Source organism: Sus scrofa, chromosome 5, assembly GCF_054392235.1.
Source record: "Sus scrofa isolate SSC_HxYL_T2T_F1_AM1 chromosome 5, Sscrofa_HxYL_maternal_Yorkshire_Landrace_v2.0, whole genome shotgun sequence".
Classification (NCBI taxonomy): domain Eukaryota; kingdom Metazoa; phylum Chordata; class Mammalia; order Artiodactyla; family Suidae; genus Sus; species Sus scrofa.
Genome location: NC_139387.1, coordinates 49,907,460 through 50,051,638, shown reverse-complemented (window position 1 = coordinate 50,051,638; position 144,179 = coordinate 49,907,460). Strand labels below are relative to the sequence as shown.

At 37.5% G+C, this 144,179-nt stretch overlaps 1 protein-coding gene across 5 annotated transcripts; it reads right to left on the bottom strand.

The window, feature by feature from the left end:
• Positions 1 to 56,540: 56,540 nt before the first annotated feature.
• On the bottom strand, positions 56,541 to 139,439 carry IPO8 (importin 8). Of its 5 annotated transcripts, none has more exons than XM_003126400.6 (25): positions 139,136 to 139,439; positions 133,045 to 133,126; positions 127,080 to 127,236; positions 123,864 to 124,022; positions 122,758 to 122,914; positions 115,498 to 115,587; positions 113,790 to 113,884; positions 113,241 to 113,325; positions 110,260 to 110,394; positions 108,539 to 108,638; positions 104,275 to 104,351; positions 103,879 to 103,995; positions 103,371 to 103,460; positions 101,788 to 101,953; positions 100,343 to 100,503; positions 99,419 to 99,544; positions 95,618 to 95,684; positions 91,913 to 92,038; positions 91,181 to 91,278; positions 87,358 to 87,453; positions 71,071 to 71,291; positions 68,154 to 68,359; positions 62,319 to 62,522; positions 59,857 to 59,973; positions 56,541 to 58,554 (listed from the first exon to the last, which is right to left on the bottom strand). In XM_003126400.6, exons 1-25 carry the CDS (start codon positions 139,217 to 139,219, stop codon positions 58,457 to 58,459), a joined length of 3,114 nt encoding a protein of 1,037 aa, XP_003126448.2. In that variant the 5' UTR covers positions 139,220 to 139,439; the 3' UTR covers positions 56,541 to 58,456. The 5 variants fall into 5 exon arrangements, 4 of the variants coding, with proteins under 4 accessions (XP_003126448.2, XP_005664066.1, XP_084812555.1 ...); XM_005664009.4 differs by having other exon boundaries at positions 133,045 to 133,097; XM_084956429.1 differs by lacking the exon at positions 59,857 to 59,973.
• Between the last annotated feature and the right edge of the window lie 4,740 nt (positions 139,440 to 144,179).

Genomic DNA, 144,179 nt, shown 5'->3' with positions numbered 1-144,179 from the left:
GGTTGTCTCCCACCCTGCCCCTTACTATTAAACTATTTGGTCTGTTTCCAAAAAGAAAAATACAAATAAACAAATCTTTATTCAAGCTGTTCAAAAGCCCTATAGAACAGGGCAAGCACTAGGAATAAACATGTTCCCAAAGGCTGGCTCACCAAAATATTCCCAAAGATTAGGTTCTTGTTGCAGAAGGAATTCAGAAACAAGACAGAAATTGAGAAAGAAAATTGAGGAGTTATTTAAGTGAGAAGAGAGTCATGGCACTCACTTTCTCCCACAAACACATCAAAAAAAAAAAATAAAACCATCTGCATATGGAATGATTCACAGAGAACATCCACTGAATGCTAGCAGAAGACCTTAAACCTCCATAAAGGGCAAGAAACCCTCCACATAATAGGGTAGAACAAAAGAAAAAGAGAGAGAGAGAGAAGGAAGCAGGATAGGACTAGCACTCCTGAAAGGGAGCTGTGAAAGAGGAAAGGAAGCTACACCCTGGGAAGCCAGCTAAATAACCAGGAGATCTACCAAGATGGAAGAACCTCAAAACCTCAGAGAAAAGTCAGCAGCTAAACTGAGGAGGACAAAACAGAGAACTGCACAGATCATTGGTACCACTGCCCCTGGAACCACAGCCTGAGACACTTGAAAGGGGGCTGGGCACTGAGACGCAGGCTCCAGAAGTCAGTTCTGGGGAGAGGACTAGGGCTCGCTGTGTGAAGATAGCCTGATGGGCTAGGGAGCATTGTACCATGGGCTGGAGAGTGGAGTGCCACAGCCAAGGGAACCCTGGAGGAGGTCTGGGCCCACAGGAGAAGCAAGGTACTATTGTTGGAGAGGGCAAGTGGAGCAGGGACAGGCTGCCACAGAAATATCTTTCTCTGCACATGTGTGTACTCTCAGAGGGCAGGGCTGTAGGCAGCAAGGCTTGCCTTTTACACAGACTACAGGCAACAGGCCCCTCTTGGGTGGGCTATGGATGGTGGCACCTCCTGCATAGGCTAAGCATGACAGGGCACCTCTTGCATGGTCTACAGGTGGAGGGGGCAAACCACCACAGTCATCTCAAACTCCAGAGGTGGGAATGGCTCACCACCACTAGAGGTCCATGAACTAGGCACCACCTGAGGCCGAAGTCACCTCAGAGGTCAGGACGGAGAAGGGCACTGCAATCAACATCACCTATTGTTGCTCTCACTCCCTGGGAACACACACTCCCTGCTGCTGCCACTGCCAAACACTCCAGGTGTCATCTACGCCTGCCTGAGGATCACTGCCACTTCCCAGGGCCCTGCAACTAGGAGCAGCCTGCACCACCTTCCCATGGGTCCTTGACACTGTAAAGGGCCCAGCAACCACGCTACTATTCCTGCCTATTGCCTCCATCTCCCTGAAAGCACACACAGCATCCTATCAAGGGGATAACAGCCTGCACACATACTGAGGAAAGAGAGAGCAAGCATCCAAGCCAGAAGCAGACCTCACATCAAAAAATAAGTAGTAAGCCCTCACAATATACCCAGGGGTGCTCTCACATATAAATAGCCTTCCAAGACTAAAGTAGTTGTTTTCCCTAAACTCACAGAATAAGAAAAATATAAGCAAAATGAAGAAGCTTAGGAACCATTCCCAGTTAAAAGAACAGGAGAATTCACCTGAAGTAGCAAACGATGAAACAGACCTCTGCAGTAAATAAGACACCAAGTTCAAAAAGGAGCCAGTAAAAATGCTGAAGGAATTTAGAGTGAATATGAAGGAATTAAGAGCAGATATGAACAGTAATGCAGATTACTTTAGAAAGGAACTAGAAAATTTAAGGAGGAGCCAAGAAAAATTAGAAAATTCATTTGCAAGCTGTGTTAAAGGCACAGAAGAGCAGAATGGATAACACAGAGAAATGAATTATTGACTTGGAAGATAAAATAATGGAAAACACCTAATCAGGACAGCAGACAGAAAACCAAATGAAGAAACGTGGAAGCCATACAAGAGATCTATGGGATAACATTAAGTGGTAGAGTCTACACATAATAGGGATTCCAGAAGGAAAAGAAAATGAACAGGGGATTGAAAGTATATTTGAAGAAATTATGGCTGAAAACTTTCCAAATCATCAGGAAAGAGATATTAAGATACAGAAAGCAGAGAGGGCCCCAAACAAGTTGAACCCAAACAGGCCCACACCAAGACATAGTATAATAAAAATGGCAAAAGTTAAAGATAAAGAGAGTATTCTAAAGGCGGCAAGAGAAAAACAAAAAGAACCCCTATAAGGGAACCCCTATAAGGCTATCAGCTGATTTCCCTACAGAAACACCAGAAGAGAGTGGCCAGAAGAGAGTGGCAAAGTATATTCAAAGTTCTAAAAAGGAAAAATGTATGGCCTAGAATACTCTACCCAGCAAGAATATCATTTAAAATAGAAGGAGAAATAAAGAATTTTTCCAAGAAACAAAAACTGAAAGAGTACAGCAATACAAAACCCATTCGGAAAGATATACTGAAAGGACTCCTCTAAATTAAAAAAAGTAAGAATAAATAGGATGGAGAAAATCACAACTTCGTCTTCATTCCAGTTCCACCTTCCCAAAGGGAGGAGGGTGTTTTGTCCTTATTTAGTTTTATTGGAGGTGTCATGACATCGGTGCATGATGGGTACTACTTATAGATGTAGTTAATTTTATTATAATGAGAGAATAATGAATAACAGGTTACATTTGGATGCTGGAGATTTACACCCTTTCATACCTTTCTTTGTCTGCCTCTAGGGCACTTATCACCCCAAAATGTGTGGTTTTCTGTCACTCTGGACCCTGCTGTTTGAAAAATGTATGGTTTCCTGCCATCTGGCCCCATGCCCCCCTTCTCTGCTCATACACGCCTGCTGTAATAAACTTGGCACCTTGGGAAAGGGGAAGATGAGCTTGCTTTGTTGTTTGCATGGTCCAGTCAACAAGGGGGATGAGGCACCTTGTGCAAAGCTTCCAGAACAAGGACTAACTAGCTACCCACAGGCAAGGGCTTTAGTTCAAATGAAGAGCATATGCCTCAGGTGATAAGCAGTCAGTTTCTGCTAAGTGCATCTGTTAAAGGGATGTGATTTTTGAGATGTCAGATCTTCCAGTGTTTCAAGAGAAATCCAAAGGCTGGAATTTCATGTAAAATGTCAGTCTTTGCAACTAATTTTAAAATGTACATTCATTTTTGGGGCCAAACTAAACATGCTCTTTTGAGTTATGTGCACTCTCTGGCCTCAGGGGTGTGGGGCATGATTCTACCCTCCGTGGATAGGAATGTCAGTATGAACTCGAAAGGGATCACACCTAGAGCAAGTAGAGATGCTGGAGACCTGCAGCAGGAGCCACGAGGAACAGTCCACAGAGGAAGTAGCACCGATCAGACCCTGGAGTTGGGATTAAGCAGTGGTCAGGAGGGATTTGCATCCTGCCCAGAGCAGAGAAGCCCACACTCATTGTTGTGAGGGGTAAGTTCATGTGCCACCAGCCTCAGGCTGCAAAAATGTCCCAGTAAGAAATGTCACACACATATACATACACACACAAGACTTCCCAGATGAAATGTGCAATGTAGGCTAAAAAAGAATTTGGAACTTTGACATTCTGAAAAAGCATCTCTAAGCACTAGTGTTACTTAAACTCCTGGCAGAGCTGCCACTGTTCCAAAGGTGGGCACCCATCCACATCTAGGAGCCACTGGACTGAAAAGAAAAGCCTCACACATCTTAAAGAGTAACCTTTTCAGTAAAGTATGTTGAGTCCCGTCTTATCTTTTTTAAGAATTTTTATTTGATTTACTTTGTTGTGTTAGACTCAGATGTACAGCAAAGTGATTCAGTTTTTAGATGGATAGATGATAGATATAGATAGATGATAGATAGATAGATAGATAGATAGATAGATAGATAGATAGATAGATAGATAATAGATGATAGACAGACAGATAGATAATAGATAAAAATATATATGTTCTTTTTCAGGTTCTTTTCCATTATGGGTTATTACAAGACATTGAATATAATTCCTTGTGCTATACAGAAGATCCCTGCTGTTTATGTCTTGTATAGAGTAGTGTTGATTCCAAACTCCTAATTTATTCCTCCCCCCTTTCCCCTTTGGTAACTCTAAGTTTGCTGCCCCTTTCTGTCCTAAAAGTGTGCTCATTGAGATCTGAATCTTCCAGATAGCCAGGTATCTCTGGTACAGCAAACAGCATGTCACTTGGCTTTACACATCAGCATGACCTTGCTTTGAACACTGTTTTAGAGCATATGGACTAAGTTCTCTCCAGGACTTCAGTTGGGTATTTGCAAGGTCAGGTAAATCTTCATTACACAAAACATGGAATAGACTTGCATTTTATAGAGTTTAAAAGAAAATAGGGCAGCCTTTGGGGAGGGAGCCTCAATAAGCCTACGGGAGGGGAGCAAAACTTGCCACTGCAAAATGTCTCTGGCATGTGCATTTTTTTTTTTTTTGAAATCCAGAGTATACAGTTTATTTTTTTTATTTATTTTTTCCCACTGTACAGCAAGGGGATCAAGTTATTCTTATATGTATACATTTTTCCCCAACCTTTGTTCTGTTGCAATATGAGTATCTAGACATAGTTCTCAATGCTACTCAGCAGGATCTCCTTGTAAATCTATTCTAAGTTGTGTCTGATAATCCCAAGCTCCTGATCCCTCCCACTCCCTCCCTCTCCCATCAGGCAGCCACAAGTCTGTTTTCCAAGCCCATGATTTTCTTTTCTGTGGAGATGTTCATTTGTGCTGGATATTAGATTCCAGTTATAAGTGATATCATATGGTATTTGGCTTTGTCTTTCTGACTCATTTCACTCAGTATGAGAGTCTCTAGTTCCATCCATGTTGCTGCAAATGTCATTATGTCATTCTTTCTTATGGCTGAGTAGTATTCCATTGTGTATAAATACCACATCTTCCTAATCCAATCGTCCGTTGATGGACATTTGGGTGTTTCCATGTCCTGACTATTGCGAATAGTGCTGCAATGAACATGCGGGTGCATGTGTCTCTTTTAAGTAGAGTTTTGTCATATATGGCATGTGCATTTTTAAGATTTCAAAATTACCATGACCCCAAAGACTCAGGAGGAAACTTTGATCTCCCTGCTAATTGCTTAAAAGAATGTAGATAGAAGATCTGTCCCAGAAAGCGAGCTCTCTCCAAATAACCATGGTATGAACTAGCTGCAAAGACAGGGAGGAACTTAGCAGAGTCTGTGTATTAAAATTCCTCTCTGTATTCCATTGCCTCTAGCATGGCCCAGCAAACGTTTGTTTACCAAACATTTGCTTTTCCACCTCCATGTGAATTGCCTTCCTCCCCTCTGAAGTCCCAAACCACTATCTCCAACATCCTCTTTTGTCATTAGCTGAAGATGGTATTTAAGATGAGGGTTTTGGCCAATTGGGTGAATTACTCAGTTTTCCTGGGTCCCTTTCATGTATCCATGTTATTAAACTTTTGTTTGAATTTCTCCTGTTCATCTAGCTCATGTCAATTTCATTCTTAGGCCACCTGGAAGAACGTGGAAGGGTAGAGAAAATTTTCTTTCTCCCAGAAGAAAGAGCAGGTGACAACAGCTGCTTTACTGGATGCCTTAGGTTTGGCCCAAGCATCACAATCTCTTTCCTTTTCCCTTCCTGATACTTTATAAGGTTGTCTAACATGGAAAGTCACAAATTCTAGGGAGATGATTTTGTACCCAGGTCATTGAGAAATTAGTTTTGTGTCCGCTATTTTACTTCTACTTGTGCAGTGCAATAGATATGTATGTGGGGTGGGGGGGAGAGAGAAATGATAAAAAGTTCATTTTCCATGTGCAGTATATTATTGATTTTTAAGATATTTGATGGGAAGTAAGACTCCAAGAATTTTAACATCTGAATTTTAAGTTAGTAAACGTCGATACAAACTAGAGATGTTTTTCATGATTAATGTCGACATAAATGCCACCAAATCCTGTAAAGTGTTTATCACAGAACCTGGTGTACAATATGTGCCCCGTAAATGTTAGTTATTCTCCCATTTTGACCATTCCTTTCCTGGTAGAGTTGATATTAGTCTTGATTTTTTTAAGCCCTCCTGTATTTTTGAGCTAAAGATTTTAAGTGGTATTATCTCATCTTGTCCTCAGTGATCCTTATAATAAAAAAAGACTAGCATTTGTGCACCATATGGCTTCTCATATCCATGTTGATCCATTTAATCTTGATAATAATCCTGCAAAGCAAATGAACCACCTTCTGTAGAAGCTATTTTTTATCTCTATTTTAAAAGACACACAACCAATAAATTCATTAATAAAATCAATAGACATTTTTTATGGCCCTATCCATAGCATATGGAAGTTCCCAGATCAGGGATTGAATTTGAGCTGTAACTGAAACCTATGCTGCAGCTGTGGCAACACCAGATCCTTTAACCCACTGTGCTAGGCCAGGGATTGAACCCACACCTCCACAGAGACCTGAGCCACTGCCATCAGATTCTTTTTTTTTTTTTTTTTTTTTGTCTTTTCTAGCACCGCATCCATGGCGTATGGAGGTTCCCAGGCTAGGGGTCTAATTGGAGCTGTGATTGCCAGCCTACACCAGAGCCACAGCAATGCGGGATCCGAGCCGAGTCTATGACCTACACCACAGCTCACAGCAATGCCAGATCCTTAACCCACTGAGCGAGGCCAGGGATGGAACCTGCAACCTCATGGTTCCTGTTCAGATTCATTAACCACTGAACCATGACAGGAACTCCTGTGATCAGATTCTTAACCCAGTGCACCATACTGAGAACTCCTCAATAGACATTTTTGAATGTTTGTTATTTTCTAGACATTCCATGGGTACCAAGAATTAAATAATGAGAAGGAAAAAGACACTGTCTTCATCCTCATGGAGTTTACAGTCCAGAGGAGGAAATAGATAGTAAACAAGTAATCGCAAGACCAATTACAGCCCTGCTCTCTGTCATAAAGAACAGCATTGTCCCTAGAGAGCATACAATCTGTGAACCTGAGTGGCCTGGGAAATCAGATTTTCCTGTGGAGTGATGTGGAAATGAAGACTAGGTCATTAATAGAAGTCTCAGAGAACTGAGTATTGCAAAAGAGCACATGCAAAGGCCCTGTGTCAACAGTGAACAGCACATCTGAGGGGTGCAGTGAGAGAGCAGGGCACAGCGAGATGCGGCCATAGAGGCTGCAAGGGACCTGACCCCACAAGGTTTGGGATCAGGGCAAGGGTTTTGTTCTTCATCCTATGAGAATCTTTGATGTTTGAATGATCGGATATGTGCTTGAAGGAATCTCTGGCTGCAGGGGCGTATGACAGTGGGTGCTAGGGGCAAAGGGGCACCTTATCTTGTCCTCAGTGGGGTACCTAAGACGAGGCTGATGGTTAGATGGACACATGGTCTGGGCAAAACATCCAACCCCAGATCTTGTTTTCTTTCAACTGTATTGAATGACCTCCCTGTAAAGTGATTAAGGGACATTTTATAGTCACCAATCTGTAAATGGAAAACCTGGAGTACAAGGAAATTACTTTGTCAGAGCCACATTATTTCTCGATGAGAAAGTCATTGAGAATGGAAAATGAAAAATGTGAATGTTTTGATTTCACCCACAGTACTATTTGACATACATACCAGCTAATATATAAGTATTCATTTTAATCACTTCAGCAGGTTTTACTTTAATCTGCTTTCATTCTCTCTTAATTTTCAACCTCTGCAGGCACTTAATGCTGTACATGAGGCTCTTTAGCTGAAATCAAAGGACCCTAAAGTCGTAGGGTCCACAAAAGAAACATTAAAAGAGCAAACATTTCTTAACAAAGCTCTCAAGGTAGAAACATTTGATCAAGTCAAGGCTTGTCAAGGCTTTTATGTTTATGAATTAATATTGAGACTCCAATCTTTAAGCCTAAACAGTGAAATTTAACATCATCAACATATTTGTCTAATGAAACTTTTGGTTAATGGGCATAATGGCTTAAATTTATTTTCATAATTAGCCCTTTAAGGGAGTTCATATTGTGGCTCAGCAGGTTATGATCCCGACTAGCATCCATGAGGATGCAGGTTTGATCCCTGGCCTCGCTCAGTGGGTTAAGGATCTGGCGTTGCTGTGAGCTGTGGTGTAAGTCGGCAGCTGCAGCTCTGATTTGACCCCTGCCCCAGGAACTTCCTTATGTTGCAGGGGCTGCCCCCCCCCCAAAAAAAAAGAAAGAAAGAAAAGAAAAAGAAAATAATTAGCCTTTTTGTTTTTGATTATTCAGGCTCTCAAAATACCCCAGGGTTATCATTTTCAGTTTTCTCTTTCTGTTTGCCTACAAAAAGCCTCATTTCCAGTTGACTAGTGGCTAAATATGCTTTGGACATTTCTACCTTTCTGCTTGCATATGTCCTTAGAATAGCCAACCCCAAGAAGCCACTCATCCACAAAGAATTTTGCTCTCTGGCCAGTGCAGCCAGCCACTCTTACCCTGCTGCTTATGAACCTTTCAAATACTTACTATCTACACTGGTCATTTGAAAGTCACAGTCTGTTAAATTGTGGTGTTAGGTGTCTATATTTTATGTCCCCTACAGGATTGGAAGTACTTAGAGGAGAAAGACTGCTTCTTTCTATGTTTAAAACACTGTCTTACATCCAGTAGGTGTTTAATATCTACAGCATTAAAATAAAAGTACTCCCAGGAGTTGCCCTTGTGGCTCAGCGGAAACAAACCTAACTAGTATCCATGAGAATGAGGGTTCGATCCCTGGCCTCCCTCAGTGGGATAAGGATCCAGCATTGCTATGAACTGTGGTGTAGGTCACAGAGTGGCTCAGATCCCATGCTGTTGTGGCTTTGGTGTAGGCTGGCAGCTCTAGTTCCAATTCATCCCCTAGCCTGGGAACTTCCATATGCCACAGGTGCAGCCCTAAAGAGCAAAAAAAAAAATTTTAATTTTAAAAATTAAAAAATAGGGAGTTCCTGTCGTGGCGCAGTGGTTAACGAATTCAACTAGGAACCATGAGGTTGTGGGTTCGATCCCTGGTCTTGCTCAGTGGGTTGGGGATCCGGCATTGCCATGAGCTGTGGTGTAGGTCGCAGATGTGGCTCGGATCCCGAGTTGCTGTGGTTCAGGCACAGGCCGGTGGCTATAGCGCCAATTAGACCCCTAGCCTGGGAACCTCTATATGCCGCAGGAGCGGCCCTAGAAAAAGGCAAAAAGATAAAAAATAAATAAATAAATAAATATTAAAAAATAAAATATACCCAGTTTGTTCATTGATAAATATTTACAAACAGAAACACCATGTTTTTCTTTTTTCTGGTAAAGCCAGTGTTTGGAATCTGTGACATCTAAAGATTCCAAGCAACATAATTTTGTCCGAAAATGAGCAAGCGATTTTTTTTTTTAATGTTGAAAAGCAGAGCAAAGCCATTTGGAGACATTAATTTGATTTGGAACTCTCAACGGCAATAATAATGTCAAATTTGACATGAAAATTATCTGGATGTTCTCTCATCTGGTAAACATTTCAGGACCAGCCTTCTTTTCTGATATTTTAAAATATTTATTGGGTTTTTCTCCATAGATATTTCACAATCCTTCAATTTTCAATTTTTTTTTTTTACAAATCTCAACTATAATCAGCAACAGTGATTGCATAAAACCATCTGCACTTGTTTGATGACTTAGAACTATACATGTACTGTAAAACTACTTTTGTGAGTTTGCTTAATAAATAAGTAAAATGTACATGTGACTGCTCTGTACTATCTTTGCAACTTCCTGCAACTCTGTAAATATTGTATATAACATTCTCAAAAGGATAAATTTTTTAGAAATAAAGAAACAGGGATTAGGAGGAAGAGAGGAGCTGAGATAGAAGTAAGCATGTTTAGAAAAAGGTGAGAGTTTCTATTGTGGTTCAGTGCGTTATGAACCCAACCAGTATCCATGAGGATCTGGGGGCCTTCCCCGGTCTAACTCAGAAGGTAAAGGATCAGGTGTTGCCATGAGCTGTGGTGTAGATCACAGACGCGGCTTGGATCCCGTAGGCTGGTGGCGTAGGCTGGCAGCTGCAGCTCCAATTCAACTCCTAGCCTGGAAACTTCCATATGCTGCAGGTGGAGCCCTGGGGGGAGGGGGGGGAGAAACCAACATGAAGGATCCTTGTGGTGATCTGTGTATCTTCTTAAACAGTCATTACCAACATAATAATTTTCATTATAAATCTACACATTACTACTATAGACTTGTTACTAAAATTATAAAGACATTGTTCTGAACACAAAAGTTTTTTCTGATTTACCAATAGATCAAATGATCGCTACATGGAGGAAAAACATATAGAGTAGAATATTGAGCTAATATAACAATGAAAATGTGTTGGATAGTCACTGTATGACATACACTATTCTAAAAATTTTATATGTATTAACAAATTTTTAAACCTTGGCAATAGCACTCTAAGGTATGTAATATTATTATCCTTTCTTACAAATAAATTATGACACAAAAAGATTAAGTAACTCATCCAAGGTAACACAGCTAATGAGTGACAGAAATAGGGCTTGAACACAGGAATGTAACTAGATTCTACACCATACTCCTTTTCTGGTTAAATGTTAATCAATCACCAAATACATATTGTGCAAGTTCATTTTAACCATTTCTCTTAAAATCCATCATATTTCTTCATTATTTGCCTCTTTTAATAAAAATAGCATGATGAGGGGTGGGCCAGATTTGGCATTTCTATGTTTCCTTGTTGTTTGTAAATGACTTAGCAGTGAGCAAACTGTATATAAGGTTTACTTCATGCCATAGATATTAAACTTCTACAAGATATAAGACATCATGTTGTAAGCATTAAAATATATGTATCAGTTTTAATATGTACAAATAAGTATTCCTAACTAAGGGTCCCATTACTAACTTTGGCTTTATTATTTTGAATTAATATGTCTACAGCAATTGCTCTGCTGAAATTGAAAAAATCACAGTGACTATTCCTTTGCTGCAAAACAATTTTTTAAACTCTCAGCATATATAATACTCAGTGGGATACTTGTGTCTCCCACCAAAAAACAATCTTGGGAAGGGTGGAATGATGCTCCTCAAACACTTTAACACATTCTCTGCAGCAAGAGAAATTTATTTTGTGTTTCTCTAGATAGACTGAGTACCAAATTAAAACTGAGTAGTAGATGCCAGAGGCATACACCTTAAAATAAAGACTTTCTAGTCTTTCTAGTCCTTCTAGATTTTCTTTCATTCATGATCCTGGCTTCCTTAAAAAGTATTGAGTATATCATCATGGAGACATTTAAGCATAGGCTGGGTGATCATATTAGTGATGTAAAAAGATATGTTACTGAACTGGGTCTTGAGCAGGTTAGGTGATTATTCTAAGGTTCGATTATAATGAAAATACTTTCTAGGGAAAAATCTTCATGACACTGGATTTGGCAGTGATTTCTTGGATATAACACCAAAGGCCCATGTAACAACAACAAAAAAAAATAGACTTGTTGGACTGCATGAAAATTGAAAACTTTTGTGTATCAAAAGATGCTATCAACAGAGTAAAAAAAGCACCCACAAATGAGAGAAATCACTTGCAAATCACGTATCTGGTAAGGGATAAATGTCTAGAATATATAGATAACTACTAAAACTCAACAAAAGAAACAAATCCAATCCAAAAATGCACAAGGACTTAGACATTTTTCCAAAGAAGAGATACAAATGGTCAATAAGCACATGAAAAAATACTCAGCATCACTGATCACTAGGAAAATGCAAATAAAAACTCCAAGGAGTTACCACCTCATCCATTAGGATGGCAGTACCAAAACAAACAAACAAACAAACAAACCTAGAAAATAACAACCATTGGAGAGGATGTGGAGAAATTGGAACCCTTCATGGAAATGTAAAATGGTGGAGCTGCCATGGAAAACAGAATGGCAGTTCCTCAAAAAACTGAAAGAATCTGACTGCATTGGCTCGAGGTGTGGTTTGGATTCCTGGCCTAGCACAGTGAGTTTAGGGATCCAACATCGCCACAGCTGCAGTGTAGGTGGCAGCTGTGACTTGAGTTCAATCCCTGGCTGGGGAACTTCCATGTGCTGCAGGTGTGGCCATTAAAAAAAAAAAAAAAAAAAAAAAAGACTAAAAATAGAGTTACCACTTGATTAAATAATACCACTCCTGGATATTTACCCCCAAAATTTAAATCAGGATCTCAAAGAGGTATTTGTATAATCATTATACATTTGTATTTTTTATTTGAATAACTGTTATAGTAGTAGTATTATGGAAGCTAAAATGTAGAAACAATCCAAGAATCCATCAATGGATGAATGGCTAAGAAAAAATGTGGTCCATACATACAATATAATTTTAATATCTTAAATGGGAAGGAAAATCTGACACATGGATGAAACTTGAGGACATTACACTAAGTGAAATAATCTGGTCACAGAAAGATATATACTATACACTATTTCACTCATATGAGGTGCCTAGAGTAGTCAAATGCATAGATACAGAAAGAAAAATGGTGGTTGTGAGAAGAGGGGGAAAGGTGGATTGGAAGTTGTTTAATGGGTACAGAGTTTCAGTTTTGCAAGATGAAAAAAGTTCTATAGATGGTTTGAGATGATAGTTGCACAACAATGTACTTAAAACCACTGAACTATATACTTGAAAATGGTTAAGATGGTAAATTTTATGTTACATGTATTTACCACAATAAAAAAAAATGGGGAGAAAAAAATTTTCTTACTAACTCCATTTTAACGGTTTTTACAAGAGCTGAAAAGCACGGTTTTCTTACAAGTCAAGGCCATCAGGAAATGATACGCTAGAATAAAACTCACCTGGATTCCCTGCAGGTCTCTTCAACCTCTTCAAGTCCACAAGAGTCCCTCTGCTGGGAAATCATATATTTCAGTTTCCTTCACTTTAGAATCAACACCTTGTGCTTGTGTGCGGCATTTTGCAAAATAATAATGACTGGTTTTCTAGTATTTAAACAATAGAAAATAATAGTGGTAATTATTGTATTAATCATTGAAGTTTTTGTATATGTAGAGAGTGGTTTCCACAACCTAGTAGTGTTAAAGATAGATTCTTATTTCCTACCCTGAAGATATTTCTCATTCAACTAGACCCATAAAGCAGCCATGGAACTAAATCCAGATTAAGCACAGGCCTGGATGAACATGGATAGAATCCAAAACATCAGGATAAAAGAAATAAACCACTTGCACGTGGACTGGAGTTTCCCTTTGCCTTTTTTCTATGTTTCTTCCCTCTTAAGTTATTAAGAAACCTATATCCTCACTGAATTCTTTGAATACTAAAAATATGGTTGTTAAAAGTGAAATAGCAGTTTGCGCTCTGCTTCATGTATCCGGATGTTGACTATCATGAATCCTTTGTGCTTTTAAAAAACAAATAAACAAAAAAGCGTATTAATGAGGCACCATGACTTTACTGACCACAAATAGAATCACGAATGAGGAAGCGGTTACAGACTAATTCATGTGAACTATTGGAAGCCTATTGGCTTTTTTTAAATCATAGTTTGACTCAAATGGCAAGACTAAAGAGTTACTTTATTTTTTATCTATATGGTAGGGTTTTTAATTTATTTTATCAAAATATAGTTGATTTACCATGTGTTAATTTCTTCCGTTTAGGAGAGTGATTCAGTCATACATGTATATACTATTTTTCATATTCTTTTTCATTATGGTTTATCACAAGATACTGAATATAGTTCCCTGTACTATACAGTAGGACCTTGTTGTATATATAATAGTGTGCATCTGCTAATCACAAACTCCCACTCCATCCCTTCCCTCTCCCACCCCCTTGGCAACCACAAGTCTGTTCCCTTATGTCTCTGAGTCTGTTTCTGTTTCATAGATAAGTTCACTTGTGTCATGTTAAACATAAAAGTGATATTTTTGGTACTTATTGGTGTTTATCTTTCTAAAGAGTTACTTTAAATACTACTCCTCTGTCTTTTTTGTTTGTTTGTTTCTTTGCCTTTTTAAGGCTATACCCACAGCACATGGAGGTTCCAAGGCTAGGGGTCACAAATCAGAGCTGTAGCTGCTGACCTACACCATAGGTCACAGAAACGCTGGATCCTACCCACTGAGTGAGGCCAGGGATCGAACCCACATCCTCATAGACAATATATCGGGTTCTTAATCTGCTGAGCCACAACAAGAATTCCTATTCTTATTCATTGTATTTTTTTTTCCTTCCTGATCTTTTACTGATAAATAGTCCTGCTTTTTCTCCTCCTTTTATTCAACACAAAACCTAGTTTTGATGACTCTTCCAGCCAAGAAGGGCTACGAATTATTTTTGGATTTATTAACAAAAATAAAGATTTACCATCTTTTGTCCATTTCTCTCTACTCTGAGTCCACACTCAACACTTGTCCACTCCTAGTCCCTCCCCTTCTCTTCCTCCCCCCCCCCCCCCGCAACCCCATTAGAGGGCAGGAGGCTTTGTTCTGGGCTTCCTCAGTAGGAAGATATGCACCCCCTGCCCCTCTACCAGCTTGCCTTTCCGGGGGAAAAATAAAGCAAAAGAGTCGGCACTTTCCCCAGCTTAGCTTCCTGCTTACATTACCACCACCACACATGTTCAAAGGCTTGATTGACTGTTTCTTTTGTTTGGGCTTGTCATCTTCAGCTACTCTAGCACCTGGAAGCTTAGCTCGCTCCAGCTCCGCTGAGTTCTTGAGAATCAAACAAAACAGAGGAGCCAGAGAATTCCAAGAAGATGGTGGAGGAGGAAGCACCAGGAATGAGCCTCTCCCCTACCAAGACAACAATTGCCCCAGCACAAGCTATCTTGTGGGACAGTGCTGGTACCTCCGGAAGAGAAAAAAGTGATAGAGGACTTGCTTGCACACCAGCAAAGGAACGACCATTGGAACTTTCACTCCGAATTCACGGTGACACATTTGGAGACTTAAGCAGATAACTCTGACGCCGAGACCTGCATTTCTGGGGCAAAAGATATAAAGAGCAACTAGGGAAAGGGATGGGGAACAGCTAATGTCTTACCCATTTATGCTTCATTTCAAGCTTCCACTTATACCTTTTTCTAGGCTTGCAACCTGGGGACCTACTTCCGTCTCTTAGCCCTTAATGTCCAAAAAGACAAAAGTGTGGATGCAGCAAAGACAGAGCACTTACTATTGAAGGATAGAGATTTTTCTCTTTTTTTTTTTTCTTATCTTTTTAGGGCCACACTGCTGCATATGGAGGTTCCCAGGCTAGGGGCCTAATCAGAGCTGTAGCTGCTGGCCAATGCCACAGCCACAGCAATGTGGGATCCAAGCCTTGTCTTAGACCTAGACCGCAGCCGATCCTTAACCCACTGAGCGAGGCCAGGGATCGAACCTGTGTCCTTATTGATGCTAGTCGGACTCACTTCCGCTGAGCCATGACAGGAACTCTGAAGAGAGATATTTCAAAGTAGGCAAAGCCTCCAGGGGTAAGCCAGCTGGGGAATGCTACCCAGGGAAGGCTCATTTGATTCTCAAGAAACATGTAATGTTTAGGACATATATATCCTGAAAAATGATCATTCTTCACCTGAAATTCAAATGTAATTGCGAGGTCCTGCTTTTCATTTGTTTGTTTGTTGTAAATCTGGCAATCCTCCTTCAGCTGGGAACACTCACCCATATTTGTCATTTTTGTTCCATGCCATGGAATGGCTAGACGGAAAAGCGTCAAATCAGCAGGTGTTACACTCCTCCTGGGAATCTGTCTGGGAGAATGATATGAAAGAAAAAGTTACATCACCCCATCCTGGAGCACTTGGTATCCAGGGAACTTGCCCAGCGCCTTGTGGGCAAGTTCCCGAAATCCTTGTAGATGCTTGAGGGAGTGAATTATACTGTGGGGCTTTCATTAGATTGCTCTAGCAGGGTGCGTAGGAAATAACAGCTACTTATCACAGTGATTCCCGATTGTCTTGAGGGAGCTCATGATGCTAGTAATAAAATCATTTTTTTTTTATGGCTGCACCTGCAGCATATGAAAGTTCCCAGGCCAAGTACTAAATCTGAGTCACAGCTGCAACCTATTCCAGATCCCTTCACCCACTGCACCAGTCCAGGTATCCAACCTGCATTTCTGCAGTGACCCAAGATGCTGCAGTCGGATTCTTAACCCACTGCAGCACAGTGGGAACTCTGATGCTGGTAACAAAGTTTTTATTGGAAAAAAAGCATTCTGTAGAGAGATAAGAATTTCATTTTGAGGGAAATAAATCTGACTGAACAATAAGAAATACTAATTTGGGGTGTGTCACTGCAATTTAATGGATTAGAAGCTGAGGTTGCTGGCCTGTTGTTCTCTTTTTTCCCCATTTGGATGAAATTTGCCACTTCTTCATAGGTGGTATCCAAATGAAAGGACTGGGAATTAAGGAGAAAATTGCTGATCTGAGTATTTATCATGTGGAAGCACTATTGCATCAGATTTTGAGCTGAGACCATCAAATGAATTGGGTTTCACGTCCAAAAAATGTTGGGAATATACTGCTCTTTTTTTTTTTTTTTTTTTTTTTTTTAGGGCCACACTTGAGGCATGTGGAGGTTCCAAGGCTGGGGTCTAATCAGAGCTGCAGCTGCTGGCCAATGCCACAGCCACATCAACATCAGATCCGAGCCACGTCTGCAACCTACACCATAGCTCACTGCAACACCAGATCCTTAACCCACTGAGTGAGACCAGGGATCAAACTGGCAACTTCATGGTTCCTAGTCAGATTCATTTCCTTTGGGCCATGATGGGAACCCTCCGGGAATATACTGCTCTTCACCAGCCTTTTTGAAAATATGTTCAAGTCCAGTAAATCCAGTTATAGTTTATGGAGAGCTGAGTGCTGTGAGTGATGCTGGATGGACACTCATTAGAGTCTTCCTGTGAGAAGTCAGTGCAGGAGACTCCACAAGGTGCTGCTACTCCAGGAGGTCACACCAGCAAACCCCCGAACTCCCGACCTCAGCTCCATCACCCCTCTTCCTGACTGCCCCATCATCATACAAACCTGCTGCTATTCTCCCATCCTAAATTGAAAACAAAACAAAACTTGATTCTTTTTTTTTTTTTCTCTCTGTCTTTTTGCCATTTCTTGGGCCACTCCCACAGCATATGGAGGTTCCCAGGCTAGGGGTCGAATCGGAGCTGTAGCCACCGGCCTACGCCAGGGCCACAGCAACACAGGATCCAAGCCGCGTCTGCAACCTACACCACAGCTCACGGCAACGCCGGATCCTTAACCCACTGATCACGGCCAGGGATCGAACCCGCAACCTCGTGGTTCCTAGTGGGACTGGTTAACCACTGAGCCACAACGGGAACTCCCAAAACTTGATTCTTAATTCACTGTTTCCAATGCCTCATCTCCCCTTCTCTCTTAGGCCTGCTCTAATCAGACTTTCCAACCAGCCTTCTGACACTGATCTCGTTAAGTTCACCAATAACTCCCAGGGCACTGAATTCAGTATCCCCACCCTGTCTACAGTGTAACAGACTGAACAGCAGTATTGGGGTTTTTTAACGATCCTAATTTTTTTTTTATCATAGTTGACTTACAGTGTTGTGCTAATTTCTCTGTACAGCAAAGTGACATTCTTTTTTTCATATATACTTTTCCATTTTATATATATCTTTCATTATGGCTTATCCCAGAAAATTGGGTATAGTTCCCTGTGCTATACAGGAGGATCTCATTGTCTATCCATTCTAAACGAAATAATTTCTACCTACTATCTCAAAACTCCTAGTCCATCCTTCTCCCTCCCCTCTCCTTCTTGGCAACCACAAGTTTGTTCTCTTTTTATCTGTGAGTCTGAACAGCAGTATTTGAAACCATTTATTACTACCCATCCTTGAAGCACTTTCTTAACTTTCAAAACCACATACTCTCTAGGCTTTCTTTCTCATTCTCCAGGTTTTGGGCTGCAATAATGCTGTACAAATCTCAGTGGCTTGAAAAACCACCAGTTTATTTCTTACTTACATATCTGAAGCTGGGCTGTGGGCTTAGCTGATCTAGGTTGGGCTCAACTAAGCGAATCTGGACTCCAGGCTTCTGGTTCAGCTCTATAGGATTTTTCCAAGGCTTCTTTTACTCAGTGTAATATTTTTTGAAATGTATCCATGTTGTTGCATGTATGAATAATTCTGAATTTGTTATTTTTTAGCATATAGATATTTCAGTTCTCTCTACTGAATAGATATAAAAACAATGACACCCAAGCAATGAATAAAATTCTGCCCAGATCTTGATATCTAAATACCATTCCCACAAGAAGGAGCCAAATTCTTGGGACAGATGGCTGATTCTGAGATTTTCCAGAGAAAATAGAAAATGAATCTTGAATATCGTATACCAGAAAGCCAGAAAGTGCTGAAAGATTGATGGAAACATGTTTAAAGGACACGATAGCACTCCAAAGGTGTTCCCATTTGCCCAATTAATTTACTGAATTTTTTTAAAAGAATCCATGAGTCTATAAAAAGAACAGTGGGAATGAAGAGATAACAAATACTTCTATACATAATAACATTTGTTAATAACTGTAAAAGAAATGACAGAATTCAAAACTCACCATTTTTCAATTTCCAATGTAATAGCAATTTAGGCAAAGATTATCAGCAAATGCTAAAACCATTGTGCAGAACAAAATATCCACATGGTCTCCAAGTCTGATTTCAGAAGTGATTGTGTGTCAATTTCTATACTACAGATTTAAAAGATGAAATATAACCTTTACAATGAAGAGATCTGTCAGGCACTCCCTTAATCAAGTAATATAGACCAATAATGGGCCAAACAGACAGTAAGTGTTTCTTGATGTAATAGCATAGGAAGCACACACATCATGTCTGTAGCATGCTTGCCAAAAATATTTAACCTGAATTCTAAACATGAGGAAAAAAACAGAAAATCCAAATTGTGGAACATTTTGTAAAAGAATTGACTCAAATTTTCCAAAATGTCAATCTCACAAAAGATTATTTTTAAAGTTTGAAAGAATGTTCTAGATCAGCAATTCTCAAAGTCTGGCCTATAATTCCCTCTGAAGTTTTTCTTGTGAACTGGTGTTTCCTGGAGTGCCTGCATATGGCCTAATTTTGAGGGATGTTGCAATATCCACAGTCCTTTCTGTTGGGGTTTTATAAATATTTGGAGGTGGTTTTATCATGTGGCACTGATAATGTGACCATAACAAATCCTGGTAGGAAAGGCACTTTTGTAATATAACCAAAACTCATATTGCTGGGTGGACAACCCACAATCTGGAAAATAACTATATCACAGAGGCTCTCTAAAGGAGTGAGAGTTCCATACCCCGTGTCAGGTTCCCCAGGAATTCCATAGGACTGGGGAAAACAGAAACTCCACTCTTGGAAGGCACACACAAGGTTCACATGCACAGAATCCCAGGGCAAAGCAGGGACTCTGCAAAACTCTGGGCCAGACCTACCTGCAGGTCTAAGGGGGTCTCATGGGGAGCCAGGGGTTGGCTGCAACTCACTATGGGGACAGGACACTGGAGGTAGAAGTCCCAGTGAATAATCATCAGTGTGAGAAACCTCAGAGTCTATCATTTTGGAAAAACCTAGCCCCACCCAACACCCTGCGGGCATAAATGCTTAGAAGCCATAGGTTAAAAAAACCAACATGGTGAGAACACAAACCCACCCATCAGCAGACAAACTGCCTAAAGTCTTTCTAGGCACACAGCTGCCTCTAATCCCACCTCTTGCCACAGCCCTGCCAACCAGAGGGACAAGACCCAGCTCCAGCCATGTGTGGACAGTGACCAATTCCTCCCATCAAAAACCCGGCCAAAAGTCCCTGTATCAGGTTCACCCACCAGTGGGGAGACATCAGAAGCAAGAGAGGCTACAACCCTGCAGACTGCATAAAGGAGACCACAAACACAGAAAGTTAGACAAAATGAAATGGCAGATAAATAGACTCCAGATGAAGGAACAAGACAAAATTGCAGAAGAACAGCTAAGTCATGTAGAAATAAGCAACCTACATAAAAGACTTTAGAGAATGGGAGTAAGGATAATTTAAAATCTTGGGAAAAAACTGGAGGCAAAAATCAAGAAACTAAAGAAATATTAATAAAGAAATATAAGATTTAAAGAACAAACAGACAGAAACAAACAATAGAATAACTGAAGTGAAAAATGCACTAAAAGGAACCAATAGCAGAATCCATAAGGCAGAAGAATGAATAAGCAAGGTGGAAGACAAACTTATAGAAATCACTGACACAGAACAGAATAAAGAAAAAAGAATGAAAAGAAATGAGAACAGTCTAAGAGAGCTCTGGAACAACATAATGTACATGGACATTTGCATTATAGGGGTACCAGAAGGAAAAGAGAGAGAGAAAGTGCCGGAGAAAATATTTGAAGGGATAATAGCCAAAAACTTCCACAACATGGGAAAGGAATCACTCTTAAATATAGGAAACACAACAAACAAAATATAGAATAAATCCAAGAAGGAACACACAAAGATATATATTAATCAAACTGACCAAAATTAAAGATGGAGAGAAAATATTGAAAGCAACTAGGGAAAAGCACCAAATAACATACAAGAGAACCCCAACAAGGTTATCAGCTGATTTTTCAAGAGGGCCAGAAGGGAGTGGCATGATATATGTAAAGTGATGAAAAGGAAAACCCACAACCAAGAATACTCTACCCAGCAAGGCTCTCATTCAGACTCAATGGCAAAATCAAAAGCTTTTTTTTTTTTTTTTTTTTTGGTCTTTTGTCTTTTTAAGGCTGCACCTGCAGCATATGAAGATTCCCAGACTAGGGGTCTAATGGGCACTAGAGCTTCCAGCCTACACCACAGCCACACCAATGTGGAATCCGAGCTGTGTCTGTGACCTACACCACAGCTCATGACAATGCTGGAACCTTAACCCACTGAGAAAGGCCAGGGATCAATCATGCAATCTCATAGTTCCCAGTCAGATTCATTTCTGCTGTGCCATGATGGGAACTCCAAAATCAAGAGCTTTAAAGACAAGCAAAAGCTAAAAGCATTCGGCACCAACAAGCCAGCATGACAGCAAATGGGGAAAAAAGGGGCACAGTGGGAAACAAGAAAATTAAAAATGAGAAGCCTCACCAGTAAAGACAAACGTACAGTAAAGGTAGGAAATCATTCACATACAAATATATCAAAACTAGCAATCATATGAAGGGGAGAGTATGATTGCAGGATATTTGAAATTAAGAGGCCAGCAACTTAAAACAATCATTTATATATGTATATATATATATATATATATATATATATATGGAGAGAGAGAGACTCTATGGTAACTGCAAACCAAAAATATACAATAGATCACACACAATTAGAAAATGTAATCCAAACACAACACTAAATATAGTCATTAAATCACAAGAGAAAAGAGCAATAGAAGAAGGGAAGGGAAAAAAACAACAAAAGCAAATATAAAACAATGAACAAAATGCCAATAAAAACATACATATCAAAGATTACTGTAAATGTACATGGATTAAATGCCCCAACCAAAAGACATAGACTGGCTGAATGTATACAAAAACAAGTCCTGTATATATGCTCTCTACAAGAGACGCAATTCAGATCTAAGGACACATACAAACTGAAAGTGAGAGGATGGAACAACATATTCCAGGCAAATGGAAATCAAAAGAAAGCTGGAGTAGCAGTACTCATATCAGACAAAAAGACTTTAAAATAAGGACAGTTACAAGAGGCAAAGAAGGATGTTACATAATGTTCAAAGAATCAATCCAGGAAGAAGATATAACACCTGTAAATATATATATGCATCCAGTATAGAAGCACTTCATTATATAAGGCAACTGCTAACAGTCATAAAAGGAGAAATTGGCTATAATACAATGATAGTGGGGAACCACCCCATTTTCAGCAATGGACAGATCATCCAGACAAAATCAATAAGGAAACATAGACCTTAAATGAAGCATTAGGCCAGATGGACTTTATTGATATCTACAGAACATTCTATCCAAAAGCAGCAGAATACATGTTCTTCTCAAGTGCACGTGGAATATTCACCATGATAGATCCCATCTTAGGCCACAAATAAAGCCTCAGTAAATTTAAGAAAATTGGAATTAAATCTAACATCTTTTCCCACCATAATGCTGTAAGACTATAAATCAATTACAAGAGAAAAATTGCAAAAAAAAAAAAAAACACAAACACATGGAGCCTAAACAATATGCTACTAAAAAAATCAATGGATAACTGAAGAAATCAAAGAGGAAATTATAAAAATTCCTAGAGATGGTGAAAATGAAAGCACAATGATCCAAAATCTATGTGACACAGCAAAAGAAGTTTTAAGAGGAAAGTTTATATCAATACAAGCTTACTCAGGAAACAAGAAAAATTTCAAATAATCTAATCTGGGAGTTCACATTGTGGCACAATGGAAATGAATCTGACTAGCATCCATGAGGATGCAGGTTCAATCCCTGACCTCTTTTAGTGGGTAAGGGATCCAGCATTGCTGTGAGGTACAGTGTAGTTCACAGATGCAGCTCAGATCCTGCATTGCTATGGCTGTGGTGTAGGCCAGCAGCTGTAGCTCCAATTCAATTCCTAGCCTGGGAACTTCCATATGTCACAGGTGTAGCCCTAAAAAAAGCAAAAACAAACAAACAAACAAAAACTAACCTTACATCTAAAGCAACAAGAGAAGGAAGAACAAATAAAACACAAAGTTAGAAGGAAAGAGATTATAAAGAGGAGGTCCCACTATGGCACAGCAAGTTAAGAATCGATAATGTCTCTGAGGTGGTATGGCTCAATCCCTGGCCTGAGGCAGTGGGTTTAGGACCTAGTGTTGCCACAAATGTGGCATAGGTCACAGCTGTGGCTCAGGTTCAATCCCTAGCCTGGGAAATTTCGTATGCCATGGGGTGGCTTAAAGAGTAAAATAGATAGATGATAGATGATACATAGGTAGCTAGGTAGATAGATCAACAGATTGATCGATCAATCAATCAGGGTAGAAATAAACAAAATAGGGACAAAGAAAACAATAGAAAAAATCAATGAAACTAAAAGCTCTTTTTTTTAAAAGATCAACAAATTTGATAAGGCTTAAGCCAGACTTATCAAGAAAAAAAAGGACAGGGCTCAAATCAATAAAATTAGAAATGTAAAAGGAGAAGTTACAACTGACACCATGGAAATACAAAGGATCATATGAAATTACTACAAGCAACTACCATGCTAATAAAATGGACAACTTAGAAGAAATGGATAAATTCTTAGAAAAGTATAATCTTGCAAGACTGATCAAGGAAGAAATAGAAAATATGAACAGGACAATCACCAGTACTGAAATTGAAGCTGTGATTTTAAAACTTCCAAAAAAACAAAAGTCTAGGACCAGATGGCTTCACAGGTGAATTCTATCAAACTCTTCAAGAAGAGCTAACACCTATTCTTCTGAAACCATTCTAAAAAATGGTAGATGAAGGGACACTACCAAACTCATTTTACAAGGCCAACATCACTCTGATACCTAAACCAGACAAGGATACCATCAAAAAAAGAAAAAAGAACAAGAAAATAAAATTACAGGCCAATGTTACTGATGAAAGCAGATGCAAAAATCCTCAACAAAATACTAACAACTCAAATACAACAATACATTAAAAATAATCATATACCATGATCAAGTGGGATTTATCCAAAGGATGCAAGATTCTTCAATATCTGCAAATCAATCAGTGTGATACACCACACTAAAAAACTGAAGAGTAAAAACCATATGATCATCCCAATAGATGCTGAAAAAGCTTTTGACAAAAATCAACACCCATTTATGATTTAAAAAAACAATCCTTCAGAAAGTGGGCATAGAGGAAATTATAAAAATCAACATAATAAGGCCATATATGACAAATGCAGAGCTTATAATATCATTCTCAGTTTTGAAAAGTTGCAGGAACTTCTGCCAAGATCAGGAACAAGACAAGGATGTCCATTCTCACCACTACTATTCAACATAGATTTGGAAGTCCTAGCCACAGCAAAGAAGAAAAAGAAAATAATCCAAATTGGAAACAAACAAGTAAAAGTGTCATTGTTTGCAGATGAAATGATAATATACCTAGAAAATGCTAGAGATACTACCAGAAAGCTACTAGAGCTCATCAGTGAATTTGGTAATGTTGCAGAATACAAAATTAATACATAGAAATCTATAGCATTTCTATATACTAACAACAAAAAATCAGAAAGAGAAATTAAGGAAGAAATCCCATTTAAAATCACATCAAAAAGAATAAAATACCTAGGAATAAACCTGCCTAAAGAGGCAAAAGACCTGTACTCTGAAAACTATAAGACACTGTTGAAAAAAATCAAATATGACAAAAACAGATGGAAAGATATACCATGCTCTTGGACTGAAAGAATCAACATTGTGAAAATGACTATACTACCCAAGGTAATCTATAGATTCAATGAAATCTCTACCAAATTACCAATGATATTTTCACAGAACTAGAACAAAAGAATTTTTTAATTTGTATGGAAACAGGAAAGACACTGAATAGCCAAATCAATTCTAAGAAAGAAAAATGGAACTGGAGGAATCAGATTTCCAGACTTCAGACTATACTATAAAGCTACGGTCATCAAAAGAGTAAGGTACAGCACAAAAACAGAAATATAGATCAATGGAACAGAATAGAAAGCCCAGAAATAAATACACACACATTTATGGTCAACTAACCTACGACAAAGGCAAGAATATACAATGGAGAAAGGACAGTCTATTCAATAAACAGTGATGGGAAAACCAAACTGCTATGTGTAAAAGAATGAAATCAGACCACTCTCCAACACCATATGCAAAAAATAAACTCAAAATGGATTAAAGACCCAAAGACAGACCAGATACTGTAAAACTCAGAGGGAGTTCCCACTGTGCCTTACCAGAAACTAATCTGACTAGTTTTCATGAGGATGCAGGTTCAATTTCCAGCCTCTCTCAGTGGGTTAAGGATTCGGCATTGCCATGAGCTGTGGTGTAGGCTGCAGATCCGGCTCAGGTCCTGCATTGCTGTGACTGTGGTATAGGTTGCAGTCTTGGCTCAGACCCCATGTTGCTGTTGCTGGGATGGCTCTGAATCGACCTCTTGGCTGGGGTCAGCCTATGCCACATGTGCAGCCCTAAAAAGCAAAAATAAATTAAAAATATTTTAAAATATTAAAAAATAAAAAAGGATACAAATGAACTTGTTTACAAAACAGAAACAGACTCACAGACTTTTAAAACAAACTGTATGGTTACCAAGTTGGACGGATTTATGGGGAGAGGAACAGACTGGGGGATTGGGATTGGCATACACACACTGAGGTGTATGGAGTGGATGGTCAACAGGTCCTGCTGTATAGCACAGGGATCTCCATCCAATGTTCTCTGATATATGGGTAAAGAATCTGAAAAAGAATGGATATCTGTATGTTTATAACTGAATCAACTTATTGTACCGCAGAAATTATCAGAACATTATAAATTAACTATACTTCAATAAAACTTTAAAAAAATGAAAGAAACAAAAAGGAAGAGGTGCAGCCTCCTTCCACTGATGTCTGCTCTGGATAAGGTTGGCACTTTTACCTCCACCCCCTGCCTTCCTTGGAATTTAGAGATAGAAATCAATAAATGAACACCAAGGAGTTCCCATTGTGGCTCAGTGGTGAACTGGACTAGTATCCATGAGGATGTGTGTTCCATCCCTGGCTTTGCTCAGTGAGTTAAGGATTTGGCATTGCCCATGAGCTATGGTGTAGGATGCAGACACTGCTCAGATCTGGCATTGCTGTGGCTGTGGCATACACCAGCAGCTACAGCTCCAATTTGACCCCTAGCCTGGGAATTTCCATATGCCAGGGTGTGGCTCTAAAAAGACGAAAAATAAAGAAAAGGAAAAGAAAAGAAAAATTTTTAAATGAACACCAATAGCATCAAGGACTCTATAAGAAGGACCCAACTTGCAGATGAAACACCATGAGCTTCCAGAATTAGAACACACTACTCCTGACAGGGAATCCCTTGCATCCTGGCAGACTGACGGAGACCCAGGAGCAGCAAAGTGGACCTCTGGGTACTAGCAAGAAGTAACAGGTGGTCAGGAACAGAGCAGATGCAAATGTGAGGAACTCAGAGAGAAGGAAGGGAAAACAGGTGGCCAGGGGAGTTGGCTGGACCCAAGATGGGGATCTCACAGCCACCAGGTGGGCACGAGGAGCCACTTAAGACTCCAAGAGGGGAGAGCACAGCAAAGCCACAGATGTCTGCAGTTGGGGGAGGGGAGCAGGCAGTGGTCAGGGCTCCCAATTGCTCAAAAGCAGAAGGAACGATGGAGATGCTGTCTATGGGGAACTCTAGCCTGAAATGAGCTTGTGTCAGGGGAAAGAATTTCAGGCCAACTTCTAAGCATAAGGAAAGTCTCATCTGTACACTCCAACTTCTGCCTGGAGAAGGATACCAAGTGGGAATTTTTATGTTGAGGCTGTGATTACGGAAAAATTCCTTAAGGCAGATTGTTATGTCAACATATTTTTCCAGTTTGTATTTTAAATTGTATAAATGTTCTCAGAGGCCTTGTGAAAGACCCAACTTTTATAAATGTAAAAAAGTCAAACAATCTGCACACAACTGCCAATCTGCTGAAAACTCCCCCTTCTAGCTTTAACCAGATTTGTTAATGATGATTATGTTTTGAAATTTTAAACATGCAGTAATCAGTCTAAAGAAAATCAGAGTTTACCCCAATAATATTGCAAAGGAGGATTTCCCCCAACTCTTTTTTTCTTTTTAATGGCCACAACCTCAGCATATGGAACTTCCCAGGCCAGGGATTGAATCCAAGCCACATCTGCGACTGCCAGATTCCTAACCTACTGTGCCACAGCGGGAACTCCTCCCCCATCTCTTGTTTCTTCAAGACTTTTCCTTGAAATTGGAGTGTGCAGGTTGTGGGGGAGGTAGGGCAACACCACGCACAGGCAGTCATGGTGGTGTGGAGTAAGGAAGGGGTGCCGGATGAGCAGAGAGGTCCAGGTTCAAGTCCCAGTCTGGGCCCATCAACAAGGCATGCCCTTGGCCAAGTTACTTAACCTGCCTCCCAAGAGGCAGCTTAGTGTGGCAGGCAGGTTTTCCTAGGCTCAAATCCTCCTGTGCCACCTCCTTGCTGGTGACTTCTGGCAGTGGAACATTGATAACACAGCACCTGCCTCATGGCATTATTATGAGGTTAAATGAGTTAGCTTAATGTGAAATACTTGAGAGCACATGTAATATAGAGAGAGCAGTGTATAAATGCTTGTTCTATTATCAGTTTTGTTTTTTGTTTTTTTTTTTTTTAAAGCACATACTCTCTCACAGGGCACAAGATATTTTTTTTCTTCTAAGAAGAAACGATCGCCCAATCTGTGAGTGAACAGAGTAGTCTCCAGATGAGGGTTGTTATGGACTGAATTGTGCCTCTCAGATTTCATGTGTCGAAGTCTTAACACTGACTACCTCAGATTGTAACCATATTTGGAGATAAATCCTTTAAAGAGGTAATTCAGTTAAAATGAGGCCATTAGGATAGTTCTTAATCCAATACTACCGGTGTCCTTGTAAGAACAGATTTCAGGAGTTCCCATCGTGGCGCAGTGGTTAACGAATCCAACTAGGAACCATGAGGTTGCAGGTTCGGTCCCTGCCCTTGCTCAGTGGGTTAACGATCCGGCGTTGCCGTGAGCTGTGGTGTAGGTTGCAGACGTGGCTCGGATCCCGCGTTGCTGTGGCTCTGGCGTAGGCCAGTGGCTACAGCTCAGATTCGACCCCTAGCCTGGGAACCTCCATATGCCGCAGAAGCGGCCCAAAGAAATAGCAAAAAGACAAAAAAAAAAAAAAAAAAAAAAAGAATAGATTTCAGGAGCTCCTGTCGTGGCTCAGTGGTTAACGAACCCAACTAGTATCCATGAGGATGCTGGTTCAATCCCTGGCCTCGCTCATTGGGTTAAGGATCTGGTGTTGCCGTGAGCTGTGGTGTAGGTTGCAGACCTGGCTCAGATCTGGCATGGCTGTGGTTGTGGCATAGGCCAGCAGCTGTAGCTCCGATTCAACCCCTAGCCTGGGAACCTCCATATGCCACGGGTGTGGCCCTAAAAAGACATAAGACAAAAAAAAAAAAAAAGAAGAAGAAGAAGGAGAAGAATAGATTTCAACACAGAAAGACCTCAGACACTTGTACATATGGTGGAAAGAGAATTCGGAGACAAAACAAGGAGATGGCCATCCGAAAGCCAAGGAGAGCAGACCCAAAAGAAAACTGTTAACATCTTGATCTTGGACTTCTAGTCTTCAAAACTGTGAGAAAGTTAATTTTTATTGTTTAAGCCACTCAGTCTGGGTTATTTTGTTATGGCCACCCTAGCGGATTAATACAAGTATTTAAATATATTCTGCATATCTTTAAGAAAAAGATACAACATTTTCCAAAGTTCAAAGTGGGTGTCAACTTAGAAAGCAAATATTTGTTGACCACCTGATGTGAGGCCCTGGTGCAGGAGCTACCACACTCAAGCATTGTGTGTCCTCAGGGAGCTCACAAGTCCAGTCAGCAACCTTGATAGGTAGAGAAGGAATTGGTCGCATGCCTCTCTGAACATGTGGCCTCTAAGTTTGTTATGGCAGGAAAAGAGGGAAAAAAGAAGAAAGTCATGAACCTCACATCAATTCCACTCCCAGTTAATTGGTCCTAACCTAACTTCAAGAAAGGCTGAAAAACACAAGGAAGTATGTGGAAAACTAGTGAGTAACTTCCTCAAGTAGATACATTTATTCTATCTCCATTCTGTTAGAGAGGCCAGATATACTGCCCAAGTCAACTAATAAGCAGATAAGCCAGGGATCTCACCCAACTACCTGATTCTAAAAGCTACATCTTAGCCACTGCACTTTGTCAGATCCTGAAGAAGACAGGCATCGTCCTGTAGAAAATGGGGGCTGTTAAAGAGTTTTAAGCTGGAAAAAATGGCATGATGAGATTTTTCTTTTAGGTTGATCACATACACTGTAGTTTGGATGATAAATTTGAAAAAGCAAGGCTGGACATAAGAAGACCACTTAGGAAGCATTGCAATGGCTCAGACGGCAGATGCTGAGGGCCTCAAATAGGACAATGACAGAAGGAATGGAGTGGAGGGACATAGTGGAGAAGATTAGCCAGACATGTTATTTTAGGATGAGGGTGAAAAAGAGGAACTATTCAAGAAAAATACCTTCATATCTGAATGGTGGCTTGGCAGGATGATATTACCAATGAAAGCAGAATACAGAAGGAAGAGCAGGTTTACTGGGGAAAATGATTATTATTTTGGAAACACTGAATTTGAGGAACTTAGGAGACAGCAAGTAGCAATGCACGTTTAGCTGCTTATGGAACAATTATTCCAAAGCGTGGGGAAGGAGTTGGGGTACGAATATGCAGGCAGTAGTTAAATAAGAGAGAGATGTTTGGAATCCTGTGGAAAATACTCATCAAAAGGCCAAGTTCAGAAGTGATGATCAAATCAAATTCAGCAAAGTCCAGATAAACAATATCAGTCGGATTTTGTCCCTAAAAGTCATGGAGGACCTTAGTAGTAAGAGCTTCCATGGAGTGGGAAAGGGTGATGCAGAAGTCGGATAGCCACACTACAGAATGAAAATGAATGTAAAAATGCTACCACTTTTAACCCTTTCAGTAAAAGAGGTATTATCACCCCACTTTGTAATGAAAGTGGTGACTTGCAATATGTGCAGTGACTAGGAACTCAGGCTCTGGGAGGCAGCTGTCTCAGATTGGGTTCCTTGAATTAGATTCAAATGGATATTTCTATGCAGGCTTGTTAGGGAGCATTTTCAAAACCAACACCTACAAAGAAATGAAGGAAGCAGTTTTGGATAGTGATGACAAAGTAGCTTCAAAGGACTGGTCTAATCTTGCAGAGATGAGCTCCTGAGTTAGAAGGGATGCAACTTGTCCCTAATGTGGGCAAAGAAGTTTTGACCAGGCTTTTGGCCACACGCTGACTAGACATTGGATGTACTCTCCCCAGGAAAGGATGCAATGGGTGAGGGAACTCCCTTTGGTCAAGGGCAACGCCCACTGAGGGACTCAGCTGAGAGCCATCAAGAGCCAACTCTCCCAGCAGCTAGAAAATGAGCACACCAGTTGTGACCAGGCCTCTGGGTACTGCACAAAAGCACCCACTGCACTGCCTGTCTAGGTGCCAATCTCAGCCCAGCTGCTTACTAGCTGTGGGATCTCAGTTGGTTTCTCAATCTCTCTGTGCCTCCGTTTCCTCATCTCTAAGGTAGGAATAACAGTAAATTACCTGATGGGGTTGTTGTGAGGGTTAAATGAGTTAATAAAACTGATAGAAAAATGCCTGGCACATAGTCCATATTTCATAAGCTATTCTCATTAAAGGTAGAAGAAACTTCGCTACCCAAGTCTTTGATTTCCAGTCATGTGCAGGTCTTCAGACCATTCAGCCTCAATTCTTTTTTTTTCTTTTCTTCTTTTTTATTTTTCTTTTTCTTTTTAGGGCTGCCCCTACATCACATGCAAGTTCCCAGGCTAGGGGTCATATCAGAGCTGCAGCTGCCGGCCTGTGCCACAGCCACAGCAACACCAGATCTGAGCCACATCTGTGACCTACGCTGCAGCTCGCAACAATGCCAGATCCTTAACCCACTGAGTGAGGCCAGGTATCCAACCTGCATCCTCATGGATACTAGTTGGGTTCTTAACCCACAGGAACTCCTTTTGTAAAAAATAAGTACTGAGCTTATAATATGTGTGAGTTTATTAATTACTAAGTCAATAATAATAATAAATACATTGTTCATAAAAATGTTTAAGAAAAATGAATGTATATGTGTGAACCACTTTATTGAGTTGTAACTGACATATAAAAAGCTGTACATATTTAATATATGTAACTTGATGAACTTATAGATATTATACGTTTGTGACACCATCATCACAATAAACATACACTTCATCTCCCCAAATTTTTCTCCTGTTCTCTTTGTTTACTATTATTTTTTTATCCAATAAGAATTATTCAACAAAAAATTTGCCATCTTAGGAATTTTTAAAGTATACAATGCAATATCGTTAACTATAGGCACTGTGCTGTATAGTAGATTTCCAAGCTGCCCTGCCCTATCCCAACCCCTAGCAACCAACGTTCTACCTTTTGCTTTCATGTGTTGGACTTTTTTAGATTCTTCACATATGTGGTATCAAGTAGTATTTGTCATTCTGTTCCTGGTTTGTTTCACTTAGTATAATGTTCTCCAGTTTCATCTACATTGTTGCAAATGGCAGGGTTCCTTTCTTTTTTAAGGCTGAATGCTATTCCATTATATATGCATATATATATATATATATATATATATGTACATTTTCTTTATCCATTCCTTCACCAGTAGGCATTTAAGTTACTTCTGTGTCTTGACTATTGTCAATAATGCTACAGTGAATATGAGCGTGGATAGATCTTTGAGATCCTGTTTTCAATTTCTTGGGATATATAGCCAGAAGTGAGATTGCTGGATCATATGGTCATTCTATTTTTAATGTTTGGAGGATCCACCAGACTGCTTTCCATAGTGACACCAATTAACATTCCCACCAGCTATGTACAGGGTGTCCTGTATCTCCACCTCCTTACCAACACTTATTATATTTCATTTTTTTATGCTAGCCATCCTAACTGGTGCTATTTCCAGTCTATGCAGTACATAAGCACAGGTACATTGTGCCTACCTATAACTGTTTTGCTCTTTACAAAAGTGCATATTAATATGGTATTACCCAGACAAAGATATGCAGCAGCTAACCTGGAAACTTCAGTGGCTTGCAGCAGTGTTGCTCCCTCACACAACCATGGGCTCAGCTGCCCTGGGCTGGCTTAGCTGGGCCTGGCTCCCAGCTGCAGATCCGGTCCAGGCCTGTTCCACGACTCTCATCCTTCTTAGATGAGCATTGTCCATGACATGTTCTTCTCAAGGGTAAAGGCAGGAGCTTGAGAGAGCAAACCCACACGTGCAAGTGCTTAAACCTTTGCTCACATCTGTTGACATCCCTAAAGCAATCCAGGTGGCTGAGTCCAAAGTCAAGCACAGCAGGGTGGGGAAGGTAGGCACAGCACTCATGGAGGCTGAGGAAAGAGAAGGATTGGAAATTCACAGAACGATTCTCCTTCCATACATCCTGATGAACAAAGATTCTTTGGCAGAAAAGAAGATACTTGTGACTAGAATAATCAGAGTAATACTCAAAAAAAAAAAACCCACTTTAATTGAAAGCCTTGGCTAAATATGGCCAGTATCTCTGAGTATGCCCTTGTAGCCTCTAATTCAGTCTCCTCATTTGTAAAGAATAAGTATAATACCCTCTTCTATTTAACTCAGAAACGAGATGTCATTCTCCTCCGTGGATCACATGTCTTGTGGAATGCTGCACCACTTCTTTTTATGATAAATTGGCATCTTCTGCCATCTAACAGGTTTTTTTTTTCTTTTTAAGGCAGCACCTGTGACATACAGAAGTTCCCAGGGCTAGAGATTGAACAGGAGCTGCAGCTACAGACCTACGCCACAGCCACATCAATGCGGGATCTGAGCCACATCTGTGACCTGTGCCACAGCTTGTGGCAACGCTGGATCCCTAACCTACTGAGCGAGGCTGGGGATCGAACCTACATCCTCACAGACACGATGTCGAGTTCTTAACCCACTGAGCCACAATGAGAACTCCTCTAATTTTTATTGAGAGTTCCCACATGGGCACTGATTCCCCAAGATTACCATAAAAAGCTGGGACAATGAAGGAATGGTGTCCTTAATAAACAGTGGCTGGAATCCAGTGCACTGCATATTTCTGAAGCACTGCATCTTCGTCTTATAGGCTCTGACTTATCTTGACAGTGCTGAGTATATTGTGAGCCCTCCAGAATTTCCAGTTGAATTTCCCTAAACGTCTATGTTTCAAGAAGATAGATTAAACGGGGGATGGTAAGCAAACACTGCTGAGACCTGAGGCAAAATTCAGCCAGTGGCATCTGTGAAAAAATCTAACACAAGTTCATTGCCTATCCTAGCTACTAAGTACACAGCTCAGCACATTGCTCCTTAACTCCTAAACTTTGTATTTGGACACTACCTATGGAGAAGCAGCATGTTTCCTCTGAATGGAATAAAAGAATGAGGGTTCAGCAAACAGCAGCTTCTGCTCAAAAAAACAAACAAACAAACAAACAAAATTCCTAACCCATTAAATTATGGGAAGACAGTGCCCAACTTTTATGACTTCTTTTATGACTTCTTAGTTCTATGAAATTAATTTACCCCAAAATGATATCCTCTTCTCTTTGCTTGCCTAAACCAAGGCAGAATTTCTTTATTCCAATAAAAAAAAACTTTATTGCTACAAACATCATCCAACTCCTTAAACTCATTCTGAAATCATTTTGAGCTCAGGAACTCTTTTTCATATCTCTGCCAGATTGATCTTACAAAAGTGCTACAGGACTTCTAGGAAAAAAAAGAGGAGAAAATCTTAGTGACTACATTAGTTGGCTAGAACTGCTGTAACAAAGTATCACAAGCTGAAGAACTTACACAACAGACCTGTATTATCACCGCTCTAGAGGCTAAAAGTCTGAGATCAGGGTGTCGGGAGTGTTTGTTCCTTCCAAGGGCTATAAGGAAGAATCCATTTAATGTCCCCCCTCCTTTTTTTTTTTTGCCACAACCATGGCATATGGAAGTTCCCAGGCTGGGGTTCAAATCGGACCTGTGACCTACACCACAGCTCGTGTCAATGCAGGATCCTTAACCCACTGAGTGAGGCTGGGGATCGAACCTGCATCCCCATGGATACTAGTCAGATTCTTTTCCCCTACACCACAAGAGGAACTCCAATGCCTTCCTCTTACTCTTAAGGCTTTGCTAGCATTTTTGGCATCCTTTGGTGTGTAGATGCATCATCCCAATCTCTGGCATATAGTCACAGGGCATTCTCCATGTGTGTGCACACACTCTTGCATTGTGTGTGTGTGTGTGTGTGTATAGGTGTGCGGCTCCAAATTTCCTCTTTTCCTTAGGACACCAGTCATACTGAATTAGGACCTACCCTAATAACCTTATTTTAACCTGATTATCTCTATAAAGACCCCATCTCCATATAAGATTGCATTTTGGGGTAGTTGAGATTAAGGTTTCAACATATTAATCTGGGGCAGAGGGACACAATTCAACCAAAAAGGTGACATTATGTTAGGCAAAGATTTCTCACAAATAATAAAAAAAGAAAATTGGTAAGTTGGAGGTCATCAAAATTAAATACTCCTCTTTAGAAACACTATTGGAGTTCCCACTGTGACACAGCAGGTTAAGGATCCGGCATTATTTCTGAGATGAAACAGGTTTGATCCCCAGCCCAGAAGAGTGCATTAAAGATCTGGCATTGCTGCAGCTGTGATGGATGTCTTAGCTGCAGCTCGGATTCAGTCCCTGACTTGGGAAGATCCATATGCCATGGGTGCAGCCAAAAAAGAAAATGAAAAAAGAAAAAAGACTATTAAGAAAATGAAAAGACAAATGAGCCATAGACTAGGTGAAAATATTTGCAGCATGTGCATTTGATAAAGTACTTGTGTCTAGAATACATAAAGAAATTTTACTCAATAATAAGACTTAATAGGAAAAACACAGCTCATATTAAGATAACCCAATTAATTAGAAATGAGTTAAAGAGTTGAACAAACACATCATAAAAGAAGATATGTGAATGGCCAATAAGCATGTGAAAAGATGCTCAAAGTCATTAATGATCAGGGATATGAAAATTAAATCCACAAAATACCTCTGCATACTGATACATTGACCACATCAAAAAGATTGACAATCCCAAGAGTCTGCAGAGATGTGGAACAACTGAAACCCACCTACAGTCACTTTGGAAACCAGGAGGGTAGTTTCTTGTTAAAAACAAAAAAAAATCATACACCTGCCATATAACACATCAATCCAAATCCTAGGCATTTACACAAGAGAAAAAAAAAAACCTGTGTTTACACAGAGGCCTCTACGTGACTGTTCATAACAGTTTTATTCATGGTAGCTAAAACCTAGAAACACTCCAAATGCCCACCAACTAGGGAAGGTAGGAACCAATTTTATATACACTTGCAATGGAATACTACTCGGCAATAAAAGGATGAATTATTAATACACATATGAAAAGACAACATATTCTATCTGTCCATTTATATAGCACTCTAGAAAAGGAAGTTCTGTAGGAAGAGAAAATCAACCAGTGTTTGACAGGAACTGGGGGAGTGAAAGGGAATCGGCTGCAAAAGAACACAGTGGAAATTTGGGGGGCAATGGGCATTTCGATATCTTGATTGCGATGATGGTTAAATGACTACACATTTGCCAAAAACTCATTGAACCATACACTTAAGAAAGTGAATTTAGGAGTTTCTGCTGTGGTGTAGTGTGTTAAGAATCTGACAGCAGTGGCTCGGGTCGCTGAGGAGGAGACGTGGGTTGAATCCCTGGCCTGGTGCAATGGGTTAAAGGATCGAGCATTGCTGTAGCTGTGGCATAGGTCACAGCAGCTTAGATTCAGTCCCTGGCCTGGGAACTTCCATGGGCCGTGGCTGCAGTCAAACAAAACAAAAAAACAAAAAAAACAAAAAACAAAAAAACAAAAAAAGGAAAAGAAAAGAGAAAGTGAACTTATTTTATGTGAATTATACTTGTAATTACATACTTTTATGTAATTATACTTGTATACAAGTAAGTTAGGTCCTGATTCTGTCCACTGCTTAATTTCTTCCCCCCTCTTTCTCTAAGTAGGATTAAGCAAGATTTAGGTTCTTGGAGGCAGGACTAGGAAAAAGAGTTGAAGATGAAAGGTCTATTCCAGGGAAAATAGGAGCAAGAATAAAAGGAGCCTCATTTCCCAGGGGATCTCACATGTGAAGGTGTGAGGGCTCAGGGAATGCTGTGAGTGGTGGGTTAGGGGTGGGTTAGAGAGAGTACTGGGCTGGGTCAGGGAGTGTGAGGGAGAGGGTCTTTCTGTGTGAGAACAGGTCCGGGAGTTGCAGGGTGCTAGAGAACAGGAGGGAGAGGGGATTTTAGTAAGAATTCCCTTGAAGCTCTACATTTGATTTGCTAGTGATTTGAATTCCTGTTTTTACTGTTCTTTGAACATGGCTCCAATTCTGAATGAACCACAGGGTCGTGGTTGTAGGATGGTCATACAGGCAACAAGCATTTATTAAACACCTCCTGGGGATCCCACATCTTACTGTGCAGCCCAGGGAAGGCAAAACATGTAAAAGACAATATTGAGGACATTTGATGAGCTAAGAAATGAAATACAATCAATAACATTTGTGTAACCATTTACAACTTTCAAAAATCTTAGTAGGTTTGATATGTTATGATTTGTTTGAATCCTTATAAAATTCTAGGGTACATAGGAGAAGCAGACAAGCCCCATTTATATTATCTGAACTTAATGATCTGATATGCCTGATAGTCAGCTCTGTGGCAAGAATCTTGAACACAAGGACTCCAAAGCATGTCCTCTTTCTCCTTTTTTTTTTTTTTTTTTTTTTTTTTTTGTCTTTTTAGGGCCATATGAGCAGCATATGGAAGTTCCCAGGCTAGGAGTTAAATCAGAGCCGTACCTGCCAGCCTACACCACAACCACAGCAATGGGGATCCAAGCCGTGCCAGCTACACCGCAGCTCATGGCAATGCTGGATTCTTAACCCACTGAGCAAGGCCAGGGATCGAACCTGCATCCCATGGATAGTAGTCAGGTTTGTTACCACTGAGACACAAGGGGAACTCCTTCCTCTTTATTCTTTAAGCAACATTTTACTCTCTCTGGTCTGGGAAGAAACGCAGAACACACCCAGAGACACTAAAGCAGAAACCTAGTTTCTGGGGTGTAAAGTGGTTTTCTGGATTACAAGAGACATGCCTGTTCATCTGCAGTGACAAGGGTCTCTTGCAAGGATCGGGGAGCATGTTAGGTTTCACAGGTCAACCCTGCTCTTGGCTGCTCAGTCACTCTTTGTCCCAAAGGCTTGGCTACACAGCAGGCCCCATGGAGCACCAGTCCATGTCTCAGCAAACACTGGGATCTAATTACCATTTCTATATGTCTCATGGAATCCGTATTTATTATTTTAATAAAGGATCCAATTGATCAGTTTTGTCACCATCCCCTATCAAGTTCCTCTGTAGAATATGGTTTTGCCTAAAAGCCCACAAAGGCATCTGGCCTCTCTCGTTTTCATCAGGAGAGGACTGTCCGTGGGAAACAGGGATGAGTGGGGGAGGCTGTGACTTCAAGGCAGATGATACAAGTAAGCCTGCTATTGTGCTGTATTTCCTAGAGCAATAAGTACATAGGCTTGTGTTTGGGGGTAGGGTTTTGGCACAATGTAAACCTGTTACCTCATGTGCTCTTACAGTTGTTTTGAATCCTTTCAGAGCTTAGGACTCTGAAACAGGACTTATTTCCTTCTCCCCTCCCCCCTTCCCACAATTTCTCCACTACATTCTCTCAGCTTTGCCACTCAGAAGGTGTCAATCCAGAATTTAGCCAATAAGGGAAGAGAAACATCCATGCTATTATTTTTTAAATGACTCTGAGCCCAATTCAAATGCAGCACTCAAATGCAGCACTATAACTTAACACTAAGGGATTATAAATTCCTGGAATAATCACTTTTCAGCCTTGAAACAAATTATCAGTGCATTGTATCATTTACTATATATATTTGGGGCGGGGGGGATGGCGTACCTGAAGCCTATGAAAGTTCCCAGGCTAGGGGTCAAATCAGAGCTACACCTGCCAGCCTACACCCCAGTCACAGCAATGCAGAATCTGAGCCATGTCTGCAATCTACACCACAGCTCACAGCAATGCTGGATCTTTAACCCACTGAGCGAAGCCAGTGATCAAACCCGCATCCTCATGGATACCTGTCAGGTTCATTACCACTGGGCCACAGCGAGAACTCCCTATTCACTACATTTATAGTTTCATGAAAAATCATGAAACAATCTGGTCTGTAACTCAAAGTTTCAGTATTATCAGGAAAAAAAAATGCTTAATCTGCTGCACAACCAAGAAACTCCAAAAAGGTGCATTAGATTAAGGATCTGGCATTTTCATTGCTGTGGCTTCGGTCACAGTGGTGCATGTTCAATCCCTGGCCTAGAGAACTTCCACATGCTGAGGGTGCAGCCAAAGAAATAAAAATACATGACTTTTAAATATAAGCATAATTTAATATAGTATAGACAAATGATGAGTCACACTTGTTGTATTCTGTGTAACTCAATATCATTCAATTCTATGACACCATCATAAAGAAGAATTATAAGCCCAACAGCTGCACTGTAAGTATATCAATTGTAATTGTTGGAATTCAGGGATCTAGAAAATACTCCATCATATTTAACTAAACTGAAGCATATATAGTACAGTTGTTGACTCAGTGTAAGATTAAGAAAGAATTGTTGACATTACATCATTTAAATCATAGCTCTTAATCCCTATAATAAAGTTAATCATGGCAATGTTTGCAAAAAAAGAATGAGCTCATAGGACTGACCTTTTTACCTAAGGTGAAAGAATCCATCTGGAGAGATCACATTACAGCAGCAGCCCTTGCTGCCACTCTCCTGTATTCCTTCCCAGCATTTTATTGTACACCCTCCCATCTTGTCTGGTTGAGTTTATCAGGAGTTATTAAGACCATCCTCAGTGGCCAAGACTTAGTAAGCCGCCATGTATGCTCTGATTTGGAAGATTATGGGAAGGATCCCCTTCCACAAATAGATCTCCTCTCCTTCTCTGAGGATATCTGAATGCAAGTTCTTGAAGACTTCCTGACATTTTTGCTGCTAAAGAGGCTGGTTGGTTCTAATGCACAAGATTTGTAGAGCTGCCCCTGTCATCTGGTAGATAGCGGTGCATAAAATACTAACAATGCAATGAGTTTGGAATGAATAACTGACACATGATGAGGCTTATATTCTAGTCATTTATGCTTTTTCTGTTAAAATGAGTGCTAGCTAAATATAGAGTCTAACATATATAGTAAGACTTAAAAGAATTACATGATACTGCTTTAACTTAAAGTTTATCAGTCGAAAGGTGACTTGTTCTGGGTTTACAAACTTAATATGAAATTTTTCTGAGAATATCACAAGGCTTTGAAACTATGTTTTTTGTTTTGTTTTTGTTTTTTTGTCTTTATAGGGCTGCACCCATAGCATATGGAGGCTCCCAGGCTAGGGGTCGAATTGGAGCTGTAGCCACTGGCCTACAGCACAGCTACAGCAACACCAGATCCAAGCCACGTCTGTGATCCACACCACAGCTCACAGCAATGCCAGATCCTTAACCCACTGAGCAAGGCCAGAGATCAAACCTGCATCCTCATGGATACTATTCAGATTTGTTTTCTGCTGAACCATGATGCAAACTCCTGAAACTATATTTTAAATTAAAAACCCATCTGTCTACTTTTATATGATTACTTGTCCAATCAGAGAAAGAAATCACTTTTTTTCTGTCCACTCATTGGCCCAAAGTATCTCCATTTGCCTCTTCTAATCCTTTTGCAAAATTCCTTTCCCTTCCTCTCACTTCAAATCGATGTCTTCTTTCTCCGTGATTAACTGAAGAAAATCACAAAGAAATTATAATACTTTCATATCTGATGTAGGCCCTGTTAAGGGTTTTTCCCAACTCTGTTCAAAATTCAGTTTAACCAACCAACCTTCTGTAACATCACTCTGCTCCCCAACTTCTTCACCCCCTGAATGTTGTGCATGGCAGTAAACAAAACAACAGACACATCTGACTGAAACTCTGGGCCAGTTTTGTTTTTCCTTGTCTTTCTTCCAAACACTGTAAATACATTTTGAAAATATGCTCAAAGTTTTTTAACATACTTGTAGGATTTTGGTGTAAATATCATGGTCATTAAATTATGATTCTTCCTATGACACCTCTTGAAAAACCACAGGAAAAAAAAAACACAGTGTTTTTTTTTAAGCCACAAACTCAATTTTCATGAAACTAGGAAACATAGAAAATCTACTGAGTCTAAATTAAAATGGAAGAGTTTTAACTCAATTGGGCTGAGTTCTGAGGAACTCTTTAGGAGTCTGGGTAGAAGGCAGAAACCTGCTGTTGACAGGGATGAGTTTGAATAGTTTTCAAGTGCTGGGGAAGAGAGAGTGAGAAAGGTGAAAAGTGCCCAGGGGTATCTAAAGTAGCAAATATCAAAAGCAGCAGCCAAAATGAGGGGAACACCTTCTCTGGTAGGTACAGCATTAGGTGAAGCAAAAAATAAAGTGCTGAAGACACCATACTGAACCTGGTGAAATTCAGAGGGGTACACACCAAGGTGCCATATTTAAAGGGAAAAGGTGTGAGGAGTGAAGAATAAAAGATTTGAAATAATAATGACTGAAAACTTCCAACATTTGATGAAAACATTAATCTACGCATCCAAGAAGCTCAACTAACCCTAAGTAGGATAAATTCAAACAGATCCATACCTAGACACATCATATTGAAACTGCTAAAGGACAAAAAAAAATTTTTTTTTACCATAAAGCAAGAGAAAAGCAATTCCCCACAAAGAATCCTCAGTAAAATTAACAGCTGACTTCATTAGAAACAATGGAGGCTGGAAGGGAGTGGGATAATATATTCAAGGTGCTAAATGAAAAAAAGTCAATTAAAAGAGTCCCCATCATGGCTCAGCAGTAACAAACCCAACTAGCATTCATGAGAATGTGGGTTCAATCTCTGGCCTTGCTCAGTGGGTTAAGGATCCTGCTTTACTGTGAGCTGTGGTGTAGGTTGACATGGCTTGAGTCCTGTGTTTCTGTGGCTGTGGCATAGGCCAGCAGCTGTAGCTCCTATTTGATCCCTACCCTGGGAACTTCCATATCCTGCAGGTGCAGTCCTAAAAAGACAAAAAAGAAAAAGAAAAAAAAGCTAAAATTTTTATATCCAGCAAAACTGTCCAAAAATGAAAGTATAAATTGAAGTATAGTTAATTTACAATAGTTTAGTTTCAGGTGTATGGCAAAGTGATTCAGTTATGTAATATGTATATAACATATATTCTTTTTCAGATTCTTTTCCATTATAGGTTATTATAAGATATTGAATATAGTTCCCTGTGCTGTACAGTAGGTCCTTGTTTTTTATCTATTTTATATGTAGTAGCATGTATCTGTTAATCCCAAACTCCCATCACTCCCCCCCCATTTCCCCTATGGTAACAATAAATTTGTTTTCAACATCTGTGGGTCTATTTCTGTTTTGTAAATAGGTTCGTTTGCATCATTTTTTTTAGACTCCACATATAAGTGATATCATATTATATTGGTCTTTGTCTGACTTACTTCACTTAGTATGATAATCTCTAAGTCCGTCCATGTTACTGCAAATGGCATTATTTTATTCTTTTTTATTACTGAGTAGTAGTATCACATCTTCTTTATCCATTCATCTGTTGATAGACAGACACTAGGGTTGCTTCCAAGACATACATGGATTTTTTGAAAATTGAGATAAATTGTTGCTAGCAGATCTTCCCCTCAATAAATTCTAAAAGAAGTCTCCCTGGCTGAAAAAAATGACACTAGACCTTGAATTCACATAAAGAAATAAATACTATGGTAAAAGTAATCACATAGAGGGTTAGTTTCCTGTGGTTACTGTACAAATTACCAAAAACTTAGTCACCTAAAACAATGCAAATATATACTACTTAGTGAAGTTTAGAAGTCCAAACAGATCTCACAGGGCTCAAATCAAGGTGCTGGCAGATCTGCATTCACTTCTGGTAGCTCTAAAGGAAAATCCACTGAATTCTCCCTCTCAACCTCTAGAATCTACCTGCGTTCCTCTTTCCTACATCTTCAAAGTCAGAAATGGTGAGTTGAGTCTTTCTCATATCATATCACTCTGATCTCTTGTGCTCCCCTCTTCCACTATTTTTTTTCTCTTCTTACAGCTGTACATGCAGCCCATGGAAGTTCCTGGACTGGGGATCAAATTGGAGCTATAGCTGTAAGCCTATGCCACAGCTACAACAACACCAGATCTGAGCCACATCTGCAAACTACACCACAGCCGGCAACAATGCCAGATCCTTAATCCACTGAGTGAGGCCAGGGATCAAACCTACATCCTCAGGGACATTATGTCATGATCTTAACCTACTGAGCCTCAACAGGAACTCCCCCTCTTCCACTTGTAAAGATATTGTGATTACATTGTGTCCACCTGGCTAATCCAGGATAACCTCCCCTGATTTAAAGTCTTAAAGTAAGCAATCTTGATTCTGTCTGGAATCTTAATTCCACTTTTTCATGTAACCTAATATAGTCACAAGTTTTGAAGATTAGGACATCCTTGGGGAGCCATTATTCTGTCTACCACATGTAGGTAAACACATAAGACAATATAAATATATTTTTGAAGTTTTATTGGAGTACAGTTGATTTACAATGTTGTGTTACTTTCAGGGGTACAGCAAATCAAATCAATGCTACATATACCTATACACATTTTTCAGATTCTTTTCCCATATGGGTTAGTACAGAATATTGAGTAGTTATACAGTAGGTCCTTCTTGGTTATCTGCGTTATACATAGCAGTGTGTATATGTTAATCCCAAACTAATTTATCCTTCCCTTCTACATTTCCCCTTTGGTAACCATAAATTTGATTTAGAAATCTGTGAATCTGTTTCTATCGTGTAAATAAGTTCATTTATATCATTTTTGAGTTAGATTCTACATATAAGTGATATTACATCATGGTCAACTAATCTATGACAAAGGATACAAGAATATACAATGGAGAAAAGACAGTCTCTTCAATAAGTCGTGCTGGGAACAATGGACAGCTACATGTAAAAGAATGAAGTTAGGACACTCTCTAACATTGTACAAAAAAATAAACTAGGAGTTCCCGTCGTGGCGCAGTGGTTAACGAATCCGACTAAGAACCATGAGGTTGCAGGTTCGATCCCTGGCCTTGCTCAGTGGGTTAACGATCTGGCATTGCCGTGAGCTGTGGTATAGGTTGCAGACGTGGCTCGAATCCCGCATTGCTGTGGCTCTGGCGTAGGCCAGTGGCTACAGCCCCGATTTGACCCCTAGCCTGGGAACCTCCATATGCCGTGGGAGCGGCCCAAGAAATGGCAAAAAGACAAAAATAAATAAATAAATAAATAAATAAATAAATAAATAAATAAATAAACTAAAAATGTATTAAAGACCTAAATGTAAGGCCAGATATTATAAAATCTTAGAGGAAAACATAGGCATTTGACATAAATTGTAGAAATATCCTTTCAGATCTACCTCCTAGGGTAATGAAAATAAAAACAAATATAAACAAATGGGACCTAATTAAACTTAAAAGCTTTTGCACAGCAAAGGAAACCATAAACAAAATGAAAAGACAACCCACGGAATGGGAGTAAATGAGTTTTTTAATTTATTTTGTCTCTCTTAATGTATTTAAAAGATAAATAAATAATAATGCATAAAATAATAATGATGCAGTTATATTGATGACTTCTAACATATAAAGATGTAATCATTATGACAATAGTTAATTATATACAATTAATAACACAAGGGTAGAAGGAGAAAGGGGAGCTATGTTGAAGCAAAATGTATATATACCATTGGAATTAAGTGAAGATCATTCTAAATGAGTCACCAGAATATCTATTAAACACAAAATAAGGTGATGAAGGAGGATCAAAAAAAGGCATGAGATATCTGGAGAAGACAGTCTTCATTATACTAACAGAGGAGGTAACCCTTCCCACTACTTATCCACACTTCCCTAATCACCTGCCCATAGCTGGTTCAGGAAAATACAATGCATTCAAATATAAATACACAAATAAATTATATAGTATCCATTTTTTAAAATTCTATATAGGAGTTCCCATGATGGTTCAGCAGAAAAAAATCTGACTAGTATCCATGAGGACACAGGTTTGATCTCTGACCTCACTCAGTGGGTTGGGAATCCGGCATTGCCACGAGCTGTACTATAGGTCACAGACATGGCTCAGATCCTGCATTGCTGTGGTTGTGGTGTAGGATGGTGGCTACAGCTTCGACCCCTAGTCTGGGAACTTCTGTATGCCTCAGGTGAGACCCTAAAAAAAAGCCAAAAAAAAAATCTGTAGAGTAAAATGTGGAGTTCTCATTGTGCCTCAATGGGTTAAAAACCTGACATAGTGTCTATGAGGATGCAGGTTTGATCCCTGGCCTCACTCAGTAGGTTAAGGATCTGGTGTTGCTGCAAGCTGTGGCATAGGTAGCAGATACCGCTCAGAGCTGGCATTGCTCTGGCTATGGCGTAGGCCAGCATCTGCAGCTCTGATTGGACCCCAAGCCCAGAAACTTCCATATGCTGCAGATGTGGCCATAAAAAGTAAAAGAAAGAAAGAAATGAAGGAAGGCAGGAAGGAAGGAAGGAAAAGAAAGAAAATATGGGAAAAGCATAACAAAACTTTCCTATAAAAAGAAAATCCACCAGAAAGAGTTGTCACAGATTAGATAAAAATTGTGTACAAATCAAATCACAATTATGAAGGAAGAAGCAAAGCAGAAATAAACAGGAAGAAAGAGACAACAGATATTGTTTGCATGATAACAGAAAGAAGAGAAAGAGGAACTGGCAGGACTCAGGAAAGAAAACCAAAATCAAGCATAAACCATACATTATTAAAAGCACAATAGCAGCGTTCCCACTATGGCACAGTGGGTTGAGGATCCAGTGTTGTGGCAGCTGTGGCATAGGTGGCAGCTGAGGCTCAGATTCAGTCCCTGGCCCAGGAACTTCCATATGCTGTGAGTATAGCCTAAATAACAAATAAATGATAAAAGCACAAGGGAAAATAGATATTATGGAAAGCATAGAGACAGGCAGGAAAGAAATGGGGAAGCAAACAAAAATTAAACCAAAATAGAGAAAGAAATCAAAGGGATTAGAGAACACATTGATACAGAAGACAAGGAAAGAAGGAAAGTGTATCCTACATGTGCATGGAGTCCAAAAGAAGAAAGTCAAAACAGTAGAACAGAACACATTTGAAAACATTGGGAATTCCCTTAGTGGCTCCGCAGTAACACACCTGACTAGTATCCATGAGGACATCAGGTTTGACTCCTGGCCTCACTCAGTGGGTTAAGAATCCAGCATTGTCATGAACTGCCTTGTAGTTTGCAGACGCTGCTGAGACTCTGCATTGCTGTGACTGTGGTGTAGGCCAGCAGCTGCAGCTCTGATTTGACCCCTAGTCTGGGAACTTCCATATGCCGCAGGTGCAGGCCTAAAAAGACAGACAGACAGAAAGAAAAGGGAATGAATGAAAGAAAGGAAAAGGAAGGAAGGAAGGAGGGAGGGAGGGAGGAATAAAGGAAGGAAAGAAGGAAGGAAGGAAAGAAAGAAAGAGAGAGAAAGAGAGAGAGAGAAAGAAAGAAAGGAAGGGAGGGAGGGAGGAAGGGAGAAAGAAGGAAATAAATAAATAAAGAAATAAGAAAGAAAGAAAGAAAGAAAGAAAGAAAGAAAGAAAATTCCGCAAGTGCAGCCCTAAAAATAAAAAAAAAAGAATGAACGAAAGAAAAGAAAATATAGAACATATTTCTCAAGTGCATGATCTAAGCCTATCTATGGAAGTGGCACATTATATATCAAGGAAATTTGATCTAGCTCCAACAAAACTTAAGCACATCTCAGTAAAGCCATTGTCTTTAAAGAAGCAGAAATCATTTGGAAATCCAAGCAAAAGATTACACCATTTATGAAAAAGAAAAAAGAAATCAGGATGATAGCAGATATCAGGTTACTCAAAAGCAGCATTCAATGCCAGAGATAGTTTCAACACTTATACTAATGACAGCATGAATAAACCAAGTTTTACTTTTAATATAAAGTTTCAACCACATGTGTATAAAATTAGAATTCTTGATTCATGACATATTTTCATTCTTAGTCCATGTATGTCCTCATTTATATATTATCTGTGTACTTTTGATCTATGACAATTTTATCGTACATGATAATTATTGATTATTAAAATACACCGTTATGTTAAATAATAACATAAATGCCCATGAAAGCAACATGAGAACTCAGAGTAATTTTCATCTGCCTTTCCTACCCAGCCATTTAACATCCCCCACCAGAAGGAATCACCACCCTGACATTTTATTATTATTCTCTTGAACACATAAAGTATTATCACATATATGTGTTCATAAATAAAAAATGCTTAGTTTTAGTTGTTTTAACTTTACACAAAGGATATAATATTATGTGTAATCTTATGACACTTCATTTTTGTCACACAATATTACCATATGTCATTAAATATAAGGCACCATAAAATGTAAGATACAACATTATTTTATGCAATAAAATAAGAAAAAATAGTATCTTCTATTTAAACAATGACCTGCCATCAGTTGTAAGATATATCACAATTTTACAGGTGTTTAAATGACAAAAATGATAATTAATAAAATACAGCACATTGCTAAGAGTTATGTTTACTGTTAAGTGTGACAATAGATTATTAATTTTGACTGATGTATAAAACTTAATGTGAAGAATATACCTTGATTTACTTATCCCTTTCCTTTTTTGTGGTCATTCAATTTTTACTATTTTTTTCTTTTTTTTTAATTTAATTTTATTGGAGTAGAGTTGACTTACAATGTTTGTTTAATGTATCATTTAAGAGATTTTCATTTTTTCCATTTTAGCCATTTTACAGTGTTCTGTCAATCTTCTACTGTTCAGCAAGATAATCCAGTCGCACATACATATATACATTCTTTTTCTCACATACATGCTCCATCACAAGTGACTAGACATAGTTCCCAGAGCTATACAGCAGGATCTCATTGCTTATCCATTCCAAAGGTAATAGTTTGCATCTGTTTACCCCAAATTCCCTCCTCCTCCCCCTTGGCAACCAAAGACTGTTCTCCAATTTCATAAGTTTATTTTCTGTGGAAAGGTTCATTTGTTCCAGATATGAGTGATATCTTATGGTACTTGTCTTTCTCTTTGTGATTTACTTCACTTAGTATGAGACTCTCTAGTCCCATCCATGTTGCTGCAGATGGCATTATTTTGTTCTTTTTTATGACTGAGTAGTATTATATTGTGTATATATACCACATCTTCTTAATCCATTCATAATCACTGCACATTTAGGTTGTTTCCATATCTTGGCTATTGTGAATAGAGCTGCAATGAACATATGGGTGCATGTGTCTTTTTCAAGGAAAGTTTTGTCTGGATATATGCCAAAGAGTGGGATTGCTGGGTCATGTGGTAGTGCTATATTTAATTTTCTAAGCTAACTCCATACTGTTTTCCCTAGTGGTTGCAGCAATTTACATTCCCACCAACAGTGTAGGAGGGTTCCCTTTTCTCCACACCATCTCTAGCATTTGTTATTTTTGGACTTATTAATAATTTTCACTGTTATAAACAGTACTGTGGCAATTCCCACTGTGATGCAATGGGATCAGTGGTGACTTTGTAGCACTAGGACGAAGGTTTTTTGTGTATTTTTTATTTTTTGCTATTTTAGGGCCGCACCTGTGTCATATGGAAGTTCCCAGGCTAGGCTTGAATCGGAGCTACAGCTGCTGGCCTATGCCACAGCCACAGCGACTTGGGATCTGAGCTGAGACTGCAACCTACACCACAGTTCATGGCAATGCAGGATCCTTAACCTGCTGAGCGATGCCAGGGATCGAACTCACATCCTCATGGATCCTAGTCAGGTTTGTCAACTCCTGAGACACTAAGGGAACTCCCCATGACACAGGTTTGATTCCCAGCTCAGCACAGTGGTTTAAAGGAGCCAGTGTTGCCACAGCCACAGTGGTGGCATAGGTCATAACTACAGCTGGGATCTCAGCCTGGGAACTCCATATGCCATGGGGCAGCCAAAAAAAAAGGAATAAAAGAAAAAATACGGTACTGTTATGGACAGTCATATTCATGACTCCTGGTATACCTATGCACAAGCTGCCCCTGAGTTGAAGTAAAATTTCTGGGTCATAGATTAGTGAATGTTTACCTTTATGAGTTATTGCAAACTTGCTTGCCAGGGGTTGTACCAATTTATATTCTTGCCAGAAATAGAGCTTTTAGTCACATTTCTTCCAACTGTAAATACTATCAAATTGTTTTGAACCTTTTAAAATTCAGAGAATAATGCTCATGTGGATCTCTTCTCAAGGAAAATACTAGAAGAAAATCTGTAACCAGTCAAAGGATGGTTGAGGAAACAACAGTAAAAATACTTCTCATGGTCCACCTACTAGAGTAATGAAAACAAAAATAAAAATAAATAGGACCTAGTTAAACTTTAAAGCTTTTGTACAGCAAAGGAAATCATTAACAAAACAAAAATACAACTTACAGAATGAGAAAAAAAAACTTTGCAAATGAAGCAACTGACAAGGGATTAATCTCCAAAATATATAAACATCTCACACAGCTTTAAAATTTAAAAAAAGCAACTTGATTAAAAAATGGTCATAAGATCTAAACAGGTATTTCTCCAAATAAGACAGATGGCCAAAACACAAATGAAAATACGCTCAACATTACTAATTATTGGAGAAATGCAAATCAAAATTGCATTCTGGTGTGTGCAACTCATACCAGTCAGAATGGCCATCATCAAAAAGTTTACGAACAATAAATGCTGTAGTGGGTGTGAGGAAAAGGAACCCTCCTACACTGTTGGTAGGAATGTAAGCTGGTGCTTCTGCAATGGAGAACAGTATGGAGGTTCCTTAAAAAAACTACATATAGAGCTACCATATGACCCAGCAATCTCACTCCTGGGCATATACCTGAAGAAAACTCTAATTTGTAAAGATATATACACCCTAACCTTCATTGCAGCATTATTTACAATAGCCACAACATTGAAACAACCAAAATATCCATCAACAGAAGACTGGATAAAGAAGATGTGGTACATATATGCAATGGAACATTACTCAGCCATTAAAAAGCATGAAATAATGCTATTTGCAGCAGCATGGATGGGCATAGAAATTATCATATTAGGTGAAGTAAGTCAGAAAAAGAAAGATAAATATCATATGAGATCACTAAAGTGGAATCTAATAGAAATTATAAAATAGAACTTATAAAACAGAAACAGACAAAGATTTTGAAAACAAACTTTTATTTAGCAAAGGGGAGATGTACAGGGGAAGAATAAATGTGGTTGGGACCTCTATATACACACCACTATATATAGAATAAACAGGTAATGGGGACCTACTGTATAGCACAGGGAAATTTATTCAGTACTGTGTGGTAACATATATGGGGAAAGAATCCGAAAAAGAATGGATATGTGGAGTTCCCACTGTGGCTCACCAGTAAAAAACCCGAGTAGTATTCATGAGGATGTGTGTTTGATAAATCCCTGGCCTCACTCATTGGGTTAAGGATCCAGCAGCATTGCCATGAGCTGTAAGTCAAAGACCCAGCTCGGATCTGACTTTGCCATGGCTGTGGCATAGGCAGGCAGCTGTAGCTCCAATGTGAACCCTAGCCTGGGAACTTCCATATGTGACAGGTCCAGCCCTAAAAAGCAAAAAATAAAATAATAAAATAAAATAAAAAGAGTGGATATATGTATAACTGATTTACTTTATGCCTGAAATTAATACAACATTGTAAGTCAACTATATTCCAATAAAATTTTTAAAAAATACTTCTTGTGGGCAGCAAATACACTACCCATAGATGGAGATCAGAAAAAGGGAAAAATAAGAGTGACAGATATATATATATAGAACATATATGGCATATGATCTGACTTAGAAAAGATAAAACTGAAAAAAAAAATGGAAAAGGAGTTCCCATTGTGGCTCAGAAGGTTGAGAACCCAACTACTATCCATGAGGATACAGATTCAATTCCTGGCCGTGCTCACTGGGTTAAAGATTTGGCATTGCCACAAGTTGTGGAGTAGGTCACAGATGCAGCTTTGTTCTGGTGTTACTGTGGCATAGGCCAGCAGCTGCAATTCTAATTCTACCCCTAGCCCAGGAACATCCATATGGCATGGGCGTGGCCCTTAAAAAAAAGAAAAAGTCACACCCACTGTGCACAAAGCAGGGCGTTGGGACAGGGATAGGGTGGAGAGAGGTACAAAGGAGAATGCACATGTCTTCAACATGCTTCACCACAGCATTTCCGAGATGAATTCCATTACCCTTCTGCCAACATCCTATTGACAAACAGCATATGGCATACCCTGAGTTCAGAGCATTAGGAACTGTGTATTTAGGTGAATTTTCTTTGGAAGGATTTGACTTTGTTCCTGGGTCTCTAAATGATTTATACCTTTATCCACTTTGTCCCCACATCTACTCTTCTCCCTCTATCTTTTCTTTCTTTTATACTTAATGGTCAAAATATTCAGAATGAACCAATCTAAGAATCACTCTATCTCTAAAACGTTAGTAGGTATTTAATGAGCGACCTAATACAAATGAAATTTTCAGTTAAGAATAGAATGAGGAGTTCCCGTCATGGCGCAGTGGTTAACGAATCCAACTAAGAACCATGAGGTTGCGGGTTCGGTCCCTGCCCTTGCTCAATGGGTTAACGATCCGGTGTTGCCGTGAGCTGTGGTGTAGGTTGCAGACGCATTGCTGTGGCTCTGGCGTAGGCCGGAGGCTACAGCTCTGATTCCACCCCTAGCCTGGGAACCTCCATATGCCGCAGGAGCGGCCCTAGAAATGGCAAAAAAAAAAAAAAAAAAAAAGACAAAAAAAATAAATAAAAAAATAAGATACACTCACAATTAAAAAAAATAGAATAGAATGATATGAAGAAGAATCTAAAGAAAAATTAGAAGTCAAGGGGTGGGGAAATGAGGATGATGAGGCATAAAACTTGCCAAAAATGGTATCGATGATCATTAAATGGTATGTTGGCCCATAAGTGTTCTCCTTGAAGACAAGAAAGTACATATCAAGCATCAAGAATTCTAGAATATTTTACAGAGTGTCATGAAATTTGTGTGGGCTAAAACAGTTTTTTAAATTCTGGGGTCGAGAAAAGTTACCCTTCCTCTGCCTGGCTTTGGTGTTAAGAGAATGAAGATGGCCCTAGGATAAAGGTGGACAGCTCGATGGCCCCTCTCCTGTTTGTCTAGTGCAAGGGCAAAGGCAAAAGCTGTCCATGGTCCAGCTCACTCCCATATTCTTATTTGTTGACTTTTAGAAATTAGTCTAAATTTCTAACCACTTCTTTTAGTTTCACTTCTGTGAACTCACATGCATGTGAATATTAATAAAAATACTGTGCATCTTTTCTCCTTTTAATTGTCTTTTCTTAGTTTAATTCTCAAAACTTCAGTTACTAAACCTAAGAGAGCAAAGGGAAAGTTTTTCCTCCTCAAAACACTCCATTACTCCATAAATGTCATTCAAATGACATTTATATACATAAACATATATGTAAGTAAAAGCAAATGCTTTTAAATGCCACACTTTAGCTTGGCTTTGAAAATGTCCTAAGATTACCCTGAGGAGCACATTTATAACCTTATAGAAGCATGCAGTGGGAAATTAAATCCAGCATAAAGAAATACACTTTACAGCATTTAAAAAATATAGCCCTTCAATGATTAAGGTATACTTCTAATCACAGTTCAGTTGGAGTGTGTTGATTTCATTCCATTACAAAATCTCACAGAGGTTCTATCAAATTTGATTGACAACATAATCCATTGCCCTAATTTAGTGGTTCTCACCACTGCAGAATAAAATAACAGTGTCACCAAATAACCCTCGTCTAGTGACACCTCAACAAAAGACCTAGGGAGGTAAATGCCTGTGTTATTATATTAAAAGATCAATTCTGTTCCTGTGTTTAAACCCCACAGTCAATCCTATACCAAGGCATCTCTAAAAATCAGATTTCCAAGTTAAATATAAACATGAGATGATAAAAATAGAGGCCAAGGGCAGAGAAGCATGTCCAGGCTTGTGACTCTTTTTGAAAGAGACTGAGAAATAGCTTTACAGCAATGCGAGTTTGTCATGCACATTAAACTGATCTACTGAAGGACTGTCTTGATTGCATGAGTTAATGGAGCTGACACAGAGTCAATGTAACTCAGTGCCTGACTATGTCAAAAGTTAATTCAGCCATGGTTGCAAATGGTGTCCTGTAATGGTGAGAACCACTAAATTAGGGCACTAAATATATCCAGAAAAAAACTTTCATTGAAAAAGATACATGCACCCCAATGTTCATAGCAGCACTATTCACAATAGACAAGACATGGACACCCCATCCTCAGGATCAGGGAGACCCAACTGCACGTGTGCAAAGAGACCCTTCATGGTCAGAAGGGGAAGGGGTGCCAGGACATAATAAGTCTGGATAACCTTCCTGCCATATTCTGCCTTGGAACCATCTTGGCCAAAAGATACGAAGGCAGATCAGGGGAGGGCCCTAGATCTGGTCAGGTGTGAAAGATAAAACAAGTTAATTGGCCAAAGTGAGACAAAGACCTGGTTAAGTAATTTAAATCACCCCTCTGGCAGGCTTTTCATTCAGGGGAACACCCACAACCTCAAGTCTCTTTTTTTTTTTTTTTTTTTTTTTTTTTTGTCTTTTTGCCATTTCTTGGGCCACTCCCGCAGCATATGGAGGTTCGAAGGCTAGGGGTCTAATCGGAGCTGTAGCCACCAGCCTACGCCAGAGCCACAGCAACATGGGATCTGAGCCATGTCTGTGACCTACACCACAGCCCACGGCAATGCTGGATCCTTAACCCACTGAGCAAGGCCAGGGATCGAACCCTCAACCTCATGTATTCCTAGTCGGATTCGCTAACCACTGAGCCACGACGGGAACTCCCCCTCAAGTCTCCTTTGGGTATGTATTACTGCTTTACTTCTGCCTTAGACTAATGCTCTGTATTTCTGTGCTCTTCCTCATGTTGTACTGTTTTTGCAACAATAAATGTTATACCTGTTTTTACAGTCTTTGCCTCCTCGAAACATTCGTGCTTTCAACAGGGGGCAAGAATCAGGGCAGTTCTGCTTTCAGCCTCTGGTTAGTCTTAGTGGCTAGGATTCCTGGTTTTCAACCAGGCTGTCCAGGTTCAATTCCTAGAGCAGAGAATTAAGATCTCACTTCAAGCCATCACTCACTACTGTCTCTCTGAAATCACTCTGGGAAAACTGGCAGAACAGGTCCTCAGATTGACATTTTTAGGAGATTTTATGAAACCAATTCTTGCGTCTCCTTGTACCTAGAGTAACACTAAAATCCTTTATGGTGATGTCTACGCCTCGTGACTAGTAGTAACTTAAGCAGAACCAGCAGCAAACTTCTGTGAAATGTGTTCATGGCTGCATGCACCTCTCCCTTCACCTGTATTACATATACTGATGTTATTTCCTCCTGCCTATTTGGGGGAAGCACTTCAGAGATATCTGAAATAGCCCCTGCCCAGGCTACTGTCACAGTCATCAGCGAGTGCAGCTACCTCCTACCTCCAAGCGTGAGCCAGTGAGCCCTGAGGGAACTCAGGAAGGAAACAAAGAATACCTGCCATCTAGCAGCCATCAGACTGAAGCCGGTCAAGACATCGAGCCCTGGGGAAACTCTGTAGTGCATCTCAGCTATCTGGGGCCAATATCTTGTGATTTCACAGCCTGAGTGAGCCCGGACATTTACAAAAGCAGTAATCTTCTGTTCCTACAATCTGTCCTTTGTTGCAAAACTCCTATATATCCTAGCTCCCACCTCACCTCCTCAGAACAGTTTTCTCAGGGATATTTGAGATACTGCCTCCTGGGCTTAAGTCCTCATTTTGCCCCAAATAAAACTTAACTCTCAACTTTTAGGTTGTGCATTTTTTTTTAGTTGACAGTAGTAAGGACATAGATTTGGCTCAAGCAGCTTATATTGTACATTATTTGACTAATATATGGGATATATCAGGAGTTCCCATTGTGGCTCAGTGGTTTACGAATCCGACTAGGAACTATGAGGTTGCGGGTTTGATCCCTGGCCTTGCTCAGTGGGTTAAGGATCTGGTGTTGCCATGAGCTGTGGTCGCAGATGCGGCTTGGATCCCGTGTTGCTGTGGCTCTGGTGTAGGTTGGCGGCTACAGCTCTGATTCGACCCCTAGGCCTGGGAACCTCCATATGCCCCGGAAGTGGCCCTAGAAAAAGGGCAAAAAGCCAAAAAAAAAAAAAAAATACATGGGATATATGATTCAAAGTTGACCTAGGGGTTCTTAGAGAAGAAAGGCTTCTGTAAGGAAATAATATTTATGTACCCAAATGAAGAGGCAGAGGTATTTATCAAGTAAAGGACAGAGGAGAAAATAATATCTGTGAACCTGGAGGAGAAGAAACCAGTGAATTGGAGGCAGAAGGCAGTGAGAAAAGGGCCAAATAACTCAGGAGATTTGCGGCCAACTTAATGATTTTATCTGGATCCTAAAAGCCACTGAGAGACCTTAATCGCTCAGGTTACTGATACAATCAAGATTTGCATTTTGAAAAGTCATCTACTGTGGCAGTGAGGTGGACAGAAGAGGGTCAAGCTGCAGAAGAATGACTGCAAAAGGAGATAAGAGAGGGACTGTCCTACCTGCTGGGCAGTGGGAGTGGTGGGTCACTCTTAACTGAAACCTGTGTTGTAGGGGACACTGGCCCACAGCTGAAGGTGCCCAGGGTAATTCTCATCCTCCCCAGATTTTTCCTTCATGGCCAGAGAGGCCCTTGGGGGAAAAAAAATCTCCATACCTCACTCCTGCCTGAGTTGCTCTTAGCTCCAGGCATTGTTCAAATCCTTTGGGAAAAGCCTCCAATTCCTAGCTCTTGAGAGGCACTTGTACTACTGAAGTCTCTTCCCAAGTTGGGTGATCTCTAAGGTGAACTTCTTCTCTCATGCCCTGCAGGGAGCATTTGCATTGACTCACCTCTCCTGTTGCTGGCAGAGCCTTTTCACACCTGGTCTCCACAACACAGCCCCCTCCTCCCTCTGCCAGCACTGCTGCCTGCCCCGGCCTCCCCTGCAGCCCTGCCCTTCTATTCCATACACACCTCTCAGGATCAGACACTCTTGTGCCGGTGTTTGCACTTCCTCCTAAAAAAACAGAGCCCAACACTTTGCCCTCCAATTTTGTGGCGTGACTCGCCATGGACTGTCTGAGAAGTTTCCAACCCACCACAGTCAGCCCCTACACACTGATCTCAATGGAGAGAGGGAAACGGGACAGGAAGGATTACCAAGTAAAGCTTATCTGAAAAGTCTTTACTCTCCCAGATGAAACATACATGCACACACATCCACACACCGGTGGTCTCTGATCACATGGCCAAGTTTCCCTTCATTCCCTCCATAAATTTATTACCGTTTTCAGTCTCCCATGCTGAATAGAAAACTGGACTTATTGAACATATTCACTATATTATTGAATATATTCACTATATTCAATAAATGACAATTTGTTTTCTTTGGTATTTTCACTGATTAACAATTTACTAGTTCAGTGTGGTCTTGTGGGCAGGAAGAGTTTACTGCCCTGCTAGGTAAATATTGGAGAATCAAAAGGCCAGCACTGACCATTCTACTCTGTTTTAACTGCTACTAAGTCAATGGCAGTGCATCAGAAAATGGCTCCAATTCAGGCATCTTTTCCTTTCCTTCAAGGTCCTGATGTGGTTGAATGACCTCTGCTTTTTCAGAACATCTGCAGTTCTCATTTGGACACCTTGGTTAATGAGATGGGCACCAGCCCCCAAACACTCCCCACTCTTTCGCTGCTCCTGATGAAGCCATTACCCTCCCAGACCTACAGCCACCTTGCTCCAGGTCCCCAGGAGGCAGGAAAACATACTGATGTTTTGTTTTGGTGGCCGCACGCATGGCATATGGAAGTTCCCGGGCTAGGGACTGAATCCAAGCCATGACTACAACCTACGCCACAGGCTGTAGCAACACCGGAAACTTAAACTTATTGCACCGGGCAGGGGATTGGACCCGCACCTCCATGCAACCCGAGCCACTGCAGTTGGATTCTTAACCCACTACACCACAGCAGGAACCCCTACTGATGGATTTTTGATCACCTGCCTAGGGCACGTCCACATTTCAGAAAACAGTTCACACGGAGGATTTCAGGATCCTGGGAATCAGTCCGCATTTTATTTTACAGTACATTCATATAAGTTCCTGCATTTCCAAGGTAATCAGATCACATTCAGGTTAGCACTGCTGGTAACAAAATTATACAACTACCCTGGCTTCAAAAACAAGATAGGATGATACACATTAACACTTCTTTCCCTTTAATACTGCAGAAGACAATACATCACAAAAATAAAATCACATGCCTCTTACAATCCAGTGTGAAGGCATATTACTTATGCTAAAATTAAACCATTTGGGACAAGAGGAGAATAAGAAGAGTTTCAAACCTTAAGATGTCTAAAATTTCCCCCAATGCCATCTTTCTTTTCTACACACCAATTGGCACAATCAGCATTAATGCCGCAGGAAGGGAGGAACAAAGGGAAGCAGGGGATCATTTAACTCTGAAACTCATGGCTTCTTGGGCTACTTCTGTAAAAACTACTTAAATAACCTAAAATTCTAAAAAGAGTTCATATTAACAAGGGATGGTAATATAGAAAGCACCTGGAGAAAACTCCTCCAGTGACTGATGTAAAATATTAAGCTGAAAACATTTCACAAAAGTGGACAACTGTATCATACCCAGAAATGAAAGTTCTGAAAATACACTTTCACTTTACTGAATGAAAGCACCATCACGCATGTTGCGGTGTTGGATCAGTTCAGAAAAAGCACGGCAACCTCCATCTCCAATATTTATCACCAGCTATCTTGTATCATTACCATGTTTAAGAGTACAGCTGACCAATATTCCCAACCCTTGAAAAATAAAAGAAGCCAAATTGAGCTATAATAAAAACTAGAATGGATTAGATAGGAGAAAATTCAGAAGTGTGAGAAAGCAAGAAGTTAAATTTACTTGGGTCTTTTTCCTAGATAAAAAAAAATATATATATATATATTGTTACAAAATGTTTTGGACCCAGGTCCAACACAGCTGGAATGATAAGTTATTGAAAATGCAAGCCTCCATCCAGAAAGACAGCGTGCTTATGTAGCACCTTTCTCTTAGAAGTTCAATGTGCTTTAGTATAATTATCAATCAACTGCATAATTAACTTACTGTTAATTCCAGTGACTAATGAGTCCCTGCCACTTGCTGCCAAGAAATTTTTGAGTCCTGAACTTATTAGGCTATGAATGAAATTGATACTCATATATGCTGACTCCAAAAGAAATACCACCCTTTGCAGGGCTGAAAAATATGATGGAAGAGAGAATAAGACACTTCTTAGGAAAGCCACATCTTTAGGAAAAAACATGTTGTGAAAAACCAGAGCCAGTGCATATTGTACAACCCCTGAAGAAAGCCCCTAGCAGCAGGGGGAACAAGGGGAGCAGTGATGATTTTGAAACCAGAGTGACTTGCAGCTAACTGCCTAATGGTAAATTCACATAGTAAAATGCAGAATAAGTCAACATACAGCCAAGGTTTACATTATATCTAGAAATATGTTTTACGCTTTAAAAAAAAATTGCAATGCACTCCAAAAAAATGTTTTCAGATAATTCATGTACAACAGAAGGCACTGTTATTCGCATAAATCCACTGATTCTGCATGGCAAAACCTGAGACGTGCGATTCCATCCAATCCTCTTGAAACCACCTTGGTCATTCATCCTTTGGAGCATGTGGTTTGTCCTTTTCAGTCCAATGATTCTGGTTTTCTTAAATTTCATACATTACAGTAGCTGCTTAAAATATATATTTCAGAGTGAGAAAGGTCAAAGGGGAAGGCAGGGTGGATAAAGGCGCTGCTGGATGCCAGGCAGTAGCTGGTACAGCAGGTGGCGCAAAAAGTAGCCCCTCCCTGGCTCCCCTTGACCCACTCCTGCCTGAAGTACAATGTGGTACAATGTGGTGATGTACCACATTTGGTCGGCTGATGTTCCTTCTTTCAGTTGTTGGTGGGCATAGTCCCAAAGTTAAATGCAGAGAGGACTCCTTTGTTTTCAAAGGTGAAGCCTCCCTGTTGTTCAATCTTCTTCTTTGCTTCTGGCATTTGCCAAGATAAAGAGGGGAAAAGAGAAGATTATTTAAGGTGACAAAGTTCTTTAACCTCAAAAGAGTTACATTCTTTAGAGTCAGCACTATGAAGGAATGGGAACTGTGGTCATAATTATTCTGCCCAGTTGAACAGCCTTTAACAAACCCATGTCTGCAGATGCGGAACCCATGGATACAGAGGGCCAACTGCACTCCACCATCTTACAAGGGACCTGAGCATCCACGGCTTCTGGTATCTGGGGGAGCCTGGGAACCAAGTCCCCTCACCCCACAGATACTGAGGGAAGACTGAAGTTATATTTTCTATCCTGGAAAAACTTCGCAAAAACTGAGCAAAATGAAAACAAGGCTTAAAGCTATAGTGTCTACTGCACACTGACTTCTCACATCAGAAGGTTCCATACAGAATCTGTGCACAACTGAAAGTCTAAGCCGATGCAGAAGGACTTGGGTTCTAGACTCTAGGTTCCCACTCCATGATATTTCCTACTAAAATACTTTTGTAACCCACCAAATCTTTTCCATTAATTTTCTAGGGGTTACCATAATAACATCTACATAAAATAATTTTTCCAGCTCAAAAGTGAAAATCAACAAGAATTACTGACACAGAAAGTCCAACAAATAGAAATGGAGGGTATTTCCTTTCCAGGAATACAAGCCCCTTGCAAGAACTCATAAAATACCTTTGATCCATACCTTTATTTAGATGTTTAGGTGGGCGACCCACTGATTAACTCCCTCTCAGGATTCATCCCAACTTTTAGTCTTATCTTTGGCCAAATTAGGATAAGGATGTAAACAAGAACACCACTAAAAGGCACATATTAACGCACAGTATTTTACAGAGCTAAGATATTACAAGTGATTAAAGAGATCATACAATAATGAAAATTCCTTATTATCTTGAAAAGTTGGTCCCTAACAAATTTTTTTTTTTTGTCTTTTCTAGGGCTGCACCTGCGGCATGTGGAGGTTCCCAAGCTAGGGGTCTAATCGGAGCTGTAGCCGCCAGCCTATACCAGAGCCACAGCAACTCAGGGTCCGAGCCACATCTGTGAGCTACACCACAGTTCTCCAAAACGACAGATCCTTAACCCACTGAGCGAGGCCGGGGATCGAACCCGCCACCTCATGGTTCCTAGTTGGATTGGTTAACCACCAAGCCACGACAAGAACTCCCTTAACAATTTTTAGAACAGCATTTAGATGCCATCTGACTCATAAATTAAAGGCTGACTACTGGTACTCTGACACATGCGCTCCAATCTGGAAGTCATGCTGGCTGACCTGCCACTGTCCTCCGATGCTCCGCCAGTGTGTACACCTCCTGCAGTGCCCTCCTCTGGTCCTCACTGAGCGGTGCCATCAGCAGTTGGTACCAGGCAGCATCCCGATTCTGTACAGCTGTTGTATTTTGGAGTGTGTAGGGGGAAGAGGAAGGACAGAGGAATCCAGTGACAATTACTAAAATAACTAGTGATGCAATCAAATTACAATGAAACAATCACAGACAATATGTGATAAAACTTATTCCAACAAAGGATTACTCCTGAGTACTCACTTTAGTATTCGCCCTGTGTGAGGCTATAAAGGAAGGTTGGAACATCACAAATCTCTGCTTTGCCTAGTTCTCTGTCTCCTCCACCATCTCCTCTTCTTCCTGGGGTTTGACTGTCAATGCTCCCCAAAATCCATATCTGGGGAAATGCCTACTCATTTGTAACCATTTTCCTCGGGAATTCTCATGCTACCTGGACCTTCAGCATCACTTTGCATCAAAAACTCAGGTTTGTACCTATAGGCAAAATCATTCCCTAAGCTACCTGGACTTTTCCATTGGATGGCTCACCTCAAACTCAGCACAACTATAACCAAATTTAACATTTTTACCTCCCAAGCCCCTCTTTATCTCCCCATTTCCATCACTAGCTCTGTCAGTCCCCTAGTCAACCACTGTAAATCCCTATCATCTTTAATCATGCCTGCTCCACATCCAATTCTGTGCTGCTCTCTTGAAGTCTTTTTACCTGTATGCTTCCTTCCATCAGATGCCATCCTCCCACTACAGGGCTGTATTACTCCCATCTTAATAAGTAATTTCCTGATGCTTGGTTCCTGAGTCTAGCCCCCTTCAGTCATTCTGGACTCCATCACCTGATAACTCCCCTGAAGGAAACTGCCACACCCCCAAGGTCATCTCTTCATAGAAAAATATTCAAAAACACTCTAATGCACAATGGGATAAAGACGACCTCAGTCTGGAATTGAAGGCTGGTACAATTTGGTACAATTTTACTATTTCACAGAGACTTTAAGCAGTGGTCCCTGTATGCTGATTGATCCAAAGCTGGCTGCCTATCACTTGAGGAGCATTTTCAACATGCATATTGAGACCCACCCAAGGTTTAACGGCTTCCTTGCTCTTTATGATATACACCCAGGTCTAGAAGCAACTCTCTTGGAGCACACCTTCCACATTCCAATCTCCACATTTATACTCCTATTTTCCCCATGCTTTAGAACATCAGTCCCTGTACTTCCTACTTCTTGTTCCCGCTAAATTTCAATAAAACATAAAGGTAGTTTTATCTTCATTAACCGTATTTGTAACAACACTAAATAATGCCAATATATTACACTACCATTGCCCTGTTAGTGACAATACAGGAGGATGTTCACTTTAATACTGCTTGTAACAGCAAAAATCAAACAAACAAAAAAAACCTGGAAATACCATTGGAAATAAGCTAAATCATGGTACCATCATAATTATAAAAGTCTAAATAATGAGGTTAATGAGATTTTTTTCATTATGATTCTTTAGTAATTTTCTAAATATTTTCATTGGTTTATTATTTATTTTTAATTCAGTAAGTTTTCCATTTATATCTCTCATTCTTATCCTGTATTACTGGTCCTATTCATTTGTAGAGGGCCTTTGTAATCTCTGGCCCTTAAGCCTATGACATATATGTAACAAATATTTTTTCTCAATCTTTTATGAGTACTTTAACTGTATCTATAGTGTCTTTTGCTGCACAAAATGGGCAAGTTGCTTATGCAGTAAAAATTTACTCTTATGGACTCTGTTCCTTCACACTATGATTGTGAATTGCTAGTAAGTTTATGGTCACAATTTTTAAGCAGCATACATGAGATTCTTCATTCTTTTCTGTAAAAGTCATTGTTCATTTATACTAGAGGATAAAAATACACACAGACCTTTTTGCCTGAAATAACTTTTGTGAGGATAATGTGCAGCCTCACCCTGCCACTCTATAATGATGAAGACTGCTAGGATTGGGTAATAAATGCTTCATTATGCTATTCTCTCTCATTTTGTGTATGTTTGAGGATTTCTATGATTAAAAATAAATGAAAATTAGGTGTTCCCGTCATGGCTCAGCAGAAACGAATTCTGACTGGCATCCAGGAGGACACAGGTTTAATCCCTGGCCTCGCTCAGTGGGTTAAGGATCCGGTGTTGCTGTGAGCTGTGGTATAGGTTGCAGACATGGCTCAGATCTGGCGTCGCTGCAGCTATAGTGCAGGCCAGCGGCTACATCTATAATTCAACCCCTAATCTGGGACCCTCCATATGCCGCGGGTGCAGCCCTAGAAAGAAAAAAAAAAAGAATCTAAACCAATTTGGGGCAGGTCCCAAAACAACATCTAATAGGAAGATTAAAAAAAAAAAAAAATAGCTTGGGGGAAAAAAAATCTGAAGATTCAATGGAGTAACAACATACTTAGTAGAGCTTGTGTGAAAAATTGATATTCATCCACACTACTGTCGAGGTCCAGTGGAGTGCTGAATCCCTCAAGGGCAGTTTCTTCCAACACTTCTTCATCCCAGTCGTCATCATCTTCCTCCTCATCCTCACCTCTTCCGTTGTTTGACTGCATTGCTTGAGCAGTTACATTTGTTTCCTCTTCATCACTTGAAATCTCCTCTGTGAATCCATTATTTATTTAAAAGGAATAAAACCACATAAGGACAAAATATAAATTCCATAAAGAAAACAAAAATTATAAAATGATATCTGGAAATGGGAAATCTACCAAACATTTTTCCATAAATTTACAAAAGTAAATTTTAACTTTACTATAGTTTGCTAAACTGAGATGACTTTCTCCTTACTGAAAGCAATTTCTAACCATCCCTAAATCTGTGGCCCAGATTTACTACTGTATTACTATGGCTGCTTCATATCCATTAATATAAAAATACCATTTAGCCAGATTCCCAAAGTAACTTTAAAAAAAAAAAAAAGATAATAATTGTATAATCAATGGATGTGTATTCAATAACAATGACCTCCCATTGAGAATTTGGGTCTTTCTTGCTGTTCTTGTGGTTGTCTCTTTTTTAGGGCCACACCCACAGCATATGGAGGTTCCCTGGCTAGGGGTCTAATCGGAGCTGTAGCCACCAGCCTATGCCAGAGCCACAGCAACACTGGTTCCTTAATCCACTGAGAAAGGCCAGGGATCAAACCCAAGTCCTCATGTATGCTAGTCAGGTTTGTTAACCACTGAGCCACGACAGGAACTCTGTGAGTCTCTTAACAATTAACCAAGTTGATTATAATTGCTCAGAAGTGCTCAAATGAGGTTATTTCTCATTTAATAATAATAGAAACAGAAAAATATAGAAATATGAAGGAAAAAATAACTAGCTACATGTGAGTTCAAAAGTTGAAAACTCAATTCGATATCACCATTGATTCCGTTTCTATTTTCAGGGATGGTCTAATACGGTAAATACTGGAAGATGATAAATGCAGGACAAAATCAACCTAAGAATAAACACCTGGAGTAAACCCAAACCAGGCAATATTAATCTAAAACTAGTTCTATAAAACACACCATACTGGATTAAACTACCATTTGGATTAAACTGCAAGGTAGTTTTAGGGATTAGGCAAGAAACCATAGTTTTGACCACATACATGTAAAAAAAAATACATACACACACACATTAAGGTATAATTACAAAGTCAGCAAGAGATACCTTTGCTAATTAATCAGCCTATACTTCAGCAGGAAACTCAACAAGAGAGTATAGGATATTACTAGAAAAATTTCCCTTAAGTCATAATAGTTATAAGCCAAAAGAAAGCAAAGCAAGAAAATAAGAAATAGTACATTACAGTATACTGAAAAAAAAAAAAAAAGAATTCTGTGATTGTTGGCATATACTTAGCAAAACAGATGTTAAGAGAGTCACTTCACAGCTAAAGACACACAGAGACTAAAGTGAGGGAATGGGAAAAGATATTTTATACAATGGAAACAACAAGAAAGCAGGAGTAGCAATACTATTAACAGATAAAGGAGACTTTAAAACAAAGGCCAATGCTATAACAAAAAAAAAGAAGAGTATTATAAAATGATAAAGGGTTCAATACAAGAAGAGGATATAACATTTGTTAACATATATGCACCTAAACCTTTAAAGCAAATATTAACAGATATAAAGGGAGAGATTGACAATAATACAATAATAGTATAGGTCTTTGAAAATTCTCTTACATCAATGGACAGATGATCTAGATAGAAAATTAATAAGAGTACTCTTAAGTGACACATTAGAACCAGTTGGAGTTAATATGTATCTACAACATTCTATCCAAAGAGGGCATAATACACATTCTTTTCAAGTGCACACGGAACATTTTCAAGGACAGAACACATGCTAGGTCACAAATCAAACCTCAACAAATTTGAGAGGATAGAAATTATATTAAGTATTTTTTCCAAACACAACAGTATGAAATTGGAAACCAATTACAGGTAGAAAAATAGAAAAACAAACACATGGAGACTAAACAACATGCCACTAAAACCAATGGGTAAATGAAGAAGTCAAAGAGGGAGTTCCTGCTGTGTGTGCAGTGGGTTAAGGATCCAGTGTTGTCTCTCGTCGATGTGAGTCTGATCCTCAGCCCAGTGCAGTAGGTAAAGGATCCAGCATTGCTGCAGATGTGGCATAGGTCACAGCTGCAGCTCAAATTCAATCCCTGGCCTGGGAACTTCCATATTCCATGGGTGTGGCAAAAAAAGAAAAAGAAAGAAAAGAAAAAGAAATCAAAGAGAAAATCAGAAAATACCTCAAAACAAATGAACATAAAAACACAACTTTTCAAAATCTACGGGACGCAGCAAAAGTAGTTCTAAGAGGAAAGTTTATGGTGACACATGCCTACGTCAAGAAATAAACATCTCAAACAACCTAACCTACAATTTAAAGGAATTAGAGAAGAAAAATAAACAAACCCCAAAGTCAGCAGAAGGAAGGAAATAATAAAGTTTATAGAAGAAACAAACAAAATAGAGACAAAAAAACAATAGAAAAGATCAATGAAAACAAGAGCTGTTTTTTTGAGAAGATAAACAAATTTGATGACTCATTAAGAAAAAGAGAGAGGACCTAAACAAATAAAACAAGAAATTAAAGAGGAGATATTACAAACGATATCATAGAGATACAAAAAAATCATATGTAAATACTACAGTTACATGTCAACAAACTGGACAGCCCAGAAGGAATGTTAACATTTCTAGAAACATACAACCTTCTAAGACTGAATCAGGAAGAAACAGGCAATCTGAACAGGGAGGTCATTAGTAATGAAATTGATTTCATATTTTAAAAAAATTCCAGCAGGAGTTCCCGTTGTGGCTCAGTGGGTTACGAACCCAACCAGTATCCATGAGGATGCAGGTTCGATCCCTGGCCTCACTTAGTGGGATAAGGATCTAGTGTTGCTGCAAGCTGCATCATAGGTCACAGATGAGGCTCAGATCTGGCGTTGCTGTGGCAGTGGAGCAGGCCTGTGGTTACAGCTCTGATTTGACCCCCTAGCCTGGGAACTTCCATATGTCGTGGGTATGGCCCTAGAAGGACAAAAAATATAAATAAATTAAAAACTCTGGGCAAACAAAATTCAGAATTGGATAGCATAACATGGGAACTCTCCCAAACCTACGAAGAAAAACTGATACCTATCCTTCTCACTGAAGAGGAGGGAACACTCTCAAATTCATTCTATGATAGCACCAAAAGCAGACAAAGACACTACAGAAAGAGAAAATTACAGGCGAATATATATGATGAATATAAATGCAAAAAATAGTAGCAAACCCAATTCAGTAATATATTTAAAGACTCATACATCATGATCCAGTGGGATTTATTCCAGGGATGCTAAAATGGTTCAATAGCCACAAATCAATGTGATACGTCACATTTTTCAAAAGGATAAAAATCACATGATCACCTCAATAGATAGAGAAAAAGCATTTGACAAAACTCAACATCCATTTATGACAAAAACTCTCATCAAAGTGGGTATAGAGGAAACATACCTCAACATAATAAAGTCAATTTATGACAAAACCACAGTTAACATCATACATAACAGTGAAAACTGAAAGCTTTTACTCTAAATTCAGAATAAGACAAAGATGCCTATTCTCACCACCTCTATTTAACATAATATTGGAAGTCCTAGCCAGAGCAGTCAGACAAGAAAAAGAAATAAAAGGCATCCAAATTGGAAGGGAAGTAAAACTGCCACTCTTTGCAGATGACATGATACTATGTACTGAAAACCCTAAAGTGTCCACCAAAAAAGCTATTAGAATAAATGAATTCAGTAAAGTTGCAGAAAGAGAAAGCAAGAAAACAATTCTGTTTAATAATGCATCAAAAAGAATAAAGTACCTAGGAATAAACTTAACCAAGGAGGTGAAAGACCTATACTCTGAAAACCATAAACACTGATGAAGGAAATCGAAGATGATACAAAGAAATGGAAAGATATCCCATATTCGTGGATTGAAAGAATTTATAATATTAAAATACCCATACTACCCAAAGCAATCTACAGATTGAATACAATCTCTATCAAAACACCCATGACATTTTTCACAAAATTAGAACAAATCATCCTAAACTATATATGGAACCACAAAAGATCCTAAATTGCCAAAGCAATTTTGAGAAAAAAAGAACAAAGCTAGAAGTATTACATTTCTTGACCTCAGACTATACTACAAAGCTACAGTAATCTAAGTAGTATAGTACTGGCTCAAAAAAAGATACAGAGATCAAGGGAACTGAATGAAGAACTCAGAAATAAACCTATGCATTTATGATCAATTCATCTACAACAAGGAGGCAAGAATATACAATAGGGGAAAACTGGTCTCTCAATAAATGGTGCTAAAAAAACTAGACAGCTACATGTAAAAGAATAAGATTAGAATGTTCTCTCATACCATATATAAAAATAAACTCAAAATGGGATTAAAGGCCTAGATGTAAGACCAGAAACCATAAAACACCTAGAAGGAAAGATAGGCAGAACACTTTTTGAGATAAATCACAACAATATTTTTTTAGGGATTGGCTCCTAAGGCAAAGGAAACAGTAAAAGTAGACGAATGGGACCTAGTTAAACTTAAAAGCTTTTGTACTGCAAAGTAAACCAAAAAACAAAACAAAACAAAAAGACAATTTACTAAATGGGAGAAAATACAGGTTCATGAAAAAATGCTCAACATCACTAATCACTAGAGAAATGTGAATCAAAACCACAGCAAGATATCATCTCACTCCTCTAAGTATGAATGGCTAGCAACAAATAACGAATGCTGGCAAGGAGACGGAGAAAGGGGAACCCTGATGCACTGTTAGTGGGAATGTAAATTTGTGCAGTCACTATGGAAAATAGTATGGAAGTTCTTCAAAAAACTAAAAATATGATCCAGCAATTTCACTCCTGGGTATATATCCACACACACCCCAATTTCACAGCAGCCAAACTATGAAAGCAATCAAAGTGCTCATCAACAAATGAACAGATAACGATATGGTAACAGATAAAATGGAATACTACTTAGCCATAAAAAGCATAAAATCTTGCCATTTGCAACAACATGGATAGACTTGGAAGTTATTATGCTTAATGAAATAAGTCAGAGAAAGACAAACACTGTATATTACACTTACATGTGAATTCTAAAAAATAAAAGACAAAACAGAAACAGAAACAGAATCACAGATATAGGAGCAAACTAGTAGCTATCAGTGGGGCCAGGGAAGTGGGTAGGGACAAGACAGGGTAGGAGATTAAGAAACTATTAAGTGTAAAATAAATAGGGTACAAGGATATATTTTACAGTGCAGGGAATATAGCCAATTTTTTTTATAACTTTAAACAGAGTATAATCCATAAAAAGTGAATTACTATGTATGTTGTACACTTGAAACTATTATATTATAAGTCAACTATACTTCAATTAAAAATAAACCAAGTTATGAACTGTTTATTTCTGGAATTTTCCATTTAATATTTTCAGATCTTGATTGACTGCAGGTAACTCAAACCGTGAAAGCAAAACCACAGTAAGGAGGGACTACTATAATAAGTCAACCAAACCCAAAATATTTGTTCAATGTGTAACAGGCCAAGAATGTAAATCTGTTTAATGACTCCAAATAGACTAAAATTCAAAGAAAATGTATGCTCAAATCAAAATCAATTCTAGCATTCACTGCAATTAGAACACTTTACCATTTTCTTCCATATCGGTTTTCTCTACTTTTGAGCGATCTTCCCGGTTTACCAGTTGTCTGGTAGCACAGACCTGCTTCAGGCCAAGGAAAAGGAAAAGAATTGAAGGCACAATCTGTGCTACCACAGCATCTACTGCAGGAGGTCGATTTTGCAATTCCAAAAGGATACTCAGTCCTATTATACACATCTTTCGATCGTGATGCCTAAAAGTTAAAAGGGAAAAAATTGTGCACATGAGAAATGAGGACAATTCTGAAGAAATTTTAAAAAAGAATGTCTATAGTATACTCTAAGGTTCATTTAATGGAGTAATACAGAGGTATTCCCATTTTATACTATATGAAATCCTATGTAAATCAAATATTGTAACTCAATTATCACTATCAAAGACCTATGGGAAGTCTGCAATTAATACGGTGAATCTTCCTGCTGTATAGCACTGGGAACTATGTCTAGTCACTTATGATGGAGCATGATAATGTGAGAAAAAAGAATGTATGTATGTATGTGTGACTGGGTCACTCTGCTATACAGTAGAAAATTGACAGAACACTGTAAACCAGCTATAATGAAAAAAATAAAAATTATTATAAATGAAAAAAAATACGGTGAATCTTGATGTAATTTTTTTTCCTTGGTCCTTTCAGGGCTGCACCCATAGCACATGGAGTTTCCAGGCTAGGAGTTCAGTTGGAGCTGTAGCCTCCGCCTACGCCACAGCCACAGCCACGCCAGATCTGAGTTGCATCTGTGACCTACACCACAGCTCACAACAACGCCAGATCCTTAATGCACTAAGCGAGGCCAGGGATGGAATCCGCAACCTCATGGTTCCTAGTTGGATTCGTTTCCGTTGCGCCACGACGGGAACTCCTTGATATATTATTTATTTATGATAAATTATACTATATCTGGGCCTTAGCATAATAAGTTTTATTAAAGCAGGAATATTTATATTTTAACAGCATAAAATTCCTATCCTATGGGGAGAAACAAGGAGTTTCTTAGACTGTCTTCACTGGATGGGTCTCCAAGGTTTCTTGGCACATAAACCATACACTAACCCCAGGTGCCAAAAGCTACTTCAAAAACTCTGCATCTAGGAGTTCCCGTCATGGCTCAGTGGAAACGAATCTGACTAGCATTCATGATGACGAAGGTTCGATCCCTGGCCTCGCTCAGTGGGTTAAGGATCCATTGTTGCCGTGAGCTGTGGTGTAGGTCACAGATGCAGCTCGGATCTGGCATTGCTGTGGCTGTGGTGTAAGCTGGCAGTTACAGCTCCAATTCAGCCCCTAGCCTGGGAACCTCCATATGCCATGGGTGCAGCCCTAAATAGATCAAAAAAAAAAAAAAAAAAAAACCTGCGCCTAATTAACTAAAATTAGAGCTATATGTAAATCTATTCAACATCCTTTGCTATAAAAGAGGATAAGGAAAATTTAATTCTGAAGAAAAAAAGTTTGACTGATAAGCATTACACACATTTTTGTATTGTTTCTTCTAAATTGTTTAAAGTTAAAAATATTGAGAATAAAAAACTACTATATTAGTATAACACTCCTAAAATTGCGAGCATGAACCAAAAAATTCATTGGCAGTGAATCAAAATGAGAGTAAAAGACAATAAATCCAACGATGAATATATTACTAACTTCCGCTATTCTTCATTATTTTCACTGCTTGACTGATTCATGTCACTAATGCTAAAGCAGTGTACCATAACAGGAACTGTGTTTGGCCTGAGGACTTCCTCATCCGTGTAGCTTCTAACTAGTAGTGTCCACTACTAGTGTCAAGAAGATCACAGTAGGAAAGATGATTATCAAAGTGGGGCTCTAAAGGATCCAGAGGTGCACAATCTGAGCGTGCCCAATCTATTCAGTAGCTGAGAAAGATTTTCTGCTTTTAGAAAGTTGCTTATAGATACTCATAAAGAGATCCGCAGACCAACTGTGAATGACTAAATCTCCACTCCCTAAATCTTTGTCAGAGATAACTTTTAAGCACAATCTCTTTTTAAAGTATATTCTTCCTTTCAAAGTTTTAATAAGAAATCTAATTCAGGGACAAATTCAGTCTCCTGCAGTAGAAAAATTAGAATGCACACAACAGCTCATAAATATATTCCCCCATTCCTCTTCTACCATCCTAATTCCAGCCTCCATCATCTCCCCACCACTTGGCAGTGTCGTAACTATTCCTGCTGGAAATCTTTTCCCCTCAGAAAATTTTTCTAAATGAAAGTTTATAAAACTTAAAAAGAACACAAATTATTTCTAATGTTTTAAACAAATTAATCAGCAGTCTAGCTCAAATTCCAGCACAACAGTCATTTACATGTGTTGGGTCACTTGAGGTGGGCATGTAACTACTACTTAGGATCTCACCTTTCCTTTGTTGAAAAGCTAGGAGACTGCTTCACATAAAGCCCAACTCTCCTATCAGGTCAGGACTGGGGCCTTAGCTAACAATTCTCTGATCTCACACTAAAAAATAGGCTCTCTTGAGATCTACAGAGTTCAATATCCTGAGACAGTACATTATATTTCTACCATACTCGTGCTTTTCTTAGAAACACAGCTCCATTTAGAATGCTATTTATATATCTATGTTACCCACAGATACTTAACAGTCATGGAACCCAGATGGACACAATTCTTGTTGCCTAGAGGTATAACATGAAGTCAAAAACAAGGCCCATATCTAATTTTCAGAGCCTGCATTCTTTCCACTATATTATACTGCTAAAATACATTCTTAATTTTCTAAAAATTTAATATAGTTAACAGTACACTAAAAATAATTCTTAGGACATAAAAATTCTCTTTCCACATGCTATTAAGGTACATATAAAAAAATCAGCTTTCCAGAAACAGAAACGCAATGTAAATTCCAAAAGACAAGTACATACCCCAGAAAACAATCTGTATCATTCATCCACTGATTTATAAACTGTACAGTTACAGGCCCAGGGTTGTGAGGCAACTGAATTCGTTCTAAAGTATGTAGCAGCAAATCAGGGTTGTAGTACAAGGCAGCAATAGCAACCTGAAGACACATAGTACGAAGCTCACTGGTTTTGACCCCTCGGGTTAATCTCTCCAAAACAAGTTGAACAAAGAGTGGAATGCACTAGAACAAAAAAGAAAAAGAGAATCTCAGTAACTCCTACAGAAAGATGAATGTTCATTTAGTGTAATCAGTAAATAAGATACTCAATGACAATAAAGCTTTTGTGTTTCAATCATTTTTAGAATTATTAAACAAAATTTCTATTCTCCTAAAAACCCAGAGTTAGTAAATGGCCAAAAAGAGGTCCTGGAGTAATATCAATATGTCTCCTTCCCTTTGAAACTGAAGATTACATTTAGCTGAAGACTGTCCGATAAGAGTCTACAATCAAATGATGGCAATAATCCAAATGTAGACTCAATCACTTCCATGTTTAAGTTAAAATGACTAAGGTGGAGTTTTTCTTTGATAAATCAATTTAGAAACACAGTTGACCCTTGGACAATGTGGGTTTGAACTAGATGAGTCCATTTACATGCAGATTTTTTTCAACAGCAAATACTATAGAACTACACTAGCTGTGATTGGTTGAATCCATGGATAGGGAGGAACCATGTATACAGAGGGCCAACTGCAAGTTATATACAGATTTTTGACTGCATAGAGGGTGAGTGCCTCTAACTCCTGCAGTGTTCAAGGGTCAATTGTTAATAAATTAGACTAAGAATAAGCATGATGTGATTAGGATTCCTTTTGAGAAAGAAAATTCCTAAAAAAAAATAAAGTCACAGGGATGTAATACACAACATGTACAATTAATAATAATGCATTGTATATTTGAAAGTTGCTAAGAGAAATTATTAAAAGTTTCTCATCAAGAAAAAAATTTCATAACTTTGTATGGTGAAGGATTTATCTAGACATTGCCATGAACATTTCACAGTATTTACAAACACAGAATCATTATGTTGTACATCTGAAATTAATATATGTCAAATATAACTCAAAATTTTAAAAAGAAAATTACTATTGGTATAAGTAAAAGATTGAAGAAAATGGTGGAATTCACATACTAAAATAAAATCACATGACTAATTCTAAAGTGCAATACTGATTAATTTATTAGAAATATTTCCTAATAGCTTTTTTTAATTTTTAATTTTTTATTGAGGTACAGCTGATACCATGTTGTGCCAATTTATGCTGTATAGCAAAGTGACCCAGTCATACAAATATAAATACATTCCATTTCTTATATTATCTTCCATCATGGTCTTTCCCAAGAGATTAGATACGGTTTCATGTTCTATACAGTAAGACCTCATTGCTTACCCATTCTAAATGTAACAGTTTGATTCTACGAACCCCAAACTCCCAGTCCATCTCACTCCTTCCCTCTCCCCGCTTGGCAACCCTAAGTCTGTTCTCTATGTCCGTGAGACTGTTTCTGTTTTGTATATAGGTTCATTTATACCATATTTTAGATTTCACATGTAAGTGATATCTCATAGTATTTGTCTTTCTAACTTACTTCACTTAGTATGAGAATCTCTAGCTGCATTCATGCTGCTGTAAAGGGCATTGTTTTGTTCTTTTTTAATGGCTGAGTAGAATTCCACCATACATATGTACATCTTCTTAATCTATTCAACTGTTGTTGGACATTTAGATTGTTTCCATGTGTAGGCTATTGTGAATAGTGCTGCTGTCGACATAGGGGCATATGTATCTTTTTCAATTATACTTTTGTCCAGACGTATGCCAAGGAGTAGGATCATATGGTAGTGCTATATTTAGTTTTCTGAGGAACCTCCACACTGCTCAACTAGTTGTTTTTTTATATTTTTATAATATTTCTAATATTTCATTGTTAATATACACAAATAAACTATATTAACCTAACTTTACATCTAAAGCAGCTAGAGAGAGAAGAATAGACAAGACCTAAAGTTAGCAGAAGGAAAGAAATCAATGATCAGAGCAGAAATCAATGAAATAGAAATGAAGAAAACCATGGAAAAGATCAATGAAATGAAAAGCTGGTTCTTTGAAAAGATCAACAAAATTGATAAACCTCTAGCCAGACTTATCAGGAAAAAAGAGAGAGGACTCAAATCAATAAAATTAGAAGTGAAAAAGGAGAAGTTACAACAGTCATCACAGAAATACAAAGGATCATAAGAGACTGCTACATGCAACTACATGCCCATAAAACAGACAACCTAGAAGAAAGAGACAAATTCTTAGAAAAGGACAATTTTCCAAGACTAAACCAAGATGAAATAGAAAAGATGAATGGACCAATCACAAGTACTGAAACTGAAACTGTGATTAAAACCAAAGTCCAGGACAAGATGGTTTCACAGGCGAATTCTAGCAAACATTTAGAGAAGAGCTAACAGCTATCCTTCTGAAACTATTCCAAAAACTGGCAGAGGAAGGAACACTCCCAAACTCATTCTATGAGGCCACCATCACCCTGATACTAAAACCAGACAAAGATACCACAAAAAAAAAGAGAGAAAATTATAGGCCAATTACTCTGATGAACATAGACGCAAAAATCCTGAACAAAATAATAGCAAATCATATCCAATAACACATTAAAAGATTGTACATCATGATCAAGTGGGATTTATCCCAGGGATGCAAGGGTTCTTCAATCTCCACAAATCAATCAGTGTGATAAACCACATTAACAAACTGAAGAATAAAAACTCTCAATAGACGTGGAAAAAGGCTTTGACAAAATACAACACCCATTTCTGAGAAAAACCCTTCAGAAAGTGGGCATAGCGGGAACCTATATCAAGATAATAAAGGCCATATATGACAAACCCAGAGCTAACATCATTCTCAATGGTGAAAAGCTGGAAGAATTCCCGCTGAGATCAGGAACAAGACAAGGGTGTCTACTATTCAACATAATTTTGCAAGTCCTAGCCATGGCAATCAGAGAAGAAAAAGAAATAAAAAGAATCCAAATTGGAAAGGAAGAAGTAAACTATCAGTATTTGCAGATGACATGATACTGTACCTAAAGAATCCTAAAGACTCTACCAGAAAACTGTTAGAGCTCATCAATGAATTTGGCAGTCTCAGGATACAAAATTAACACACAGAAATCGGCTACATTTCTATATACTACAATTTAAGATCAGAAAGAGAAATTAAAGAAACAATCTGATTTATCACCACATTAAAAAGAATAAAGTATTTAGGAATAAACCTACCTAAAGAGACAAACGACCCATACTCTGAAAACTATAAGACACTGATGAAAGAAATCAAAGATGACACAGATGGAAAGACATACCACGCTCCTGGATTGGAAGAATCAATATTGTCAAAATGACTATGCTATCCCAGGCAATCTATAGATTCAATGCAATTCCTATCAAATTACCAAGGATATTTTTCACAGAACTTGAACAAAATATTTTAAAGTTTGTTTGGAAGCACAAAAGACCCAGTATAGCCAAAGTCATCTCGAGAAAGAAAAATGGGACTGGAGGAATCAGGCTCCCACTTCAGGCTATACTACACAGCTATAATCATCAAAATCATATGGTACTGGCACAAAGACAAAAATATAGATCAGTGGAACAGGATAGAAAGCCCAAAATTAAACCCACACACCTACAGTCAACTAATCTATGACAAAGGAGGTAAGAATATACAATGGAGTAAAGACAGTCCCTTCAGTAAGTGGTGCTGGCAAAACTGGACAGCTATATGCAAAAGAATGAAAAAGAACACTTCCTAACACCATACACAAAAATAAACTCAACATGGATTAAGACCTAAATATAAGACCAGATACTATAAAATTCTTAGAGGAAAACATAGGTCAAACATTCACTGACATAAATCACAGCAATATCTTCTCAGATCTGCCTCCTAGAGCAATGACAATAAAAACAAAAATAAACAAATGGGACTTCATTAAACTTTCTTAATTAAAGTTTCTTCACAGCAAAGGAAACCCTAAACCAATGAAAAGGCAAGCTATAGAACAGGAGAAAATATTTGCAAATGAAGCAACTGACAAGGGATTAATCTCCAAAATTTATGAACACCTCCTGCAGCTCAACACCAAGAAAACAAACAACCCCCATCAAAAAATGGGCAGAAGATCTAAACAGACAATTCTCCAAAGAAGACATACAGATGGCCAAGAAGCACATGAAAAGATGTTCAACATCACTAATTATTAGAGAAATGCAAATCAAAACCACTATGAGGTACCACTTTACACCAGCCAGACTGGCTGTCATCAACAAGTCTACAAACAATAAATGCTGGAGAGGGTGTGAAGAAAAGAGAACCCTATCATTGTTGGTGGGAATGTAAATTGGTGCAACCACTGTGGAAAACAGTATGCAGATTCCTCAGAAAACTAAAAATAGAATTACCATTTAATCCAGCAATCCCACACCTGGGCATCTATCCAGAGAAAACCATGATTCGAAAAAATACATGTACTCTAGTGTTCACTGCAGCACTATACACAATAGTGAAGACATGGAAACAACCTAAATGTCCACTGACAGAGGAGTGGATAAAGAAGTTTTGGTAAACAAATGAACGTTTCCACAGAAAAGAAACTCATGGACTTGGAGAACAGACTTGTGGTTGCCAAGGGGAGAGGGAGGGAGTGGGATTCTGGGGTTAATAGATGCAAACTATTGCCTTTGGAACGGATAAGCAATGATATCCTGCTGTATGCACTGGGAACTATATCTACTCACTTATGATGGAGCATGATGGAGGATAATGTGAGAAAAAGAATATATATCACCTTGCTGTACAGTAGAAAATTGATAGAATACTGTAAACCAGCTATAATAGAAAAAAGAGATGTGGTACATATACACAATGGAATATTATTACTCAGCCATTAAACGGAAAAAAGTAATGGCATTTGTAGCAACATGGGTGAACCTAGAAATTATCATGCTAAGTGAAGTTAGTCAGACACTGAGACACCAACATTATATGCTATCACTTATATGTGGAATCTAAAAAAAAGGACACAATGAACTTCTTTGCAGAACAGATACCGACTCACAGACTTTGAAAAACTTATGGTTTCCAAAGGAGACAGGTTGGGGGTGGGGGGATGGGATGGGTGTTTGGGATGGAAATGCTATAAAATTGGGTCATGATGATCCTTGTACAACTATAAATGTAATAAAATTCATTGAGTTAAAAAAATTGAGATTTTTACAAAGATATGGCTAGTGTGATTAAAACTCTTCCTTTCTTCCTATATTCTGATATGGAGCATACATTGGATATAGGCTATCCTATTAAAAAATTATTACTATGGTCAAATAATTATTGTGATTCAATGAAGCCATAAGAAAATGTAAACTAAGTTTGAAAAGTTCTTTTTGACATGTTTTAATAATAAAGCTTCATTTTAACAAATATCTACTATTACATGCAAAGCCATTAAGAATGCAAAGTAACTTTGAGGCTTCAAAATTAGTGGAACTGAGATTATGCCTTTATATTATATTAAAACAAAATCAAATTTGAGGACTAATTATGCATAATATCTCCATAAACTACAATGGAATCATCTGCAGTATATATTAAGTGAAGAAGGCAAGAAGGAAAAATATGTTTACTATGCTATTGTTTAAGAAGGTAAAGAGAGAATGAATATAGCTATTTGCTTTTTTTTTTAATGAAAGGATGAAGTAAACACTGTGGGTGGGAGGGGCTGAAATGAGAAAGAGAGCAAGGGTAAAGGGGACAGGGATGGAAGGTAGATTTCCCTAAACATACTTTTTACTGTAAATCAGTCTCTGGAACTATGCATATGTTTTATTTATTCATAAAATAATTTAAGCAATCCCTAAAAGTTAAAGCAAAAGGAAATAAAAGTGATTATTTTAAATTATTTTAAAATGTATACTTTACTAGAGTTGGAGCTATAAATATCCCTAGCATATGAATATACCCAGGAGATAAAAAGATACTACTAAAAAAAAAATCTTAACCATTAACAGAAATCATATGTTGTTGATAATGTTAGTATAATTACTCTGAGATTATATATACATGCTGTGGGATAAAGCAAGTGAGTAATTTTAATGAGGAATTTTGCTGTGAGAGATTTAATTAGGATCAATTAGGTTAAGTAAAATTAATGTGGTACTGAATTTGAATGGGAAATATCTGTGTCTACAATGATGCATTACTCTTAAAACCATATGTGTTTCCTGGTTATTTTTTGTTTTTGTGGAAACAATGATCAACTCAATAGCAATGAATACCCCTTGTACTTACTATAGTATTGGAATTTCCCAGGGTAGGGCAAAAAAATGTACACAGCGAACCTGGAACATCTAGTCATACCCAACAGCAAGTAAACTACCAAAACAAACACTACTGGAGTCCGGTCAATAGCACTCATGTGACAAATTCAAGAAGCTCCCACTGGCCCAAAACTGAAACCACTTCATATGCCTGAAATATACTCAAACACATGAAACAAATTTGAATCTATAAGTTAACAATACTAAAAAACCAAAACAATAAGATTTTACTTTTGAAGGATGCTAGGAAACTACTTTTAATCATTGAAAATAAAGGGAAATACTCAAACTGTTTCTCAGAGTGACCTAATATTTGATAAGGAAAAAATTTCTCTTCATAGAACTATTTCCATGAATAAATGAAGTAATGGCAGAATCAAGATATCATCACAAACAGCCCTAAGATCATAAGACAAGACAACTAGATATTCTATGCCTCCTGGAAGAAAAACATACTACCACCTATGAAGCATTCTAGCAAAAAAAAAAAAAAAAAAAAAAAAAAAAATCACAAATGAATCTGACCAAATCTCTGGCTCTAACTATCAATTAACAAGAAATACTGAGGAATTTCATTCCAAGGCATTACAATCTTTCAGCTCTACTTCACTGTGCTGTAATGGTAACCTCACTAACATTTTTAACTTTGTGACATAAAAATGCTTGAATACCAAATTTCCAATCCCTCTGGCAACCCAGTTTTAGGAGTAGGAAAACACTGTATTACATAAGAAATTCCTATTTGCTAACTTCGAATGGGCCCACCCAGCAATTCTTTTATTCAACTCTTCTTTACTACTTACTAGACTCTTTCAAGATGAAATTTCAACTTTTTCACTTTCTACAACTCTTCCTATTTTACAGAGAAGAAATGATAAAGCCATTGGACTTAAGCTTCTACATCCATTCTTTCTCTGTATCAGCATTATCTAAGAAGCACTTTCACAACAATTAATAGATGTTCCTTGGGTTTGGAAAACCAAAAGACTCCATAGTTAAATTAATTTAGAAAACAGAAAATACTAACACTCCCTTAGACACACTTCCAAATAAAGTCACTAAGAAGTCAAACAGTAACAAAGTGAATTTTGTTTTATCCAGTTTTTCCTAGATTTACTGGACCACTGAATACTCTTTTTTATCAACACCTACTAACACCATTAGATGGTCACCGTATAAGTAATATAGGTCTATTCCTATCTCCTGGTATCCATACTTTCTGTACTGTGAAAAAGATCATCTTTCTATCACTCAAGATAAACCTGTGTTTGTGGGCTTTTCCCTGCCCTCATCATCTAACATCTTGTTTTTTTTCCTGGTGTTTTCTATGCAATGCCTGCAATGACTCCCACTATGAATCTAGTTCCATTCTTCTACTCCCAATGCTACTATTCTAGAGCAGAACCAAATAGCTTCAAATCCTCTTGCTCATTTTCATACCCCTGGTATGCAGAAGACCTCTTTAGGTTAAAGACACTGCTAGCAGATTCATCACTCTATCTTTGATCATGCCATTTCTCTGCTCAACACATCCTCCATTCAACTGCTTAGAGCAAGGGCACGTCAACTTTTAGTAAATACGTAGTAAGTATTTTCAATTTTGCAGGCCACATAAAATCTCTGTTGCATATTCTTCTTTAAAAAAAAAAATTCCTTCAAAAATGTGAAAACCATTCTTAGTTCCCAGACCATATGAAAGCAGGTTTGAGGCTGGATTTGGCCCTCAGCCATAGAGCTTCCCTATTTCTAGCTTACAGAACAGATTCTAAACTCTGGAGCATGAATTTATTCTATACCCTTCTGAACCATTATTATATCCTACTACTCAGAAATCTCCAAAAGCCAAGACTAAAGCCTTCTCTTCTCCCCCTCAAGTCCTAGGCTATGCTACCTTCTCATTTTGTTAACACCCCAATTTCTTTTTACCTCTACTATATCTCCTAAAATAGTACCCACTGGTGAAGAGGAAAAAGAGCCTTCAAAAATACCTGTAAAACTTTATTGATCAAAAAAGGGGGGGGAAGCGGGGGAGTTCCCGTCGTGGCGCAGTGGTTAACGAATCTGACTAGGAACCACGAGGTTGCAGGTTCGATCCCTGGCCTTGCTCAGTGGATTAAGGATCTGGTGTTGCCGTGAGCTGGGGTATAGGTCGCAGAAACGGCTTGGATCCCGCATTGCTGTGGCTCTGGCATAGGCCGGTGGCTATAGCTCTGGTTAGACCCCTAGCCTGGGAGTCTCCATATGCCGTGGGAGTGGCCATAGAAAAGGCAAAAAGACAAAAAGGGGGGGAGGGGTTTGCACTCAAAAAAATGGAGAATTTCACAGTAAGCAATTGAAAGGAGGCTGATAGTTCCTCCTAATTAAAACAATAAGATAAACCATAAGTTAGCAGTTTAAACAAAGAAAAAAACAAGAAAGGAGACATCCAAGAAGAACTCTCCTGGCATCAAGACAAACCTCAAAACCAGACTTTGAAAATTTCAAAGCAGCCATTATAAATATTTAAAGAATAAAATAAACATGTTCAATGTAAAGGACTCCATGATGACAATGTCTCATCAAATATAAAATATCTATAAAGACATACAAATGGAAATTCCAGAGTTGAAAAATATAAGCAAAATGAAAAATTCACTACAGGGGCTCAAGTAGGCTGAACTGGCAGAACAGACAATCATCAAACCTGAAGACAGCTCAAAAAAGATAATGCAATCCAAAGACCAAAGAGAAAAGAAGATGGACAAAAATAACCTGAGCCTCAACAAAATGCAAAATACCATTACGGGAAACCAAAAAGAGAACAAAAAGACAATTTACTGAATGGGAGAAAATTGTTTCAAATGATGCAACTGACAAAGGCCTAATCTCTAAAATATACAAACAACTTATACAACTCAACAGCAAAAAAGCCAACAACTCAATTAAAAAATTGGCAAAGGATCTGAATAGACAGTTCTCCAAGGAAGATACACAGATGGCCAACAAGCACTTGAAACGATGCTCAACCTCACTGATTATTAGAGAAATGCAAATCAAAACTACCATGAGATACCACCTCACACCAGTCACAATGGCCATCATTAATATGTCCACAAATAACAAATGCTGGAGGGGCTATGGAGAAAAGGGAATCCTCCTGCACTGTTGCCGGGAATGTAAGCTGGTATAAACACTATGGAGAACAGTATGGAGGTATCTTAGAAAACTAAATATAGAACTACCATGTGACCCAGCAATCCCACTCTTGGGCAAACATCTGGACAGAACTCTACTTAAAAAAGACACATGCATCCACATGTTCATTGCAGCACTATTCAAAATAGCCAAGACACGGAATCAACTCAAATGTCCACTGATAGATGATTGGATCAGAAAGATGTAGTATATATACACAATGGAATACTACTCGGCCATAAAAAAGAATGAAATAATGCCATTTGCGGCAACATGGATAGAACTGGAAACTCTCATCTTGAGTGAAGTAAGTCAGAAAGAGAAAGACAAATACCATATAATATCATATATCTGGAATCTAATATATGGCACAAATGAACCTTTCCACAGAAAAGAAAATCATGGACTTGGAGAATGGACTTGTGGTTGCCAAGGGGGAAGGGGAGGGACTGGGAGGGACTGGGAGCTTGGGGAAAAAGATGCAGAATGTTGCCTTTGGGATGGATTAGCAATGGGATCCTGCTGTGTAGCAATGGGAACTCTGTCTAGTCAATTATGATGGAACACGTAATGTGAGAAAAAAGAATGTATATATGTATGTGTAACTGGGTCACCATGCTGTACAGTAGAAAAAATATATATATAAAGAAATTTTTTAAAAATTTTAAAAATACCATTATGCACACCAACATACGTGTAATAGGAGCACTAGAAAGCAAGAAGAAAGGAGAAGAAAAATATTTGAAGACATAATGGCTAAAAATTTTCCATTTCTGACAAAAAACAATCTATACATCCAAGAAATTCAGCAAATTACAAGACAAACACAGTGAAATATACACACACACACATCACAGTAAAAATGCTGAGAGAAAATGTTGACAGGAGCAGCAAAAGAAAAAGCAAACATCATAAGTAAAAGGGAATGTTAATAAAATCAACAGTTGTTAAACATTATTTCTTTCTTTTTTTTTTTTTTTTTTTTCTTTTGCCATTTCTTGGGCCACTCCCGCAGCATATGGAGGTTCCCGGGCTAGGGGTCTAATCGGAGCTGTAGTCACCAGCCTACACCAGAGCCACAGCAATGCAGGATCCGAGCCATGTCTGCAACCTACACCACAGCTCACAGCAATGCCGGATCCCCAAACCATTGAGCAAGGTCAGGAATCGAACCTGCAACCTCATGGTTCCCAGTCAGATTCGTTAACCACTGTGCCACGACAGGAACTCTGTTAAACATTATTTCTTATCAGAAATAAGGAGGCTAGAAGACAAGGTATTGTATATTCAAATTGCTGAAAGAAAAAATTATCAGCCAATTCAACAAAACTGTCTTTCAAAAGTGAAAGTGAAATAAAAACATTCTCAGAAAACAAAAATAGAGAATCCATTGCTAGTAGGCCTCACAAGAAGTACTAAAGAAAGTTCTTTAGGCTTCTGAAAGTGAGTGGCCCAGAAAATAATTCAAAGAAAAATATACACACATACACTCACTCCAGTAAAAGTAATTATAAAATTAGTTAAAATGGTATTTCTTTAACTGTTTTAAAAAGCAATCACATGAAATAACATGTTGTAATTGTACTGCTGAGACCATAAAATATAGAAATATAATATATTCAACAATGCAAAGGAAGTAGGAACAAGATCCTACCAGAATAAGGAAATGACCAGATTGTACTTCCAATCCACAGCAACAAATAAAGAGAACTGAGAAATGGTAAATAAGAAGGCTAATATAACAAACTCTATAAATATATACAATTGGTTGCCTTTCCTAGCTTCTTTGAAATAAAGTTACAAATAATAATTATAAACAGTGTACTGCTAGGTTTATAACACATGTAGATGAATATACATAATAGTAGTATATATTAGTATATACATGCTATATAATATATGTAGCATATATTACATATATTAGAATATATATAATAGTACAAAAAGGAGGAAGAGGGAATAGAGCTATATAGGAGTAATGTGGCTATATCTCACTAAAATTAACTTAAATTTGAAGTATATTCTGATAAGAAAAGATGTATATGGTGGGCCCTAGTGCAACCACTAAGAAAAATGTTTAAAATAGTGGGGAAAAAAAAGCATTAAAGGAGTTTAAATGTGACATTAGAAAATATTTACCTAATTTAAAAGAAAACAGTAGAGAAAAGATAGAAGAACAAAAAAATGAGCCATATAAATAACAAATTAAATGTATGTGTAACAGTAATAACAGGAAACGTGAACAGATCAATTCAAAGATACAAATAGGCTGAAAGTAAAAGGATGGAAAAAGATAAATCATGCAAACGCAGCCAAAAGAAAGCTGAAATCTATATATGAATAATACACAAAAACATTAGAATAGACAAAAGAAAAAATGCTACTTCCTTCCACCTCAGGACACTGGAAAAAAAAAAAAAAAGAGCAAGGTAAACTCAAAACAAGTAAAGGAGAATAAATTACAAAGGTTAGACCAAGAACTAATGAAATAGCAATCAAAAAAAAGAGAGAACAAAATCATACATTAGTTCTTTGAAAAGATCAATAAAATTGACAAATCTTTACCTCAACTAACAAAAGGGGCAGAGGGAGAGGACACTAATTACTAAAATCAAGAATAAACCAAGGTCATTATTACCAATAAACAAAAACAAAAAGAGGAGTTCCCATTGTGGCACAGTGGAAAGGAATCTGACTAGTATCCATGAGGATGGGGGTTCAATCACTGGCCTCACTCAATGGGCCAGGGATCTGGCTTTGCCATGAGCTATGGTGTAGGTTACAGACACGGCTCACATCCTGCGTTGCTGTGGCTATGGTTCAGGTCTGCAGCTGTAGCTCTGATTCAACCCCTAGCCTGGGAACCTCCATATGCCACAGGTGCAGCCCTAAAAAGCAAAAACAAAAAGAAATGTAAGGAAATATTATTAACTGCACGCAACTAGTTAGTTAATTTAGATGAAATGGACAAATTCCTTGAAAGAGGTAAACTACTAAATTGACTCAAAAAGAAAAATACAAGTAGACCTACAAAGAGATCTAATTGGTAATTTTAAAAACTACCCACAAAGAAAAGGTCAGGCAAAGATGACTTCACTGCTAAATTCTAACATATTAAAAATGCCAACCTTCACAAACACTCCCCCCCCAAAAAAAAACTGAAGGAAGCACTTCTAAGTTCATTCCACAAGGCCAGCAGAACTCTAATTCCAAAGCCAGCCAAAGATATCACAAGAAAAAAAAATTACAGATCATTATCTCTTATAAATATAGACATAAAAATACTTAAAAAAATACCACCTAACTAAATCTGGAAATATAGTAGAAGGATGATATTCCACAATCAACTAGAATTTATACCAGGGTTGCAAGGTTGATTTAACACTTAAAAATCAATTAATGCAATCCAGCACATCAATCAATAGACTATAAGACAAAAACCACATGATCATCTCAATAAACGAAGACAAAGCATTTGACAAAGTTCAGCACCCTTCATGATCAAAACACTCAACAAGCCAAAAATAAACAGGAACACAATCAACCTGATAAAAGAAACCTATAAAAAAAATCCACAGCTAACAGATTTAATGATTAAAGAAATGCTTCTCTCCTCTCCCCCACCCCCGCCCCAAGAAGAGGAACAAAACAAGATGTCTCCACATCTATTCAACATTGCACTGAAGGTTCTAGTCAATGCAATTAGGCAAGAAAAATAAAACTAAAAGCACCCAGACTGGAAAGGTAAAACTCTATTTGCAGATGAGATGACCTTGTATACAGAAAATCCTAAGAAATTCTTTGAAACTTTATTAAAACTAATAAACAAGTTCTTCAAGGTCACAGAACATAAGATAAATATACCATAAAAAATGCATTTTTGTGTATGTCTTTAGGACCACACCCACAGCATAAGGAGGTTCCCAGGCTAGGGGTAGAATCGGAGCTATACCTGCCAACTTATGCCACAACCATAGCAACAGAGGATCCGAGCCATGTCTACAACCTACACTGAAGGTCATGGCAATGCTGGATCCTTAACCCACTGAGCAACGCTAGGAATCAAACCTGCATCCTCATGGATGCTAGTCATATTTGTTTCCACTGAGCCATGATGGGAACTAAAAAAAAAATTGCATTTCTAAACACAGGCAATAAAAAACTTGAAAGTAAAATCAAGAAAACAGCATGTACAACAGCATTTTTAAAGAATAAAATACTTAGAAAGATTTTAATAAAAGAACTGAAAGACCAACTCTGAAAACTGAAAAACATTTTTGAAAAAAGTTAAAGATGACCTAAGTAAAAGGAAAGCCATTCCATGTTCAGGGATTGAAAGACTAAATATTCTCAAAGTGACGATACTTCCTAAAGTGATCTACAGATTCAGTACAATGCTCCAAGTTGACTTATTTGCTGAAACTGACAAGCTGATCCTAAAATTCATAAAGAAATTCAAAGGCCCCAAAATAGCCAAAACGATCTTACATAAGAACAAAATTAGAGGGCTCAAACTTCTTAATTTCAAAACTTTCTACAATCCTACAGTAAAAAAAAACTGTGTAGTTCTGGGTTAAGGACAAAAAAATGAATCAAATCTGAAAGAGAATCCACAAATAAACCCTCCCATTTATAGTCAATTGATTCAACAAGGGTACCAAGACAATTCAATGGGGAAAGAATAGTACTTCAACAGTTGGTGCTGAGACAACTTGATATCCACATGCAAAATAATTAATTTGTACCCCTTCCTTACATGACATAGAAAAATTAGCACAAAATGAGTTAAAGACATAAATGCTCAAGCTAAAACCATAAAACTCTTAGAAGAAAACAGGAAAATCTTTGTGAACTTTCTTAAATATGACACCAACCACAGTAACAGAAGAAAAGTAAATAAATTGGACATCATCAAAATTAACAACTTTTGTGCTTTAAAGGACATCAATTAAGAAAGTGATAATACAAAAATTGATAGGAAATTTTTGGAAATTATATATCTGATAAAAGACTTGAATTTAGAATATATAAAGAGTCCCTACAGCTCAATAATAATCTAATTAAAAATAGGCAAAAAAGCCTGAATAAACATTTTTCAGAAAAAAAGTACAAATAGTCTCATGGGAGTTCTTGGCGCAGAGGAATTGAATCTAACTAGTAACCATGAGGCTGTGGGTTCAATCCCTGGCCTCAGTAGGTTAAGGATACGGTGCTGCTGTGAGCTGTGGTGTAGGTCAAAGACTTGGCTCGGATCTGGAGCTGCCGTGGCTGTGACATAGGCTGGAAGCTGTAGCTCTGACTGTACCCCTAGTTTGGGAACCTCCATATGCCATGGGCAGAGCCCTAAGGAAAAAAAAAAAAAAAGCAAATAGTCTCATGAAAAGATGCTCAACATCACTAGCCATCAGGAAAACGCAAACCAAAAGCATGAGATACCACTTCAAACCTACGAGAATGGTTATAACAAAAAAATAACAAAAAGACAAAGCAAGTGTAGAGGATATGGAAAAACTGGAACCCTCATTCACTGCTAATAGGAACGGGAAATGGCACAGGTGCTTTTGGAAAGCTGTGACAGTTCCTCAAATGGTTAAATACAGAATTACCTCTCCTAAATAAGTACCAAGAGAAATAAAAACATATCCACTAAATATCTGCATAGAATGTTCAGATCAACATTGTCTATTCCAGCCAAAATGTGGTAATAATAAAAATGTCATCAACTGAGGAATGACTAAAATAAATGTGATATATCCAAATGATGAAATATTTACCAATAAAAAGAAATAAATTACTGATACATACAAAATGGATGACCTTTAGAACATTATGCTAAGTAACAGAAGTCATTCACAAAGCACCGCATATGATTCCATTTATACGAAATGTCTAAAATAGGCAGACCTATAAAGAAAGATCTATAGAGAAAGAAAGTAGAATAATCGTTGCCTAGGGCTGGGGTATGTTAATGGGAAATTAGGAGTGAGTACTAACAGATACAGAGGTTTGCGGGGGCCGTGATGAAATGTTATAAAACATTGTGGTAATAGTTGCACAATTCTGTGACTACATTAAAAACCATTGAAGTATACACTTTAAATGGTCGAACTGTATATAGTATGTGAATTATACCTCAATAAAGCTGTTACAAAAAAAAATACATACAGCAAATATTACAAAACTGAAAAAAAGATACAACTCTATAGTTTTTCTTGAACACTTCAGCACTTTTTTTCTCAGCAACTAAGTATCATACCACAACTGCATCAAAAGTTGAATTAACTTGGTTAAAAATATATAATAGAATTTTTCTATCAAAAGAGAAAAACCTTTTCCTTCTTTTTTGCATAGTGCCTTTCTGGTTTTAAAGAATATCTGGCAATATTTCAATAGCACACACAAAAAGAAAGGGAAAATGCAAATCTCTGGGAATCCAACTGAGTAGAATTTACAAATTTCTCTCCTTCATGATTTGATTGATAGCCTCTTAAATTGTCACATATTTTTCTGTGTATCTAGAATGCAAAGTACAATTTCCAAATTGCATGAGTATTTTTGTCATAGGATTTGTACCAGTAAGCACAAACTATAGACTATAATTTTCCATCATGAACAAAATATCTACCAGGTATATAAATTTTAAATGTAAATATCAAGTGGGATGTTTTCTGTACAGATATTACCTGATCAATTCCTCTTCCTTTGCACTGAAGAATGATGACTTCAAGAAGTTTGGCTGCATGACATTCTGCATCTTCTCCTGCATCTCCGCATAGTACCTACAGTAATTACAATTTTGCTCAGCAGTGAATGACACTGCAAAGAATTTAATCAAGTCCACATGAAGCAAATATCCCAGAAAAATTCAGCCATTAGAATCACTGCTTTGCTTGTATCTTAAGTTTACCTTGCCAACCCAAACAAGGAACTTCAAAATGAAGTCCATCTATCTTCTTTATCTACTCTAATTCCTTATTATAATTCACTTTTTTAACTATGGATCAATAAAGTAAGCTATATGAGTTAACTGTCTAGATAAATGAAGCTTCCCTCTAGGGAAGGCATTAAAACAACAAAACAATAAAATGAAATCAAAAGAAAACAAAATAAGCTTCTTCTTTTTTTGGCCACACCCACAGTATGCAGAAGTTCCCAGGCCAAGGATAGAACTCCTCCCACAGCAGTGACCAGAGCCACAGCAGTGACATCAGATCCTTAACCCACTGCGCCATGAGAGAACTACTGAAATAACCTTATTAAACAAACAAACCCTGTATTTTTCTGTTCCTTCTGAATATATGCACACATATATTAATATGAAAACCATAAATTTAATATTACACAACTACTAACTCCCTCACATGGACTTTATAATAAGGTTCCCAGAAGAGAGATTCACAAAGTAGAAGGATTCTTATATTAGAAATTAAGAAATATGGGAGTTCCTGTCATGGCGCAGTGGAAACGAATCCAACTAGGAACCATGAGGTGCGGGTTCAACCCCTGGCCTCGTCAGTGGGTTAAGGATCTGGCATTGCTGTGAGCTGTGGTGTAGGTTGCAGAGGCAGCTCGGATCTGGCATTGCTGTGGCTGTGGCATAGGCCAGCAGCTGTAGCTCCCATTAGGCCCCTAGCCTGGGAAGATCCATATGCCGCAGGTGCGACCCTCAAAAGACAAAAAGACAAAAATAAATAAATAAATAAATAAATCTACTTCTTAAAAAAAAAAAAAGAAATAAGAAATATGGAAAATTTAATAGGAGTTCAAACATAAGACATAAGAAAAAGAGATTTAACCCAAAGAATAAAGATAAGAGATAAATTAGGAATATGGACAAAAAGAGATAACAGGAGTTCCCATTATGGCTCAGTGAGTTAAGAACCCCACTGGTATCCATGAGGATACAGGTTCAATCCCTGGCCTCCCTCAGTGGGTTAAGGATCCAGTGTTACCACAAGCTGTGGCATAGGTCACAGATAAGGCTTGAATCCAGTGTTGCTGTGGCTGTGATGTAGACCTGCAGCTCTGATGCCATCCCTAGCCAGGGTATATGCTGCAAGTATGGCCCTAAAAAAGAAAAAGAAAAAAAAAAAAAAAAAAAAAAAAAGGAAAAACAAACAAACAAAAAGATTTGGAGTACCCTGGTGGCTCAGAAGGTTAAGGATCCAGTCTTGTCACTGCTGTGGCTCAGGTTCGATTCCTGGCCAGGAAATTCTGCGTTTTACAAATAAGGCCCCCCCAAAAAAGACTTAACAAGGTAGATGACTTTTGTCAAAAATTATTTTTAAAAAGCAAAATTTCAAAATATTAAGAATGAAAGACATAGACATAGATAAGGGAAAGATTAAAAATGAGAAGACTGAAGAATACTATATTCCTTCTAAATTTGATAACTTAGATGAACTGGATAATTAAGAAAACTAAACTTTGAATATCATATTTTGGTCTTAGTTTGTAATTAGTCTTCCGTAATCACGTCTGTGATATCCATTAGAGAGTACCTATGCATGCATATGTGGGTGCATATGCGTGTGTGCCTGTATGTATTGTATTTATGAAAAAAAAAAAAGAGAGAGAGACCATTTAAGAGTTTAAAAAAAAAAAAGAAAACTAAACTTAAAAATATTCCAGATTAAGTTGACAGACTGAATATTCCCATTCAATTTTATTCTTCCCAAAGGCCATTAAAATGAAGGTAAAGATATTTTAGAGGCATATGTCCAAGTCAGAGAAAAGGAAAAAAAAAGTTATAAAATTATGGCACATGGAAAACAGATGGATCAGTGAACTGAAACATAAGCAGGCAGCTAGCAAACCAACCAACTCTATTTACATAAACTTAAAATTCTACCTCTAGAACAGTGTTTCTAGCTCAACTCTAAATGTGAACAGGCTCTGGAACTAGAATGCCTTGGTTTAAGTCCCAACTCTGCCACTTATGAGCTGTGTTTTTAGAAAAGCTATCTAACCTCTGTACCTTACTTTCCCCACATATAAAAGGAATATAATAATGTACTTATACCATGGGATTATGCAATACAGAAAGAAAAAAAAAATCAGCCACCTTTCCCCAAATTACATTTACTTAGTTTCTTTATTTGCTGATTTTGTTGGTTTGAGGGTTCCCCCACACACACAAAAGGAGGAGAAACAAAATATATCACAGTAGTTTAAAAAAATGGGCTCTTGAACCAGACTACCTGGATTCAAATCTGGCTCCAACACATAATAGCCATGTGACTTAGATCAATTTCTTAAACCTCAGGCACAATGCAAAATGCCTCTCTCCTCTTTGACAAAAAAGTATTGTAAAGATTAAATAAGTTTATGTGTATAAAATGCTTAGGAAATACCTGGTATACAGTAAGAGTTCAATAAGTATTAGCTGTTAATAAAACCAGGAATAAGAAATATATTTTAACTACTGGTAAGTATAAGGACATCACTGTGAAAACCACAATGATGAATATCTACCTCCTACAATACATAGCAGCTCTGAATTATTTAAGAACTTTACAGGACTGTTATTTGTCCTACTGTTGCTTTCTCTTCCCCTTTCCCTCACTAGCAACTGTCTCTATAACATAGAAGAAAAGTGAAAACAGCCAAATGATTATGACTTAACAAGCTGGGTTATTACAGAACTAAATGAGTCTTCAAAAATCATCACTCTACTCCCGCAGTTTATATGTGACGAAACTTAGTGACTTCCCCAAATCTCCCAGGCTTTTTATAACTGAACTGAGACCCAAATCAGATAAACTGGTTATGAGTTTAAAACTCTAAACAGAACTAGTGCACATCTCTTCTAGTGAGAAAAATAGGTTGGACACTAGCTATTTTACTCCCAACTCCAAGGCCAAGACGAACCTTAGGTTTCTGGCTACTTGAGCTTCCTAAAATCTGCCAGCTCTATGCAATACATTTATATTTATGTATACACATATGTTCACCTAACAGAGGAGGAAAACATTAGTTATCAATGATTCCAAGATATAACTAAGAGGGTCAAATCTAACCTCTGACAAGGATAACATAGCAGACATAAACCAATAGTAGCCATTATGTGGCCTCAAATTATCCTGTATTGAACTAACAATGCTGTTTTTGCAACTATTCCAATTTTTGTCTTATGTTATTTATGTTCAAATTACCTATATCTACTGTCTTCCAAAATATACATTCAATTAAAAGAAAAATCAATCATTGTGCAGTACTTTCTTAGCACTTTTCTTTAATCTAGTAGCAAGTCTGCATTTTTGGAAGAAAATTATTTACCCTAAGCATTATAAAGTACACAACTATAAAAATGGTGAGCATTCTTAAATATAAATTCAATATGAAATTTTCAAATTATAATTCCAAACTCCATTTGAAAATAAAAAATGACAAGTATATGTTGATGAGGGCAATACAGAACTAAATACAGAACTAAATGAAGGAAAATACATTTCTAAATAAACCATTAGTAAGAATCACTACAACAAATGATTAGGACATGCTTACCTTTCTACACATTGTAAAAAGTATTTCTAAATGCTTTGGATTTGATAGTAAAGTACTTGTATCTATTGTCACATAATTATGCAGAAGAGGCATCATGTCTGGAAAAAAATTCAAAATCCCAGTGAGTCTTGAGTAACAGAAGTAGAAATAAATTATTCCCACTGAAACTACTTCTGCTTGCAACCACAAAATGTTAGAAACAAAAGTGATAAATCTGTCCTATTTATGAAGAAAATGTGGATCAGAAAGCTCAAAATGCTCACCATTTATTGTAGCAACTGTTCTGAATTGTCTTCTTTTCTCCATATCACCATCTGACATACTGTATATTTGCTCACTTATCTGATTCCCACCCTTCCCTTCCCCACCACTGAAATGGAAGTGTCAAAAGGGCAAGGTCTGTCTATTTTGTTCAAGGCTGTATTGCTCAGCTTAGAATAGTACTGGAACATAGTCAGTATTCAGAAAATACTAATTGACTTAATATAAGGATATATGTTCTGACTGCAAAGTAACTTAAGATTCAATAGGAAATATAGTCTTCCTCCGGCTACCTCTAATCCCTGGGCCTGAAATATATTGTGATAACACCACCCTTTACTTGACAGGGAAAGAAAAACAATTATTTTCTGATTAGTATTGGAATCATTTATGTCTTTATGTCAAGGGTCAAAGGAAAGAATATCTATCTAGACACAGAAATGGAAAAACGTTACATGGTCAAAGTCATACCTGTAAAGTACTCAAAACAATCCTGCTGAAAAACCTCATATAATATACCTAGAAGCTGCCACATTTGAGGAGAAATACCATGGCAGGTTAAACTATATGCCAGTGAAAGAATTTCTTCATAGAATTCTAGAAAGAAGAAAATCTCTAGTTAGAATGCTAGGAAACAGCAAAAATTAAACACAGGGACCACACAGGAGAGGATTTAGGCTACACACTCACAGGCACATTCCTCTTACATCTAATCTACTTTTGAGCATCTGTTTCTCAGCATTCACATCTTTAGCTACATCTATTTGCCACTTTCCATTCCTTACCAAGATCTGCCCTCTATTCAATTAAGACGAGGCAAAGATTTGTTTTTACTCAAATTACTTACAATACTGAAAAATTATACTTTTTATACTTTGTAATATAAAAAATACAGTTTATACTTATAAATCTATACTAGAAATGGATACAGGAACAAACATTAGCCTATGTCTCTCATGCACAGGACTTTAGATTTACAAATAATTAACATTCTTTAAAGTGCTTCATTAAGCTAATCAAAAATATCTGCCTGCCTCACGTATTTTTACGAAATATATACTGGATAGTATTTTGTCAATTTAAAAAGCTTATTGGAGTTCCCGTCATGGCTCAATGGTTAACGAACCCAGCTTGTATCCACGAGGACACAGGTTCGATCCCTGGCCTTGCTCAGTGGGTTAAGGATGCAGCACTGTTGTCGTGAGCTATGGTGTAGGTCACAGATGTACAGCTTGGATCCCACATTGCTGTGGCTGTGGCATAGGCTGGCAGCTACAGCTCAGATTCGACCTCTGGCCTGGGAACCTCCATGTGCTGTGGATGCAGTCCTAAAAAGACAAAAGGACCAAAAAAAAGTAAGTAAATAAAAAATAAACAAATAAAAAGCTTGTAAAATGTGTACAGTATTTTTTAAATTTACCTCAAGACAATTATACTGTTAAAGTAGAAGAGTCCAAAGGAAATGTTCTTGCATGTTTACATATATTTACTATTATTACCCTCACTCATAAGGAATTATATCTAAACATACAAACAGAAAACAAACCTCAATACAAAAATTGCAAAAATTCCTACCATGTCACTGAGCAAAAAAGTCTCACTTTAAAGTTTTTTCTCCCTCTTATGAAAAAGAACTAATATTTACCCGGGAAACTTGAATAAAGTATTTTTCCGAAACATTAATACATTCAAAAGCTAGTAATACAGATATTTGCCTTACCAAAAGCAAAATAAGGTGGAAATCAAAAATACTGGAAAACAATTTGTTATGTAGGACAATCACTTGAAAAACAACCAACTTTCTAAATACAAAATTTCAAGTTCTGTTCATTATTACCTCACCTTGGAAGATGAGGAAAGAAAAGCAAATGCCTCGTCCTAAAGTGAAGCCCAAAAGATAGAAATGAGGCCCAATAGGTCTTTTCACACTCTTGACAGCTACAGTATGATCTGGCCATTCAGATGCTCAAGACCAAGACTTTGAATCTTGAGGGAGAAACAAGAAGGCACAAAACTGTTCCGTGCTGGGGTTTTTGTTCGGGGGATTTTTTTGTGCATGGGGGGGGGTCTGTGTTAGAGAATGTACTGTGGTGGACAGCAGTCTAGAACCCAGTGCTGACAAAGGCAGCAGTGGCCTTGTTAAACTGACCACTTTTATGGCAGAATCATGGCTGGCTCTGGCCAACTCCAGGCTTCCCACTGATTTGGTGAGTTACCAAATATCCTTCCATTAAATCTCATTTATGCTTAAACTGACCAGAAGTTACTTCATTTATTCTCAATCAAGAAGACTATCAGGGTAAGATGGTTTTATTAACTGTGACTTCCTCCAGAAGGTAGAGCAGTCAAATCAGTAATAGCTAAGCCTGGCTTCTCATAATAAATCGACTTCATGAGTAAAGTAGCAGTGAAAACAGGCAAGTGGGACAAGGGAAAGAGACTGGACCATGCACATAAACATGGTCAGATTGTTGTGGTGAGGGTCCTAGGTTAACAGATTCACCCCATGACATCTTCCAGAATAAGTCTGTTTTTTTCCTTTATCTGAGATCTTGTATGATCAAATATTCAAAAAGGTTCAAAAAGGGCCATTAACATTACATGCATTACAGTTAAAAATATGAGAGAGATCATCCATCACCTTGGAACTAGGAATGGGAGATTAGAGGAAAGAGGCAATTGAAACCACAGCTTCCTCCTCTGCCCACTGCACCCAAGAAATAGGTCCCTTTCCTTTTCAATACATCCCTTTGCCTTTTTACAACACATCCTGATACTGTAATTGCTCAAATTAAATATCTAGTAGAGGCAGATTTCAGAAGGTTGATATAAGCTACTTCCCTTTGCTTTACTTCACAGCTTTCTCCTCAAGATTACTTTAAATTTAAGTGGAGATTAATTCCTTTTAACTTCTTTTATACCTTGTAATTTACACCTCTTAATCCCCTTCAACTGAAATACAAGCATATAAGGAACAGTGCAGGGAATACAGTCAATATTTTATATTAACTTTGTATGAAATACATTCTATAAAAATATCAAATTAGTATGTTGTACAACTGGAACTAACTGTAAGTCAATTTTTAAATATTCATATGTTTGAAGTCCTTGAAAAAAAATTTAATGGAGAATTTCTAGTTACAATCTCTTCCAGGAATAAAGGACATGAGTGAACATATTCTTTATAAGCATATTATGTCCAGGAATCTTCTTTTTAACTAGATTAAAAAGACCCTCAGTGATTCTCATGCACATAAAAATCTGAGAATTACTGCTTTATAGCAACAATTTCAAAAGTAAGGAGTATGTGCCCTCAGCAGGATGCAAGACAATCCATTGAGATGGAATAAGAATGTACTGAATATGATTTTTAGGGAATTCCTTGGCAGCTCAGAGGGTTAAGGATCTGGCATTGTCACTGCTGTGGCTCAGGCTGCAGCTGTGGCATAGGTTCAATTCCTGGCCTGGGAACTTCTGCATACAACAGTCGCAGCCAAAAAACCCCCCACTATATTTATATATACACATATATTCAAATATTATTCACATATATTAGAAGGGTATGCTCAATTTTTACTAATAGTGTAAATGATAAAAAGTTTGGAGACAATGGCTCTTACACAGTAACATGCTTTTGTTCCAGCTCTCCACTTATATACTATACAGGCTGCATCTCCCTCATGCCCACATGACTTGTGGCTGGCATCTTCAAAATGCTTGGATACGATGAAAATAAAATTGCCTCCTACAACTTCCAAACAGTTTATAACATCCAGCATCAGTCATTGACTGTACTTGCAATTCAAGCAGTATAACAGATAAAAGAACAACAATTCATATTTCCAAAAGGACATATGCCTATCATTTCACATTTTTCAATTTCAGAGTAAAGTAACCTCACCTGAACCTCATCCCAGTTTTTTCTTTCTAAAAAGATTTAAATTCTCTATCCTTTAAAAATTATAAGGACAAAAATTCTTAATTGGATATGTTAAGTTTACCTCTACATGAAAATAAAGATATCTAATATTAGAAAGTATATCTAAAAATTGAAGAGAGTGCAAGCTTCTCTTTCTCAAAATTGTCCATCTTGTTGAATTTGAAAAGCTAAAGTGCATTTTTCATCAAATTTTAAAATATTCTCAATTTACCTTTTTATTCTACTTTTGAACTTACCAATTACATGTTTCTGTAAAACAAGATCAATGATCCGTAGACAGATATTCTCTAACTGCTGAGTAACCTAAAGACAAATTTTAAACATTTAGTTTAAAATTCATCATGATTAAAATTCATCATGATAACCCTTAATTTAATCTATAAATTTAATATTATCCCAATAAAAATACCAACAGGACTTTTTTGAGAAGAGAAATTGAGAAGTTAATTCTAAACTTCATGTGAAAAATTAAGCATGCAAGAATAACCAGGGAATTCTGAAAAGTAGACTGATGATGGAAGTGGAAATTAAATCCATAATAAAATAACAAACTAATTCTTTATCTCATATTTTATACCAAAATAAATTCCTAATATATCAAATATTTCAGTGTGAACACTAAACCATAAAAACACTAGAAGAAATAAAAAGAATTTGTGTATAAGCCTGAAGAAGGAAAATAACTCAAGCCCAGTAATCAGAAATAAATAATTAAGCTACTAGATTTCAAAAATTAAAAATTTCTACATAGGGCAGGGGAAAGTCAAAGACAAATGAAAAACTGAGTGAAATACTTTGAAACACAAAGTTCAAATTCCCCTCACATGAAATCAGAACAACAGGGGAAAATGGCAAAGGTTATGAAAAAGAAATACAAACAGATCTTAACCTTCTAACAGGATGTTCATTCTAATAGATGATACGAGTACAAATTCTAAGCATAAGATTAACACCTCTCACCTATCAGACTGGCAATGATCAAAAAATATGGGGCTTGGAGTTCCTGTCGTGGTGCAGTGGTTAATGAATCTGACTAAGAACCATGAGGTTGCGGGTTCGATCCCTGGCCTTGCTCAGTGGGTTAAGGATCCGGCATAGCCGTGAGCTGTGGTGTAGGTTGCAGACGCGGCTCAGATCCCATGTTGCTATGGCTCTGGCATAGGCCGGTGGCTACAGCTCCGATTAGACCCCTGGCCTGGGAACCTCCATATGCCGCGGGAGCAGCCCAAGAAATGGCAAAAAAAAAAGACAAAAATATATATATATGTGGGGCTGGGAAGAGAGACACTGTTGAACACTGATTTGGAGAAGGTAAATTAGTATATACTATGAAAGACAAATTGGCAATATTCTTCAAATTTTACATAAATCCTTTGACCCAGCAAATTCTTCAAGGAATTTGCCCTCCAGGTACGTTATCATATGTGCAAAATGGCATGCAAAAGGCCATTCATTGCAGCAATGTTTGTGCTCAGTAACAACTAAATGTGCATCTAATTAGAGACAATTAAATTCTATCCATTAATGAGGGACTAGTTAAATAAATTTAAACATCATACAAAGGGATATTATACAACTATTAAAAATATGTCACTTTATTGACTAATATGGAAGGATCACCAAGATGCATTATGTGGAAAATGGCAAATGAAAACTGTATCTATCACTTTCATAAAAGAAAAATATATTCATGTTTTGCTTGGTTATTATAACAGAAAAATCTCTGGAAGGATGCAAAGAACTTGGTAGAGGTGCCATTTCCTGAAATGGAATTTAGATGACTGAGTTGCTGAGTAAGAAAGCAAAATTTCACTGAATGCTTTCTTACACCATTTGAATTTTTCAACATATATTTGTATGAAAAAATTATGAAATAAGTAAAAATTAAAATCCATCATGGGTTACATTTTTTATCTAGGTATCCTATTTCAATTTTCAAGCATATTCTTTTAATATTTAGCAGCTTAAACTATTGCCTCCAAGTTCAAATGATCAAAAATTTCCCAGTTTAAAAATCTGTCAATATGTTTGAAAGCATTAAGCAAAACTAATAAGCTTAAGCATATGTTTTAGATTTCAAATTTTGCTCTTCATACATTAAGATTTATACATGTATTCAAACATACATAATTTTTCCTTTTTTTAATTTTTTTTTGTTTTGCTTTGTTTTATTGCGGTTTGGTGTCTTTTTTTTTTTCTTTTTTTTTTTTTTTTGGTCTTTTTGCCATTTCTTGGGCCGCTCTTGTGACATATGGAGGTTCCCAGGCTAGAAGTCTAATCGGAGCTGTAGCCGTCAGCCTACACCAGAGCTATAGCAACATGGGATCCTAGCCGTGTCTGCAACCTACACCACAGCTCACGGCAACGCCGGATCCTTAACCCACTGAGCAAGGCCAGGGATCGAACCTCACAACGTCATGGTTCCTAGTCGGATTCGCTAACCACTGAGCCACAACGGGAACTCCTATAATTTTTCCTTTTAAGGAAATACTGTTTTCAAAGTTTTCTTTTAGTAAGTCAAAGTTCAAAATCATAAGGCTGGCAGTCAGAAGACCAAGATTCCAGTCCTTGTTTTCCCTTAGTTACCTATGACCTTGGTACCCTATGACCATTTAGCTAAAGGCTTTAAGTTTCTTCATCTATAGGTAAGGATGCCGATTTTAGTGCATCTCAATTTTAATCCATTTAAATTATTTAATCCTTAATGACCTCAAGAAGTTTACACGCTCCTTTAACTGTACTTGAAATTCAAAATAACATTAATATCGAGAGTAAAAAAATTAAAACAAAAAGATAAAACAGTGTTTTGTTTTCAAACAAATCCTACTGCCCATTCTACTACTGCCCATCCTCCACACATACATATTTGGAAGAACTCGACTAGACGATTTCTAAGGTCTCTTCAAATTTAAAACACAAGTTCAGAATATAAGGTAAAAAATAATCCTTAAGTATACTAGTAGTTAAACTTGGAAATCTCACTGTTACTGAGAGGCCCGTACAGTTTAGAAACGGACACACAACACAATAATGAATATGGAAATTAATATTCATATTAAGCCTTTTAGGTTAAGCAAGGCCTATCCAGGAGAAGAAAATCAAACCATTTTTAAGAAATCTGTTAAGTATCCACTGCTATGCAATAAACACAGGATAAATCAATAGCCACAGAGTTTAATAATGCTATTTAAAGAAACTGCACCTGCTTCCTAAGTCCTACTGTACAAAACAAGAGCTGCCATCATTGTCAAATAAGTCAACTGTGCTCGTAGTAGCAATGAACACAAATCTAATTTAAGTAGAGGCTATATAATATATATTACTTGAGGAGGAAAAAAGCCCAGGTTTTAGGTAGCGATTGATATATTCAGAATAAATCAATTGACTGAACCCCAAATCTACAACTTACTAGCTCTGTGAACATAAGTCAGACTCTTGACACTACCTGAACCTTGCTTTTTATGTCCGCAAAAGAAAACTACCATTACTGTTCTATTGATCACATGGTGACATAGTAAATTTCTATAAGCTAATGGATATGAGAGCACTTGATAAATGTCTACACGAGTTCTCATCCCAATATTGTTCTGGGATTCAGTTTAGGAAAGATGATGTTTTAAGTCCTGCTTCCTTTCCATTCTCAGATATTAATTACATCAGAACTTGTTCCATTATTTAAAATTTGCCACTATGATTGAAGGGAAGTCTCTCTCTACCAAGATGATCAGATTATGGATTCCAAAAAAGTAGGGCTCATATCTTATTCAATTTGGTATTCCCCCAAAACCCAACCTGGCACACAGCAGATGTGATGAACTAAACTCAGTTTAGTACAAAGAGATATATACTATATTCTTTACAACCACATGTAATATTTCCCCTCGATCATTTTAATATTTTAACTTGAGGATAATTTTTAAAATCTAGCAACATAAACAGCAACTTAAAGATCAAGACTTTATAATTCATGCCCAATGATCATACTGATTTCAGTTAATATTACTACAAGGACATAATAAAACACAAAGGAATCCCACCTCTTTATGATCTTCTACAACTGTCAAGATAGTATCAATGGTATGTAAAATTCCCATAGCCATTACTGTTTTGTCTTCGACTTCTTCATATTCATCACTTTGAAGAACTTTGCCAAATATCTCAGCCTATGAGAAAAGCCAATGTATTCAACAGTTAGTACTGCGATATCTGCCCTTCCTTCACACTACTGTAAGTTAGCAAGAGGGCAGTGTTGCACATCTAAATGTCAGCATTGCTCAAACTTTAAGATAATGCCCTTTGCCAAGTAAATCAATGATAGAACCTATCATGTTTTAAATATAGCCATTTTCCCCTTATCTAGTCACTAAAGTGGAATATATATTAGCTATTACAATCAGACAGTAAATAATTAACTTCTGGTTATCATTAAATAAGTAAATCCAAAATGTAGGAAAACTGAAAAGTAATACTACAATGAAAAATTTGATAGAAGATTTAGAAGACAACATTCAGGATCACCCAGAAAGTGAAACAAAAGAGCAGACATGGAAGACAGGAGAAAAGGTAAGGAAATGAGAGACTAAATCCTGGCCTAATATTTCACATCAGTACCATAGAACATAAAAAAATAGTAGGAGAAATTCACCAAAGAAGTAATATAAGGAACTGTCCAGAACTGAAGGAAGTGAGTTTCCAGATTCAAGGACTAAAATGTGAAAATTTAGAAGGCTCACATCAAGGCGCGTCATTATGAAATCTCAAAATATTACATATAAAAAGATGCTGTTAAATATTGTTAGATTCAAGTCTAACTACAGAAATCATTAACTCTCAGAATTATTAGAGCAAATGTTTTTATACTGGTATTTCTGTTACATATAAGCTGAACTCCAAATTTTGGAGTTTATTTAGATTAATAAAGGCCTTTATGCCAAACTAACATAAATTTTGCCCAGTCTTACCAAGTGTTGAGTCATATCAACAGCAATTGAGGCTACCTCTTGACTGTATTCACATATCATCTTCTGGATAACATTCGTAACATCATCATTTTCTGTCTCTCTAACAATGTGCAACAGCTCCTGCATAATAGGCCTCACGTGTGGCTTCATATATTCCTTAGCTAATGCAATAAAAAACAAACTCAGTAAAAAATTAGCCATGCATAAGCAGTGAAGGAAAGGAACTTGGTCACAAGGTAACAGGTTCTAGATAAATATTTGGTCCATGGTGAGTCAGTTACAAAGCTGTACCAAAATGTTCACCTCTGTAGGAATTTTCCCATGAGTAATAAAGAAATAACCAGTCCTGCACAGCAAAGAACTGTCCTGCTCAAAGTGCCTACAGCCTCCACAGAGAAATTCTCTAATTATACATACGCTCTGTCATCGGCATGGCTTGTCAAACATGAATATGACATTACGATACAAGCATAAAAAAATCATGTTACACAAAGACTATGCCCAACATTAATGGTGCTCATTCCTTCCCCTACCCCATCTCTAATCATGATCATTATGTAATACTCAGTCCTTCTGTTGAAACGTTGCTGAACAGAGGTAAAGGTCCATGTTCTTCATAAAGCTGAATTACTTTGAGAGATATATTTGAGCTTTGAACAGAACACTTCTAAACAAATGAGATACCTATGTTATCACTCACTAGAAGTGCTACTTGCTACTTTCAATACTAGCAGAATCAAAGAATCCTAAAGTTGAAAGCAATCTTAAATCTAGCCACCCACCCCCCAAAATTTAAATATTATCTCAATTTAAGCCTTGACAGATCATGTTCCTTGTCCAGGTATACACAGCCAGTTAACAGCACAATCAAAACTAGACCCCCATGTCTCTTGATTCCCAGTCTATCTTAGTGACCAACAATTACCAACTTGATTTCTAATCTAAAGTTTTTCTGGAAACTACAGACAATAGACACTCTAAAATGGCAAAAATAAACTCATAACATTCGGAGAGGGTAGTTTCTGTTGTGGCTCAGAGGTAAGGAACCCAACAAGTACCCATGAGGACACAGGTTCAATCCCTGGCCTCGCTCAGTAAGTTAAAGGATCCAGGTTGCCATGAACTGTGGTGTAGGTTGCAGACAGCTCGGATCCCATGTTGCTATGGCTGTGGTATAGGCTGGCAGCTACAGCTCCAATTCTACCTCTAGCCTGGGAACTTCCATATGTTGTGGGTGCATCCTAAAAAGACAAAAAAAAAAAAATTCTGTGGGGGCAAAACCTTAAACCTTAATGATTAGGATATCATCTTTGTTAGGCAAGGAAGTAAACAAAACAATTTGAGAAGACCATGTCAAAAAAAGGAAAAAAAGTAAATTAAATACACCTTCTAAAAGGTATATTTTTATTTTAAATTGTTTATAAACTTAAAATTTTTGGTTTTACCTTGTGTCTGGTTAGAAATTAATGACTGAAGAGCAAGGGCAGCTTCAACCTTGACAGGCATCTCCTTATCTTCAATCAGGCTCTTCTTTGCTAGATCAACTGCATTTCTTAGGTTGAGCTCATTATGAAACTTCAAAGAACTGAATGCATGAAGTACCCAACAGGACTATGTTATAAGAAAAAACTCAGTAAGCAACTATTAGGATTATGGCATTATATAATAATGTCACAGATGTAAGAACTTCTGACTAAAATATCATTAAGTCTACCAAGTACTATTTATTTGTTTTTGGAGAAAAGCATATTAGCCTTAGTTGCCAACATCTGGATTCCTCAGTCTTCTTATAAGAAAAGCAGTTTTATTACTCAGAAATAGCCTTTAAGCAATAACATTATTCATAGGAAAAAGAAAACAGAGCCAAATTTAAATATCTCTGAAAAAAAAATCCTGTCAATGCTTTTATTAAGTATTATGATTCATAATTTATTATTTATATGCAAAAGCATTACAAACCAATGCTGATATTTGTTTACTGGTCTTCACAGCAAATGAATGAAATATTATTTTCCCTTACACCAACTGGCTTAACAAACTTTATTCATTCAGTTGAGACATAAAGAATTTTAAACCTTGCATATATTAGCAAATTTTAAACTATTATACAGAATTATAGTCTTATTATTTAAATTCTCCATGTGCATAAAACACAATCAAAAGTAATAAACTTGAATTACTAAAGACTTGCAAGAGAAATACAATCAGAGTCTGCCAAAGGTAGTAGCCACCCGCTAATAAAAATACTTGTGGGTCCACCACATCCCTAATCTACATTTGCACAAATACTTCCTTAGTGACTATTATATTGCATTTATAAAATACTTTAGAGTGTACAAGGCATAGTTAATAATATATGGGTTTTTAGCAAGAAATTTTATTATGTTAACATACTTATAAAAATAAGTACTAGGTTCTAAAGTTCTATCTTTATTTCTCCATAAAATACATTATTGCTAGAAATATACTTAGAAATATATACTTAGAACACAAATAAATGTAAATATATAAATATATATAAATATACTTAAATATACTTAATATACTTAAAATATATATATACTTAAAATATATACATATATATATAAATAAATATACTTAAAACACAAATAAATGTACATGGATTATTATTTTCTCTAATTTTATTAAGGTATATCTAACCATTATACTAGAAGTTATAATCAAATTTTTAACCAAAATAGAATTTGCATGCCATTTTGGACACTGAAAATTAATCAGCTTATAAATTCACATGTACCATTGCTGTAACATTATCCCTCTTACTGCATGTTGCATATGCAGCAAGTGAGGCTAGGGTGAGAAATGGCTGAAACTAAAATCAATAAATCCCTTTATTTACTACTGTGCTCTCTATTCAGCTTACATGACCATAAGAGATGTTCCAAAATAGACTTCATTTTACCACAATATGTGGTAAGGAGGTCAATTTATCCAGAAATGTTTAGTTCAAATATTAAGTTACAAATGAAGATCTTGAGATAATACAATGGAAACATGGAAAACTTACTCTGGCTCGAAGGTATCCCAGGTTAGACAATAATAATGGAAATACATGATTCTGCAACAACAATTCCATTTGGTCCTTGAATAAACTCTTCTGTTAGGAAATAGAAATTAAGTTTAACTTATCAATGTCTGTTTCATATGTAAAAATTACTTCTTAATACATTATATCTTACACTTAATATACTTCTATTTACAATTTTGTAAAACTATTTGACCTACAGTAAAAGTAAGACAGAAACAGCACCTTAGATATAATTTGATACTGATTGATCCTTCTAGAAACACATCACACTAAAGTCATTTTGTGTCACTTTTATAAGTTTCATACTGAAAAAGTGATGAATAAAAGTATTTTTTAATTGAAGAAACAGATGAGAGAAAGAAAAATTTTTACAGCGAACTCAATCATGCAGAAAGTTACCAGTTTTAAAATAGCCATAACTTTCATACTCTCTCATTTGCCTGCACTTAAGCATATTATTAAATAAATTAAATTAGAGTAGCTTAACCTTCAATAAAATATCAGCTAGGGAACCAATCACATGCAGGGCTCCATCTTTCTTCCTAGGGTCAAAGTTCGGGTCTGTTAGGATTTGATAACAAAACGCCATCATTTTTGGCAACACCTAAAGAAACAGAAGAATCCATTTTAGTCTACATGAGCTTTCACTGACTTATAGCATTAAATGTGATATATAAATTTTCAAAAATATAGCCATTTTATTGTATTCTATAAAGCAATAAAAGAAAACAAAATATTCCTTTTCCCTTAGGACAGAAAAATATTTTTAAAGTAACAGATTATAACTACTATCATAATTTTTCAAATATTACTGTCATTCATTAAAGTGTCAAATCAACACAGGTCCCCTTTCAGTTTCTGTACTTAAAAATTAACTATTTACCTCTTTTCTTTTCTTTGCAGCAGTATATAACAGAGTCTGGGCTGCCGTGGTGGGAGAAGCATAATCTTCGAAAATATCTAAGATTTTAAAAGTTTAAACCATGTTAGCAAAAATACAATTACTCATTATAGATTTTAAACCTGATTGACCACTGCTCCAAAACCAAGAAATAAAACAGTCCACAAACAACAGTGGTTTACAGCATAAAAAAAGCTAATGATATATCGTCAGCGCTCTCATACACAACAATATTTATCAAACTCTACAGGTTATCCTTTTAAATAATCTATTAAAACAAACAATACATATAGGCAAATCTGTTTCACTGAGGATAGGAAAAGTGCTTTATCTCTATCAAAAAACAACAAAAACTTATTTAGTGCTTACCATGTTCTAGATTATGGGGATACAAATATCAAACAAAAAAGGTTCTCATGGAGCTTGTAGTAAGAGAAACAGATTACATACATACAGATACACATACACAATATTACAGTTGAGAATATCGCCTCTCTAGAAAGGTTAGGTAATTTGCCCACAGTCACCACAGTAAGTGACCAAGTACACATTCACAACCAAGCTGTCTTAACATCAAAACCTGAGCTTCTTCGGTTTTTACCAAATGTAAAAATATTATTAATACTAGTCCATAGACTTAGGAATATTTTGTTCATGTAAATAACTGTACACGACAAAAATATAACAAGAAAACTAATACCATAACTGTTCTCCCTGACAGTTATCTAAAAGTAAAGCACACATATCAAATAATAGTCACTGCATTCTAGTCTACAGAAGGAAATGACCAAGGAAAAAAGGCACTTCAGCTACTCCTGAGTTATCCATATTCTCTCTCTCTTTTTTTTTTTAAACAACATACTTGTGGCATTTGGAAGTACCTGAGCTATGGGTCGAATCAGAGCTGCACCTGCAGGTCTACATCACAGCCACAGCAACAAGGGATCCAAGCCTCATCTGTGACCTATGCCACAGCTTGCAGCAACACAGGATCCTTAACCCCCTGAGTGAGGTTAGGAATCAAACCTGCATCCGCATGGACACTATGTCGGGTTCTTAACATGCTGAGCCACGAGAGGAACTCCCATATTTTCTTTTAATGCATAAAATGTAAATTCTATCAATTAACACACACACCTGCTAATTATTATATTTTCTAAAAACTGAGATACCTTCTTATTTGATATGAAGAATAACTGAAATAATGGTAGCTTTCTAAAAGCTAAACAAATATGCAGCACATTATAAAAACTCAGGAGTATCATAAGAAAGCTAAATACTGAAAGAATGCTTTAAAGAAGATAGAAGAAAGATTGGCTAATCATTCTGCTCTCTCAAAGCAAACTAGGAAAACACAAGCATTAGAAAGTGGAATTAATAAATCATGCATATGTACAATGGTTTTCAAAAGGAAATGGTAGAATAGAGGGATAAAGCACTGGTAAATATTGTTTTCTCATTCACTTGGTTTTTGTTTTTTATTTTTCCTATTATAGTTGATTTACAATGTTCTGTCAATTTCTGCTGCACAGCAAAGCGACCCAGTTGCACACATATATACATTCTTTTTCTCACATTATCCTCTGTCATGTTCCATCACAAGTGACTAGATATAGGTCCTTATGCTATACAGCAGGATCTCCTTGCTTATCCACTCCAAATGCAATAGTGTGCATCTATTAACCCCAAACTCCCAGTCCATCCCACTCCCTCCCCATTCCCTTGGCAACCACAAATTTGTCCTCCAAGTTCATGAGTTGTTTCTTTTCTGTAAATGGGCTCATTTGTGCTGTATATTACATATAAGTGATATCATATGGTATTTGTCTTTCTCCTTCTGACTTTCTCTTTCTGAAAAAAAGTTCCATCCATGTTGCTACAAATGGCATTCTTTTGTTCTTTTTTATTGGCTGAGTGTATATATACCACATCTTCTTAATCCATTAGTCTGTCAATGGACATTTAGGTTGTTTCCATGTCTTGTCTATTGTGAATAGTACTCCAATGAACATAAAAGTAGGTGCATGTATCTTTTTCGATGAAAGTTTTGTCTGGATATATGCCAGGAGTGGGATTGCTGGGTCATATGGCAGTTCTATATTCAGTTTTCCGAGGTACCTCCATACTGTTTTCCATAGTGGTCATATCAATTTTCATTTCCACCAACAATGAAGGAGGGTACTCTTTTTCTCCACACAGCACTTGTTATTTGTTGACTTGTTTATATAAGGTGTGAGGTGGTACCTCATTGCAGTTGTGATTTGCATTTAATAATTAGTGATGTTGAGCATTTTTTTCATGTGCTTTTTGGCTATCTGCATGTCTTCAGAGAAATGTCTGTTCAGATCTTCTGCCCTTTTTTCAATTGGGTTGTTGGTTTTTTGCTGTTGGGTTGTATAAGTTGTTTGTATATTTTAGAAATTAAACCCTTGTCAGTTGCATTGTTTGAAACTATTTTCTCCCATTCTGTAGGTTGTCTTTTTTTTTTTTTTTTTATGATTTCCTTTGCTGTGCAAAAGCTTGATCAGGTCCCATTGTTTTATTTTTATTTTTATTTCAGTTGCCTTGGGAGACTGATCTAAGAAAACATTTGTATGGTTGATGTCAGAGAATGTTTTGCCTCTGTTCTTTTCTAGGAATTTGATGGTCATGTCTTACGTTTAAGTCTTTAAGCCATTTTGAGTTTATTTTTGTGCATGGTGTGAGGGTGTGTTCTAGTTTCATTGATTTACATGCAGCTGTCCAGTTGTGCCAGCTGGACAGAGACTGAAAAGACTGACTTTTTCCCACTTTATGTTCTTGCCTCCTTCGTTGAAGATTAATTGACTGTAGGTGTCTGGGTTTATGTTCCATTGGTCTGTATATTTGTTTTTGTACCAATACCTCACTGTCTTAATTACTCTAACTTTGTAATATTGTCTGAAGTGTGGCAGAGTTATGCCTCCTACTTGGTTTTTTCCCCCCCTCAGGATAGCTTTGAAAATTCTGGGTCTTCTATGGTTCCATATAAATTTTTGGATTGTTTGTTCTAGGTCTATGAAAAATGTCATGGGTAATTTGATAGGGATTGCACTGAATCTGTAAAATTACTTTGGCCACTTTAACAATATTAATTCTTCCAATCCAGGAGCATGGAACATCTTTCCATTTCGTTGAATCCTCTTTAACTTTCTTGATTAATGTTTTATAGTTCTCAGCATGTAAGTCTTTCATGTCCTTAGGTTTATTCATAAGTATTTAATTTGGGGGGCTATGATTTTAAAAGGTATTGTATTTTTATATTCCTGTTCTAATATTTCATTCACTTGTTCTTCCTGTACTTTGTCTTCAAGGGAAAGAGGCACTTCCTCACATTGTGAACTAAATAATACTAAATATAAAGCAATGGGAAAACAGCATAGCCCAATAATCTAGCATCTATACCGTAAGTTTAACTCAAGTAACAAGAGACGTGTAGCCCAACAAGGGGGAAAGCACTGTTGTCACAGCACCCTCAGTATGCCTTGAGTAATGCCAGTCTTATCAATTATTTATTTCAACATTCACTGAAAACAGACTAGGACTGAGAACTTGCAGAGCAATGTAAGACTATAGATAGGATAGAGGACGCAAAATAAGCAAAAGACAAAGTCCCTGCCCTCAGATAGCTTCTTCACTATAGGAGAAACAGAGGAACATAAATAACATCTTGCTGTATTAAGAGCCTGAGTATTCCATGAAGTGATTAATTCAAACTGGTGATAAAAGGGAATGAACTTGGGCAACCTACGCAGTTCAACAGCTTCTGTAGGAGAAGCCAAGGCTAAATGGACCCCCAGAGAACTAGGCCACACAGTGGGGTCACCATAGGAAATCTCATTCGCCTGTGGAAAACTCAGTCACTAGGATAAGGAGGCAAACTAAGTAGGGATGCTTCTAAAATATGCAGAAATGCAAAGGATCCCCCCAAAATGCCCATGAAAGCATGGTCCCTGCAGATGGGCATTGCAACAGAAAGAGTTACAGAGGGCTCCACAACTGCTTCAGTGCCCATGAAAGGAATGAATAAAGCAGTTTTTCATCCCCCACAACAAAGGCCTCAAGTCTACAGGTTCAACACATCAAACTCTCATTAGTTTCAGAGTTTATCATGCAAAGTAGAACTTTCAGAATTTAACAAATTAATAAAATCAACTTAAAAGTATAAATTTAGTTATACTACTTCACATATCTAGGACCTGATGAGGAATAAAATCATCTCAATTACCAAATTTCATCCTTATATACTCATATGGATCTTCTTGCCACAGCTCTTCATCCTCATCTTTATAACACATCACAGAAAAAATCACATCTTCAGAGATATTCTAAGAAGAGAAAAAAAAAAAAAAAACAACAAATGGGTATAGACTATTTACATTTGTGGAATACCAATAATGAAAGCTTTTATGAAATTAGTTTTCCAAACTGTTACATTAAGCATGTTGTTAAGCTTGCATATTAAGGTAAAGGCAGGAAAGTAGAAGCCCTGGGGGGAGGAGGTGGGGAGGCAATAGAGTTAAACACAAGATTGTTTTTAAACAACTGATTAAAGGTATGGAGAAAAAGATGAATGTAAATGCTATTCTTTGAAGCAAGAGCAGGGATAATAAAGTTTTACTATCAACATTAAACATACCTAAACATACCTTGATTCTTTAAGGAAGAGAAATAAATATCAAACCAGGGTTATATTTAATATTATATAACTCATTGTGAACATTTTTACATTTCCATTTGATCCTAAATATCAATGTCTAAGCAATATTATAATTTTCTTCTCTTTTTCCACTTCCAAAAACTTAATTTCCTACCCTACAAATGTAGGAAATCACATCTAACATCCTCTATGTATACTACTGCTAATGCTCTATTAAGACCTTCTGTGCTCTAACATGTAAAAACAAAACTATCTCTTATCACTTCTTCCAAATTAAGTAATTCTAAGAGAAACAAAATCTCAGCCTAATAATCAGAGTTTACTTATTCTTACATTATAGCCATGTAATAGTAATGTAATAAGGCCAAAGGCATCAAGTAGGAAAAAAAAAATGCTATCACAATTCATCCTTACTTTACAGAAATAAACAAAATCAAATCTATACCTTTATTAATTACAAAGGAACACTATTTGATCAAAGGAATTGGGCAAATATTAAGATGTCCATAGAAAATACAAAAGACATAGTACCTTTAACACAATACTAAACATATTCTATCCTAGACACCAAAGACAAAATAAAAGAATTTGCTTTATTTTTTAGATACCATCTTAGAGATTACAGAATTTAAGAATTCATGGTTTGCAAGGAAAAAATTCAGTTACTAACAACTTTGAATTATCCAAAATTACCTGTGCACAAGTAAGATTTATTAATAGTCCATAATTTTTCATTCTGATTTGTTCTTTAATTAAATAACAATGCTGAATTCTACCTTTAATAAACAAGTGATACAAAAAAAAAAAAGAGAAAGCTTTAACTTCTAATACAGAACCTAACAATCCAAAAAAGAAAAATAAAAACTTTGGCCATACCTACAAAAGAAAATGGTCATGTTTCAGGCTGCATTTCCTGCAAAATAACACTACCTCAGTAGAGCTCCGGCAGCTGTTTTGAAAATGCTGTCACATGAGATACCTCATTTGACCCTAGCAACCTTTATGCAAGAAGGGTAGAAAAATATTATCTGACTCAACAGAGGAGAAACAGAGGCAAAATGAGATTCCAAGCAAGATCAACTAAATCCAAGTCTTCCAACTTGAAGGCCTCACTCCTCAAATACATAAATTTCCAAGCCCTTCATATCAGAAAGACTGCACTCATTTGAAATTATTCACAGAAACAAAAACACATTAAATAGAAAACATGGGATTAGTCACACTTACTCAGTCTAGAAAACTTAATTTAACCAGAGAATAATTTCAGAGAGCTGCTCCCCAACACTAACCTGTATATGTGGCTTCATCTGCTTCCAGGTTACAGAATGAACGATCCCTTGGTTGAGATAGTTGAATGCCTGCTGAAGGACACGGGGTGCCACATACTCCTTCTGCCTATACTGGTCTAAAATTTTTAGGAGTACCTACAGGAAAATAGGAAGAAAACAGATAGGAAAACATAAATAATTTTAAGGTTAAGGGATTTTAGGTACCTAGCATTTTAGATATGGCGTAAGACCCAAAATCCATAATGATAAAAATTAACAGAGAAGAACTAATTTATTTTTAGGGAAATACATCTTGTAAGAAAGTGCATGGGCTGCTTTCTTAAATGGGTCCTTGTTATACTGAACTGAAGTGTGTCTCACTGTGATTTCCGGCCATGTACCCGACATCTAACCTGTGGAAATACTCGAAATATGTCTACCCCCTATTCCACATATCACCTCTCAAAATAAATTAAGACTCTTGTCAAAAAATAAATACATAAATAAATAATAACATACTTGACTAAATGAACACTGAAAATATCCATTTAGGAGTTCCCATTAGGGCTCAGTGGGTTAAGAACCCGACATAGTGTCTGTGAGGATGCGGGTTCAATCCCTGGCCTCGCTCAGTGGGTTAAGGATCAGGCACCACTGCAAGCTGCAGCATAGGTCACAGATGTGGCTCGGATCTGGTGCTGCCATGGCTGTGGCGTAGTCTGGTAGCTGCAGCTACCATACGACCCCTAAACTGGGAACTTACACAAGGTGCAGGTGCAGCCATAAAAAGACCAAAAAAAAAGAAAACTCCATATGGCAAGAGATATAATAAATAGATTTTAGTATTTGATTACGGTGCACTTCACTTAAGAAAAATGATAAGTTACCCAAAAAAATTGTATTGGGACAACTGATTAGGCCTCTGAAAAAAAAATTAGGTTGCCTCCCTAACTAAACTTCACACTGACATACATTCCAGATGGGGAAATAGCTCAACAACAACAAAAAACGAAACCATCAAGTAGCTTTTTAAGAAGGGTGGAATTTTTTTATTTTGGGCTATAGAATTCCTTAGAGATATAACACAAAACTGAGGAGTTCTGGGGTCTTTTTTTTTTTAATACTGATTAAAGGAAAAAGATTGTTTATAAGGAAGGAACCATGCCCAAAGAAGCTGTAACTGGCCCAAGCACCCTCCATCAGAGGCAGCACTACAAGAAATTCCTGGTCTCCAGAGCCCTTCACTAGAGTGTATAGTTAGAACTGAACTACTGAATAAATAAAAGGAGATCTTTCAAAAAATGTACAGAATTTACAAATTCAGTTCAAGTTACATAAAATTTCTCAGAAGTCCTGTCATCTAGAAACTCCTTCTGCAATGCAGGCTAAAAACGAGTGCTACTGAACAGAGTTCTTCCTAATACAGTTGTCATTCATATAAAGTGGAGGTGGTAGTAGATGAGACACAACAATAAAGAAGAGTACAGTTTTTGATTAAAAAAAAAAAAAAACCTTTTTAAAATATCAGGAATATATACCTTAAATAACTAAGGTTTAAATAGTTTGACATGGATGCAGTGGCATGAAATTTAAATGTGTGTGTGTATACAGACACATGTTTATGTGAACTGAAAAAAATCTACCAAATACATTACAAGAGGGCATCAACCTGAGGATGCTCACTGGAGTTTAACAGCAATGGAAAGAGCAGGATACACAGCCAACCAGCTTCCTGATTATCCTAGTATCTAAAGTGAATAGCTGAATATGTGATTTATTCATCACTAATTTTCCCTACATACTATCTCATTGGCCAACAAAATAATTTGTAAGAAAACTATAGCCATAGCTTTCCTAAATTGCTGCAAGGTAATTTTCAGAAATGATAATCCATAAAAGGAAGTATGCCATAAAAGGAAGATGACAAGTTTGAAGTATTTAACCTTCTATCAACAATAAAGAAGACTAATATGCATAGATTTATAAAAATATAGAAACACTCTCTATATCATTAAAGGCTTTTACTATACTGATTAATCTCTGCTTCCTCAACATAGTCTGGACACAACCAGTGCTGTTATTAAATTTCATTTCTTGAAATAGAAACAAAAATTTTACAATTCAAATAGCAATACAGATAAACCAATCCCCATGCCCACCTTCCTTTATAGTTTATAAATATTAATATCAACTTGGGGAGTTCCCGTCGTGGCACAGTGGTTAACAAATCCGACTAGGAACCATGAGGTTGCAGGTTCGGTCCCTGCCCTCGCTCAGTGGGTTAACGATCCAGCGTTGCCGTGAGCTGTGGTGTAGGTTGCAGACGCGGCTCGGATCCCACGTTGCTGTGGCTCTGGCGTAGACTGGTGGCTACAGCTCCGATTCGACCCCTAGCCTGGGAACCTCCATATGCCGCGGGAGCAGCCCTAGAAAAGGCAAAAAGACAAAAAAAAAAAAAAAAAAATATATATATATATATATATATATATATCAACTTGGATTATTTCTCAAGAACTCCTAATTTTCACTATATAGAATGGTTCCCAAACTTCCACAAAAATGTGTACGTTCTCAGCTGAAAGTCTTAACTTCCGAGCTCAACTCCTTTTGAAATAGATCAATTCTTACTACCTAAATCTTCTGATGTAAGGGCTCAGAACAAAAAGGTGAGACTCCAAGAAACAGTAGGTAAGAAAGGCATACAAGGTCAGAGAGTTAACTGAAGAACACAATCTCATACTGGTGACTGTGACACAAGTGTCAACAAACTTGAAAGGTTGAGTCCAGCATCTAAGAGTCTAGAAGGGCAATTCTTGCAGTAGCTACCTTAGAGCATCTGTGGTTCTAAAACTGACTGCACTGTATCTGATTCCCACAGCTCCATTTCATCCCCAATAAATATGTAATGTATAAATTAATATGTCTGTACCTAGTTATAAATGGATAGAAGTGACTTAACTACTTTCAGTAGTGACCACCCTTCTATTTAAAAAGTTTATTACCTGCTGAATTCCCACTGCATACGTTTTCAAAAAGAATTCAGAAAATTCAAAGTATTCTTTTGTGACATTTCCTGGGCTTCCATATCTTAAAATACAAAGAGAAAATGTTTAAATACTGTGAATTTTTAAAACAAAGCATTCTCACTTTTTTAAATACTTGTTGAAAGATGTATCCCATGGAGGCAGAAAACTAACATTTTTCCTTTTTTTCACAGGCCCCCAAATGAAATCATGATATGCAGTACTTAGACTCTGGGCCATACTTAAAGTCTCAGGAAGAAAACAACAAAAATGAAACTGATGTCATTTCTCCATGATTTTTATAGAGGAAGAGAAAGATCCAGAGAAGCCCGTCTACCTCACTCTGATCACAAGGCCCATGACCACAGTTAATCCTGCTTTAAAGTAAGCAGGGGGTGACTTTTTGCCCTCTGTGGCTCTAAAAAAAAATAATCATATTACTGTAGAGTAACAAGAGACCTATTCAATTTTATTACATCCAATTCTGAAATACTAACCATAGGTTATAAACCTAATAACCAGAATTACCGTTCAAAGAGACGAGCTACAATGTGTAGTGCCCACTTCTTACACTTCCACCAGACTAGTTCTGGCCTGTCATCCTCATCAATCTGCAGAGTCTCCTAAGAAGACAAAAACACCCAGATAAAGTTCCTGCATAAAGAAAAGGGTTCCTGTAACTAACAAAGGCAAAATAAATGTTGATAAAGGTAAGTACCATTAAATGTGAATTCAAATTGCCATACAAATGCAAATTTCTACTTTATAGATTGCAAGGTTAGAATTAAATAAGCAAAGCAAATTTCAATTAACCAGTGCTGTTGTTCACATTTATCTTTCTTCAAAAGGCCCAAATAAGTAGGAAACAAAATACAAAATACCGTATCCCTTGAGGAAACTCTCTGAGATGACAGAAAAGTTCTATATCTTGATGTACATGATGCTAACACAAGCGTTTGTCAAAATTCACCAAGCCATTCACTAAATTCTGTGCAATTATGTATATAAACTAAAAGTCAACGTAATTTGTGCCAAGATGTGGACAAAGGAAAGAATACTGCATTTAGAGACAAGCTTAAATTTAATATTTGATACATTTTAATTTAATTTGATTAAATTTGAGTTAATTTAATAGATGAAATTATACTATCACTGTTTTTGTAAATAACACTGAGACACAACTTTCACCTATCAAATTGGCAAGTTTAGAATTTAACATAACAGATATTCGTAGCCACTGCATTAAAGTCAGAAAAGTGTTTCTGGAGAAAAGTTTGCAAGATCTGTCAAAGCCTTGCACAGGGAAGTTATAGTCACTATTCTGTAATAACCTTTAATGGAATATATCTACAAAAATACTGAATCACTATGCTGCATGCCTGAAACTAATATAATACTATAAATCAACTATATTTCAATTAATTAATTAAAGGTCTGTCAAAGCCTTAAACACTGTTAGGAGCTTATCCAAAGAAGACAATCATATAGGTGCATAAAAATTTAACTACATCCTTACAGGTAAAACACTAAAAAACTAAAACAACCTAAATATACAGCAAATGAAGCATTCGATAAAAATGGCACAATATAAAAAAGAAATTATTTTAAATTAAAAATAAAAAATATTCGTAATCATGAAAATATAAGTATAACAGATTTGAGAGAAAAGTGAATTTATAAATAGCACCTATCCATACCATTTTTACCAAAATAATATGGTTGTTCCTTCTGATAAATTTCATTAGTGCTCCTTTTTCTGCAAACCCTTTTTAATCACTTTTTAATAAGATTTTTCAGCATATCCTTTTAATCACTTCTTCCTATAAATAAAGATTTTGTAATATTTTTTGTAGAATGAAAAAATGATTGTATAGAAATGCAGAGGAAAAAAAGAGGAATAAATACCACACATTTTTTAAATGGTTATCATGTTTAGTAGGATTAAATATATAGTTATTATTTCATTAATTTTGTTTATCTGGACTTTCTAAAAATGAGTACATATCATTAACTATTTTTATTACAGTAGTAATTTTTTTCCCAAATAGCAGGCTGGGATAATATATCAATCTACCATAAATATTTCAAACCCAGGTCACTATGCTGTATAGCAGAAACTGACACAACACTGTTAAGTCAACTATATTCTAATAAAAAAAAAATGTTTTAATCATTGAAAAAAAAATCCTAAATTCAAGTTTTCCCATTTCTCTTAGGAAAGGAAGCCTTTTCTTACAGGAGGAACAGTCCTGTCAATAATAGTCCGGAAGATCTCCATCCATGCTGTCATGGTTTGGTTATTCACCAGCTGAAGAGGCAATGCATACTGAAAACAAAAGGACAACAACATCAGACAATAATTCCTCCCCTCAAAAAAATCAGCAATTTTATCAGTATTAAAGATTGAAATATATGGAATGGCTAATATTTGACTATGAAAATAATAATTTCAGATGGTCCAACCTAAAATTCAGCTTAAAACAGCTCTATAAGCATATATATATGTAAATTACTTTTTTTAAATCTAGAAGTATACATGCCATGAATATTTCTCTAGGCTACTCTTTTTGAATAAAATAATAATACAGTAAGGTATAATTTATTCAGCATGAAGTTCTAGATAAGTGATTTTTTTACCATTTACCCCTCTGTGTGTCAAACTTTTCATTTTTCCAGCTTTATTAAGATATAATTGATATATAACACTATGTAAGTTTAAGGTGTACAACATGATTTGATATTGATATCTGAATGATTACACATATACATTATGAAATTATTACTACAATAAGGTTAGTTAATATGTCTATTACCTCACATATTATCTTTTTACTTTTTCATTGTTTTGATGGGGGGGGTTGGCCCCACCTGCAGCATGTGGAAGTTCCCCAGCCAGGGACTGAACCTGCACCACAGCGGTGACCTGAGCCACTGCAGTGACATCAGATCCTTAACCCACTGCACCACAAAGGAACTCCAATATTTGAAGCATAGTTAATTTCCAATGTTATATTAGTTTCAGGTGTACAACATAGTGATTCAGTATTTTTACAGGTTATACTCTATTTAAAGTTATTACCGGAGTTCCCGTCATTGCTCAATGGTTAACGAATCCAACTAGGAACCATGAGGTTGTGGGTTCGATCTCTGGCCTTGTTCAGTGGGTTAAGGATCCAGCATTGCCATGAGCTGTGGTGTAGGTTGCAGACGCGGCTAGGATCCTGCATTGCTGTGGCTCTGGCGTAGGCTGGCAGCTACAGCTCCGATTAGATCCCTAGCCTGGGAACCTCCATATGCCACAAAAGCGGCCCAAGAAATGGCAAAAAGACCAAACAAATTAATTAATTAATTTAATTTAATTGATTACTGAGTTTCAAAAAAGAAAAAAAAATAAAGTTATTACAAAATGATGGCTTTATTTCCCCGTGCTATACAATTATCCTTCTTATTTATTTTATACACAGTATTTAGTGTCTCTTAATCCCATGCACCTGTCTCAACTCATCCCACTTCCTTCTCCCCACAGTTAACCACTAATTTTGTTCTATCTGTGAATCTATTTTTGTCTTGTTATATACATTCACTTATTTTTTAGACTCCACATACAAATGATAAAACATGGAGTATTTGTCTTCCTCTGACTTTTTTCACTAAGTGTAATACACTCTTAAATTCATCCACATTGCTGCAAATGGCAGAATTTCATTATTTTTATGGCTGAATAACGTTCCATCGTATAACTTACAACATCTTCTTCATCTACTGATGGGCACTTAGCTCACTTCCATATCTTGACTGTCATAAATAGTGTTGCTACAAACACTAAGGTGCACATATCTTTTCAAATTACTGTTTTCATTTTTTTTCTAGATATATATACAGCAGTAGAATTGCTAGATCATATGGTAGTTCTATTTTTAGCTTTTTGGAAGCACCTCCATACCATTTTCCATAGTAGCTGCACCAATTTACGTTCCCACTAAGTTGTTAGGGTTCCTTTTTCTCCATATCCTTGCCAATATTATATAGACTTTGTGATGACAGCCATTCTGATTGGTATGAGGTGATATCTCACTGTGGTTCTGATCTGCATTTCTCTGATGATTAGTGATGTTGAGCATTTTTTCACCTATTGGCCATCTGTATATCTTCCTTGGAAAAATGTCTATTTAGGTCTTCTGTACATTTTTTTAATTGGGTTGTTTGGGTTTTGATATTGAGTTACATGAACTGTTTATATATTTTGAATATTAACCCCCTTATCAGTCATATCATTTGCAAATATTTTCTCCCATTTAGCAGGTAGTTTAATTAGGTACTATTTGTTTATTTTTGCTTTTATTTCCTTGCCTCTTAGGAGATAGATCAAAAAAAATACTGCTATAGTTTATATCAAAGAGTGTTCTACCTATATTCTCTTCTAAAAGTTTTATGGCTTCTGGTCTTACATTTAGGTCTTTAGTCCATACTGAGCTTATTTTTATGTCTGGTATAAGGAAATGTTCTAATCTCATTCATTTACATGTAGTTTCCAGTTTCTTAGCACCACTTATTGAAAAGACTGTCTTTTCTCCATTGCATATTCTTACTTCCTTTGTAGTAGATCAACTGAACGTTAAGTACATGGGTTTATTTCCGGTTTCTCTTTTCTGCTCCACTGATCAATATGCTTGTTTTTGTGCTGGTACCATACTATACTGTTCTGCTTACTGTAGCTATGTAGTATACTCTTAAGTCAAGGAGCATGATACCTCTAGCTTTGTTCTTTATTCTCAAGATTACTTTGGCAATTGAGGAGTTTTTGTGGTTCCATACAAATTTTAGCATTATTTTAGAATTTTAGAATTTATCTTTCCATTTTCTTTTCTTTTTTTCCAGCTACACCTGCAACAAGTGGAAGTTCACAGGCCAAGACTGAACCCATGCCACAGTTGTGACCTGAGCCACAGCTGTAGCAATGCCAGATCCTTATCCCACTGTGCCACAAGGGAGCTTCCTCTTTCCATTTCTTCATATCATTTTCAAATTCCCTCATCAATGTTCTATAGTTTTTACTATATAGATCTTTTAATTTCTTAGTTAAGTTTATTCCTTTCTGATGCAACTGTAAATGCAATTGTTTCCTTAATTTCTCTTTCCATAATTACATTTTTATGGCAGAAATGAAAGTCTTTACCTATGTAAAATTGTCACTATATGCAGGTAACATGATACTACATGCAGAAAACCCTAAGAACTCCACACAAAAACTATTCAATCTGATCAACAAATTAAGCAAAGTAGCAGAATATAAGATTAACATTCAGAAATCAGTTGCATTTCTGTATACTTACAATGAAATATTAGAAAAGGAATATTTTTTAAAAAAGTATCTTTTAAAATCACACCCCCCCCCCCGCAATAAGATACCTAGGTATAAATCTGACCAAGGAGGTGAAAGGCTTATACCCTCAGAACTATAAAACATTAATCAAGGAGTTAAAGAGGATTCAAAGAAATGGAAGGATATCTCATGATCCTGGATTGGAAGAATTAATATTGTTAAAATGGCCATAATGCGCAAAGCAATCTACAGAGGTAATGTGATCACTATCAAATTACCCATGACATTTTTCACAGAACTAGAACAAACAATCCAAAAATTTATATGGAACCACAGAAGATCCAGAATTTTCAAAGCTACCCTGAAGGGGGAGAAAAAAAAAAAAAAAAAAAAAAAAACAAGCAGGAGGCATAACTCTTCCAGACTTCAGACAATATTACAAAGCTAGAGTAATCAAGACAGTATGTTACTGGTACAAAAACAGACATACAGACCAATGGAACATAAACCCAGACACCTACAGTCAATTAATCTTTGACAAAGGAGGCAAGAATATAAAATGGGGAAAACTTACAAGCTTTTGCACAGCAAAGGAAACCATAAAAAAAAAAAAAATAACTTGACTGGGAGAAAAAAAAGTTTCAAATAATGCAACCAACAAGGGCTTAATCTCCGAAATATACAAACAACTCCTACAGCTCAACAATAAAAAAAACAAACAACCCAATCTAAGAATGGAAGAAAACCTAAATACATTTCTCCAAAGAAGACATATAGATGGCCAACAAACACATGAAAAGATGTTCAACATCACTAATTATTCGAGAAATGCAAATCAAAACTACAATGAGGTACCACATCACACCATTCAGAATGGTCATCATTAATAAGTCTACAAATAAAAAATGCTGGAGGGTGTGGAGAAAAGGGAACCCTCCTACACTGTTGGTGGGAATATAAACTGGTACAACCACTATGGAAAATAGTATGGAGATACCTCAGAAAACTGAATATAGAATTACCATATGATCTAGCAATCTGACTTCTGGGTATACATCTGGACAAAACTTTCATTCAAAAAGATACATGCATCCCTATGTTCACTGCAACACTATTCACAATAGCCAAGACATGAAACCACCTAAATGTCCATCAATAGATGAATGGATTAAGGTGTGGCACACACACACACACGGTGGAATACTACTAAGCCATAAAAAAAATGAAATAATACCATCTGCAGCAACATAGATGCAACTAGAAATTCTCGTACTAAATGAAGTCTGAAAGAGAAAGACAAATGTATCTCTTATATGTGGAATGCAAAATATGAACCTACCTGTGGGACACAAAGACTCACAAACATAGAGAACAGGCCTGTGGTTGCTAGGAGGGAGAAGGGTGGTGGGACAGGCAGGGAGTTTGGGGTTGGTAGATGCAAACTATTACATTTAGAATGGATAAGCAATGAAGTCCTCTTGTATAGCACAGGGAACTATATCTAATCTCTTGGGATAGGCCATGATAGAAGACAATATAAGAAAAAATAACATGTTTGTGTTCATATATATATATATACACACATACACACACCTAGTCACTGGGTCACTTTGCTGTACACTGTAAATCCACTCTAATTTAAAAAAATACTTTACAAAAAAAATAAAGAAAATCTTTACCTCATGAAACATTTAAGAAACATTTTTTCAATTACTTTCCTCTACACTGAGGCATGATATCACAGTCCACTGTATTATAGTGTGCAACCCCCACCCCTACTAAACAATGAGCTACAAGAGATGAGGCGTAGCATCTCTGCATGCATGCACTGCAAAACCTGCTATACACTAAGAACATAATCATAAGTAAGAAACAGTTTCTGTCCTCACAAAGCTTACACTCTAGGTGAGGAAAAAAACACATTTAAATAAGGAATTACAATATGGTGTGACAAACAGTATGGATAAAAGCAGTATAATGTTGACAAGGGCACCCAGGAGGCCCACCTAATACAGCCTGGGAATATCAGAGACAAGTTCCTAGAAGAGATACACAGTACCTTAAAGAAGCAAGAAACTCTCAGAAGAGAGAAAGGACACAGCCACCTCATGAAGCTGAAAGAATTTCTGCATGGCTGGAGCGTAAAGTACAAAAGCTAAAGCCAAGTATAACAAGAGATGAAGGGTTTTATAAGGCATGTGAAGTTCACATTTTGTTCTAAGTGCAGTGGGGAGTCAGTTGGCTTTAATGGGGAACAGAGGAGGATCAGGCTCAAAGCTGAGGGAAGTGACAATGAGTTCATTTTTGGACAGATGACTTCTGAAGTATGCATGGAACATTCAAGTGCCTTGTACACAATAAATATTTAATAAATGCTTAGACAAAATCAATTAAATTGTATCATACTTTTTAAAACATAAATGTTTCTGCCTCTTCCCAAATTGTCAATCACTTTTTACTAAATTATCACTGTAACTGTGGCTCTTACAGCTTTCGAAATTTCCCCGTGAAGAATATTGCTACAGTAGCATATAGCATAATACCAAATGGTTTACAATAATGAATTTTTAATTTTTTTTTAGGTTTTTAGCACATACATGTTGAGAGAAAAAAAAATTTAGATCTTATTCTCTTAGCAAACCAAATAGAGGTAGAGGCTTTAAGAAAACCATTTCATAAGCCTCTAACTTCCTCATCCTGGCTATGCTTATCCCAACAGGAAAGAGAACTCTGGCCTTTGAATAAATAGGGTATTGGAGTTCCCGTCGTGGTGCAGTGGTTAACGAATCTGACTAGGAACCATGAGGTTGCGGGTTCGGTCCTTGCCCTTGCTCAGTGGGTTAATGATCCGGCGTTGCCGTGAGCTGTGGTGTAGGTTGCAGACGCGGCTCGGATCCCGCGTTGCTGTGGATCTGGCGTAGGCCAGTAGCTACAGCTCCGATTAGACCCCTAGCCTGGGAACCTCCATATGCCGCGGGAGCGGCCCAAAGAAATAGCAAAAAAAAGACAAAAAAAAAAAAAACTGAATAAATAGGGTATTACTATATCTAATGGCAAAAGATATCACTGAATAAAAAATGGTACAACCACTATGGAGATACCTTAGAAATCTATACACAGAACTACCATATGACACAGTAATCCCACTCTTGGGCATATATCCGGACAAAACTTTCCTTAAAAAAGACACATGTACCCGTATGTTCATTGCAGCTCTATTCACAATAGCCAAGACATGGAAACAACCCAAATGTCCATCAACAGACGACTGGATTAGGAAGATGTGGTATATATACACAATGGACTACTACTCAGCCACCAAAAAGAATGAAATAATGCCATTTGCAGCAACATGGATGGAGACTCTCATACTGAGTGAAGTAAGTCAGAAAGAGAAAGACAAATACCATATGATATCACTTACATCTGGTATCTAATATAAGGCACAAATGACTCTTTCCACAGAAAAAAAAATCATGGACTTGCAGAATAGATTTGTGGTTGCCAAGGGGTAGGGAGTGGGGTGGTTGGGGAGATTGGGGTTAAGAGATACAAACTATTGCCTTTGGAATGGATTAGCGATGAGATCCTGCTGTGTAGCACTGGGAACTATGTCTAGTCACTTATGATGGAGCATGATAATTGCAAAAATACAATGTGTACATGCATGTGTAACTGGGTCACCATGCTGTACAGCAGAAAAAAAAAAACTGTATTGAGGAAATAACCATTTAAAAAATAATAATAACAACAACAACAAAAACATCTGCCTCAAAGTGATTTCCCTAAGGAAGATTTTTTTAAAGGGGGCTCTCTTCTTTACTTTCCCATTTACCTATAATCGTAACTAATCTATAGGCAGAATGCTATGGACAAATTAGTCAAATTACCAGTTTTTAGCGCAGCTGACTACCTTGTTTCTTCCATACTCAGACTTCAGATACTGGAACGAAAGGGAAACAAACACTGAATCTCAGCTCTGCCACTCAGTTAACTCGGACAATTAAGCTGACTTCTGCAAGCCTCTTCTCTCACAAGGATTTTTTTTTTTTTTTTAATATAGTGAGAATATATAATGTGCAATTTTTAACAATAACAGACACTTACTGAGAACTTTCTATGTGTCAGGCAGAAATACAAGCACCATAGTCATCTTCTGCTATAGAAACTTACCTGAACAAGTGCATAAAAGATTTTCAGGATCTGCTTCTGTAGTAAAACAGAATAATGTGAGGAATCAGGAAGGAGCTGCATGATTTGTTGCTGAATACGAGGCAGAAATATTTGCATTGCTGCTATAAGAGGTTCTCTTTCCTCTGCTTTCTTATATCTACACAAGCAAAGACAAAAAGAGAGAAAAATAATTTCTCCCCACAAAAGAGCTATAAACAATGAATGAAAAACAATACTTTCTAAACTACATAAAGCTAATAAAACAATAACATACCAAACACAGACTTATATTTTCTACTTGGATTGTTAGAATAAACATGAAAAGAACTTTGAGAAAGCACATCCCTATTTTAAGCAGAATACCTAAAATCCTTCCAGAAAGAAACTAGTTTAAAAAAAAATCCAAGACAGCTTTGCAACTTTCCTATATGAATTTTTTAGTACTGAAATTAGTTTTCATCATATCACAATCCTTCCTATACAAGTTGAATGTCAGTTTAAAAAGACATTCCTATTATATAACATATAATACGGGGGGAAACATTGATTCATCCACTCTCCTACATTGAGATGTTAAAACAGTATACAAATTTAGGTGCTCTTAGATCACTTTAACTAGGTATCCATCTAAAATAGTCTCTAAAAATTCTTTTAAAAGGAAGACTATCGACTGCAGGAAAACAATCCCCTTAGATACTAGAAAGCAATGCTATTAAATGCAACACTAGTCCCACACCTCCCAAACAACTTTTACAGAAAAGAAAGTCACCAACAGAGAAACTTAAACATTGTTTACCTTGCATCCAAAAAAGTAAATGTTTGTTTTACTTAACAATATGCTCACTTAAAGACAAATGTTAAGGTACCTCTCCATCAGTTTCCAAGGAAAGCTGAGACTAACAAATAAATTTGAGAAGGACTACCTTAGAGATTAGTACATTAGCAGATTAAATAGTCTTTGAAAAACTGTAGAAAATAAACATGTTTAACTGTATTTACCAAACTAACATCATTCTGCAGAATAATCATAGCAGACCCCTCTATGCAATGTAATTCTTTCCAAGTAACACATGGCTGGTATCTTCAACCAACAGAAATCAACTTACTCATACGTCTTCACCAGTTGATACAGACATAATAAACTGCCAAGCCAGCTTCCACTGCTCTGTGATTGCAAGTAATAGTCTATCTTGTCGACTACCGCTGGCCAATGACCAGGGAAATCGTATTTAATGATGGCACGGAGACACATTGTTAACTGGACTCTATAAGGTGGGGGGGAAAAAGTCCAAAATCTAAGTAGTTATAAATATCAGGCTTCAAAGACCTCTAATATTTTACATAAAAACACTCTGATTCCCATTTACCTACATTATATAGTTATCTATCTAGGGTTGGAAGGAAAAGAGTAATCCTATCAAGAAAAACCTCCTCAGGAATTCCCGTCATGGCTCAGCAGTAACAAACCCGACTAATATCCATGAGGACATGGGTTCTATCCCTGGCCTTGCTCAGTGGGTTAGGGGATCCAGCATTGTCATGAGCTATGGTGTAGGTTGCAGACACAGCTTGGATATGGTGTTGCTGTGGCTGTGATGTACGCTGGCAGATGCAGCTCTGATTGGACCCAAGCTAGAAACTTCCATATGCCACAGGTGTGCCCCTCCCCCCTAAAAAAAGAAAGAAAAACTGAAAGAAAACAAACACCAAGGTTGACTGCCTAAAATGAATGACATCTTTCAAATGATAATATCCTAAATACAACTTTGCTTTAAAAAAAGAGAATTTAAAAGTAAATTCATAAAACTTTTTCAAAAAACAGTGGATCCACCCCAGCTCTATAAAATTTCCCAGCTTATTATATTTTGTATTTTGGTTATCATAGCCTAAGAAGAAAACAAAACTAAAAACATTTTATCACTTCAACTAAAAACGGTCAAAGAAAGTAAAATGGAGGCCCACATCACAGCAAGAAGCACCTCTGTGAGGCCAAGGCTTGAACCATTCATTGTCAGTTCCCAGCCATACAGGATACTACACCTACCAGAGATTCCTCAGATACTAATTTCTATAAGTTGGGTATAAATAATAAGCATTAGCTGGCAATTATTGAAGAGGAAAGCTAAGAGTTTTTCCCCAAGAATTAAAGAAAAAAGCAAGAGGGCAGACATAAAACAGAAAAAAAAAAAAAAAAAGGCATCTCTTTAATAAAATTACAAAGTTAAGTGATAAAAAAAGATGTGATCACATAATGCATCAGGTCAGGCATCATTCTTCAACTGGATCCCAATTTTAACTGGGATTGAAAAGAAAGTGAAGGCAAAAAATTTCTCTTCTACAAATTATCAGTATATCCTTACATGGTCACTTGCAAATGGTAAGAAAGTAAATCCACAGTGAGAAGAAAAAGGTATGTGTTCAGTTGAATAACTTGAATTCACTGAAATGAAACAAATAATCCTTTTTCCTTATGTTATAAATCAATTTGCAAAAGATCCTTTGTAATACTCTTCTATAAACTTTCAGAATATTTCTTCCAGAGTGGTTAGAGTTAGCCTTCAAGACGTAAGAAAGGCAAAGCTACAAAGAATATCACAATAAAGATATCCTCTTGTGCCACCAGCAACTGTTCCTAAACAACCAGTAGATAATATCTGTATTCAATAAAACTGAAACTTTTCATTCATTTAATCTCATCTTCAGATTAACCCTCTTAATCCTTTCTCATTCCAAGACAAGCAAAGGACAACTGTGAACAGCCATCCTTTCATGTATTACTGTGTAGAAGCATTGCCTACAAGATTCAGAGAGATCTGAAATGCAAAGACTTTGACAAGAAATGGATATCTGGTGGTACCATAGGGAAGCCAGTGCCAGAATGGATGTGGGCAACCAGTGAGAATAAGGATGCTTTTCTTTCACCAGGACATCAATTTTTTCCTCTTAACAAAACAACTGCACAAAGAGGAGTTCCATATTTGTCCTCTTTCCTCACTGTCCCTCTCATACTTCCTTTTCTTTCCTCTGCTTAGGGCATATGTGTATTACACACTCACAGACAAAGATACATCTAAGTTCTTGAAACTAAATAATTTTATTTCCATACCTCGGTTTCTATTATTTCCCTCCTCCATTTTCAAAAGAAACCTAATCACTTGCTCATGTTGAAAAGAATTTGTTTCTCCTATTTTAAAATTGCATTATTCTTCTGACTTCACAGCTTTGCTGTCCAATAGGGGAGCCACTAGCTATGTGCGCACACTGTCACTTAGTCAAAATTAAATTAAAAGTGTAGTCCCGGAGTTCCCGTCGTGGCGCAGTGGTTAACGAATCCGACTAGGAACCATGAGGTTGCGGGTTCGGTCCCTGCCCTTGCTCAGTGGGTTAATGATCCGGCGTTGCCGTGAGCTGTGGTGTAGGTTGCAGGCGCGGCTCGGATCCTGCGTTGCTGTGGCTCTGGCGTGGGCCGGTGGCTACAGCTCCGATTGGACCCCTAGCCTGGGAACCTCCATATGCCGCGGAAGCGGCCCAAAGAAATAGCAAAAAAAAAAAAAAAAAAAAAAAGTGTAGTCCCTCAGGAGTTTCCTCGTGGCTTAGCAGATTAAGGATCCGGCATTGTCACTGCTGTGGCTCAGGTTTGATCCCTGGCCCAGGAACTTCAGCATGCCAAGAGTGCAGCCAAAAAAAAAAAAAAATTAGTTCCTCAGTGACACTAGACACATTTCAAGTACTCAGTTGGCTTTTAGGCCACGTGGCTAAGTATCAGGTAGTGCGGACAGAGATTTCCACCACTGCAGAAAGCTCTAATGGACAGTACTGTGCTACAGCTGCTAATCTAAATTTGGAAAACAAGAGATAATTCTTCTAATTTATACTTTCTCCTCAAAGAAAAAGATACTCAGTTCATAAAAATGAATTAAAAAATAGATAAAGTGTTACAAAAAGTGGTAGGTTAAAATTCCCAGAAGTCATTTTCCCTGTATCTGGGGAAAGAGAAGCAAATGGTAAAAATCTAAAGGTCATAACTAAGTACATTAGTTATCAATGTAGTAGGGATCTATACAACGATTTTCGTTCCATTTGATTTTTGCTGTAACACTTTTTGTGGCAACTTACAGCAAGTACATCTTTTCTAAACTATTTTAAGACAAAGAATTATAAATGCAAAAAAAAAACAACTAACTAAAACTGTATTATCTGAGTGCCCATCTTCATGACTTTGTATCTTTAACAAAACAAACTTGAGGCCTATGATTAAATCCAACCTCCCTCATTGATATATTTTGTGGCCCTACTAATCAGATAGATATAGTATAATGTACCTCACTAAATCTGGAGACCGAATTATTCCTTCTACAATATTATCACGTATTTGCTGGCGATCATTTTCATGAATGTTGAATGGAAATATTGCTTCTCCTGGTGGAGGTTCTCGGTCCGGCCAGTATTGTGTCACCATGTTCTTCAAGTAAATGGCAGCTAAATGAGAGAAAAAAAAAAAAAAATGCTAATGTAGCAGTATTGAAAAAATGGCTTTCATTCAGATTTACAGAGCATGAAAGGCTAAACCCTTCAATGCTAAACATGATACCTAGCAAAAATGGAAAATCTTCCAGTTATAAATAGCCAAGTGGGGAAAGAAATATACATATAAATTTGAAGTTTCTCTTTCGCTAGTAAAGTAAGTCGAAGCAGAAAACATCGTATTAAATCAAGAGTTTATATACAGAAAAATGATCTAGAACTCAAGTATGTATCTTTAGACTAAATACATGATGATCTAAACGAAACTCTACTAACTGCAAACTGCACTTTGAGATCATGAGTCATACTATTTATAAGGCCTAATACTGAAAAACAAAAATTATTTGAGAGAGAGAGAATTAGTTAGTTTGGGGTTTTGTCTTTTTTTATATCAGATCAAACAGGTTCTAGACTAAGTATCATCTTTTACTTCAGTATTTTTATTATATACTAGTCACTGGTAATAAAAACACATAAACTGTTGAAAAAATGAATAAATGATCTAAGAATATGGTCCAACCTGTCAGCACTTCTGACTAATTTCATGAAATTAATCTTTGCAAAAAGAAAAATCATATTATACACCAAACCATTTTAATCCCTACAGAACTAGTCTTATAAATAAAAATAAGTGTGAAAAATAGTGTGATTTCTGTTTTATGGTTAGTTGTCTTCTTTTTGTTCTGTCTGTTTTGTTTTTTCAGGCAGCAAAGATACAGACAAGATAAAAATCATGGACTTAACTCATAATTCAGTCATCAAATGCTGTTAATTTTATAACTAAAAAAATATTTTTATTATGGGACACCATATCAGATGGCCTATATAAAAGGCACACTACAAATTTGTATGTGTTGAAATAAACCGCTGATTAGTTAAAGCTGAAATGAATAACTTGAAAAGAAAATATTAATTACTCTTATGGATAACCATAGATTACCAAGAATAAAGGAAAAATACCAAAAATAATTTAAACTCTACCAATAATCTAAAATCTTCCTTCAATCATTTAACTCAAGTATCTAACCATTTGCCAGAGCTAAGAAAGAAAACAGAAATTTTTGTCTCCATTCATAAAGAAATTAAGTATTCAAATTTGCTTTTCTGCAAAATTCACTTACAATTTCAAACATCTTAGTTTGAAACTGACTTTAAAACACACACACACTTCTCTCCTTCTCAAACTCACCTAAGCTCTATCCTCTGGACCCAGAGCCACCCTACACAGGGCAACTGGGTTCCATAACCTCACAGCGGAAGGATGCCAATAAACTCAGTGAAGAAGAATGCTGTGTTTTCTGAGTTGATGCTTCTAAGCTTCACCATTTTTCATAGGAATTTAGTAGCCCCTATCTCCCTTGTTATTACTTTAATCTGTTAAAGGTTAGGAAATAAAGTAACATAATGTCTATACTATATCTAAAACAAGATTGATTCTGAGTAAGAGCCAAGGAATTTCCTACAAATAGGACACATGAGTTCTAACAAAACAGTTACTTGAAGTCATTCTAGACTAATAAGAGGCACCGTTCTGTTTGTTTCCAGGTTCTATATTCTCGAAAAACTGAAATTAACTTAACAAATAACCTGTGAATAACTTAACTATAAACTTAATCTTTAAAGCCTCTCCCTATCCATCTTTTGGAAATACATATTCCAAAAGTCAGAACAAAAAGAAGACAACTAATGAAAACCAGAAATCACCCTATTTTTCAAATGTTGGTCCCACATCAGTCATCAACAATGACTTTTTCAGGTCTAATGTAATACGTCTCAACTACTTTTCTTTTTTTGGCTTTTATAGGGCCGCATATGGAAGTTCCCAGGCTAGGGGTTGAATCAGAGCTGTAGCTGCCAGCCTAAACCACAACCACAGCAATGCCAGATCCAAGCCACATCTACAACCTACACCACAGCTCATGACAACGCAGAATCCTTAGCCCACTGAGCGAGGCCAGGGATTGAACCCACATTCTCATGGTTACTAATCAGGTTCGTTACTGCTGAGCCACAGCGGGAACTCAACTATCGCTTTTAAATTCAAATTATTTCTGCTCATAGCAACTCCAAAACGTACTAATGGAAGTACATTTCAGAACCTAAGTTTACATATATTAAAGAGTCTCTTCTCTTTATAGGTAAGGAGTGAAAAACTGGAAGTCATTTGAGAGATTTCTGACAACTATCCTAAATTTAAGATTGGCTCCCTTCTCTGAACATTACATGGTAATATTAATAATGTTAATAAGCTTGTCAATACCTCAAAAGGAAAACATGGAGCAAACATCCAAATTTATTTTGTTTTGTTTGCCCATATCAAAATATTACCTTTTTTCCCGATTTCTTCAAAGTAAGGTAATATAGGACATTGACTAATAAGCTTGCTTGATAATAGCAAGAATATTTCAGAATTGCCCACAAGCTACATATCTGGACAAAACTATAAGGCATAAAGATACATGCACCTCTATGTTCATTGCAACACTATTCACAGTAGCCAAGACATGGAAACAACCTAAATGTCCATCGACAGATGAATGGATAAAGATGATATACATATATACAGTGGAATACCACTCAGCCATAAAAATGAATGAAATAGTGTCATTTACAGCAACATGGATGGACCTAGAGATTATCAAACTCAGTGAAGTCAGGAAGAGACAAAAACCATATAGTATCATTTACATGTAGAATATAAAATACAATCAAAATAACTTATCTATGAAATATAAACAGACTCACAGACAGAGAATAAACTTGTGGTTGCTGGGGGGGCGGGGTTGAGGTGGGGGAGGGACAGACTGAGAGTTTGAGATTAGCAAATGCAAACTATATATATATATATATATATATATATATATATATATATATATATATCCAAAAACTAACATAACATTGTAAATCAACCATATTTCAATAAAAATAAATTCAGAAAAAGGGAAAAAACTGCCCAGGAAAAAAAAATCAAGAACTGAAAATTTTAGAGAACTATAATCTTTCACTTAATATTAGCATAATTTTTTACAGCTTTATACAGGCTTACATTTTTTTAATCAAAGCCACATCATTCTTTTTCAAATATCATGCTAAAATGATGCATTATCTCTCTGGGTGTTACTATCATATTCTTGGGACCTCTGTTTTTTGTTGTTGTTGTTGGTTTTTTTGTCTTTTTGCCGTTTTCTAAGGCCGCTCCCGCGGCATATGGAGGTTTCCCAGACTAGGGGTCTAACCGGAGCCGTAGCCACCGGCCTACACCAGAGCCACAGTAACGCGGGATCTGAGCCGTGTCTGCGACCCACACCACAGCTCACGGCAGTGCCAGATCCTTAACCTACTGAGCAAGGCCAGGAATTGAACCCACAACCTCATGGTTCCTAGTCGGATTCGTTAACCACTGAGCCACGACGGGAACTCCAGGACCTCTGTATTTTAATAATAGACTAAACAGAACAGAAAACTTATAAATGGCACTTAAATTTATGATAGTTACAGTAGAATTCTACATAGTATATTTCATACTGTTGATAAAAGAGATGTTCTAAACCAGAAAGTTGTCCTAATATATTAGGAAATGGTCAACCACCAAGACAAACTCTGTCCTGTGGCTAACAAATTTGAAATCTACATAAATTATGAAGAAAAAAGTATCCTTTAAATGCCATTAACATTTTATATCAAAATACACCCAAGTTTTGGTTACCTAAGTTATTAAGACTCAAAGTTGTATAGAGTTGGTGAGGACATGGAGAACCCAGCATTCTAATGCATTATTGATAGAAAGAGCAAACAAATGCAACTTGGGGATAAGATTCAAAATTCTAAATGTTAATACTTCTAATATCCTTCACCTGCTAATATCCTTCACCTTTCCATGTTACAATTTATTCTATGAAAATATCCCCATGGATATACAGAGATATGTGTCCAAGGATGCTCATTTTAGCATTGTCTCTATTAACAACAACAAAAAGGGACAATAAAGGAAATGTCCATTAATATCAGATAATTATAAATAAACCACCATAATTCTAATACAAACAAATACTTGAATAATTGTTATAAAGAATAAAGCACATGTATGTGCACTGACATGGAATGATTCCCCAAGGGTATATGGCTAAATTTTAAAAAGGAAATTATAAAATCACATGTGTAATACAAACAGATTTTTGTTACTTTTTAAAACCAGCATATCTACAGCATATCTGGTTTTTGTAATGTTTATATGTCATATAAAGAAGACATATTTAATTAGCACATTGCTTTAAGATCTTTAAAAATTCTATTTCTACAAAGCTTCATAATAGGAACTTCACAATGGATCTATAAACACATAGGTTATTAAAATAAGTTCCACTGGAGTTCCCATTGCGGCTCAGAGGTAACGAGCCTGACTAGTATCCATGAGGATGCAGGTTCAATCCCTGGCCTCGCTCAGTGAATTAAGGATCCGGCACTGCCATGAGCTGCATTGTAGGCATACACGGCTCAGATCCCCTGTGGCATAGGCCAGCAGCTGCAGCCCAGATTCAACTCCTGGCCTGGGAACTTCCATATGCCGCAGGTGGTGCCCTAAAAAGCAATAAATAAATAAATAAATAGGTTTGATTTAGCAAAATGTGGTTTCAAAACAGTCCTATTTTATAAAACAAAGATTAAACAGAGTCAAAGATCAAACTGTTTCAAAACACTTACATAAGTCTTATAAACTTCATTAAAGTAAAAAATAATTCCAACGTGAATGTTTTTCCAAAGGTTTTTCTAATCTTAACCACAAAGGGATTGTTTAGGAAAGCAAACACATTGCTATAAATATTTTTCCTAAGCTTAATGATTTCTTTTTCATTCTGTTATGTTCAAGTAAAATAAATATGTTTATCCGCATGCAGAGTATAACCCCTTTTCTATAAAATCGTTCCTCTATCTAGAAAGTTATCTAGATATCTGAACACATGCAAAGACTAATAATGTTCACCTTTTCTGAGTGATGAATGTCAGGTAATTTTTTTTTTTTTTACTTTTTTCTTTGTATTTTTCTCTGTTGCCCAAATTATCTATGAGTATGTGTCACATAATTTTTAAAGGTCTCTTTAATTATATATATTTTAATAGTTGTCATTTTACCCCCTTTATGTTGACATTATTCTCTTTTCAGGACTCATGACACTCCAAGGCTTTCTTCATTTTTTTACCTTCTGGGTTCTAATGACCAGCTCACAAAAAAAGCAAAAAGAAGAACAATACACAACATTAAGGAACTATCCCTAAGGTCCCACAGACTCAAAAGTAAGTGCCATGTTTCTAACAAAAGTCCTGCTTGCTGCCCAGCCACGTGGTTAGGAGCACCTATGTGATACACTGCTTCCTGATCTGATGCACGAATGGGGCTGAATTCACATATATAAAACACGGTCTTAACCTGTGGGCCCAAAGGCAAGGCCACGGGGAATCATAAAATATTAGGGACAGAAAGCTACTAAAACTGGGAAAGCTAAGAGGGGAAAATAGCAAAGTTACAAGGAAGAGGCAGAAAGAAGCTGGAAGGGAGAAGAGCAAAGAAAAAACTAGGGCATATTTAAGAGCTCAGTATGGACCTCTAAATTTCCAGGCAAAAAGAGAGTGAGTTTTTAAGGCATTAGAAATACTTCATGTGTGTATGTTTTCAAAGAAAGAAGATACTTGGAATTGAAATAAAAACTCTAGTTCTACTTTTTCCCACAAATAAATTTATAAAGGATTAAAAAAGAACCAACTCACCTGCCTGTCGTACTGGGAATTCCACATGGTCAGAGACTATAATCCGAAGTAAACTGGGGGCAAAATTGATAATCTTGTAAGACTGAAATTACAAAGAAATATTTCATAAAAAAATAGGGCAATATAAATGAATACCTATTAGCACCTGTTACTGAATATATCACTATAATAAAATAATATTAAAAATAATATAAAATAAATAACTTAAGTGAGAAAAACTCTTCAAAGCAAAATGATTACTAAAATACTTCAAATCAAAAAATTTACTCAGAAAAAATTGATGAATAAAAGATAACATTTTTATGTTTCTTGGACTTACACTGTCAAAATGCTCTCCAGAAAGGGTGTAGCATTAACACTCCCAAGAGTAATATATTACGTGTCCATCTATCTTATTATTCCTTTGAAAATTTTATACCTTATTTGTATTTTAAATGACATTTCTTTTACTTTGAACTTTTTTTCCTGTTTGTTGGCTATTTGTTTTCTTTCTATTCCACTTACCCTTTGGTCAATAGGGTATTTGTTTTATTCTAAAATTCTAGGAACAGAGTTCCCGTCATGGCTCAGTGTTAACGAAATCCAACTAGGAACCATGAGGTTGAGGGTTCAATCCATGGCCTTGCTCAGTGGGTTAAGGATCTGGTGTTGCCGTGAACTGTGGTGTAGGTTGCAGACACCGCTGGGATCCCGTATTGCTGTGGCTCTGGCACAGGCCAGCGGCTACAGCTCCGATTAGACCCCTAGCCTGGGAACCTCCATATGCCACCGGAGCAGCCCTAGAAATAGCAAAAAGACCAAAAAAAATAATAATAATAATAAAATAAAATTCTAGGAACTATTTATAAATTTAAGATCTTAACTTTTATGACTTAACCATTGCAAGTGTTTATATGCTATTTGTGCTTCAATTTTGTTTATTGTATTTCTGACAAACAAAAAAACAGGGAGGGAGTTCCCACCATGGCACAACAGGATCCACGGCATCTCTGTACCACCATGACATAGGTTCAGTTCCGTGGGCCTTTAACCCAGCACAGTGGGTTAAAGGATCCGGCACTGCCACAGCTGCAGCATAGGTCACAATGTGGCTTGGATCTGATCCCCGGCCCAGGAACTTCCATATGCCTTAGGGCAGCCAAAAAAAAAAAGGAAAATAGGGACACATGGGCTACAGAAAATAGGAGATCCAACATAAGAAAATGGACAATAGCAGTGCATGAACTATAAAGAGGAACCAGTGCAGACTGGAACAGGGTGCCTCACAGGACAGTGTTGAAAACTATTGTCGCCAGCTGCCCTCTGCTGCTAGGGCATCTTTTAAATTTAACAATGCAGAAGTGAGCCCATGCTGATGAAGTGCCTGCTGCCTGGGCCATTTCTCCCCAAAGACATGTCCAGCTTTGACCTACTCCTTAGTCTGGCCATGGTTGACTTTGGAAGCAAAAAAAAGAGAGAAAGAGAGAGAATGCAGTCCATTCCTTCTGACCACAATCCCTCCAGATGCCAGTACCTGGAGCATATTACAGGCCTGCCATATTCCCAGAGCTTCCACTCAGCCCTGCCTGCTGACATTCCCAGAAAAGACTCATAAATTCTCAGTGAGGCTAAAGCCAGACAATGACTTACCTCCTCCCTGCTTACCTCCTCCCAGGAGCTTGGACCTAGGGAGGGATCCCTTTCAGTACCTAACTAGGTGGGTGTAGGCATACCACTCCATTTGTTAATTTACCACCTTTCCTATTCATTTATTTTTAACAGTATGTATGTATTTATTTATTTATCTATTTACTTATGTCTTTTGAGGGCTGCACCCACAGCATATGGAGGTTCCCAGGCTAGGGGTCGAGAATCGGAGCTGTAGCTGCTGGCCTATGCCACAGCCATGGCAACATCAGATCTGAGGCCGCATCTACGACCTACACCACAGCTCAAGGCAATGCCGAATCCTTAACCCACCAAGCAAGGCCAGGGATCAAACCTGTGTCCTCATGGATACTAGTCAGATTTGTTTTCACTAAGCCACGATGAGAACTCCAACAGCATTTTTTTCTTTTTTCTTTTTAGGGCCGCACCCGTAGCATATGGAGATACCCAGGCCAGGGGTCAAATCGGAGCTACAGCTGCCAACCTACGCCACAACAACAGCAACATCAGATCCGAGCCACATCTGTGACCTACACCACAGCTCAGGGAAATGCCAGATCCTTAACCCACTGAGCGGGGCCAGGGATCAAACCCCGCATCCTCATGGATACTAATGGGAACTCCTTAAAGTAGTTTTTTATGATAACAGATTTCTTTTAATAGCAATTTACAGGACTCAAAATTAACACAGATTTAGCTCAATCTCACCTTCCACACCTACATTCTTATAAAATAACTCATGTTTATAACCTTTGAGACACTGGAGGATCCTGTAGTGAATCAATGAGTAAAACATCTCTTTAGTTTAGTTCTAATCTACATAGTTTAGTTACTTATTATACACAAGTACAAAATAACCTTTAGACTTAGAGTAAAACTACTTTTAAAAAGTGGATGCTACTTTATTGCAACACTGTTGCCACTGTACACATTTTGGAACTCCTCTTTTCACAACTGCCATTTCAAAGAACTTTCTGCAACTTTTTGTCTTCTCCTTTCAGCCTTGATTCAATCTATGTGAATTTGGCCAGCTAAAACATTCAGTGGTAAATTCAGATAGTCTCATACTACTTTCCTTGCAAATATTTATCCAGTTTCCTTTTCCACCGTGGCCTTCAAGTTTCGAAGAAGAAGAATACACCTTTCAATGATTTCTTGAAAGGACTTATATCAGTGAAGTTTTCTGAAAATAAAGTTTCCTTGCTTAGCTAAATTCTGCATTTTCTGAGACCTCGTCTAAAGCAAAGAACTGATATTCTCCCACTCTGTTTCACTGCCACCTTTACATTAACTTTTTCAGCCCTCCAACACACCAAGTTGAGGGCCTTTACTGAACTTGCTCTTCCCTCTCTTCTTCTCCCAGTTCTTCACCTCTTCACAACATCTAGGTCTCTGCTTGATGTCATTCTTCAGAGACTGACCACCCTACTTAAACATTCCAACACTCTCTCCAGGGCTTTATTCTCTATAGCACTTATTACCTGAAATTGTATTATTTTTCTCCACTAGAATGCAAGCTCTATGACAAATACGTTATTTATTAATGATAAATATTTTATTCATACAAGCAAACTCTCTTAAAGGTCAATAAAAATGATACATACAGATACATGGAAAAGAAGAGATTCCAAAGCTTGGCAATGAAAGTAATATCTTGGAGTTCCCATCGTGGCACAGTGGTTAACGAATCCGACTAGAAACCATGAGGTTGCAGGTTTGGTCCCTGCCCTTGCTCAGTGGGTTAACGATCAGGTGTTGCCGTGAGCTGTGGGGTAGGTTGCAGATGTGGCTCGGATCCCGCGTTGCTGTGGCTCTGGCGTAGGCTGGTGGCTACAGCTCCAATTCAACCCCTAGCTTGGGAACCTCCATATGCCATGGGAGCGACCCAAATAAATAGTGAAAAAAAAGACAAAAAAGAAAAAAAAAAGAAAGTAATATCTTGATTTCCCTATAGAGCCTATATGGATGGAGAATGATTTATTAAGAAACCTTTCCAGATGTCCTTGTTGGCACAGTGGCTTAAGGATCCTGTGTGGTCAGTGCATTGACTGAGATTGCTGCCATGGCACCAGTTTGATCCTTGGCCCAGGAATTTCTACATGCTGCAGGGCACAGCCAAAAAAAGAAAAAAAGAAAAAACAAAAACACCTTGAAAGAGGTATCTATCCATCCCTACTTTCCTATGCTGTTGCCAAAGGGACTTCTGGGTTTAAAGACAATGACAAGTGTGTACAGGATACATTCTTAATACCCTCCAATAAAACTACACACTTCCCCAGAGAAACAATATCTGATATAACAGTCAAGGAACCACTCACTGGTAACAAAACAATGTCAGCTACAGAAAAAATATAGTTCTAAATAAGAATTTATCTTTTGGAACACAGGCTGTTATATTTTGAAACTGCCTATTCTTCTAAATGCCAACTGACAAATCAATCAGGACACTGTAGAAACTGCCCCCATTTCCTACACAGAGCATATTTGCTGATGAGGGACCTAGACTAAAATAAATGAGCTGGACTCTAATCTTTTATGGTAGACTACCCACCTGTTTATCCCACAAAGAAGGATGCTACAGTTGTGGTAAAGTATAAGCATACAAAGCCCGACCTTAAAATCATATTTTATTAAAAGATTATGTGACATTATACTTTGGTCATCTATTTAACAGAAAATTCAAAAAAAGCTTAAAAGCATGTTAATCCAAAGCATTATACAAAATATAATGCTAAATGAGTGACATAGCAATAAGCTACTTTTAGAAGCTGCAGAGGAAACTGCAGTCTGTGATGACTTGAGAGGATATTGTGCAGGGCAGGGTAGAGTAAGGTTGGAATGGATTTGCTATGAAAGAAAGGGTCCTAAATGTCTTTGCAGTTCTGAAGTTTTTCTCACCTACATTTTCCTCATCTGTAAAGTCAACTGCACTTATACACTGATGACTAAGAAACAAAGCAACAGTAGGCTAACAGAGGCAGGGAAATACAACATGATATCAAAGATATGATCCCCTATAGACACTGTAAAAATAACATCTGGCCTCACCATGAAGAGAAGAGGGTCACAAACAGGCCAACTGCCCTGTTCATACTAGCAGACTGCAAATTCAGCTCTTGCTTTGTCCCTCCTAACCAAAGCCTGGATTACTACTCTTCCAGCCAAGCAGTATATAGTACTTTTTCTCTGCAAAGCCTCGGACAGGTACTGTCTTTTAACTTTCCCCTATTGTAAGTGAGAGCCCTTTTCTTTTTGAAGTACCAAAACATTCCCTTTGGGGCTTCAGTTCAACTCAACCTTCTCTCCAGAGTCAGTGTTGTCACTCACTCTTTTAACACATGGAAATCCTAGATTCACACTTATTCCACTGGATTTCCCATTAAAATAACCCCTTTCAAAGGTTCACAGTTTAACCAGGGAAAACTTAACTCCCACAGAACATTTACTTGGGAAAGTCGTTGTTACACTTTAGGAAACACAGAATCACCTAGTTAGCTAATTAAAACACCAATCATTAGACCCCACTCCCAGAGTTTCTTTAAAGTCTAGAGTGAAGCCCCATAATTTGCACTTCCAACAAGTTCCCAAATGACACTGATGCTACTTATCCTGGGCAACACTTTGAGAACCACTAATTTAGGTATATTTCTTTACATTTTAAGGATTACTGCAACCTCAAACAGCTGTCACTCTATCCATTAACAGACCTTAATTCGTACTTTTTAGTGAGAAGGCTGTGATTTATTCCTACAGGTGAGGAGGAAAATATAAGCTAGTATGGAAATGTCGGTGCTATCACTCGAACTAAGGCTAGTTCATAAAGATAGAGGATGGAAGATAAAAGAAAGTCTTACACATTTTACCATTTATAAAAAATTCCTACAAATATTACTCGGCGTATCTTTTGTAAAGCAGTACCACCATGAAAAAACTCTTCCGGCAGCATTTCCCAGCGCTCCAACAAAACTGCCAATCAGTGTCTACACGGTCCTGCCAACCCCGCAGAAGCAGGCAATGGGCAGGGTTTGCCAGAGCAACACCTAAAAAGGGCTGGATCTGCAGAAAAACCGAACTCAGATTTGAATTTTAGGTGTATTTTCCCACCAAGTCAGCGAACTTAAGGAAAAGAAATCACACCCTGAAAACACTAGCAAAGCTTGCTAAAGCTTCTTTTTGCGAACCAAACGGGCTCAACAAACTGCACTAGGGAAGGAAAACGACAGGAAAGATGCAAAGGTGGCCAACAGGTGCGTGAGCCGCTGAGAAAAGATCCCAGGAGAGCGGCGCCACCGGACCCCGGAGCGGGGGCTGGGGCGGGGGTGGGACAGGCCGAGAGACGCGTCGGGGTCGGGGCCCGGGTGCTGGTGGAGATCCGGGGTGCGGAGAAGAGAGAGCCCCGAGAGCCAGCTCGGCGGCAGGGGGGCGCCGCAGGCCCGCTCCTCACCTGGTTGAGTTCATTCTCAGCTGCAATCCGCAGCTTCGGGTCGATGGTGCCCTTCAGCGCCTGGATGATCCGGTTGAGGTCCATCTCCCGGGCGGGGGCTCCGCGGCCCCCGGACCAGTAGGCCAGACAGCAGCTTTAGTTTTTCTTTTGACCCTCTCAGCCTCCTCCTCCGCGACCCCTGCACTACCTCACTCCCCAACCTCCGCCACCGTCGCCACCTGCAGCCACTTGCTGCGCCACTCTGACTCCGCGCCCCCTGTCCTCCCTTTCTACCCCCCACAACTCGCTCTCCATTCACCCTTTTACGACAGCCGGTGGGAGGCGGGAGAAGTAAGAAGAGGAAGCGGCGCCTCTTTTACGGCGGCCTCTTCCCCCGGGCGTGATGCTATATGGCTGCTCCTACTGGCGGCCACCATGCTCCTGTACGGAAAGTGGTCTCGGCTTCTTCCCCAGAGGAAAACGTCTCACCAGCTCCGGCAGGAGGCCGCCTTGCTGCCATACGGAAAACAGCCTCCCGCCTCTTCCCAGAGAGGGAAACGAGCTGGCTAGGTGTCTCTTACAGCTGCTTCCAAATTAAGCATGTATGGATGGAGCGGCACTTTTTGTTAGTCCGAGAACCGTTTGGGCATCATTACAACGGAGCCTCTTCCAGAGCAGACTTTTTGGGACCTTGAGATCATCTAGCCCACGGGAGGACGGACTTCCCTCGGTCTGTGGGAGCCATCATTAGTTCTTTCATTCACACACTCATTGACTGAACATTTTTAAACATGTATTTTTGAGCCCGCGTACTGAGATATTTAGGTACCACATTATAACAAAATGAATTCAATGCAGGTTACTATGAAGGAACTTAGGGTGTGATAGAAGACACAAAGGTAAACAAAAAATATACTTAAACAAAGTAACTGTGGAAATACAGAGATCAGAGGAACTGATATGCCTGAGAGTTTCCGAAATTTTTTCAAATCTTTTCAGAAAAACAGTTAAAGGCAAGAAAGGTTATACTGTTTCCACTGTGGACATATCTGGCCCCACAATTTCAATAGCATAAAAATATGAAAGAGCTAGTTGTTCCTGAGGTTAACCCAGAAAAAGAGAGTTCAGATTACATTTGTAAAGATGACTGTGGGCAAAATGCAATTAAAAGGGGTGTGATCGTTCCAGGAGCAGATAATCGGGAAGGACTGGTTCAGTTAACTGGGTTCAATGTAGAGTAGAAAATACGTGGAGGAAAACTTAGATGCCTGAAATCCCTCCTCTCTGCAGAAGCTGTAAATGGGACCACACCCTTCAGCTGGGTGCAAAAGTGCCTAGTTCTCTGGCTTCTCCAGTTTTGCCTGTTCTCTACATTTCCATCAGAGTAATGTTTCTTAACAGTCAATATTGTCATGTTCCTTACTTGATGATATCCTATCAATTTCCAGGTAAAATACAAACTCCTTAGCACTTCAAGTTATTATGAAACATAGTGCCTTTCATCCTCACACTATTTCCTTATCCCACTCTCTTGGACCTCAGGGATCTAAAACTCCTTGACCTCTGAAACCTTAACTCCAGTATCCTCTTTTCAATTTAGGACCCTTTTCTTCCATTTTTTCTCTCCCTCAATAATTCTATACTTGTTTTCCAACCCAGTCACTTTTCAGTCCTCCTAGCTTATCCAGTCCTGACTACATACACATCCTTCTCTGCTGTTCAACTCCCAATTTAACTTTTCATATCTACCCTTGACCCACTGTGCAAATTGACACTGTTACAAATTGACACTGTGTTCTTTTATCGGGCTCAACAATCCTATTTGTTTCCTTTGTTCAGCAAAATCTTCAGCACCTCAGCAACTGTCCCAACCCTTGAGACCCTTCTCAAACTCCCTACCTCTTTCCACAGAGCCCTGCAAAGATGAAAAAAAAAAAAAAAAACCATTTGATTTTGTAATGGTTTGTAAAAGTTTTTCCTATATTTTCAACCTCTTTCTCTCCACTGATTGAACCTCAGCCTAAAAACATTTCCCCCCAGTTTAAAAAAAAAAAAAAAAACTTTCTTCAGTAATGCTATTGGGGTTTTGTTGTTGTTGTTTGTTTGTTTTGTTTGTTTGTTTGTCTGACAATGCCCACAGTATGTGGAAGTTCCCAGGCCAGGGATTGAAACCAAGCCATAGCAGTGACCCAAGCCACTACAATGACAACACCAGATTCTTAACCCACTGCAGCGAAAGAGGACTCCCTATTGTTCATTCTTTTTCACTTTCATGCCAAAGAATGGTGTTCGTTTCTTCTCTACTTCCTTGCTTCCTCTCCATGCTTCCATCGGCTATTCCCAGACTTCTGCCCTCGTTTCCCCTACTGAAACTGCCAACAAAAATCAACACAGATCATTTAGTTGGTATCTAAAGATACATGCATTTGATATATGCAAGAGACAGTTTTAGTTCTTAAAATATCTCTCTCTCTAGTATCTGGCACTGTACCTTTTACATACAGATATAGATAGGTAGATGATGATAGATAGATAGATAGATAGATAGATAGATAGATAGATAGATAGATAGATTAGATAGATAGATAAACAATATCTTTATATTCCACAACTAAATGCTGGTAAGGATGCATAGAAACTGGAACACTCTTATATTGTTGGCAGTTTAAAATGGTGTAGCCTTCCTGGAAAGCACTGGCTAAAAAAAAACAGCTATGCCATGGAATACTACTGAGCAGTGGAAAAGAATGATATATGCAACAACCTGGATGAATCCTGGATAAGAATCATGCCAAGTGAGGGGGAAAAAATGCCAATCCCAAAAGGTCACATACTATCTGATACCATTTATATAACTTTTTAAATGTAACATTCTTAAAATAACAGATCACAAAAATAGCAGATCAGTGATGGTGAGGATTAAAGTGGGAATGAGGACAAGAGGGAAGTGGGTATTACTATAAAAGGGCAACATAAAGGATTCTTGTGGGAATGGAAATAACCTGTATCTTGATTGCATCAATCTCAATATCTTGGCTGTATTACTGCACCAGAATTTTGCAAGATGTTACCATTGAAAGAAACTGGATAAAAGGTTCAGGGGGCTCATCTGTATTATTTCTTACAACTACATAAGAATCTACATGGAGTTCCCATCGTGGCACAGTGGTTAACGAATCAGACTAGGAACCATGAGGTTGCGGGTTCGATCCCTGCCCTTGCTCAGTGGGTTAACGATCCGGCATTGCTGTGAGCTGTGGTGTAGGTCGCAGATGCGGCTCGGATCCTGCGTTGCTGTTGCTCTGGTGTAGGCCGGAGGCTACAGCTCCGATTCGACCCCTAGCCTGGGAACCTCCATATTACCACGGGAGTGGCCCAAGAAATGGCAAAAAGACAGAAAAAAAAATCTACAATTATCTTAAAATAAAAAATTTAGCTAACAAAATGTATAATTTATGATGTTCCCATGAAAAATTTGTATGCGTTGAAAAGATTCAGTGAAGACAAGTTACTAAAAAAATGCTATCAAATGAGTGGTGTCCGAGGGCAGGGAAAAAAAAGCATTTATGATTCTGCTCTCAGATTCCTTTGCAAATGTTTTAAAATAGCCTTCCGTAAACTATAACTTTAACTTATATATCACTCATTATTTATGATTCCCCTCTTTATTACTGTGCATGAGAGGATGTCTATAGTAACACACTCACCTTATGTAAGGTAGGATTTGAGCAAGCTATATTGTCTTTTTGTATTATCATGGTTTGTATATGCCTCACCTCAGTGCCTCTTTCCTCATCTGCTTCCAAAAGCTATTGTGAAGACTACACTTAGATAAGCACAGTACTCATAGTACATGCTCAATATTAACTATTATAATTGTATTCTATTTAAAAGGAGAGGAGAGACCTTATTCAACCTTTGATAAATGAGACACAGTGAGACATAGTCTCACACTATGCCTGAAACATAATAAGCAATTAATAAGTATTGGTTAAACGAATGCATGTGAGAGAGATAAGGGTCAGAAACAGCATATGTACAGTAGGAATAAAGCAGGTAGGATAGATATGAGACATTTCACAGGTTGACTCATCAAAAATTTGTGACTGATTAGATATACAAAGTAACAAAGGGAAGTCAAAAATGATTCTAGAGTATCAAGCTTTGATGACCTATGAGAAAACAGAAGTATTACATTTTGGAAGAGAGTTTGGACATGTTGAACTAGAAGTGCTTATAGGTCATACAGATAGAGATTTCCAGTGACCATCAGAAATTCACATCTGGCTCTCACAGCAAAGCTGGGTGAGAAGGAAGCGATGGCTAGGAGTTAAAGGAGTAAAAGGATGGAGTTAGAGAATTGATTCATCTGTGAATACAGCTTAGTAGACACCATAGAAGTGGATAACATTATCCTGGAAATATAGCACAGGAGGACAACTGGCATGATTACAGCTCAAATTACAGAAAGTAATTTTTACTCCAAGCACTACCACTGTGATCTTTTTGGAGAGTCAACATTTTAGTCACCTAAATGGAATATTACACAGCTGCCCTCCACATCATCGGCAGCAGTTCATCTGCTGGTCAATATGAGCAGGCTTGAATCTAGTCCACATGGTAAGAACAAAATGGGAATTAAAAGTCAATACATGCTTCATGTAAATCAATGGAACTAGAACACACCCTCACACCATGCACAATAATAAACTCAAAATGGCTTAAAGACTTAAATGTAAGACAAGACACCATCAAACTCCTAGAAGAGAAATAGGCAAGACATTCTCTGATATCAACCATACAAATGTTTTCTTAGGTCAATCTCCCAAAGCAACAGAAGTAAAAGCAAAAATAAACCAATGGGACCTAATCAAACTGACAAGTTTTTGCACAGCAAAGGAAGGCATAAAAAAGACAGCCTATGGAAAGGGAGAAAATAGTTTCAAACAATACAACTGACAAGGGCTTAATCTCTAAAATATACAAACAACTTATACAACTCAACAGCAAAAAAGCCAACAATCCAATTGAAAAATGGGCAAAAGACCTGAACCTACATTTCTCC

Bases quoted from the DNA above. Each gene is read 5' to 3' on its own strand.
- IPO8 (XM_003126400.6), bottom strand. From the start codon at position 139,219: ATGGACCTCAACCGGATCATCCAGGCGCTGAAGGGCACCATCGACCCG. The intron at 91,279-91,912 runs GTATGACTTTGA...ATTTTTTTCCAG, and splicing joins TTGTTTTGAGTACTTTACAG to ACATGATGCCTCTTCTGCAT. The intron at 62,523-68,153 runs GTAAAGTGTTCT...ATGGATTCACAG, and splicing joins AACCGATATGGAAGAAAATG to AGGAGATTTCAAGTGATGAA.